This window comes from Scyliorhinus torazame, chromosome 14, assembly GCF_047496885.1.
Source record: "Scyliorhinus torazame isolate Kashiwa2021f chromosome 14, sScyTor2.1, whole genome shotgun sequence".
Taxonomy (NCBI): Eukaryota; Metazoa; Chordata; class Chondrichthyes; order Carcharhiniformes; family Scyliorhinidae; genus Scyliorhinus; species Scyliorhinus torazame.
Genome location: NC_092720.1, coordinates 122,605,114 through 122,735,104, shown reverse-complemented (window position 1 = coordinate 122,735,104; position 129,991 = coordinate 122,605,114). Strand labels below are relative to the sequence as shown.

Here is a 129,991-nt window from a genome sequence, read left to right as displayed (position 1 = left end):
CCTCCATCCCATGGATCAGACCCGCTGTCACTGCCAACCCAGTGCCCCCAGCTCGTAGCGCCACAGATATGTATCATGGAGGGGTGTGCAAGCAGGCGTTTTGGCAGTGTGGGCGGTGAGGGGGTGTGGGTCTGGGGTGTGGTGTCCATGCCCCTGGCCAGCACCCCCCCTCCACCCCCTCCCTCCCAGTGAACCTGGAGGCGATCAGAGCATCCCGTGCGCGTTGGCCCTGGCGATAACGTCGTTTGGCCTCTCATGCCTGCCCGGGTCCCATGTCCTGCTCATTTTGTCCTTCCTCTCTCTGCGGCCCCCGCTCACATGGCCGCAGGGCATCTCGCAGAGCTGCGACCATCGCCACCACGGCCAATATTGCAGGTTGAACGCCAAACGCCATTGTTGCAGTGGCCGAAAGGCCAACATGTTAGCATGGCACATACTCCCATTCCCAGCCTGGTGAATTGGACATTCTGAATTCGCCCTCTGTGTCCCCGAACAGCTACCGGAATGTGGCGACTAGGGGTTTTTCACAGTAACTTCATTGCAGTGTTAATGTAAGCCTACTTGTGACAATAAAGATTATTATTATTAACATCAAACCGTGAAACCCCAATGGGCCAAGCAGCATACTCCTGCTTTTATTTCTTATCTTTTGTGCACAGATCCCAGATCCCACTGAGCAGCTTGTTCTCCAATGCTCCACACATCATTACTATCAGCATTTATTCAGCTTCTTATCCCCTTTTAATCAAAAGGTAAGTAGACTTTATTGCCATGGACACACGCTTAATGCATTTATGCTAACCTCCTCTCTAATCGTTTTTTTAAAAACATACATTGGCATTATCTCCCAACGGGAAACCAGCCCAGGTATAAATATATTTAAGACAAGACCATAAGACCATACCATAAGACTTAGGAGCAGATGTAGACCATTCAGCCCATCGGGTCTGCCCTGCCATTCAATTAAATCATGACTGATCTGATATGATGATCCTAAACTTAACTTTTCTGCCTTATCCCATAACTTGAATCCCTTACTGATTAAAAATCTGTCTATCTCAGTCACTGTCCATGTGGAGTCTGCACATTCCCCCCGTGTCTGCGTGGGTCTCACCCCCACAACTCAGAGATGTGCAGAGCAGGTGGATTGGTCACGCTAAATTGTCATTAATTGGTAAAACAAAAATTGGTGTTGCTATATTTACTCGCTATAAATATGGCAGTCAATAAGGTTGCCCTTCTTTGTCTAGATATCGATATTATATTGCTTTCAGAGTCGCCAGGTATCAAATGATACCACCACATGGTTCAACCGGATATCGATCAAAGACCCAACAACCAGTTAGTTCAAGTTCAATAATACTTTATTTACTCACAAGATTAACTTATACATGCAACATAAACACTACAAACTAAATTACACCTAACACTATGACAACCTGTACTTAACTTCAGGCACCCGGCTTAGGTCAGAGGAACAGTGGCCTTTGTTTGAATCTGGATCTGCTGGCTCAGGAGAAGTAACTGCGGTTCAGCTAGGCGCATCCATCTGGTAGCGAGCGTTGAACTTGGACTTGCTTCTGGTCGTGGTGCTGCAGTTGGGGATAGACGTTGCCAGAGTGCCAGGTCCAAAAGAGATCGAACACATGGCAGTGTCTCTCTTTATCCTTGGGGTGTTTCGCGCTCTTTTGGGCGGTCCTTAGGTTTGGACCCAATAATTCGGCAGACTTCAATCACTGCCTTCGATCTGAGCCAATAAAGGGGCGGGTGCCTTGATGGCTGGGCGTGTCCTAAGCGGTCATTGACCTTGCTGTTTATGCTTCCTGAATAAAGAGAGTGGCGCCGATGTGTCTGGAATTGTATCGGATACCTGAGTACCAGCCCTTTGTCTCAGGGAAATGGGTCATTACAATGCAAATCGGCTGGGGATTTCGATACTGTCTGGTTCTCTTCTTACCAATATACATTCAGGCTCTGAGCCTGTCTGAATCTTGTATTGGCCATATTTCCCTTGAGTCTTTGGAAGTGTCCATGTTTCTTTGTAAGTGGCCATCCCAGATGGTTACATTGGGTACTCTTAATTTAAAAAAACAATCTGTCTATCGCAGCCTTGAATACACTTAATGACCCAACCTCTACAGCTCTCTGCGGTAGAGAATTCCACAGTTTCACTACCCTCTGACAGAAGAAATTCCTCCTCATCTCTTTTTTAAATGGGCGACCCCTTATTCTGAAGTTATGCCCTCTGGTCTTAGACTCTCCGACAAAGGGAAACAACCTCTTGGTATCTACCCTGTCAAGTCCTCTGAGAATCTTACATGTCTCAGAGCGCATTTAGCCGGGTGTTTCCTGGTTCTCGGAGCACGGAGAAACACGACGATATTGAACACCCATTCGGGTAGATACGGGGCCTCAGCAAGGAACGACCTGATGAGGCCGCACTTAGTCCCATTTTCTGCACGAAGGAGCTCACCTTGCCGGACCTCCTCAGTGCAGAACGAGATCAGGATGCCCATTTTAATCTCTTGCCCCACCCCAACATGACCCTCAACTCACCTATAATGTGGCCCTCAGGTCCCACTCCCCTACCTACCTGCACCCGCACAGGTACCCTCGAGCCCAATCCACAGTGTGGAGAAAATGTCAGCTTGGCACTGCTAGCCTTGTACCCTGGCAGTGCCCCTGCAAACTATCAGTGTCACCTGGGCATTTTGGCAGTGCTAGGCTGCCCTGTAGGTGACACTGCTGACTTTGTCAAGGTGGCAACATGCCCAGAGGGCAAGCACCTGGAGGCCTTCGATGTCGTAAGAGACCCCCATGAGTGCCGTTCAACTTGGTCCCCATTTGTGGAGACCAGCACTGAACGGTGCTCGGCCAAGATCTCCAAGGCGAGGGGATTATAACAAACACCTTGGGTAGATAGCGGGAGTGCATATTAGAGTGAGACTAGCTGTAGTGGTACACATTGGTACAAACGCCATAGGTTAAAAACAAAGGGATGAGGTCCTAAAAGCAGAATATAGGCAATTAGGAAGTATTTTGTTAAGAATCCCGTTGGTGTTACCTACAAGAGTATCTCAAAACACCGAAGGATAACTTGATACATTGGACCTTAGTGATGTATATTTGTTTGGAATAATGTGAGGAACGTTGTACAATTCAGTGAGGAATCAGTCCAGTCATTGTGTAAACAATTAATGAAGAATATTTATTTAAATAAAAGAAATAAGAAAAATACACAACAAAAGACTCACATACACCCTGACACTTAAGTACATTAATAACTAAACACACCATTTTATCTGAAGTTACCTCTTGTTCCAAAAATATACCCATGTTCGCTGAACTCACCGGGACACCTCTTAATCCAATCAACATCCAATTTTAGTAACTCTATAGGTCAAATCCAGCTGCTGTTAGGTGAATTGGACATTCTGAATTCTCCCTCTGTGTGCCCGAACAGGCGCCAGAGTGTGGCGACTAGGGGTTTTTCACAGTAACTTCATTGCAGTGTTAATGTAAGCCTTCTTGTGACAGTAATAAAGATGATTATTTTTAATAGTTACCACACAATACCGCTTAGGTGACAAGATCTGGGAAAAAGCTTATTTCTGGTTCAGTGAAGGCACAAAACTAGGTCTTTTAGAGGAGAATATCTGCAATAAACCATGGCTCTGAATATTAAATGGAATACGCCTCCGTGGCACAGATCACAGATGGAACTTGCCTGTTGGATAGAGAACTAGTCCATTTCCCCAGGAGGGTGCCAGCAGTTATTATGTTCAGTATCTTTGATATTCCATCCTGTGGCTTCAGCTGTCTACATCTTTCAAATTCCTTGCCTTTAGAAGTTATCATTTGTATAGACCCATTGATCTCTGATAAACAATGTTTCTGATATGGCCATTTGCTACTCAGTGTCTCTAGATGCCTGCTAATCTTGTCACTGGGAAAATTGCATCTCATTATTCTTCTGGACATCTGCTAATCGTGTTACTTGTCTGTTGTTGTGTTTTCATCTCAAATTCACTATTAACCTCATTAATTTCCCATATTCCAACAACTTTCAAAAGTAGGACCACAAAGGTAATGATCTTAATTTACTACCAGTGCTACGTGCTATTCATAGCAGAAATAGAAGGACATACGAGATGAATATGTGGCTTAAGAGATGGTGAGAGGGGAATCCAAGCCACGGCTTACAAGGGAAATTAGAGAAAGTATTAGATCCAAGGAAGAGCTATACAAATTGGCCAGAAAAATCGGAAGACCTGAGGAATGGGAGAAGTCTAGAATTCAGCAGAGGAAGATAAAAGGATTTATTCAGAGGGGGGAAATAGAGTACGGAAATAAGCTTGTGGGGAATATAAAAACTGACTGTAAAGGTTACAATAGGTCTGTGAAGAAAAAAAGATTGGTGAAGAAAAATGTAGGTCCCTTAGTCAGAAGCAAGGGAATTTAGAATGGGGAACAAAAAATGGTTGACCAGCTAAATACATGCTTTGGTCTTGTCTTCAGAAAGGAGGACACAAATAACAGACCAAATATATTGGGAAACACGGGGTTTAGTGAGACGGATGAGCTGAAGGAAATAAGTATTAGTAGGGAAATGGTGTTGGAAAATTGGTGGGATTGAAGGTCAATAAATCCCCACGGGAGATATTTTGCATCCCAGAGCACTTAAGGAAGAGGCACAAGAAATGTGGATGTATTGGTGGTCATGTTTCAAGATTCTATAGATTCAGGAATAGTTCCCACAGATTGGAGGATGGCAAATGTAACCCCACTATATAAAAAGGAAGATAGCGAGAACAGCGAATTATAGACCAGTCAGCCTGATGCTGGTAGTTGGGAAGATGCCAGAGTCCATTATAAAAGATTTAATAGCAGAGCACTTGGAAAACAGTGGCAGGAGCAGACGGAGTCAGTGGGGAATAACGGAGAAATCATGTTTGACGAATCTACTGTAATTCTTTGAGGATATAACTAGTAGAATTGACAAGTTGTCGGGGAGGGGGAGGGGGCAGTGGATGTGGTTTATTTGGACTTTCAGAAGGCTTTCAACCAAGTCCCATGTAAGAGATTGGCGTGTAAAATTAAAGAACATGGGATTGGGGGTAGTGTATTGAGATAAAGAGAATACTGGTTTGCAAAAATAAACAAAGAGTATGAATAAACAGGGGCGTCATTCTCCGACCCCCCAGCGGGTCGGAGAATGGCCGTTGGCAGCCGTGAATTCCGCCCCCGCCGCCCGCCGAAGTCTCCGAAGGGAGAAAAGTCGGCGGGGCGTCAATGGCGCCGCGGACGTCGGAGAATGGCACGGGTGGGCGCAAGGCAGCCGATTTTGGGCCTGCCGACATTCTCCCGTCCGGATGGGCCGAAGTCCCGTCGACGTGATGACGGGTCACGTCGGCGTAAATCAAACCTCCTTTTAATCGGCGTCAACCTGTGCTCAAGGTTCACGCCGACCAGCGTGGAGGTGGGTGACGGCCTGGGGGGGTTGGCCGCTGGACAGGCGTTGGCGTGGCCGCAGTCTGAATGTGTGGGGGAGAGGTGTGTCTAGGGTTTTGTGTGTGTGTGCGCGGCGGGGGGGGGGGGGGGGTGGGGGTGGTTAGAGTGAGCTGGGCTCCGGGGGAGTGCCGGGCCCGGGAGGGGGGGTGAGTGCCGGGGAGGAAGATGGGGGGGTCCGTGCCGGGGGAGGAGGATGGGGTGGGTCCGTGCCGGGGAGGAGGAATGGGGGGGTCCGTGCCGGGGAGGTAGGGATGGTGGGGTCCGTGCCGGGGAGGGGGGGGATCCGTGCCGGGGAGGAGGATGGGGGATCCGTGCCGGGGAGGAGGATGGGGGGGGTCCGTGCCGGGGAGGGGGGATGGGAGGTCCGTGCCGGGGAGGAGGATGGGGGGGGGTCAGTGTCTGGGAGGGAGGATGGGGGGGGTCCGTGCCGGGGAGGGGGGATGGGGGGGGGTCCGTGCCGGGGAGGGGGGGGTGCAAGGGCAAGTGAGTGGGTCCACCTGGCCAGGTGCCAGCCTCCAACAGTTGGACCCATGCGGTCCATTGCCACCTGGCTGGGGGGGAGGAGGGGGTATGGGCAATGATGACATGTCGTCCCCCCCACCCCCCCCGTCCCCCCCCAACCAGGCTGTCATGTTTCCGATCAGCCAGCGATGTTGGCCGCCGTGGCGGCAGCCGCTAATGTCTATGTTGCCCTGGATGAGGAGGACGAGGAGCGTGCCAAGAGAGGCGGCGCAGGCTGCCGCAGAGGGGCAGGCGGCAGCCGCCCAGGCCGGAGGGACACCTGACCGCGACAGGACGAGGAGGGGGAGGAGGACGTCGCGGCCCCACCGGCAACGGAGGCACCCGAGGGCGCCCCTTGTGTACCGGCCACCGGCAGTCATACCAGGACCTCACGGACCGGGAATGCAGGAGGAGGACTCCGGATGAGGCGGGAAACTGTGGCACACATCTGCCACCTGCTGGGGACACCTGTCACCGCGTGGCACTTGCGGGGGACACCCTCTCCCCGTGTCCGTCAAGGTTACGGTGGCCCTGAACTTTTATGCAACGGGGTCATTCCAGGCACCGAGTGGGGATCTGTCCGGCATATTGCAGACCATCGGTTGCACCGGTGCAATCCCGGGCAGTGACAGACGCCCTATATGACATGGCGCACCCGCTACATCCGCTTCCCTGTGGACCGGGCCAGCCAAGATGCCCGGGCCCGTGGGCTTCTCTGCCGTGGCCGGGTTCCCCATGGTCCAGGGCGCGATTGATGGGATGCACGTACGCCGTGCGGCCACCTGCAGATAACAGGGCCGTGTTCACCAATAGGAAGGGGACCTATTCGATGAACATACAGGTGGTCTGCGACCACCGCATGATGATCCTGCACGTCTGCGCCCGTTACCCAGGCAGTGTACACGACTCAAACGTGTTGTCGCGGTCATCCATCACTGGCATGTACGAGGGACGCCATCCCCCGGCTGAGGGGCTGGGTTGCTGGGCGACAGGGGCTACCCATTGCGATCGGGTGGCTGATGACGTCTATACGGAGGCCACGCAATGAGGCGGAGAACCGCTACAATGATGCCCATATAGCGACAAGGGGAGTGATAGGTGCTTTGGCGTGCTGAAGATGCGTTTCAGGGTGCCTGGACCTCTCTGGGGGCGCCCCTCCAGTATATCGGTCAGATAGGGTCGGCCCCGTCATTGTGGTGTGCTGCGTCCTGCACAACATAGCCCAACAGAGGGGCGATGTGCCGCAGGCAGAGGAGGGCGGCGAGTGGTGGAGCAGCAGGAAGAAGCCGCAGTCCTCCCCAGATGAGGAGGATGGGGGGCAATGGTCAGGGCAGACGGGCTAGACACGGGTGGGTGGCTGTCCACCGTTACCGGGCTGGGCCAGCGGGCACGGGACAGGCTGATAGCCGCCCGCTTCACTGACTAGATGGGCGTGGGAATCGGGTAGTATGGCCACAGACCGCACACCATGGCAACAGCCGACCACCCACAACCCCCACCCATCCCACCCACCCAGCCCCCACCCGCCCCCCCAACTCCCCCTCCCCAACCCCACCCACCCCACCCGCATGCACACCACCCCCCCCATTGCCGATCCACCTGCCGGCACAACGGCCGGGCTCACACCAGTTGCCGGTGGACGCGTGTCTGTTGCAGGCCATGGAGGATGATGACAACCCGCCCTGCGATGAGCTCCTGGCTCCACATCGTTAGACTATGTCTGACCCATGGCCACAGTACCACCATCCACCTGGACCATCCCTGCATGCGGCTGTGACACTGCAGCGCACGGTCCCGTCCTCTGCCCGGGGGGATGTTGATGGCGGCCCGGGGGAAGGGGGCAGACTCACCTGGGGCTGAGGTAAGACCACCCCTCACACACATACTTGCGCTCAACGTACTTGACACCCCCGCACGCTTTGGACAGAGCACAAAGGCAGCTTCTGTAGGTGTAACATTGACTTTAATAATGAACGGAGTTCATGCACGTGCCCTAGCCCCTAAAACTCATCTGTGCCCTGCACCCGTGCCAACTTACTCAGTGTCTAGTTGTTTGGCCTTACGGACCCTATGACTACATCTACGTGGTTCCCCAGACGGTACTGCAGAACTGGAGGTGGACTCCTGTGATTCCTGCCCTCTGACACAGGATCCCTTTGGCGGCCGTTTCCTGGGGCGTCCTGGCCTAGATGGGCCAGGCTGCGGCCCGGGCGACTGGGATGGCAAGCTGCCAGACTGTCCTGCCCGTTGCCCACCCGATGCACCTGGGACGGAAGGGGGGGAGTCCGAGGTGTCGCGGTGTTCCGGGCCCTACCCTACAGGGGGACCCGGGACGGACCACAGCACCTCCTCCTCCCTCGGGGTGCCCGATGGCCCCCAGGCCTCTACATGGGTGGGGATGCGAACGGACTGGCCATCCGACGCCCCCCCGGCATCTGGCGCTGCCAGTCCTGGAGGCCCGTGCTGGTATCGACAGGGGTCTGCAGGTTTGCAGCCATGGAGCTCAGGGGATTGGCAAACCCTGTCTGTGACTGTGCGACGCCGGCTCGCACATGGCCAATGGCGCCGATGCCCTCAGCGACGGCCTGCAGAGACTGGGCCATGGCCTGCTGAGACTGGGCCACGGCGTTGAGCGCCTCTGCCATCTGGCGCTGGCACTGGCTCATGGCCTCCTGTGAGAGGGCAGCCATGGCCTGGGCCACAGACGCCGCCTGCACGGAAAGCCCCAGGCCTCGCAAACCGTTCCCCATGTCTGACACCGTCGCACCCATTGCCTCCACCGCGGACGCCACCCGTGCGGTGTCGGCCTGGGTGGCACGTATGACCGGCACCACTCCCAGCTCCTGGACGCGGGTGGACTCCTCCACCTGCGACTGCAGCCGCCGCAAGCCGGCCGTCGCCCTCTTCGCTCGTCTCCGGTTCGGTGGTTGCATCGGATCTATGGGTGGGTGTGGTAACTCCAGGAACCCGGGATCCATCTGGGCGGCAGATGTTCGCTTGGGCTGGGCTGCCCTTCGACCGCCCGGCCCCTCTGCTGCTCCTACCTCCGCCTGCTGTACCGGGACAGCTGTGTTGTGCGCACCAGTGAGTGTACCAGACGCCTCATCACTAAAGTGCCCAACCGAGGTGAGTGTTTCTGCGATGGTGGAGGGTGTTGGTGACAGCAGTGGCGTTGTGTCGTGCTCTTCGTCCCACTCTGAGTCCATGGCACTTTGGGGTGGGGGTTCGTCTCCACCCATCCACTCTGTGTCACTGTCTGGTATTTCGTTTTCCTGGGTAGTGCTGTCCCGGGTAGGGGTGTCCTGGGTAGTGGTGTCCTGGGTAGTGGTGTCCTGGGTAGTGGTGTCCTGGGGAGTGGTGTCCTGGCTCGGCTGTGACGGGGGCCTGTGGCTGCCCCTCTCGTCGCTGGGTGGCACACGTCTGCGTCGTCGCACCCGCACGAGACGGGGGCGTCGTCTCCCTGTTGCTCCAGGTCTCTCCGTCTCCAGTGGTCTCCAGGGACATCCTGCGGGCGTCGCATGCCGGAGGGTCCGGGTCTCTCCGTCTCCCGTGGTGTGCGAGGGGCATCCTGCGGGCATCGCATGCGGAGGGTCCGGGTCTCTCCGTCTCCCGTGGTGTGCGAGGGGCATCCTGCGGGCATCGCATGCGGAGGGTCCGGGCCTCTCCGTCTTCCGTGGTGTGCGAGGGGCATAGATTTATAGAATTTACAGTGCAGAAGGAGGCCATTCGGCCCATCGAGTCTGCACCGGCTCTTGGAAAGAGCACCCTACCGAAGCCCACACCTCCACCCTATCCCCATAAGCCCTTAACCCAGTAACCACACCCAACACTAAGGGCAATTTTGGACACTAAGGACAATTTAACATGGCCAATCCACCTAACCTGCACATCTTTGGACTGTGGGAGGAAACCGGAGCACCTGAAGGAAACCCACGCACACACGGGGAGGACGTGCAGACTCCGCACAGACAGTGACCCAAGCCAGGAATCGAACCTGGGACCCTGGAGCTGTGAAGCAATTGTGCTATCCACTATCCTACCGTGCTGCCCCAAAGCAGCCCCTGTGGGCGTCGCATGCCGGAGGGTCCGGGTCTCTCCGTCTCCCGTGGCCTCCGAGGGGCATCATGCGGGCGGTCTGCATCTGCGGGGATGGGTGCCTCGACGTTTGCTCCTGCGATACACAATGAAGCATGCATGGTTAGACACGCAGGCAGTGATCAGGTGATATGGGGGAGGGGGATATAGGGGAGGGGGGATATGGGGACGGGCTGTCGGTGGCTCACTTGCTAGTACGCCCCCGACCTCTGCATCAGCAACCTCCCGGTCCCCAGGTCCGCCAGCCAGTTCCAGGGCCCTTTCCTCGTGTTCGGTCAGTGGCCTCTCATCAGCAGGGCCTCCTCCAGTCCTCACATGCTCCCTATTGTTGTGTGCACGTTTCTCCTGTGGGGGGGGGGGGGGGGTGTGGCAGGGGTAAAAGGCAACAGTGTTAGGCAGGTATATGAATGCACGCCATCGGTTGCGCGTGTATTGCAGAGGTTAAGGTTAGGGCTGGATTCACTTGGGGAAATGGGGGAAGGCGGATATGGGGGAGAGGGGATATGGGGGAGGGGGGATATGGGGGAGGGGGGATATGGGGGATATGGGGGAGGGGGGATATGAGGGATATGGGGGGGGGGGGATATGGGGGAGGGGGGATATGGGGGATATGGGGGAGGGGGGATATGGGGGATATGGGGAGGGGGGATATGGGAGATATGGGGGAGGGGGGATATGGGGGAGGGGGGATATGGGGGAGGGGGGATATGGGGAGGGGGGATATGGGGATATGGGGAGGGGGGATATGGGGGTATGGGGAGGGGGGATATGGGGGAGGGGGGATATGGGGAGGGGGGATATGGGGGAGGGGAGATATGGGGGATATGGATATAGGGCAGGGGGAGGCTCATCCTGGCTGCTCTGACGAAGTCGTTCACCTTCTTGTGGCACTGGGTGCCTGTCCGTGGTGTCAGGGCCACAGTGGTGACGGCCTCTGCCACCTCCCTCCACAGACGCCGGCTGTGGCGCGGGGCAACTCTGCGGCCGTGACTGGGATACAGGGCCTCCCTCCTCTGCTCCACTGCGTCCAGGAGCGCCTCCACATCCCGTGACTGGAACCTCGGGACTGAGCGGCGGGCGGCCATCCGGTCGGGTGTTCCGGTCGAGTGTTCCGGTCGGGTGGGGGGGAGCAGCGCGTCCTTATGAGCCGTCACGCCGTGAAGCACGTGAGCAAGCGCGGATCCCGTCATGTCGCTGCTAGCCCATTCCGGGCCGGAGACTTTGCGACGTTTGGGCGGCGTGATGAAGGTCAGATTTGCGCCGTATTTGGCGCCGATCAGCGGACTTTGCGCCAATAACGGAGAATTTCGCCCCAGGTCTTTTTCCAAATGGCACGTGGTGACTAATGGGGTATGGCAGGGTTCAGTGCCAGGCCCTCAGCTATTCACAATATATATTAATCATTTGGATGATAGAAATAAACATAAAAGCTTCAAATTTGCAGATGACAAAAAGCTGGGTGGGAGGGTGAGGAGGATGCAGAAATGCTTCAGTGTGAATTGGATAAGTTGAGTGAGTGAGCAATGCATGGCAGATGCGGTATAATGTGGATAAATGTGAAGTTATCTACCTTGGTCGCAAAAATAAGAAGGCAGATTATTATCTGAATGTAGATTGAGAACGAGGAATGTGAAACAAAATTTGTGTGGCATTGTACACCAGTCACTGAAAGTAAGCATATGGGTACAGCAGGCGGTAAAGAAAGCAAATAATAAGTTGACCTTCATAACAAGAGGATTTGAGTACAGGAGCCAGGATGTCTTGCTGCAAATATATAACACCTTGGTGAGACCACACCGGGAATATTGGAGGAAAATTTTCAGCTCGTAATCGCAGCCAGATAGTACAGCTACGCAGGTGGAAAATCCAGAGAGAATTGGGAAACATGATTCTCTCCAGAGGGTGCGTTCCCCGACTTTCCATACCCCTCACTGGGGAAGTCATGAGGTTCACGCCCAATTTTAGAACCTAATTTTAATGGATTTCAATAAATTTTTATATCATTAGCCTGCCCTGCCACATGATTCCTCCCTCACTGATTATTCCCGTCGGTGAGGTTTACAACAAATTATGAAAAACAAAATTCAGTCAAGGGGATCCCTCCGTAGGCACCAGGTAAGACTAGCCATCAGGGAGAGACGGGCATGCGTGGGCAGTACTGCCCTGGCACAGGTTGGCAATGCCAGGTTGGCACTGCTAGATTGGCACTTCCAGGTTAGCACAGTGCCAAGGGGCAGTGCCAGGGATAGGCCTCGTGGGAGCCCATGGGGGAGGTTTCTAGTTATGTGTGGTGGGGGGAGCGGAGCGGGCAGTTAGGGATCTGCAGGATCTGGGGTTGTGGGCAGTGAGGGATTGCAGCATGGCGGGGGAGTGGACAGTGAGGGATTTGCAGGCACGGGGGGGGGTGACAGTGTGGAAGAATGCCGGCAATGCTTCCACTGTCGTGGACGGGTGGGCCAATGATTGAGCAGGGTTGGGGGGGTAGGCGGAGGGGCCAATGATTGAGCAGGGTTGGGAGGGGTGGGGATAGGGAGATCCATTTCATTGCTGATCGGAGTGCCACCTCTCCGGGGTATGTTGAAATAAGTGAACTGAGTCGAGGAGCAGGCCTTGCCAGTTCTATCAGGCCCTACCCTGCCAAACCCCGCCGACTCATTTGTTTTTACTCAGAGAGGCTCACGATCTGGTGAGAAAACTGGGTCGGAGAATCGCCAGGGTGCGGCGTGAATCCCGTCCTGATGCTGGTTGCCGAATTCTCCGGCGCCTGGGTTTTGGCGGGGGCGGGAATCGCGCCGTGCCAGTCGGCGGCCGCTTGCAGCGGCCCCCCCGTCGATTCTCCGCCCCGTGATGGGCCGAGCGTCCGCCTATTTTCAGCCGGTCCCGCCGGTGTAAATCAAACCAGGTCCTTACCAGCGGGACCTGGCTCTACGGGCAGCCTGCAGAGTCCTCGGGGGGGCGTGGGGGGATCTGGCTCCAGGGGTGCCCCTACGGTGGCCTGGCCCGCGATCGGGGCCCACCGATCTGCGGGTGGGCTTGTGCCGTGGGGGCACTCTTTCCATCCACGCCGGCTGCTGTCAACCTCCGCCATGGCTGGCACAGAGAAGAACCCCCCTGTGCATGCGCTGGGATGACGCCAGCACACGCTGGCGCTCCCTCGCATGCGCAACTTGCGCCGTCTGGCAGAGGCCCTTTGGCGACGGTTGGCACGGCGCCAAGCCCTTCCACGCCGGCCGGCCGGAGGATTCCGCACCTTCTGGGTGGGCCGATGCCGGAGTGGTTCACGCCACTCCTCGGTGCCGGAGTGGCTCGCCCCGCCAGGTAGGGGAGAATCCCGCCCCTGGTCTGTGAAGTTGGAGAGCTACGTGCCGATTTTCAGTCACTTTGAAAAAATATGGTAAGGTTCAGCCAATTGTCATAGATCATAGAATTTACAGTGCAGAAGGAGGCCATTCGGCCCATCGGGTCTGCACCGGCTCTTGGAAAGAGCACCCTACCAAGGTCAACACCTCCACCCTATCCCCATAACCCAGTAACCCCACCCAACACTAAGGGCAGTTTTGGACACTAAGGGCAATTTATCATGGCCAATCCACCTAACCATTGTGTGCTGTTTTGGTCTCCTTATCTGAGGAAGGATGTTCTTGCCAGAGAGGGAGTGCTGCGTAAGTTTACCAGGCTGATTTCTGGCGTATAAGGAGAGATTGAGTCAGTTAGGATTACATTCACTGGAGTTTAGAAGAATGTGAGGGGAATCTCAGAGAAACCCATAAATCTCAGCTGTGTTTCCATTGTTGATTTGAAGGAGGATGGTTCTCGGATGACGATGTGGTCAAACAGGTTCGCAAGCTCATGAGATACTGAGATTATATCCTTTCCATCAGACTGCTTATACTTGTAGTGTTTATGCTGAAATGACTGCAGACTACTGCTATGACCAAACACCCTTGTCAAGACTTCAAAGATCAGTTGCAGACTCTCTTGGACATCACCACCTCTCTTCAGTATTCCTGTACCGGCCAGATGCGCCATCAAAAGCGCTGCCTGCTTACTCTCAGTGAGGCACTTGGATGCCATGACCATCTGCACAGCCTCAATCCATTCTTCAGCTGAAGGATTGCTTGACTTTTCTGACCCCCCTCCAAATCTATCCAACTTCCTTACAGTTGGTCCATAAAACAAGCGTGAAGGAATAATCCTTCCTTATTCTGCTCCGGACAAGCCCAATAGCCATCATGATGATCGCAGGCCTCAGTACCAAAGGCAATCTTTGCAATGCCACCCACACCAAAATGTCCCGCAATAGTTGGGGAGACAATCAAACTGCGCCGCCAAACATATGAGGACCCAAGGCAGAAATGTACAGCCCTGAGTAGATGTCATTCTTGAATCGAAGGACAGCCGATGACAAAGAAGTTGTTAAGAGCGATTGAAAAAGACTAATGGTATCAACAGGCAATCAATTCAAATACAAACATCCTTTAATGTCTTACCACTTAAAGGTAACTATGAAATAAACAGATTTTTAATTCATTTTGTCTGGGATATTGTGGGCGGCATGATGGCACAGTAGTTAGCACTACTGCCTCACAGCTCCAGGGTCCCGGGTTCAATTCCGGCCTCGGACGTCTGTGTGGAGTTTGCACTTTCTCCCCATGTCTGCGTGGGTTTCCTCCGGGAGCTCTGGTTTCCTCCCACAGTCCAAGGATGTGCAAGTTAGGTGGATTGGCCACGCTAAAGTTGTCCCTCGGTGTCCAAAAGATTATGTGGGGTTTAAGGGTTACGGGGATGGGGTGGAGGTTTGGGCTTAAGTGGTGGTCTTTCCAAGGGCCGGTGCAGACTCAATGGGCCGAATGGCCTCCTTCTGCACTGTAAATTCTATGATTGTGCATGATCATACTGTTATAACATTTGGAGCTATATGTTCAGTGGATTGCAAATAGACAATATTGTCTTGCGGTGTCAGGGCTACATGGTAACCTGTGGACAGCCATGCAAGAAACGAGCATCAAAGGGCAAAGAAACTAAATGTATAGTACTGGAAACTTAGTCCAAAAAAAGCAAATAATCTATTTCAGGATCAATCAAATATCTCATACTACAAATTAGTATACATAGTATAATTGTTAGACAAAATATAAGTTCTTGTACAGTGTAAATTCCTGTATACAATTCAGATTCACATGCATGACATAAATTTATATACACAGTATAAATTATTGTGCACATCATATTTTTCAATGGAGAATCTAAGGTTCTATTTGTAACGTAAACCATGGCTGGATTCTTGGTTCCTTCACACCGCTGCACTAAATGGAAATGTAGCTGAGCGCCAAATTCTCCATTCTCGTTGGTACCGGTAATGAGGCGGACCTGCAACGGGGAATCCTGGCCCATATGTACAATGTATTTTCAAATTGACAGTTATCATTCCTATTCAGGGTATACATTCAAATACGCAGTATACATCTCCTTTCATAGTGTAAGTTGTTAGATATGGTATGTAGTCATGGCACCACTCATTTGTTGCAATGTTCTTCTGTCCTCTAGTGGATACAGAGTTGATGTGCAGAAACCAGTTCATGAGAACGAAACTAAGGAAGAAGGAACTGCATTTATATAACATGTTTTACAGTCTCAGGCAATCTCAAAGTGATTTACAGCCAATGAAATACTTTTTGGAATGTAGCCATCATTGTAATGTATGGTACCACAAAACACCTAGAAGCCATGTTGGACCACAACCCCTCACTGTTGACCATTGCTGGCCCACCTAACCCTGAACCTCCAGTCAGATATGTAAACTTGCCCTGGTAGTTGTCCCAGAGTGTTACAGAAATGGTCTGTCCTATTCCAGGGAGAGATTGAAAGGTATTTGGAGACATGGTTAACTTGACATCAGAAAACAAGTGAAAGGGGCACACAGCACTGAATCTACAGGTAGATAGTCAAAATCTTTTCCCAAAGGTAGGGAAGTCTAAAACCAGAGGGCATAGGATTAAGGTGAGAGGGGAGAGACACAAAATGGTCCAGAGGGGCAGCAATTCTTTCACACAGAGGGTGGTGAATGTAACGAGCTGCCAGAGGCAGTAGTAGAGGTGGGTACAATTTTGTCTTTCAAAAAGAATTTAGACAGTTATATGGGAAAGCTGGGTATGGAGGGTAATGGGCCAAATGCGGGCAATTGGGACTAGCTTAGTGGTAAAAACTGGGTGGCATGGACAAGTTGGGCCGAAGGGCCTGTTTTCATGCTGTGAACCTTCTGATTCTATGATTCTATATGGGCACTGATACAAACCTGCTGGGAGGCAGCTCAGAAAACAATCTCAAAGCATGGCTAAGAAGTAACCTGTCGCACAGAAATAAATACCTCCCTTATTTTCCATCACACATGCTGTTACAAAATAATAACACACTGCACACCATTACTCCTCATACACGCCGTGCCCCATTTCCCATTCCTCTCCTTAACAGGCTGTGTTTCACATTAACCTACAATAGGAGGAGACTGTGGGTGGAACAGTGAGTGTTTACAGACCCTGGAGTCCAGTGTAGGATATGGGGTGGTGTTTTAAGCCTTGCTGCTCAGAGCAGAAGATGAAGTGGTGAGTGTCTCAGACCCATGATTGTCTAGAGCCGGCCACAGGGTGTTGAGCAAGCAGCAAAATTGTAAGAATATCAAATGAAATAGCAAGTGAAATGATTACCTGTTTTGTGCTCTATAGGTGGAGTTCGCAGTTGGCTTGTTGTGCAAGGCGCTTCACTTTGATTGCTCCCCCCAAATTGTTTGTGCTCAGGTTCAACTCTCTGAGTCGACATGTCACGCGCAGAACAGACAGAATATTCTCACTGCAAGCAGCAGTCAGACTAGTGTCCTTCAAGCTGAGGGAAACAAGCAGAAACATACTTTGATAGCAGCATCCAGTAAAGATACTAGTCCACATCACAACCTGTACAAATCCAATTATTCTTGAAACTCCAAATCCAATCCAGAAATACTATTCATATCCAAATACTACTGCAATTGCTGAACACAAAGTGACAGCAAAAATGACTGGAATTATGAAGTTTGAAGAGCCTTACTGAGTTGGTTAAGCTGCATTGTTAGTAGGGAAGTTGACGCACCTTTATTCTTTATCTAACCCCTTGCTATACCTGATCAGGGTGCCTTTGGTGGTTGATAGAATCTACCTTTTTAGTATATAACAAATTTAAAGGAATAAGTGATCCAAGATTTAAAATGGCTTCTTAAAATGGTTTGTTAAAAACCCACATTTCAAGCATGGCAGTGAAAACTGCTGTATCCCCTATGAGGAACATCAAGATAATGAGGCCAGGCAGAGCAAGGGCACATTTTGTTAATTTAAGTTTCTGGGCTATATTCCCAGAAACAGTTTTCATGACAACGGATAAGGCTTCACGAGAAAGACGTATTTCAATCACCCCATATTAAAATTTGATGGACAGACATCTCAATCGAATTGAATTAACTGTAATTACTTTAACCCAATCACAGCCAGAGAGGGGAAAGACATTGGTGATAACAATTCATTCCGGAATCATCTTCCTTCATTTCTGAAGCTACTTTCTGCACATTCGCTTTGAACTGCCATTTTGTTTATTTTCAACTTTTCTGTATCGTGTATTCAATTTGAAGAAAATATCAAGAGCTGTAATTTGTATTGAATTCAACTCAGTACTCTGTATTTGCTTGGACAAAACAAACTTTAAAACACTCCGTATTTGCAAGCAAACTGACCTGATCAAGAGACATCTGAAACTAACTGAATAAAAGACTATGGGCGGAATTCTCCGACACCCCGCCGGGTCGGAGAATCGCCGAATCGCGCCATGCCGCCCCGAAGCCGGGATGCGATTCTCCGCAGAGCGGAGATTCAGCGCCATTGGGGCCAGCGTGGTCGGCGTGGTGCCGATCGGGGTATGTGACGACTCTCCGCCCCGGGCCGGCGCGCCGATTCTCCAGCCCGGAAGGGCCGAGGGGCTGTCGACAAAAAGCCGAGTCCCACCGCCGCCATTCTAATATCCTCTGAGCCGGCGGGACCTCGGCGTTGAAGGGGCCGGGGGCGACCTGGGGGGGGGGGGGGGGAAGGGGGGTCCAACCCCGGGGTGGGGGGGCCCTCCATAGTGGCCTGGCCCGCGATCGGGGCCCACCGATCGGAGGGCCGGCCTCTCTGCCCCCCAACCTCCATTCCTCCGCGCCGGCCCCTGTAGCCCTGTGCCATTTGGCGTCGGGCCGGCGCGGGGAAGAAGGCCACTGCGCATGCGCTAGTTGATGCTGGCCCAACTGCGCATACACGGACTCCGCGGCGCCGGGTTGAGGCCGGGATCGGCAGCTGGAGCGGCGTGGGACACTCCAGCGCCATGCTATTCCACTGTGGGGCACAGAATGGGGTCCCGGTACGGCTGCCGCGCCAGAGTAAAACACTCCCGTTTTTACGACGGCGTCAGCACTTAGCCGCCCGTTGGGAGAATCCCGCCCAATTTACTTCACACATGAAGCTCAATTTCAAGATCTGTTGAGTAATATATAAGTGCGGTGACACATAAGATATATTAACCAAAGTACAGACCTATCAATGGTACAGTGTAGAGGGCACTTTACTCTGTACTTAACCTGCTCTGTAGCTGAGAATATCTGAACCCAACAAGGTCTCTGATATTATTTGTGCTAGTCAGGCAGATTGTATGTAAAATTCACTGTGCCTGCATTTGTGAGTTGAGGCCTGTAGCCCAGTCCCAGCGGACAGAAGTCCAGCCCCTGATAGGGCTCTAAAGTCAGGCAGAAATGAAGCTGCTACTTCAGGCATCAGAGGCCAATCACTACAATAGTCACTGGCTGCAGACTCTTGTACAAGAAAGGCATCCAGCGCTGAGGATCCAATGGGTACCTGTGAGAATAACAAGGTAGTCCTTAGCTTTTCAGGCGTTCATTAACTTGCTGTTTCCTCCCTCTCCCCACCCTGACCCTCCACGTTTCTTTAGATCTGACGGTTGTTGTGTTATGTTACTGTAAGCTGCTACTTGATGTAAGCTCTGCTGAATTATGCTCCAGACTCAGAGATAAGTTTAACGTATTTATTGAGCTATTAACGATGCTCTGTAAATGAGTTCGACACTCTGCTAATCTGCCTCTCTAGTAACTCAGTCTATTCCGCTAACTATACATGCTTGCTCTTGACCACTTGCTAGGGTGTGATGTTGCTGTAATCAACCCTGTCCTACTCTCTCGGTCTCTGACGGTGGAAGAGGCAGAGCCTGTGTGCCTTGTCCTTTTTATATGAGGGTGTAGTGCCCCCTTGTGGTAATGACACCTCTGGGTGTCCTGATTACCCATTGGTTGTGTCCTGTTCTAATGACCCATTGGTTGCGTGTCTGCATATCATGACATCTCTGGTGCTCCATCTAGTGGTTATTTAGTTGTAGTGTATTTACATTAACCCCATGTGTACGTACAGTGATGCATATCACTACAACGGTCACCGGGGGGAGTGGGGATTAAGAATCGTATTCTTGCATTGATTGGTCAGACGGAGAGAAGCCAGCATTGACACCAGCCTTACTTTAAAGCCTGTATCCGACAGTCTGGATTCTTCAGGGCCACACAAAGTAACTTCACTCCTGAATCTTGCAGGTTGTTGCTGCTCAGGTTGAGCTCAGTCAGTGTGGATCTGGCAATGAGGGCGTCCGCAAGGTCTGGGCAACAGGCACTTGTCAGGTTGTTGCGATACAGCCTGTAGGAAACACAGGAACAACATTTGTTTATTAACCCTGCACATCCTAGCAAGTCCATAATACTGTAACTTTATTGTCGTGAACCAGCTAGTTAATATCATATCAGAGTGAAAACATTTGTATTTTTGTAGCAACTTAATATGTCTGCAGGATATCTCAAGCCCTTCGGAACCAATATAATATTTTTGAAGTAAACATAGAAGAGGAGGCCATTCAGCCCTTCGAACCTACTCCACCATTCATCATGATCATGGCTGATCATCAAGTTCAATACCCTGATCCTGCCTCCCCCCTATATTCCTTGGTCCCTTTAGCCGCAAGAACTATATCTAATTCCTTCTTGAAATTACACAATGTTTTGGTCTCAACTACTTTTTGTGGTGGTGAATTCCACAGGTTCACCACTCTCTGGGTGAAGAAATTTCTCCTCACCTCAGTTCTACCAGGTTTACCCCTTATCCTCAAACTATGGCCCCTAGTTATGGACTCCCCCACCATCAGGAACATTCTTTCTGAATCTACCCTGTCTAATCCTTTCGGAATTTTATAAGTTTCTATGAGATCCCCTCTCAATCTTCTTAACTCCAATGAATATAATGCTAACCGCCTTAGTCTCTCCTCATATGACAGTCCCGCCATCCCAGGAATCAGTTTGGTAAACCTTCGCTGCGCTCCCTCCATAGCAAGAACACATTTCCTCAGATAAGTACTGTGACTCTTAATCCCATAGGCCAGAGTCGGGTTTCTCTGTCCCACCGCACCAGATTTCTGGTTCAGCATGTCGTCGGGATGCGCCGTTGCGCCGGCTGGTCAATGGAGTTTCCCATTGTGGGGCAGCCCCATACCGTCGGGACACCCCCGGGCTGCCGGCAAAACAGAGCATCCCGACTGCGGGGAATTCAGCCCCAGGAATTCCCGTGGAGCTGCACCCTTGCCACTGCTGAAAAGTTTCCTCCTGTGCGGAGCTGCCATTCCATTTCCAGTGAAGCAAGGGCATTGGAGTGGGAACAGCACCATGAAAATTCTCAGCCACAAACAAACAAACAGCCGCCAATTTGCACAACTCATATATTTAAAATGAATAACTAGTGAGTGAGTTTTACATGGTGTCGCTTAAAGGATGAATAGCCAGGGCACTGAGAGAGCTTCCTACCATTCTTCAAATTGTAAAATGAGATCCTTTACTGGAACAAACATGCAGACCCCCGACCTTGAAAAGCAACACATTCGACAATGTTGCATTCTCTCAGTTCTATGCTGAAGTGTTAGCTGAGATTACTCACTTATTCCACAGCTTCTAGACTCAAAAGTGAGAGTGCAGCCGACAAGGGGACATTCGCTGATGGTGAAATGCATTTATTTTACTGGACACTGTATATTTTGACAGTACATGTAATGTTGTGCTTTGGGCTCATTTAGCATTTGACAACAACATTCCGAAGTGCAATAGATATCCTTCACTGGGAGTGGAAGAGTTGTACTGGAGACACATCAATGTTATTAGCAAGCATACAGAGTTCTCACCCTGATTCCACAAAGATTTTTAAAAGAAAAAGCACACAAACCTTAACAGTTTTGGAAAGGCTAGGAGAAATGGGGCTGGTATATGCCATACATATTCTGCCCATTTCTCTTCAAATCTCGGAAACAGAGTCGTATGACAGCCATATGATGCCCATTTTGCATAAATACGTTTTCGGTGTGTTGGCAGAATTGTCATATGAGGAGGAATTGGGTCAACTGGGCTTGTATCACTGGAGTTTAGAAGAATGGGGGGGGCATGTCTAGAACAAGGAGTCACAGTCTCAGGATACTGGGAACTACAGACCGGTTAGCCTTACTTCTGTAGTGGGTAAATTGTTAGAAAGTATTCTGAGGGACAGGATCTACAGGCATTTAGACATGCAAGGGCTAATTAGGGAAAATCAGCATGGCTTTGTAAGGGGAAAGTCATGTCTCACCAATTTGATTTTTTGAAGGGGTAACCAAGAAGGTAGATGAAGGCAGTGCATTCGACGTTGTCTACATGGACTTTAGCAAGGCCTTTGACAAGGTACCGCATGGTAGTTTGTTGCAAAAGGTTAAATCTCACGGAATCCAGGGTGAGGTCGCCAATTGGATACAAAATTGGCTTGGCGACCAAAGCCAAAGGGTGGTTGTGGAGGGTTGTTTTTCAAACTGGAGGCCTGTGATCAGCAGTGTGCCTCAGGGATTGGTGCTGGGTCCACTGTTATTTGTTGTATATATTAATGATTTATATGAGAATGTAGGAGGCATGGTTAGTAAGTTTGCAGATGACACCAAGATTGGTGCATAGTGGATAGTGAAGAAGATTAACTAAGATTGCATCAGGATCTTGACCAATTGGGTCAGTAGGCCGATGAATGGCAGATGGAGTTTAATTTGGATAAATGTGAGATGATGCATTTTGGTAGATCAAATCAGGGCAGGACCTACTCAGTTAATGGTAGGGAGTTGGGGAGAGTTACAGAACAAAGAGATTTAGGGGTACAGGTTCATAGCTACTTGAAGATGGAGTCGCAGGTGGATAGGGTGGTGAAGAAGTCATTCAGGATGCTCAGTTGTATTGGTCAGAATATTGAATACAAGAGTTGGGACGTCTTGTTTCATAGATTATCATAGAATTTACAGTGCAGAAGGAGGCCATTCGGCCCATCGAGTCTGCACCGGCTCTTGGAAAGAGCACCCTACCCAAGGTCAACACCTCCACCCTAGCCCCATAACCCAGTAACTCCACCCAACACTAAGGGCAATTTTGGACACTAAGGGCAATTTATCATGGCCAATCCACCTAACCTGGACATCTTTGGACTGTGGGAGGAAACCGGAGCACCCGGAGGAAACCCACGCACACACGGGGAGGATGTGCAGACTCCGCACAGGCAGTGACCCAAGCCGAAATCGAACCTGGGACCCTGGAGCTGTGAAGCAATTGTGCTATCCACAATCCTACCGTGCTGCCCTTGAAGTTGAAGTTGTACAAGACATTAATAAGACCACACATGGAATACTGTGTTCAGTTCTGGTCACCCTATTATAGGAAGGATATTGTTAAACTCGAAAGAGTGCAGAAGTTTGCACTGAGTGCTGAATTTGGTGCATTTGAGTGCTATAGTGAGAGTTTGGTGACTGAGGGTGTATAAGGCTTCATTTTTATCTAAAGTCTAGTCTTTCTTTTATTTAGTTAATTAACCTAAAAGTTGCTGTTTGGTTTAGAAGAAGGTGAATTTTCAATCAGCTTTAAACAAAGGTTCTACTTGTAGGTACTTGCAGCTGGAGCTTGTTAATTAATTAATTGGATTAGGCCAGTTTTCAGAGGCTAGATTCACAGTATATAAGTGATCCCCTACAGTGCAGACTTTGTTTGCACTGAGTGCTGAATTTGGTGCATTTGAGAGCTATAGTGAGAGTTTGGTGACTGAGGGAGTATAAGGCTTAATTTTTATCTAAAGTCTAGTCTTTCTTTTATTTAGTTAATTAACTTAAAAGTTGCTGTTTGGTTTAGAAGAAGGTGAATTTTCAATCAGCTTTAAACAAAGGTTCTACTTGTAGGTACTTGCAGCTGGAGCTTGTTAATTAATTAATTGGATTAGGCCAGTTTTCAGAGGCTAGATTCACAGTATAAAAGTGATCCCCTACAGTGCAGACTTTGTTTGCACTGAGTGCTGAATTTGGTGCATTTGAGAGCTATAGTGAGAGTTTGGTGACTGAGGGAGTTAGGTGAGGAGGGAGTAAGGCGCTCCTTTCATTTTGTTTCCTACATTTCCGCAAAGAGCGAGAAGGGAGCCAGGAGTTTACAGAGAGTGCAGCTGACTGGGAGCAGAGACGGAGGGAGGAGGTCCAGTTGGTCTACAGGGCAGCTATATTCTGTAAGGTAAGAGGGGATGGAGGCTAGGCCAGTTGCATGCTCCTCCTGTAGGATGTGGGTGGTGAGGGATACCACCGGTGTCCCCGCTGACTATACCTGCGGGAAGTGCACCCAACTCCAGCTCCTCAAAGACCGTGTTAGGGAACTGGAGCTGAAGCTGGATGAACTCCGGATCATCCGGGAGGCTGAGGGGGTGATAGAGAAGAGTTACAGGGAGGTAACCACACCCAAGGTACAGGACAAGAGTAGTTGGGTTACAGTCAGGGGAAAGAAAACAAACAGGCAGACAGTGCAGGGATCCCTCGTGGCCGTTCCCATTCAAAACAAGTATACCATTTTGGATGATATTGGGGGGGATGACCTACCGGGGGAAGGCCCTAGCAGCGAGGTCTCTGGCACTGAGTCTGGCTCTGGGGCTCAGAAGGGAAGGGGGGAGAATAGAAAAGCAATAGTAGTAGGAAATTCAATGGTTAGGGGAATAGATAGGAGATTCTGTGGTCGCGAGCGAGACTCCCGGAAGGTATGTTGCCTCCCGGGTGCCAGGGCCACGGATGTCTCGGATCATATCTTCAGGATCCTTAAGGGGGAGGGGGAGCAGCCAGAAGTCGTGGTGCACATTGGTACCAACGACGTAGGTAGGAAAAGGGGTGTGGAGGTAATAAACAAGTTTAGGGAGTTAGACAGACAGAGTTGTCATCTCTGGGTTGTTGCCGGTGCCACTTGATAGCGAGGCTAGGAATAGGGAGAGAGTGCAGCTGAACACGTGGCTGCAGAAATGGTGTAGGAGGGAGGGCTTCAGATATTTGGATAATTGGAGCGCATTCTGGGGAAGGTGGGACCTGTACAAGCAGGACGGGTTGCATCTGAACCAGAGGGGCACCAATATCCTGGGAGGGAGGTTTTCTAGTACTCTTCGGGAGGGTTTAAACTAATTTGGCAGGGGAATGGGAACCGGATTTGTAGTCCAGCAACTAAGCTAGCCGATATTCAGGACACCAAAGCGTGTAGTGAGGCAGTGGGGAAGGGAACACTGACAAAGGAGAGTACTTGCAGGCACGGAGATGGGTTGAAGTGTGTATACTTCAACGCAAGAAGCATCAGGAATAAGGTGGGTGAACGTAAGGCATGGATCGGTACTTGGGACTACGATGTGGTGGCCATCACGGAAACTTGGATAGAAGAGGGGCAGAAATGGTTGTTGGAGGTCCCTGGTTATAGATGTTTCAATAAGATTAGGGAGGGTGGTAAAAGAGGTGGGGGGTGGCATTGCTAATTAGAGATAGTATAACAGCTGCAGAAAGGCAGTTCGAGGAGTATCTGCCTACTGAGGTAGTATGGGTTGAAATCAGAAATAGGAAAGGAGCAGTCACCTTGTTAGGAGTTTTCGATGGGCCCCCCCAATAGTAGCAGAGATGTGGAGGAACAGATTGGGAAACAGATTTTGGAAAGATGCAGAAGTCACAGCGTAGTAGTCATGGGTGACTTTAACATCCCAAACATTGAGTGGAAAGTCTTTAGATCAAATAGTTTGGATGGGGTGGTGTTTGTGCAGTGTGACCAGGAAGCTTTTCTAACACAGTATGTAGATTGTCCGACCAGAGGAGGGGCAATATTGGATTTGGTACTTGGTAATGAACCAGGGCAAGTGATAGATTTGTTAGTGGGGAAGCATTTTGGAGATAGTGACCACAATTCTGTGACTTTTACTTTAGTAATGGAGAGGGATAGGTGCGTGCAACAGGGCAAGGTTTACAATTGGGGGAAGGGTAAATACGATGTTGTCAGACAAGAATTGAAGTGCATAAGTTGGGAACATAGGCTGTCAGGGAAGGACACAAGTGAAATGTGGAACTTGTTTAAGGAACAGGTACTACGTGTCCTTGATATGTATGTCCCTGTCAGGCAGGGAAGAGTTGGTCGAGTGAGGGAACCATGGTTGACAAGAGAGGTTGAATGTCTTGTTAAGAGGAAAAAGGAGACTTATGTAAGGCTGAGGAAACAAGGTTCAGACAGGGCGCTGGAGGGATACAAGATAGCCAGGAGGGAACTGAAGAAAGGGATTAGGAGAGCTAAGAGAGGGCATGAACAATCTTTGGCGGGTAGGATCAAGGAAAACCCCAAGGCCTTTTACACATATGTGAGAAATATGAGAATGACTAGAGCGAGGGTAGGTCCGATCAAGGACAGTAGCGGGAGATTGTGTATTGAGTCTCAAGAGATAGGAGAGGTCTTGAACGAGTACTTTTCTTCTGTATTTACAAATGAGAGGGGTCATATTGTTGGAGAGGACAGTGTGAAACAGACTGGTAAGCTCGAGGAAATACTTGTTAGGAAGGAAGATGTGTTGGGCATTTTGAAAAACTTGAGGATAGACAAATCCCCCGGGCCTGACGGGATATATCCAAGGATTCTATGGGAAGCAAGAGATGAAATTGTAGAGCCGTTGGCAATGATCATTTCGTCCTCACTGTCAACAGGGGTGGTACCAGGGGATTGGAGAGTGGCGAATGTCGTGCCCCTGTTCAAAAAAGGGACTAGGGATAACCCTGGGAATTACAGGCCAGTTAGTCTTACTTCGGTGGTGGGCAAAGTAATGGAAAGGGTACTGAAGGATAGGATTTCTGAGCATCTGGAAAGACACTGCTTGATTAGGAATAGTCAGCACGGATTTGTGAGGGGTAGGTCTTGCCTTACAAGTCTTATTGAACTCTTTGAGGAGGTGACCAAGTATGTGGATGAAGGTAAAGCAGTGGATGTAGTGTACATGGATTTTAGTAAGGCATTTGATAAGGTTCCCCACGGTAGGCTTATGCAGAAAGTAAGGAGGCATGAGATAGTGGGAAATTTGGCCAGTTGGATAGCGAACTGGCTAACCGATAGAAGTCAGAGAGTGCTGGTGGATGGCAAATATTCAGCCTGGATCCCAGTTACCAGTGGCGTACCGCAGGGATCAGTTCTGGGTCCTCTGCGATTTTGACCTTATGGAGTTTGCATATACTCCCCGTGTCTGCATGGTTTTCAAAGAACAAAGAATAAAGAATAAAGAATAAAGAAAAACATCAGGTTAAAGTTCAACAGATTTGTTTCGAATCACTAGCTTTTGGAGCACAGCTCCTTCCTCAGGTGAATGAGCTGTGCTCTGAAAGCTAGTGATTCGAAACAAACCTGTTGGATTTTAACCTGGTGTGTAAGACTTTTACTGTGCTCACCCCAGTCCAAAGCCGGCATCTCCACATCAAAGAAAAGTACAGCACGGAAACAGGCCTTTCGGCCCTCCAAGCCTGTGTCAAAACCTTCAGGTCCTCCGGTTTCCTCCCACAGTCCAAAGATATGCAAGTTAAGATTGGCCATGATAAATTGCCCCTTAGTGTCCAAAGGTTCGGTGGGGTAATGGGGTTGCAGGGATAGGGCAGGGGAGTGGGTCTAGGTAGGGTACTATTTCAAAGTGGCACGGTAGCGCAATGGTTAGCTCTGTTGCTTCACAGCACCAGGGTCCCAGGTTCCATTCCCGCTTGGGTCACTGTCTGTGCGGAGTCTGCACGTTCACCCCATGTCTTTGTGTGTTTCCTCCGGGTACTCCGGTTTCCTCCCACTATTCCTGAAAGACGTGCTTGTAAGGTGAATAGGACATTCTGAATTCTCCCTCTGTGTACCCGAACAGGCGCTGCTGTGTGGCGACGCGGGGATTTTCACAGTAACATCATTGCAGTGTTAATGTAAGCCTACTTGTGACAATAATAAAGATTATATTATAAGAGTTGGTGCAGATTTGATGGGCTGAAAGGCCTCCTTCTGCACTGTAAGGATTCTATGATTCATTATTTCATTGTGGTCAATCAAACCCATTATCCCAGGATGTCAATCACCCAGGATATTTGGCTTGATTTACAGATTGGTAGCAAAAATTGTGATTTGCCTGTGAGGTGAATCACATGAACAATAGAGGCAGGCATATATGAGCTTCCAGAACAAAGCATGTACCCGCCAGCACTGAGGTGTGAATAACATCTAGACTATCGTGAATTCTACTCAATTTAAGAAAATCCATTCACAGTCACCTAATTAGTTCAACAAGAAAATACCTCAAATTAACACAAAAAAGGTAAAAAATACTTAACTTTTCACTGGGCCGTAATTGTGTCCAGAAATCTGACAACAGATTGTTTCATCCCATCTGATGAATCTTTTAAGTAAATCACTTTGAAGAAAATGCACCTACCCCAGAGTTCGTAATTTACAATTGGGATCTTTCAGTGCTGCAGACAGTCGCTGTACTCCCACATCTGCCAGGTTATTGTAGCCCAGCTCTAAGGCAGTTAGGCTCTGGCTTGTTCTGAGGGCGGAGGTGAGATCCTCACAGCAGCCTTCTGTTAAGCCAGTCCGGTGTAATCTACAGAGGTCAAGAGCAGAGATGAGCGATACAATTCAAGGACAAAGGTCAGGGAGAGAGAAGAGGGACAGCATCCAAGGACAGAGATCAGTACAGCAGTTTGGTAACAGGCTGTTTTATAAATTCAAAGAAGAAACACAACACAGAAACATTACAAGAAGTTGCACATTGACCTAGTGTTTGCGTGGGTTTCCTATGGGTGCTCCAGTTTCCTCCCACAGTCCATGGATGTGCAGTTGAAGTGCAATGGCCATGCTAAATTGTCCCTAGGTGTCCAAAGGTTGGGTGGGGTCACAGGGATAAATTAGGATTTGGGCCTAGGTCGGGTGCTCTTCGGGTGGCATGGTGGTGCAGTGGTTAGCACTGCTGGCTCATGGTGCTGAGGACCCAGGATCGATCCCGGCCCTGGGTCACTGTCCATGTGGAGTTTGCACATTCTCCACATGTCTGCGTGGGTTTCACCCCTACAACCCAAAGATGTGCAGGGTAGGTGGATTAAACGGTAAAAAAAATATATACAAGGTCAAATGGTACAGATACTAATTTTGTGTTGGAGAAACAGGGTACCCTCCAGTACCAACGTAAGGGGAGGGGGGTAGGATACTCTGATTATTAAAACAGTTCACAACACAGTTGTACTAAAAACAAACGGTACAAGCACTAAACTTCGCGCTGGAGAGACTAGATACCACGCTAAATTGGCCCTTAATTGGAGAAAAAGAAATTGGGTACTCTAAATTTATTTTTAAAAAGGTAGGGTGTTCTTTCGGCGGTTTGGTGCAGACGTGATGGCAACTGGCCATTCTGCACTGTAGGGATTCTATGATATGCTGGGGCGATTTGGAGCCCACACTAGCCATGCGCGGGATCGACGATGTGGGTTCCAAATCCGGAGAGAATTATAAAATGCAAATCTCTCCAGCGAGATCCCGGTTTCATAATTTCAACTCCTCTTGTAACAGTGGCACAGTGGTTAGCACTGCTGCTTCACAGCTCCAGGGACCCAGGCTCATATCCGGCCTCGGCTGACTGCGTGGAGTTTGCACTTTCTCCCCACGTCTGCGTGAGTTTCCTCTGGTTTCGTCCCACAATCCAAAGAAGTGCAGGTTAGGTGGATTGGCCATGCCAAATTGCCCCTTAGTGTCAAAAAGGTTAGGTGGGGTGACGGGGTTACGGGGTAGGGTGTGGGATTAAGTAGGGTGCCCTTTCCAAGGGCCGGTGCAGACTCGATGGTCCGAATGGCCTCTTTCTGCACTGTAAATTCTATGATTCTATACAATTGGAGTAATGTGAAACATGCCGCGGAGCCCAAGAACCTCATTTTAATACATTAGTATGTCATTAATGAGCACTCACTTTGGGGCCTCTGACTGAATATTCATGCTGGCACCAATTTACAACACAAAATGGCTAAGCTGCATGGAAGTTTAAATCTACTTGTCAGGGAAGTTTGACTGTCAGGAATTAGTGTTGTGGTGGATGGCTGTGGTTGATGGAAGGTTTGCCAACTCTACAGCCTTTGACCTGGGTGCCCTATAGAGATGTGCAAAGGGGTTAGATCCCATGCCTTGCTTAGATCTCGGGATTGCATATTAGAGTGAGCTTACCTGTCTCATTCTGAGATGCAGATTTGTCATAAAGTGATTCCACCCACAATGGGCGGTATTCATATTGTGACGTCTTGCAAGAACGCGTTAGGCCTCGTGCGGCGTGGTGAGCCGGGTAGATCCCGGAATAGGTTGTAATGTGGCCGGTAGATCTTGCCATATTTGTGTGTGGTAAACCACTGTGTTCCTATATATATATATTTTTTTAAATTATTTTATTCTCCTTTTTCACATTTTCTCCCACATTTACACCCATCAACAATAAACAATAATCAGCAAGATATGTCAATCTCCATAATAACAACAATCCCATCCGCCCACCAACCCCCAAACCTCAACCCGCATGTTTACATAAACAAATGACAAAAAGGAATCAGGGATTACCCGTAGTCACCCTTAATCTACACAGCCCCCCTCCCCCCACCCCCCCACCCAACCCCCCAACTAATGTTCGATGTTACCCAGTTCTTGAAAGTGCATAATAAATAGTGCCCATGACTTGTAGAACCCCTCCGAGCTTCCCCTCAGTTCAAACTTAACCTTCTCAAGGGTCAAGTGTTCCAACAGGTCCCCCCCGCCACGCCAGGGCACTGGGTGGAGAGGCTGCTCTCCATCCCAGCAGGATCCGTCTTCGGGCGATCAACGAGGCGAAGGCTATGATATCTGCCTCCGCTCCCGTTTCCAACCCTGGCTGGTCCGACACCCCGAATAAGGCCTCCTGGGGACCCGGGTCCAGTTTCACACGCACCACCTTGGAAATTACCCTAAACACCTCCTTCCAGTACTCCCCTAGCTTTGGACAGGACCAAAACATATGAACGTGATTCGCGGGCGCCCCCCGCAACGCTCACACACATCCTCTACTCCTTCAAAATATCGGCTCATCCTCGCCCTCGTGAGGTGCGCTCTATATACCACCTTCAGCTGTATCAGCCCCAACCTCGCACATGAGGTGGAGGCATTCACTCTCCGGAGCACCTCACACCAGACCCCCTCCTCTATAACCTCTCCCAGCTCTTCCTCCCACTTTGCTTTGATCCCTTCCAGTGGTGCCTTATCCTCTACCAAAATAGCTCCGTACACCACTGACACTGCCCCCTTCTCCAGTCCCCTTGTCGTCAACACCTCCTCCAGCAATGTGGAGGCCGGTTCCTCTGAGAAGCTCTGTATCTCCTTCCTGGCAAAATCCCGAACCTGCATGTACCTAAACACTTCTCCCTGCTCTAGCCCATACTTCGCTTCCAGCTCCCTCAATCCTGCAAACCGACCCCGAAGAAACAAATCTTTTAGCGTCTTAATCCCCTTCTCTTCCCATTTCCGAAAACTTCCATCCCACCTCCCTGGCTCAAATCTGTGGTTCCCCCGAATCGGCATTTCCCTTGACCCTAAACCCAACTCGAAGTGTTGGCGAAACTGCCTCCAGATTTTCAATGAAGCTATTATTACCGGACTCCCTGAATATTTCCCCGGAGCTATCGGGAGCAGGCTGTTGCAAGTGCCTTCAGCCCCGACCCCCTGCACAAACTCTCCTCCATTCTGACCCACTGAGAATCCACCCCTCTGACCCAGCTCCGCACCTTCTCCACATTCACCGCCCAGTAGTAGTACAACAGGTTCGGGAGACCCAAACCCCCTGCCTGCCTTCCCCTCTGTAGCAGCACCTTTCTCACTCTGGCCACCTTCCCTCCCCATATGAATGAGGTAATCCTTCCCTCAATCTCCCTGAAAAAAGACTTTGGCAGGAAAATCGGTAGGCATTGAAAAATAAACAGGAATCGCGGCAACACATTCATTTTAACCGCCTGTACCCGACCCGCCAGTGACAGAGGAAGGCCATCCCACCTTACCAGATCGGCTTTCACTCTCCCCACCAAACTAGTGATGTTGTACCTGCGAAGCCTCCCCCACTCCCGGGCAACCTGCACCCCCAGATACCTAAAATGAGTCCCTGCTCTACGGAATGGCAGCCCCCCCACCTCTGCCCCCACCCCCGGCCGAGACACCACAAAGTACTCACTCTTGTCCAGGTTCAACTCGTACCCCGAGAAAGACCCAAATACTCGCAGTAGCTCCAATATTCCTCCTATCGACGCACTTGGCTCCGACACATACAGCAGCAAGTCGTCGGCATATAAGGACACCCTATGCTCTATCCCCCCCCCCCCCCCCCCCGCACTATTCCTTTCCATGCTCCCGAACCTCTCAATGCGACGGCCAACTGCTCAATCGCAAGTGCAAACAGCAGGGGGGACATAGGACATCCCTGTCTCGTCCCAGGGTGGAGAGAAAAGTATCTCGAACTGATATTATTTGTGCGGACACTCGCCTTCAGTTCCTTATATAGCTTTACCCAGTTCACAAACCTTGGTCCAATCCCAAACCGCTCCAGCACTGCCATCAGGTACCCCCATTCTACCCGATCAAACGCCTTCTCGGCGTCCAATGCCACAACTACCTTTGTTTCCTTTCTTTCCGCCGGTGCCATAACAACGTTCAAAACCCTCCTAATGTTCGAAAACAGCTGCCTCCCTTTCACAAACCCCGTCTGATCCTCCCCTATCACCTTCGGGAGGGACTCCTCCAGCCTACCCGCCAGTACCTTCGCCAACACTTTTACGTCCACATTCAGAAGTGATATAGGCCGATACGACCCACATTCCGTCGGATCCTTATCTTTTTTAGTAACAGGGAAATTGATGCCTGCCCCAAGGTTTGCGGCAACACCCTCTTCCCTATCACCTCCTCAAACATCCCCACCATCAGGGGTGCCAACCTATCCTTAAATTTTTTATAATATTCCACCGGAAACCCATTCGGCCCTGCCACCTTTCCCGACTGCATCCTCCCAATCGCATCCTTTATCTCCTGCTCCACTATTGCTCCTTCTAATGTAGCCCTGTCCCCCCCACCCCCTAGCCTCGGGTACTCCAACCCATCTAGAAATTCCTGCATCTCACGGTCTCCCCCGAGTGGCCCTGACTTGTACAACCTCTCATAAAACTCCTCAAAAACCTTGTTAATCAGCACTGGGGCCACCACCAACTTCCCTGTCCTATACTTCACCTGAAGAATTTCCCTTGCCGCTGCCTCCCTCCGGAGCTGACCTGGTAACATACCCCGCCCCGCCTTATCTCCATGTTCATAAACTGCACCCCTTGCTCGTCTCAGTTGGCGCACTGCCTTCCCGGTGGACAGTCGGTCGAAGCTCGCCTGTAGTTCCTTTCTTTTTTCCAGCTTCGCCGGGTCCCCATCCTCTGCATACCTCCTATCTACCTCCAACATCTCATCTATTACCCTCTGCCACTCCAACCTCTCCTCTTTATCTACCCTGGCCTTAAACAAAATTACCTCACCTCTCACCACTGCCTTTAGAGCCTCCCAGATGACTGCCTTCGACACCTCACCCGTACAATTGAAACCTACATATTCCTTAATTACCTTTTCAATTTTCTCACAGAACACTTGGTTCCCCAAAAGCCCCACATCCAGTTTCCACCCCGGTCTCTGCGCTGCTCCCTTCTCCAGCACCATATCCACCCAATGATCTGACACTGCAATTGCAGAGTATTCCGACCCCTTGACTCCAGCCAGCAAAGCCTTCCCCACCACAAAAAAGTCGATCCGCGAGTACACCTTATGGACCGCTGAGAAAAACGAGTACTCCCGTTCCCTCGGGTGCCGAAACCTCCAAGGGTCCACCCCTCCCATTTCCACCATGAGCCCAGCCACGCCTTTGCCCCCATCTGATGGGGCCAGCGAGCGCGGCCATGATCTGTCCAACCTGCACCAAGTTCCAGTCCCCCCCTACAATCAGCTCATGCGAGTCCAAGTCGGGAATAGCCCCAAACACCTTCCTCGCGAATCCCACATCGTCCCAGTTGGGACCGTATACACTTAACAGCGCCATTAATCTCCCCTCCAGTGCCCCTGTCACAATCACATATCTACCCCCCTGATCTGCCACCACCTTCTCCATCTGGAAGCGTACCCTTTTGCTGACCAACACCGCTACCCCTCGAGCCCTTCCACCAAATCCGGAGTGAAACACTTGGCTAACCCAGCACTTTTTAAGTCTCACCTGGTCCTTCACCCTCAAGTGAGTCTCCTGCAGCATTGCTACATCGGCTTTCAAACTTTTAAGATGTGCAAGCACCCTTGACCTCTTGACCGGACCTCCTAGCCCTCTCACGTTCCACTTGACTATCCTAACTGGGGGTCTCTCACCCACCCACCTTTCTTATCCACCATCACCATACCACCGGGCCCTGCCCCATAAGCCTGACCCGCCCCTGTCCATTGTTAACATCGAACCCCTTCCCCCCTCCCAAGAACCCCCCCTACAAAAACATCCCCCAACCTCCATCCCTCCACCCCCTCTTGCTCGCCTCATAGGCCCATTGAAGCCTGCTATCCAGGCTCCAACGTCCGCAGTCCTCCTCTCACCTCACCCCCGTTCACTAACTGACTCTAGTTAGCTAGCGCGGGTGGCTCCCCCCCGCCAAGACCTCTCGCCCCCTTCCGCCCAGTCCCAGAGAAAGAAACACCAAAACAAACCCACCAATCCAACCCCTACAATTCACTAACATAACATTTAACCGTCGCAACACAGAACGCCATTAACTTGAACTCTGTAACAATGCAAAGAGAAGTAAATTTCAATACAAATCAGTAAAAAGAAAGTTGTAACATTTGTACATTTTCCAGCCGCTCAAACACAGTCCACAGTCTCTCTTCCAGTTCCGCTCTTCACGTCTGTCCCAAGCCTTCTGCCCTCACGAACGCCTCAGCCGCCTACGCTGTCTCAAAATAAAAGTCTTTGGCTTTATATGTTACTCTCAACTTCGCCGGGTACACCACACCAAATCGCACCCCCTTCTTGTACAAAGCCGCCTTCACTCGTCCAAACGACGCTCGTCTTTTTGCCAACTCCACCATCAAGTCCTGGTAGATCCGAACCGCAGTACCATCCCACAGCACCTCACGCTCCTGCTTCGCCCAGCTTAATACTTTCACCTCAATGCAAAACCTATGGAAGCAGATAATTACTGCCCTTGGCGGCTCGTTCACTTTGGGTTTCGGCCTTAATGACCGATGAGCTCGGTCTAGCTCGTACAGGGTGGGGCTCTCACCCTCCCCCATCAGCTCCGCCAACTTCTTAGCGAAGTATTGCGTTGGCCTTGGGCCCTCTGTCCCTTCGGGCAAGCCCACAATTCTCAAATTGTGCCGCCTTGAGCGGTTTTCCAAGTCTTCCAGCTTTGCTCGGAGTCCTCTGTTAACCTCCACCACCATCCGCAACTCGTCCCCCATCGAGGTGACCTGGTCGCTGTGTCGTGTCACGGCCTCCTCCACCTCCTTCATCTTCTCGCCCTGCTCTCTCACCTCGGCCAATGCCTTTGCCACCTCCACCCTGATCGGGCCGATTGCCTCCTCCAACAATGACCTCAACACGACCGCCATCTCTTTCCTCAAGACCTCCATGTGCCTCACCAAATGTTTTTCCAGCTCCACCACCATCACCTCGGTCATCTTCTTCACCGTAAGTAGTGCGGCCTTGCCTTGCAGTTCGGCTTCCGCCATCCTGTCAACACTTTTGCTCGTCTTCTCCTTCGGATTCGAACCCGCGCTTCCTCCTTTCTTCCACGCTACTCTTCGCATCCTTTAGCGGCTTATTGTTTTTTATCTTCTTTCCTTTCTCCTCTCTCCCCCTTCACCCTCCTGCCCTTCATCAATCTGACAGTCTTGTTTTTTGAAAAAAAAAGGGGGGGGGAAAAGAAAAAAAAACTTTTAACAAACTTCCTTAAATCTTCTTTCTTTCTCCTCTGCATTCACCTGGGACCAGGCTTCAACCTTCTTTCTTCTTCCTAGTGGGAGCATCCGACGTGGAGCACCCTCCCTACATGGTGCCCTGGCCTCGGGCCTGCCGCCTCGGCCTCCTCGTAGCTCCGCCCCCGCTGCTCTGACCTGCCGCGCCGGGCCCAGCACCTCAGCCCCTGCCGCCCGACACTCGCGCGGGGTTCTTCGCCGGTTTTTAAACCGGCCCCGCTGGCTGCTCGTGGCGGCCCCAAAGGCCGATGATAGTCGGGGGGCGCGTGAAGACTCGGGGATTTCCCCAAAATCGCCGCGAATCGTGGCCAGCAGCAGGAGCTCTTGTTACTCCGGCCGCCCTGCTCGCCCACGCCACCAGAAGTCCCCACTGTGTTCCTATATTAAGGGTTGTACGGTAGAACCTGCAATACAGGTTCACCTGTGGCCCCTGCATGCTAGCTCCGCCCAGGAGCCGGGTTATAAATATGCGTGGCCTCCAGCTCGCAGCCATTTTGTCAGCTGCTGTAGGAGGCCACACTTCAGAGACTAATAAAGCCTCAGTTTGAATTCAACTTCGTCTCCAGCCAAATTGATTGTGCCTCAATTTTTTAGTATCTGATTCAGAAGATGGACCTCCGGATTAAACCAGATTGACTGCAGCTGGATCCACACGCAAGCGACGCAGAAAGGACTTCCAGCACTGGCTAGCTTGTTTTGAAGCGTATATCAACGCGGCGCCAACCCCTATTCCAGAGGCTCAGAAGATCCAAATATTGTACTCCAGACTCAGCTCTAAAATCTTCCCGCTGATCCAGGATGCGCCCAATTACGCTGACGCTATGACTCGACTCAAAGAGGTTATGAGCAGAAGACGAACACGCTCTTCGCCAGACATGCGCTCGCAACGCATACTCAACTACCTGGTGAGTCAATCGAGGACGTCTGGAGGGCCCTGATCCCACTAGTTCGGGACTGTGACTGCCAGGACGTTACAGCTAAGGAGCACTCAGATCTCTTATGTGGGAGGCTTTTGTAACTGGGATTGGGTCCGATGTTATCAGGCAGCGGCTCCTCCTCTGCTTCATGGGCCCCACAGGCAGCCGCCCCAGCATGGGTGCTACCCACCCAGTACGCCTGCGCTACGTGCCAGCCAGTGATCTCCGTGGACAACAAAGACACCCCCGCCAACACTGTCCGGCCCGCGCTGCCCTTTGTAAGGCCTGCGGGAAGAAGGGCCACTACGCAGTGGTGTGCCAGGCCCACGCAGCGGCAGCAGTCGCCCCCCACCCCCCGGTCACGGACATGGGCGCCGCTATCCTCCCCTCCTCCCAGGCCATGTGCGAGCAATGGGCGCCACCATCTTCTCCCCCGCACCAGGCCTGCTCAGCAGCAGTGATCACCCTCACCCCCCCCCCCCGGTCACGGACAATGGGCGCCGCTATCCTCCCCTCCTCCCCAGGCCATGTGCGAGCAATGGGCGCCGCCATCTTCTCCCCCGCACAACACGTGCGTTTCATGGGCGCCGCCATCTTGCTCCACCCCCGCAATGTGCGTTCCATGGGCACCCCCATTTTGTGACCCCCCAGGACCTCCGGGTGCCGCCATCTTGTCCACACGGAGACCAACGGCGTTTCAGGACCCCGACGCAGCGGCTGCCTCACTACCCGACGATCAAGCGCGACTCGCATCCATGGTAATCGACCAGTCCAGACCACACACTCTGACCAACGCATCTACCAGCGTGAAAGTCAACGGCCACGTGACCTCCTGCCTACTGGACTCCGGGAGCACCGAGAGCTTTGTACATCCAAATACGGTAAGGCGCTGCTCCCTTAAGGTACACCCTACCAATCAAAGTATCTCCCTGGCCTCCGGATCCCATCGCATAGCGATCCGGGGGTACTGCACGGTCACGCTCACAGTCCAAGGCGTAGAGTTCCACGACTTTCACCTTTACATCCTCCCTAACCTCTGCGCTGCAATTATCCTTGGCCTGGATTTTCAGTGCAACCTCCAGAGTCTGACCCTTAAATTCGGCGGACCCTTATCACCCCTCACTGTGTGGGGCCTCGCGACCCTAAAGGTCGATTCTCCTTCCCTCTTTGCCAATCTAACTCCAGATTGCAAACCCGTCACCACCAGGAGCAGATGGTGCAGCACCCAGGATAAGGCCTTCATTAGGTCCGAGGTCCAGCAGTTGCTTCAGGAGGGAGTCATCGAGGCCAGCAACAGCCCCTGGAGAGCTCAAGAGGTAGTAGTTAAGTCTGGGGAGAAAAATCGAATGGTCGTGGACTACAGCCAGACCATCAACAGGTACACGCAGCTCAACGCGTACCCCCTCCCACGCATATCTGACATGGTTAACCAGATTGCACAGTACCGGGTCTTCTCAACGGTGGACCTGAAATCCGCTTACCACCAGCTCCCCATCCGCAAATCGGACCGGCCATACACCGCATTCGAGGCAGACGGCCGGCTATATCACTTGCTTAGGATCCCCTTCGGCGTCACCAATGGGGTTTTGGTCTTCCAAAGGGAGATGGACCGAATGGTCGACCGGTACAGATTGCGGGCCACGATTCCGTACCTAGACAATGTGACCATCTGCGGCCATGATCAGCAGGACCATGACGCCAACCTCGCTAAATTTCTCCGCACCGCCACTCTCCTCAACCTCACATATAACAAGAAATGTGTGTTCCGTACAAGTCGCTTAGCCATCCTCGGCTACGTGGTCCAGAACGGAGTTCTGGGGCCCGATCCCGACCGCATGCGCACCCTCATGGAGCTTCCCCTCCCCTCCTGCCCCAAGACCCTCAAACGCTACCTGGGGTTCATGACGGCATTACCTGGCCGGCAGGAGATTCACTCTCCTCACGGACCAACGGTCGGTAGCCGTCATGTTCAACAACACACAGCGGGGCAAGATCAAAAAGACAAAATCTTGCGGTGGAGAATCAAGCTCTCCACCTCTAACTACGAGATTAAGTATCGCCCTGGCAAACTCAACGAGCCCCCAGACGCCCTATCCCGAGGTACATGTGCCAGCGCACAGGTAGACCGACTCCGGACCTTGCACGACAGCCTTTGTCACCCAGGGGTCACTCAGTTGTACCACTCCATTAAGGTACGAAATTTGCCCTACTCCGCCGAGGAAGTAAGGACGATCACCAGGGACTGCCGGGTCTGTGCGGAGTGCAAACCGCACTTCTACCGGCCGGACCGCGCGCACGTGGTGAAGGCCTCCCGCTCCTTTGAACGCCTCAGCGTGGATTTCAAAGGCCCCCTCCCCTCCTCCGACTAACACACGTATTTCCTCAGTGTGATCGATGAATACCCCCGTTTTCCCTTTGCCATCCCATGCCCCGACATGACGTCTGCCGCCGTCATTAAAGCCCTTAATTCTATCTTCACTCTGTTCGGCTTCCCCGCCTACATCCACAGTGACAGGGGATCCTCATTCATGAGTGATGAGCTACGTCAGTTCCTGCTCAGCAGGGGTATCGCCTCCAGCAGAACGACGAGCTACAACCCCCGGGGAAACGGACAGGTAGAAAGGGAGAATGGGACGGTATGGAGGGCCGCCCAGCTGGCCCTACGGTCCAGAAATCATCCGGCCTCCCGCTGGCAAGAGGTCCTCCCCGATGCACTACATTCCATTCGCTCATTACTTTGCACTGCTACTAACAGTACACCGCATGAACGTCTCTTTGCCTTCCCCAGGAAGTCCACATCCGGGGTATCACTCCCAACTTGGCTCACAGCTCCGGGAACCGTGCTTCCCCGTAAAAATGGGCGGCTCCGCAAGGTGGACCCGTTGGTGGAAAGGGAGCACCTGCTCCACGCAAACCTACAGTACGCCTACGTGGCATTCCCTGACGGCCGCCAGGATACCAGCTCCCTCAGGGATCTGGCACCAGCAGGGTCCGCCCCCACAGCACCCCCGTCGCCCCCGGCGCCACCCTCCCCCTGTTGCTCCCATCACCCCCCCCTAGGACTGTCCGTCCTCCCCCTGCCCACCCCCGTTGATGAAGAGGATGAAGATGAAGAGGCACGCTCCCGGAGTCAACTTCGACCACGACAGCACCAACATCGCCAGCTCCACTTCATCAATCCCAGAGGACGATCAAGGCGCCGGACCGGCTGAACCTCTGACCTGCCCATCGGATGACCAGAGACATTTTTTTCACTGTTCTGTAAATATTAAAGATTGCGAATTGTATATAGTTAACCACCACCCCCGCCGGACTCAATTTTAACAGGGGGTGAATGTGGTAAACCACTGTGTTCCTATTTTAAGGGTTGTACGGTGGAACCTGCACTACAGGTTCACCTGGGCCCCTGCATGCTAGCTCCGCCCAGGAGCCGGGTTATAAATATGCGTGGCCTTCAGCTCGCAGCCATTTCGTCAGCTGCTGTAGGAGGCCACACTTCAGAGACTAATAAAGCTTCAGTTTGAATTCAACTTCGTCTCCAGCCAAATTGATCGTGCCTCATTGTGCAATGCATGTGTGGAGAATAACTAGTAGGCCAAACAGTTGTTAATGCAGTGGGTGTATCGTGGGTAACTTGGGCAACTCATAGTCACACAGGACCATGAAATGGTACAGATACTAATTTTGTGTTGGAGAAACAGGGTACCCTCCAGTACCAACGTAAGGGGAGGGGGGTGGGATACTCTGATTATTAAAACAGTTCACAACACAGTTGTACTAAAAACAAACGGTACAAGCACTAAACTTCGCGCTGGAGAGACTAGATACCACGCTAAATTGGCCCTTAATTGGAGAAAAAGAAATTGGGTACTCTAAATTTATTTTTAAAAAGGTAGGGTGTTCTTTCGGCGGTTTGGTGCAGACGTGATGGCAACTGGCCATTCTGCACTGTAGGGATTCTATGATATGCTGGGGCGATTTGGAGCCCACACTAGCCATGCGCGGGATCGATGATGTGGGTTCCAAATCCGGAGAGAATTATAAAATGCAAATCTCTCCAGCGAGATCCCGGTTTCATAATTTCAACTCCTCTTGTAACAGTGGCACAGTGGTTAGCACTGCTGCTTCACAGCTCCAGGGACCCAGGCTCATATCCGGCCTCGGCTGACTGCGTGGAGTTTGCACTTTCTCCCCACGTCTGCGTGAGTTTCCTCTGGTTTCGTCCCACAATCCAAAGATGTGCAGGTTAGGTGGATTGGCCATGCCAAATTGCCCCTTAGTGTCAAAAAGGTTAGGTGGGGTGACGGGGTTACGGGGTAGGGTGTGGGATTAAGTAGGGTGCCCTTTCCAAGGGCCGGTGCAGACTCGATGGTCCGAATGGCCTCTTTCTGCACTGTAAATTCTATGATTCTATACAATTGGAGTAATGTGAAACATGCCGCGGAGCCCAAGAACCTCATTTTAATACATTAGTATGTCATTAATGAGCACTCACTTTGGGGCCTCTGACTGAATATTCATGCTGGCACCAATTTACAACACAAAATGGCTAAGCTGCATGGAAGTTTAAATCTACTTGTCAGGGAAGTTTGACTGTCAGGAATTAGTGTTGTGGTGGATGGCTGTGGTTGATGGAAGGTTTGCCAACTCTACAGCCTTTGACCTGGGTGCCCTATAGAGATGTGCAAAGGGGTTAGATCCCATGCCTTGCTTAGATCTCGGGATTGCATATTAGAGTGAGCTTACCTGTCTCATTCTGAGATGCAGATTTGTCATAAAGTGATTCCACCCACAATGGGCGGTATTCATATTGTGACGTCTTGCAAGAACGCGTTAGGCCTCGTGCGGCGTGGTGAGCCGGGTAGATCCCGGAATAGGTTGTAATGTGGCCGGTAGATCTTGCCATATTTGTGTGTGGTAAACCACTGTGTTCCTATATATATATATTTTTTTTAATTATTTTATTCTCCTTTTTCACATTTTCTCCCACATTTACACCCATCAACAATAAACAATAATCAGCAAGATATGTCAATCTCCATAATAACAACAATCCCATCCGCCCACCAACCCCCAAACCTCAACCCGCATGTTTACATAAACAAATGACAAAAAGGAATCAGGGATTACCCGTAGTCACCCTTAATCTACACAGCCCCCCTCCCCCCACCCCCCCACCCAACCCCCCAACTAATGTTCGATGTTACCCAGTTCTTGAAAGTGCATAATAAATAGTGCCCATGACTTGTAGAACCCCTCCGAGCTTCCCCTCAGTTCAAACTTAACCTTCTCAAGGGTCAAGTGTTCCAACAGGTCCCCCCGCCACGCCAGGGCACTGGGTGGAGAGGCTGCTCTCCATCCCAGCAGGATCCGCCTTCGGGCGATCAACGAAGCGAAGGCTATGATATCTGCCTCCGCTCCCGTTTCCAACCCTGGCTGGTCCGACACCCCGACATAAGGCCTCCTGGGGACCCGGGTCCAGTTTCACACGCACCACCTTGGAAATTACCCTAAACACCTCCTTCCAGTACTCCCCTAGCTTTGGACAGGACCAAAACATATGAACGTGATTCGCGGGCGCCCCCCGCAACGCTCACACACATCCTCTACTCCTTCAAAATATCGGCTCATCCTCGCCCTCGTGAGGTGCGCTCTATATACCACCTTCAGCTGTATCAGCCCCAACCTCGCACATGAGGTGGAGGCATTCACTCTCCGGAGCACCTCACACCAGACCCCCTCCTCTATAACCTCTCCCAGCTCTTCCTCCCACTTTGCTTTGATCCCTTCCAGTGGTGCCTTATCCTCTACCAAAATAGCTCCGTACACCACTGACACTGCCCCCTTCTCCAGTCCCCTTGTCGTCAACACCTCCTCCAGCAATGTGGAGGCCGGTTCCTCTGAGAAGCTCTGTATCTCCTTCCTGGCAAAATCCCGAACCTGCATGTACCTAAACACTTCTCCCTGCTCTAGCCCATACTTCGCTTCCAGCTCCCTCAATCCTGCAAACCGACCCCGAAGAAACAAATCTTTTAGCGTCTTAATCCCCTTCTCTTCCCATTTCCGAAAACTTCCATCCCACCTCCCTGGCTCAAATCTGTGGTTCCCCCGAATCGGCATTTCCCTTGACCCTAAACCCAACTCGAAGTGTTGGCGAAACTGCCTCCAGATTTTCAATGAAGCTATTATTACCGGACTCCCTGAATATTTCCCCGGAGCTATCGGGAGCAGGCTGTTGCAAGTGCCTTCAGCCCCGACCCCCTGCACAAACTCTCCTCCATTCTGACCCACTGAGAATCCACCCCTCTGACCCAGCTCCGCACCTTCTCCACATTCACCGCCCAGTAGTAGTACAACAGGTTCGGGAGACCCAAACCCCCTGCCTGCCTTCCCCTCTGTAGCAGCACCTTTCTCACTCTGGCCACCTTCCCTCCCCATATGAATGAGGTAATCCTTCCCTCAATCTCCCTGAAAAAAGACTTTGGCAGGAAAATCGGTAGGCATTGAAAAATAAACAGGAATCGCGGCAACACATTCATTTTAACCGCCTGTACCCGACCTGCCAGTTACAGAGGAAGGCCATCCCACCTTGCCAAAACGGCTTTCACTCTCCCCACCAAACTAGTGATGTTGTACCTGCGAAGCCTCCCCCACTCCCGGGCAACCTGCACCCCCAGATACCTAAAATGAGTCCCTGCTCTACGGAATGGCAGCCCCCCCACCTCTGCCCCCACCCCCGGCCGTGACACCACAAAGTACTCACTCTTGTCCAGGTTCAACTTGTACCCCGAGAAAGACCCAAATACCCGCAGTAGCTCCAATATTCCTCCTATCGACGCACTTGGCTCCGACACATACAGCAGCAAGTCGTCGGCATATAAGGACACCCTATGCTCTTTTCCCCCCCCCCCGCACTATTCCTTTCCATGCTCCCGAACCTCTCAATGCGATGGCCAACTGCTCAATCGCAAGTGCAAACAGCAGGGGGGACATAGGACATCCCTGTCTCGTCCCACGGTGGAGAGAGAAATATCTCGAGCTGATATTATTTGTGCGGACACTCGCCTTCAGTTCCTTATATAATAGCTTTACCCAGTTCACAAACCTTGGTCCAATCCCAAACCGCTCCAGCACTGCCATCAGGTACCCCCATTCTACCCGATCAAACGCCTTCTCGGTGTCCAATGCCACAACTACCTTTGTTTCCTTTCTTTCCGCCGGTGCCATAACAACGTTCAAAACCCTCCTAATGTTCGAAAACAGCTGCCTCCCTTTCACAAACCCCGTCTGATCCTCCCCTATCACCTTCGGGAGGGACTCCTCCAGCCTACCCGCCAGTACCTTCCCCAACACTTTTACGTCCACATTCAGAAGTGATATGGGCTGATACAACCCACACCCCGTCGGATCCTTATCTTTTTTAGTAACAGGGAAATCGATGCCTGCCCCAAGGTTTGCGGCAACACCCCCTTCCCTATCACCTCCTCAAACATCCCCACTATCAGGGGTGCCAACCTATCCTTAAGTTTTTTATAATATTCCACCGGAAACCCATTCGGCCCTGCCACCTTTCCCGACTGCATCCTCCAAATCGCATCCTTTATCTCCTGCTCCACTATTGCTCCTTCTAATGTAGCCCTGTCCCCACCCCCCCCCCCTAGCCTCGGGTACTCCAACCCATCTAGAAATTCCTGCATCTCACGGTCTCCCCCGAGTGGCTCTGACTTGTACAACCTCTCATAAAACTCCTCAAAAACCTTGTTAATCAGCACTGGGGCCACCACCAACTTCCCTGTCCTATACTTCACCTGAAGAATTTCCCTTGCCGCTGCCTCCCTCCGGAGCTGACCTGGTAACATACCCCGCCCCGCCTTATCTCCATGTTCATAAACTGCACCCCTTGCTCGTCTCAGTTGGCGCACCGCCTTCCCGGTGGACAGTCGGTCGAAGCTCGCCTGTAGTTCCTTTCTTTTTTCCAGCTTCGCCGGGTCCACATCCTCTGCATACCTCCTATCTACCTCCAACATCTCATCTATTACCCTCTGCCACTCCAACCTCTCCTCTTTATCTACCCTGGCCTTAAACAAAATTACCTCACCTCTCACCACTGCCTTTAGAGCCTCCCAGACGACTGCCTTCGACACCTCACCCGTACAATTGAAACCTACATATTCCTTAATTACCTTTTCAATTTTCTCACAGAACACTTGGTTCCCCAAAAGCCCCACATCCAGTTTCCACCCCGGTCTCTGCGCTGCTCCCTTCTCCAGCACCATATCCACCCAATGATCTGACACTGCAATTGCAGAGTATTCCGACCCCTTGACTCCAGCCAGCAAAGCCTTCCCCACCACAAAAAAGTCGATCCGCGAGTACACCTTATGGACCGCTGAGAAAAACGAGTACTCCCGTTCCCTCGGGTGCCGAAACCTCCAAGGGTCCACCCCTCCCATTTCCACCATGAGCCCAGCCACGCCTTTGCCCCCATCTGATGGGGCCAGCGAGCGCGGCCATGATCTGTCCAACCTGCACCAAGTTCCAGTCCCCCCCCACAATCAGCTCATGCGAGTCCAAGTCGGGAATAGCCCCAAACACCTTCCTCGCGAATCCCACATCGTCCCAGTTGGGACCGTATACACTTAACAGCGCCATTAATCTCCCCTCCAGTGCCCCTGTCACAATCACATATCTACCCCCCTGATCTGCCACCACCTTCTCCATCTGGAAGCGTACCCTTTTGCTGACCAGCACCGCTACCCCTCGAGCCCTTCCACCAAATCCGGAGTAAAACACTTGGCTAACCCAGCACTTTTTAAGTCTCACCTGGTCCTTCACCCTCAAGTGAGTCTCCTGCAGCATTGCTACATCGGCTTTCAAACTTTTAAGATGTGCAAGCACCCTTGACCTCTTGACCGGACCTCCTAGCCCTCTCACGTTCCACGTGATTATCCTTACTGGGGGTCTCTCACCCACCCACCTTTCTTATCCACCATCACCATACCACCGGGCCCTGCCCCATAAGCCTGACCCGCCCTGTCCATTGTTAACATCGAACCCCTTCCCCCCTCCCAAGAACCCCCCCTACAAAAACATCCCCCAACCTCCATCCCTCCACCCCCTCTTGCTCGCCTCATAGGCCCATTGAAGCCTGCTATCCAGGCTCCAACGTCCGCAGTCCTCCTCTCACCTCACCCCCGTTCACTAACTGACTTTAGTTAGCGAGCGCGGGTGGCTCCCCCTCGCCAAGACCTCTCGCCCCCTTCCGCCCAGTCCCAGAGAAAGAAACACCAAAACCCAACAATCCAACCCCTACAATTCACTAACATAACATGTAACCGTCGCAATACAGAACGCCATTAACTTGAACTCTGTAACAATGCAAAGAGAAGTAAATTTCAATACAAATCAGTAAAAAGAAAGTTGTAACATTTGTACATTTTCCAGCCGCTCAAACACAGTCCACAGTCTCTCTTCCAGTTCCGCTCTTCACGTCTGTCCCAAGCCTTCTGCCCTCACGAACGCCTCAGCCGCCTCCGCTGTCTCAAAATGAAAGTCTTTGGCTTTATATGTTACTCTCAACTTCGCCGGGTACACCACACCAAATCGCACACCCTTCTTGTACAAAGCCGCCTTCACTCGTCCAAACGACGCTCGTCTTTTTGCCAACTCCACCATGAAGTCCTGGTAGATCCGAACCGCAGTACCATCCCACAGCACCTCACGCTCCTGCTTCGCCCAGCTTAATACTTTCTCCTCAATGCAAAACCTATGGAAGCAGATAATTACTGCCCTTGGCGGCTCGTTCACTTTGGGTTTCGGCCTTAATGACCGATGAGCTCGGTCTAGCTCGTACAGGGTGGGGCTCTCACCCTCCCCCATCAGCTCCGCCAACTTCTTAGCGAAGTATTGCGTTGGCCTTGGGCCCTCTGTCCCTTCGGGCAAGCCCACAATTCTCAAATTGTGCCGCCTTGAGCGGTTTTCCAAGTCTTCCAGCTTTGCTCGGAGTCCTCTGTTAACCTCCACCACCATCCGCAACTCGTCCCCCATCGAGGTGACCTGGTCGCTGTGTCGTGTCACGGCCTCCTCCACCTCCTTCATCTTCTCGCCCTGCTCTCTCACCTCGGCCAATGCCTTTGCCACCTCCACCCTGATCGGGCCGATTGCCTCCTCCAACAATGACCTCAACACGACCGCCATCTCTTTCCTCAAGACCTCCATGTGCCTCACCAAATGTTTTTCCAGCTCCACCACCATCACCTCGGTCATCTTCTTCACCGTAAGTAGTGCGGCCTTGCCTTGCAGTTCGGCTTCCGCCATCCTGTCAACACTTTTGCTCGTCTTCTCCTTCGGATTCGAACCCGCGCTTCCTCCTTTCTTCCACGCTACTCTTCGCATCCTTTAGCGGCTTATTGCTTTTTATCTTCTTTCCTTTCTCCTCTCTCCCCCTTCACCCTCCTGCCCTTCATCAATCTGACAGTCTTGTTTTTTGAAAAAAAAAGGGGGGGGGAAAAGAAAAAAAAACTTTTAACAAACTTCCTTAAATCTTCTTTCTTTCTCCTCTGCATTCACCTGGGACCAGGCTTCAACCTTCTTTCTTCTTCCTAGTGGGAGCATCCGACGTGGAGCACCCTCCCTACATGGTGCCCTGGCCTCGGGCCTGCCGCCTCGGCCTCCTCGTAGCTCCGCCCCCGCTGCTCTGACCTGCCGCGCCGGGCCCAGCACCTCAGCCCCTGCCGCCCGACACTCGCGCGGGGTTCTTCGCCGGTTTTTAAACCGGCCCCGCTGGCTGCTCGTGGCGGCCCCAAAGGCCGATGATAGTCGGGGGGCGCGTGAAGACTCGGGGATTTCCCCAAAATCGCCGCGAATCGTGGCCAGCAGCAGGAGCTCTTGTTACTCCGGCCGCCCTGCTCGCCCACGCCACCAGAAGTCCCCACTGTGTTCCTATATTAAGGGTTGTACGGTAGAACCTGCAATACAGGTTCACCTGTGGCCCCTGCATGCTAGCTCCGCCCAGGAGCCGGGTTATAAATATGCGTGGCCTCCAGCTCGCAGCCATTTTGTCAGCTGCTGTAGGAGGCCACACTTCAGAGACTAATAAAGCCTCAGTTTGAATTCAACTTCGTCTCCAGCCAAATTGATTGTGCCTCAATTTTTTAGTATCTGATTCAGAAGATGGACCTCCGGATTAAACCAGATTGACTGCAGCTGGATCCACACGCAAGCGACGCAGAAAGGACTTCCAGCACTGGCTAGCTTGTTTTGAAGCGTATATCAACGCGGCGCCAACCCCTATTCCAGAGGCTCAGAAGATCCAAATATTGTACTCCAGACTCAGCTCTAAAATCTTCCCGCTGATCCAGGATGCGCCCAATTACGCTGACGCTATGACTCGACTCAAAGAGGTTATGAGCAGAAGACGAACACGCTCTTCGCCAGACATGCGCTCGCAACGCATACTCAACTACCTGGTGAGTCAATCGAGGACGTCTGGAGGGCCCTGATCCCACTAGTTCGGGACTGTGACTGCCAGGACGTTACAGCTAAGGAGCACTCAGATCTCTTATGTGGGAGGCTTTTGTAACTGGGATTGGGTCCGATGTTATCAGGCAGCGGCTCCTCCTCTGCTTCATGGGCCCCACAGGCAGCCGCCCCAGCATGGGTGCTACCCACCCAGTACGCCTGCGCTACGTGCCAGCCAGTGATCTCCGTGGACAACAAAGACACCCCCGCCAACACTGCCCGGCCCGCGCTGCCCTTTGTAAGGCCTGCGGGAAGAAGGGCCACTACGCAGTGGTGTGCCAGGCCCACGCAGCGGCAGCAGTCGCCCCCCACCCCCCGGTCACGGACATGGGCGCCGCTATCCTCCCCTCCTCCCAGGCCATGTGCGAGCAATGGGCGCCACCATCTTCTCCCCCGCACCAGGCCTGCTCAGCAGCAGTGATCACCCTCACCCCCCCCCCCGGTCACGGACAATGGGCGCCGCTATCCTCCCCTCCTCCCCAGGCCATGTGCGAGCAATGGGCGCCGCCATCTTCTCCCCCGCACAACACGTGCGTTTCATGGGCGCCGCCATCTTGCTCCACCCCGCAATGTGCGTTCCATGGGCACCCCCATTTTGTGACCCCCCAGGACCTCCGGGTGCCGCCATCTTGTCCACACGGAGACCAACGGCGTTTCAGGACCCCGACGCAGCGGCTGCCTCACTACCCGACGATCAAGCGCGACTCGCATCCATGGTAATCGACCAGTCCAGACCACACACTCTGACCAACACATCTACCAGCGTGAAAGTCAACGGCCACGTGACCTCCTGCCTACTGGACTCCGGGAGCACCGAGAGCTTTGTACATCCAAATATGGTAAGGCGCTGCTCCCTTAAGGTACACCCTACCAATCAAAGTATCTCCCTGGCCTCCGGATCCCATCGCATAGCGATCCGGGGGTACTGCACGGTCACGCTCACAGTCCAAGGCGTAGAGTTCCACGACTTTCACCTTTACATCCTCCCTAACCTCTGCGCTGCAATTATCCTTGGCCTGGATTTTCAGTGCAACCTCCAGAGTCTGACCCTTAAATTCGGCGGACCCTTATCACCCCTCACTGTGTGGGGCCTCGCGACCCTAAAGGTCGATTCTCCTTCCCTCTTTGCCAATCTAACTCCAGATTGCAAACCCGTCACCACCAGGAGCAGATGGTGCAGCACCCAGGATAAGGCCTTCATTAGGTCCGAGGTCCAGCAGTTGCTTCAGGAGGGAGTCATCGAGGCCAGCAACAGCCCCTGGAGAGCTCAAGAGGTAGTAGTTAAGTCTGGGGAGAAAAATCGAATGGTCGTGGACTACAGCCAGACCATCAACAGGTACACGCAGCTCAACGCGTACCCCCTCCCACGCATATCTGACATGGTTAACCAGATTGCACAGTACCGGGTCTTCTCAACGGTGGACCTGAAATCCGCTTACCACCAGCTCCCCATCCGCAAATCGGACCGGCCATACACCGCATTCGAGGCAGACGGCCGGCTATATCACTTGCTTAGGATCCCCTTCGGCGTCACCAATGGGGTTTTGGTCTTCCAAAGGGAGATGGACCGAATGGTCGACCGGTACAGCTTGCGGGCCACGATTCCGTACCTAGACAATGTGACCATCTGCGGCCATGATCAGCAGGACCATGACGCCAACCTCGCTAAATTTCTCTGCACCGCCACTCTCCTCAACCTCACATATAACAAGAAATGTGTGTTCCGTACAAGTCGCTTAGCCATCCTCGGCTACGTGGTCCAGAACGGAGTTCTGGGGCCCGATCCCGACCGCATGCGCACCCTCATGGAGCTTCCCCTCCCCTCCTGCCCCAAGACCCTCAAACGCTGCCTGGGGTTCATGACGGCATTACCTGGCCAGCAGGAGATTCACTCTCCTCACGGACCAACGGTCGGTAGCCGTCATGTTCAACAACACACAGCGGGGCAAGATCAAAAAGACAAAATCTTGCGGTGGAGAATCAAGCTCTCCACCTCTAACTACGAGATTAAGTATCGCCCTGGCAAACTCAACGAGCCCCCAGACGCCCTATCCCGAGGTACATGTGCCAGCGCACAGGTAGACCGACTCCGGACCTTGCACGACAGCTTTTGTCACCCAGGGGTCACTCAGTTGTACCACTTCATTAAGGTACGAAATTTGCCCTACTCCGCCGAGGAAGTAAGGACGATCACCAGGGACTGCCGGGTCTGTGCGGAGTGCAAACCGCACTTCTACCGGCCGGACCGCGCGCACGTGGTGAAGGCCTCCCGCTCCTTTGAACGCCTCAGCGTGGATTTCAAAGGCCCCCTCCCCTCCTCCGACTAACACACGTATTTCCTCAGTGTGATCGATGAATACCCCCGTTTTCCCTTTGCCATCCCATGCCCCGACATGACGTCTGCCGCCGTCATTAAAGCCCTTAATTCTATCTTCACTCTGTTCGGCTTCCCCGCCTACATCCACAGTGACAGGGGATCCTCATTCATGAGTGATGAGCTACGTCAGTTCCTGCTCAGCAGGGGTATCGCCTCCAGCAGAACGACGAGCTACAACCCCCGGGGAAACGGACAGGTAGAAAGGGAGAATGGGACGGTATGGAGGGCCGCCCAGCTGGCCCTACGGTCCAGAAATCATCCGGCCTCCCGCTGGCAAGAGGTCCTCCCCGATGCACTACATTCCATTCGCTCATTACTTTGCACTGCTACTAACAGTACACCGCATGAACGTCTCTTTGCCTTCCCCAGGAAGTCCACATCCGGGGTATCACTCCCAACTTGGCTCACAGCTCCGGGAACCGTGCTTCCCCGTAAAAATGGGCGGCTCCGCAAGGTGGACCCGTTGGTGGAAAGGGAGCACCTGCTCCACGCAAACCTACAGTACGCCTACGTGGCATTCCCTGACGGCCGCCAGGATACCAGCTCCCTCAGGGATCTGGCACCAGCAGGGTCCGCCCCCACAGCACCCCCGTCGCCCCCGGCGCCACCCTCCCCCTGTTGCTCCCATCACCCCCCCCTAGGACTGTCCGTCCTCCCCCTGCCCACCCCCGTTGATGAAGAGGATGAAGATGAAGAGGCACGCTCCCGGAGTCAACTTCGACCACGACAGCACCAACATCGCCAGCTCCACTTCATCAATCCCAGAGGACGATCAAGGCGCCGGACCGGCTGAACCTCTGACCTGCCCATCGGATGACCAGAGACATTTTTTTCACTGTTCTGTAAATATTAAAGATTGCGAATTGTATATAGTTAACCACCACCCCCGCCGGACTCAATTTTAACAGGGGGTGAATGTGGTAAACCACTGTGTTCCTATTTTAAGGGTTGTACGGTGGAACCTGCACTACAGGTTCACCTGGGCCCCTGCATGCTAGCTCCGCCCAGGAGCCGGGTTATAAATATGCGTGGCCTTCAGCTCGCAGCCATTTCGTCAGCTGCTGTAGGAGGCCACACTTCAGAGACTAATAAAGCTTCAGTTTGAATTCAACTTCGTCTCCAGCCAAATTGATCGTGCCTCATTGTGCAATGCATGTGTGGAGAATAACTAGTAGGCCAAACAGTTGTTAATGCAGTGGGTGTATCGTGGGTAACTTGGGCAACTCATAGTCACACAGGACCATGCATGCAAAGATAGCTTTTGTTCAGTCGGAGAAGGGGGATTTTGGGTTGTGAAGTAAGTCTGATGTTGCACCTGACTTGCTGTAGTCATAGGACTCTGTCATGAGACAAGCTCATTGTAGGCTGCTATTTCTGTTCAGTTCGACAAAGCCTCTCTCAGATATGACACTGAAGAAACACTGCTATACTTATGCATGAAACGTGTATGTCGGTATTTGCTGTTGGTACTGTTCTCCAAGTGGTTATTTGAGATGAATGGACAGTAACAATCACAAGGTGGGGTTACCTACCCCAGTTTCTCTATTTTGCAGTCATCATCCTTAATCGCTGCACACAGCAGTTTTATTCCCAGGTCTCCAATGGCATTGTAGCCAAGATCCAGGCTTCTTAATGATTTGTTGGTTTTCAGAGCCAGAGCCAGTTCTTCACAGCAGCAGTGTGTGAATTCATTGCCCCATAACCTAAATAAATCAGACAGACATCATTAAGTATTGCCAAAAAAAGGCTCAAAAAACAGCTGGATCAGTTTACCAAGGCAATGGCCACCTACCCCAGGGTCTCGATCTCACAGTCAGAGTCCTGCAGTGCAACAGAAAGCTGCTTCACCCCTGCATCTTTCAGCTGGTTGTACTTCAGGTCTAACTCTTTCAGAATCTGATTTGTCCTTAAAACGGAGACCAGGTCTTCACCGCACTGCTCTGTGAGATTATTTGTACACAGACTGCAGATGATAGAGAATTTATTGAAGAAAGTATTTTATAATCCATGTATAGAATTCAATCATTCAACATTTACAAACATGATAACCACAAAGCCATTAAAAGATAGTTCTCACGGATCATGAACAGTGCATCTAATCAATAGAACAGTACAACACTAAAGGAGGCCATTCAGCCTAATGAAGCTGCACCAACATTAAGCCTCTCTTATGGAGAGGTGAAATGAAATGAACATCGCTTATTGTCACAAGTAGGCTTCAAATGAAGTTACTGTGAAAAGCCCCTAGTCGCCACATTCCGGCGCCTATTCGGGGAGGCTGGTATGGGAATTGAACCGTGCTGCTGGCCTGCTTTCAAAGCCAGCGATTTAGCCCTGTGCTAAACCAGCCCAGGTACCACACTTTTTCAGGTATATATTTTCTGGTTGTCAAACTGAAACTTGCCTGTCATAACACACATTGTCCGTATCCTGCTTCTCAGTTTTGGAACAACAGGGATTAAGTACAGAGTAAATTTCTTTCCAAACTGTCCCATCACACACTTCCAGATTACATTGAACATAGGTTAGCTACAGAATAAAGCTCCATCTACATCATCTCATCAAATGTTCCCACATCAGGTACTGAATGGTCTAGGTACAGTGTAAAGGTCCCTTTATGGTTTTCCAAGAGGTCATAGAGGTCTACATCACATCTGCACTGGTCAGAACAACCACCTAATTATTCTAATCCCACTTTCCAGCACTTGGCCCATAGTCTTGCTGCCTTGGCATAGCAACTGCACATCTAAATGCTTCTTGTGTTATGAGGGTCTCTGCCTCCACTACCCTTTCAAGCAGTGAGTTCCAGACTACTACGACCCTCTGGGTGAAAACACTTTTACTCCCAACCCCTCTAATTCTTCTGCCCCTTACGTTAAACCTATGTCCCCTGGTCATTGATCCCTCCACCAAGGGAAAAGATTCCTTCCTATCTACTTTATCTATGTCCCTCATAATTTTATACATCTCGATCATGTCTCCCTTCAGTCTCCTCGGTTCCAAAGAAAAAAAAACCAGTCGATCCAATCTCTCTTCATAACTAAAACTCTCCAGCCCAGGCAACATCCTGGTAAATCTGCTCTGCACCCTTTCCACTGCTATCAAATCCCTCGTATAATGAGGACTCCAGAACTGCGCACATACTCTGTGACCTAACCAATGTTTTATACAGTTCCAGCATAACATCCCTGCTCTTAAACTCTATGCCTTGGTTAATAAAGGCAAGTATACCAAATGCCTTCTTAACCACATTATCCACCTGCTCGGTTACCTTAAGGGACGTGTGTACATGCACACCAAGATCCATCTGATCCTCAGTGCATCTCAGCATCCTACATTCATCATGTATTCCTTTGCCTTGTTTGTCCTGCCCAAGTGCACCATCTCACACTTATCTAGATTGAATTCCATGTGCCACTGATCAGCCCACCTGACCAACCTGTCTTTATCCTCCTTTAATCTAAGGCTATCCTTCACACTTTTTACCACCCCACCAATTTTCGTACTATCTGCAAACTTACTGATCAACTGGCCTATATTCATGTCTAAATCATTTATATAAACCACAAACAGCAAGAGCCCGAACACTGATTCCTGCAGGACCTCACTGGACACAGGCCTCCAGTCAGAAAAACACCCCTCAACCATCACCCCTGCTTCCTGCCCCTGAGCCAATTCTGGATCCAATTTGCCAAATTTCCTTGGATTCCATGGACACCTTCACTGTCAGTGTGCCATGTAGGACCTTCTCATAAGCCTTGCTAAAATCCAAGTAGATGACGTCAAATACATTGCCCTCATCTTCACACCTTGTCATCTCTGCAAAAAATTCAATCAATCTGGTCAGATATGACCTCCCCTTAACAAACTCATGCTGACTATTCTTGATTAATCTCTGCCTCTCCAAATTCACATTGATTCTGTCTCAGAATTGCATTCAATATTTCAATGTGATTGCTCCTTTTTAGTTTTTAAGTTCCACCCATACAGTTTCATTTGAATAACCGTCTAAGGTTTTGTCCCTCCTTCATGCTGTAATTGATTCCCTGATCAAAATTGCAACACCCCCTCCTCTTTTGCCTCCTTTCCTGTCTTGCCTGAAGGTCCTATATCCTGGAATACTGAGCTGCCAATCGTGTCCCCCTCTCAACCACGTTTTAGTGACAGCAATTACATCATACCCCCATGTTTTATTTTATGCCCTCAACTAATTTGCCTTGTTCATCAGACTCCTTGCATTAAAATAAATACCACTCAATCATGCCAAACTCCCTTGTGAATTAACTGGTCTATAACTTCTCTGCCTTCCTAACTCACTTGCTGTCTCTTCTAATTTTGGCTGTGCATTTCCCCCTGCTGAACCTTCTCTCAGGATTCCTCTGACCAAGTTAGTTTATACTCTCCGCAACAGCGGCAGCAGACCTCCCTGCAAGGATGCTGGTCCCATTTCGGTTCAGGTGGTCCCAGGTAACAGTGTAGGATAAGTACAGACCAAACATCTGACTGTACATCTTGCCAAACATGTTATTGCATATCTCCTGCCTATCCTTTTTCAGAAAGTACCCTTAATGCTAGCACTGAGAATTTGTGATTGCAGCATGAGACTTTTTCATGAATCACTGGACAGCCAAGTTGGATTTAAATACAGGGTGGACCTTTATGTCCTACAGTCACAAAGCAGTTTTGAGAAGTAGAAAAGGTTTGCTTACAGCAGTGTCTCCAGTCTGCAGCTCGGACTCATCAATGCAACAGCCAGCTTTTTGAGACCTGTATCTCCCAGTGTGTTATTTATCAAGCTGGAAGGTAAATCATGTCACATTTTGCAGTCATCATCCTTAAAGAAGGTCATAGTTCATAAGCCTGCAGTCCTAAGGCTCCCTGTAGCCACGATTACAGGCACAACTTAGCCTTCAAAGTCCAGAAAACTCAATTGTTAAGTCTACCCTTAGCACTTTCATTTCTTGTGGGTTCGTTTGTTTTATTTGAATATTATGGACGGGAAGTTTCGGAAGAGGTACAGTGACTGACTGAGACAGGGCGGAGCTGCTTATTCTCATTCTTATGGTGCAAATTCCAAATTTTTATTTCTTTCCCATGAGAAAGAAGATCTTCAACATAATAATAATCGCTTATTGTCACAAGTAGGCTTCAAAGAAGTTACTGTGAAAAGCCCTAGTCGCCACATTCCGGCGCCTGTTCGGGGAGGCCGGTACGGGAATTGAACCTGTGCTGCTAGCATTGTTCTGCATTACAAGTCGGCTATTTAGCCCACTGTGCTTGCATTTATATAGCAGTTTCTATAATCTCAGGGTGGCACAAAGTGCTTCGCATCAATGAATTACTTTGCTGAGGTCTCTTCCATGATGTGGGTTGAGGGATAAAGTTGCCACTGGCCCTGATAGAATTCCCCTACTATACTTCAAATCGTGTGACTGGATGGATCATTTACATCTACCTGAGTGACAGCTCGGATTCTTATCTGAAAGAAAGTAACCCCAACAGCACAACACTCCCTTTGTTCCATACTGCAATGTCAGCCTTTTGTACTCACGTCTTGGGAGTGGGATTTCAAATCCCAATCATCTCACTCAGAGACAAGCGGTCGGCGACTGAGCCAAGGATGATGCATGACAACAACATTCTGCTGAGGATTGTACACCAAAGTTTCTAATACCATATTATGGCTTACCATAACTCCTTGATTTGGTTTTTACTGGCGAGCAGGAGGGCACTCATCGAGTCAATCATTTCCTCATCCATGATATTACCCGTTAGCCTGGAGTTCAAACAGTGGGTCAAACACATCAAGTAATGTCAGAAGAAAGGTGCAACAAAACATCGAGTCAGATACAAATAATATTGCTGCATTGGATCACGCTGTTTGCTCTTGTTCTGTGGCATTGCTAATAGGCTACACCTCAAAGTGTTTCAAAGTTTTGACAGAGGTGTGAGGTTAACCGGCTCTCTCTTGAAGATTATTCATTCTTTATTCATCATGGGAAGGTAGTTTAAATAGACATCTCCTGCGATGAGTGGACAACCTATTGTACCACACAGTCCCAGAGTGTGAAAGGACAGTGTCTGACCCACTGTCCCACCCAGTCCCAGAGTGTGAAAGGACAGTGTCTGATCCACTGTCCCACCCAGTCCCAGAGTGTGAAAGGACAGTGTCTGACCCACTGTCCCACCCAGTCCCAGAGTGTGAAAGGACAGAGTCTGACCCACTGCCCCACCCAGTCCCAGAGTGTGAAAGGACAGTGTCTGACCCACTGTCCCACCCAGTCCCAGAGTGTGAAAGGACATTGTCTGACCCACTGTCCCACCCAGTCCCAGAGTGTGAAAGGACAGTGTCTGACCCACTGTCCCACCCAGTCCCAGAGTGAGAAAGGACAGTGTCTGACCCACTGTCCCACCCAGTCCCAGAGTGTGAAAGGACAGTGTGTGACCCACTGCCCCACCCAGTCCCAGAGTGAGAAAGGACAGTTTCTGACCCACTATCCCACCCAGTCCCAGAGCGTGAAAGGACAGTTTCTGACCCACTGTCCCACCCAGTCTAAGAGTGTGAAAGGACAGTGTCTGACCCACTGCCCCACCCAGTTCCAGAGTGTGAAAGGACAGTGTCTGACCCACTGCCCCACCCAGTTCCAGAGTGTGAACGGACAGTGTCTGACCCACTGTCCCACCCAATCCCAGAGTGAGAAAGGACAGCGTCTGACCCACTGTCCCACCCAGTCCCAGAGTGTGAAAGGACAGTGTCTGACCCACTGCCCTACCCAGTCCCAGAGTGTAAAAGGACAGTGTCTGACCCACTGTCCCACCCAGTCCCAGAGTGAGAAAGGACAGCGTCTGACCCACTGTCCCACCCAGTCCCAGAGTGTGAAAGGACAGTGTCTGACCCACTGTCCCACCCAGTCCCAGAGTGTGCAAGGACAGTGTCTGACCCACTGTCCTACCCAGTCCCAGAGTGTGAAAGGTCAGTGTCTGACCCACTGTCCCACCCAGTTCCAGAGTGTGAACGGACAGTGTCTGCCCCAGTGTCCCACCCAGTCCGAGAGTGTGAAAGGACAGCGTCTGACCCACTGTCCCACACAGTCCCAGAGTGTGAAAGGACAGTGTCTGCCCCACTGTCCCACCCAGTCCCAGAGTGTGAAAGGACAGTGTCTGACCCACTGCCCCACCCAGTCCCAGAGTGTGAAAGGACAGTGTCTGACCCACTGTCCCACCCAGTCCCAGAGTGTGAAAGGACTGTCGGGTTAAATAGATCTTGAATGCAGTGCACCAACTGGTACACTGAAAAACCCGGCAGAATTAGAGAATCTTATTTGAATGAACGAGACTAAATTATCTAAAAGTGTACCAGACCTAAAAGGACACTGCAGTCCTTGGCCCTGCACCGGGTCAGAGAATCCCCTGGGTGAGGCGCGAATCCCGCCCCGACGCTGGATTCCCTATTCTCCAGCCCCGTTTTTCGGGCGGCGGCGGGTTTTCCGCCACGCCGGTCAGGGGCCGTTGGCAGCGACCCGCCCGGCAATTCTTCGGGCCCCGATGGGCCGAGTGGCCAACAGGTTTTGCCCAGTCTTCGCCTCACACACGGCGGGAATGGCAGGTAAGTGTGCGGGGGCTGTCCTGGGAGGGGGGGGGCGCGCGGGGGATCCGACCCGGGATGGGGGCCCCCACGGTGGCCTGGTCCGCAATCGGGGCCTACCGATCTGCGGACGAGCAAGTTACGTAGGGGCCTTCTTTCCTCCGTGCCGGGCCCCTGTAAGGCTCCACCATATTGTCAGGGGCCGCCGCGGAGAAGGGAACCCCTGCGCATGCATGGAAATACGTTGGCCATTCCGCGCATGCGCGATCTCGCAACGGCCCTTCGGCACCAGCTGGAGCTGCGGGAACCACTCCGGCGTCAACCTAGCCCCCGAGAAAGGGGAGAATTCCTCATTTTCGGGGGCCGTTGATGCCGGAGTGGTTGGTGCCGGTTTTCACACCGGCTTGTGGCCATAACCTCATTATTGGAGAATCCCGTCCCATATGTCCAGTCCATAAGACAAATAACTGTCACTTTGCTCATACCATTAACTGACCACCCAATTCTCCCTTCAACGCTCTCTCTAGGCATTCGGTCACATTCTCAGCAATGTTATCCTGAATCTGAACTGTTTGTGCATCTTTCCTCTTCTACCTTTGAGCTGAAAGTAGCATTTAAAATTCCTTTGTCATAGAAAAATAATAAAATGAATTCTCCTCTTCTTTTATGATCAAAGTACTTACGTTATTTTTTCAAAAGATTTAACAACTGGTAATAGTCTTTTCAATCCATCTGGTGATATCCTGTATTTGGATAAATGGAATTCTTTTCTGTCCATATCTGATGTTTTAAGGACGAAGGCCAAAGCTGAATAATCAGCCAGCGATAGTTTTTTGGAGGACAAGACTCCCTGATGGAGGGATTCATTCATCTCCCTCACTACTGACTTGTCATTCAACTCAGTTAGACAGTGGAACAGATTGATGCACCTCTCCGGAGGGATGTCTGTCTGTAGCAGCTTCTTTATGTAACTTATGGTGTTCTCGAGATCACGTTTCTGTTCTTCCACATGGCTTAGGAGACCCTGCAGGCACTTCTGAATCCTTCTCCTTCCCAAGCCACAGAGAAACTGGAGAAACAGATCCAAGTGGCCTGTGTGACTCTTAACCACTTCACTGCAAGCACTTTTACAAATCTGAAAGAAGGTGGGCTTTGAAAAGATGCCCCAGATCTGCGCAAACATGTTACATGCCATCAGGTTCCGCTTCTCATTGTGGTAGGTTACAAAAATGTAGAGAGCAGCAAAGTACTCTTGGACCGTGGCATGAACAAAAGAGTAGACCCGCCTCTGAAAAAGTGCAGAGTGATCGATGTAATATTCTCTGCAGAACCCACCACAAATCGATGAGATATCAATATTGAAGGTTTTAAAATCCTCCTCATAAAAGACAAAGGTGCGAGACTTCAGATACTGGAAAGCGAGCTTACCCAGATTGAGCAAAGCCCCTTGATCTGACTGGAGTAACTCGCAGGACTTCTCAATCTTTTCCTTTCCGTGGCCACGGTGCCTGTGGTGGTATGTCACCATGACAACCAGAAAGTTGGTGTAAACCTCAGTTACTGTGTTACCTATAAATTCCTCAGCACATGATGACTCCAAGACATGTTCCAAGACAGTGGCGAGGATCCAACAAAAAGCAGGCACATAGCACATCATCCAAAGGCTACTTTGCTTCTTCACCAGGGTAATGATTTTCTCTGCCAGTTGGCTGTCCTGGCATTTCCTCCTGAAATATTCTTCCTTTTCCTCATCTTGGAATCCCTGTATTTCTGTCACTCTGTTCACGTAGCAGGATGGAATTCGGTGCATTGACGATGGCCGGGTTGTTATCCAAATTGATGCTAATTGGAGGAGGTTGCCTTTGATGAGGTTGGTCAATAATGATCGGAGGGGCACTGGCTTCGTTATATCGCAGCAGACAGGGTTACTTTCAAACTCCAAGGAAAAGCGGCTTTCATCCAGCCCATCAAAAATAAACAGGGAGCGGGCAGAGTCCTTTGAGTAAGCCTCGCCCATTTGCTCCATGTGTGGGTAATGTTGTTGCACCAGTTGCACAAGGCTCATGCTTTCCTCAGAAATCAGATTGAGCTCACAGAATGGAAAGACAAACACAAAATCATACTGTTGGTATGTTTTTGACATTGCCCAGTCAAGGAGGAACTTCTTTACGTAAATCGTCTTCCCAATGCCCGCGATCCCACGGGTAATGACCACTCTCGGTTGCCGTTGCTCGCCCATGGATCTGAAAATGTCCCTGTGCTTCATAGATTTAACGGTTGTCCTGCCAGGTCTAGGTGAGGATGATCCAATCTCTGTTACCTCGTGCTCCGTGTGAAGATCATCACATTTGCCATCGGTGATCCAAAGGTTCGTGAACCTCTGAAGGAGACAGACACGCTCCCCTGCAGTAGACGTGTATTCGGTAATGTATTCAAGTTTTTCCTTCAGGATCTTTTTATGACAATCTATCAGTTGATCATATGGTTCTCCTGTAAGTAAAATAGGGAGAAGATTTAACATTCTATTTACATCCCTGTGCAGGCAAATTTGTGCTATTCTGAGCAACCAATGTCAATACTTAAAAATGGAATTCTACAGAGTAAAGCACCATCTAATCAGTCCCACCACTCTCAGATCAGACACCAAACGGGTTTTATAGGGAGAAAACCCTCCTCTGCACAATCCAGCAAACTCTCCCAAGGGCAAATCTCCATGGCATCACAATATACTGGAACAAGCAAATGCCATTTTTGTGTCATGTGATATTTCCATTTGCTCGATACACATTCTTGTGTATTCTTGCAATTTCAGTTTCAGTGACAATAAATAGCATTGGTGTGGACAACTTCATGCTGTCAACTGCAATGTCAATTGGATTGAGCACATCAAAACTGATGCTTGTTGGCATGAAAAGGAGATTTTCCTCTATTATGTGGGGCAGTTTCAAACCCAGGATGTAGAGCTGAAAGGACAATGTCCAATTCTTGATACCTGTCATCCATGAACATGAAAGGACACCATGGCATCCAGTCCCAGAGTGTGAAAGCATATTATATTAGTAGAATTTTGTGCTCAATAATTTTACAGTTGCCTTTGTCTATGAAGAGGATTTCTTTCAGACTATATTTTTCTTGTTCTGTGCACCAAGCAAATGGAAATACCACACTGACACAGAAATAGCATTTGCATGTTCCAGTATATTGTGATTCTATGGCAAATTAACCCATTCTTGGATAAATGAGAAGCTAGCCCCGGATTTTCATTGCCAGATTGTTAACTATCACAGTGTTGACCATGACATATTTCATTGTGAGAGGGTGCATTGTCAGAGGGTTCACTGTGAATGAAAGCACTGCCAAAGAAGACACTCCATAGAGTTCATAGAATTCCTACAGTGCAGAAGGAGACGATTCAGCTTCATTGAGTCTGCACCGACCCTCCAAACGAGCACCCCGACCAGGTCCACTCCCTTCCCTATCCCCATGATGCGCGATCAATTACAATCAAAGACGAAGTGGTATCATAACTGAAGGCTTTAATCGGCTAGAACTGTTCCCCAGCAGCTTCGGTACAGAAATGAGGGCTGCTGGGACGGCACCGGTTCTTATACCCCGCCTGTCAGGGTGGAGTTACATACCAAACAGCCAATGGTAAACTCCTAGGTTTAACCAATGGTCTTCAGCCTCTCGGACTGTAATACCTGATAATACCACATTCACCTCCTGTTAAAAAACAGTCCGGCGGGGGTGGTGCCAGTGGTAACAATCTCATCTAACATGGTATGATCAGATATGGCAGTGTATTTGCGGTTACTAGTACGGAGGGGTAGCTGATGGTAGGTGGACTTGAGATCCACCGTGGAGAAGACCTTGTATTGCGCAATCCTGTTTACCAGGTCGGATATGCGGGGGAGAGGGTACGCGTCCAGCTGCGTTAACCTGTTGATGGTCTGACTAGTCAATGACCATTCTATGTTTCTCCCCAGTCTTTACCACCACTACTTGAGCTCTCCAGGGACTGTTGCTAGCTTCAATGACCCCTTCCCTCAGCAGCCTCTGGACCTCCGACCTGATGTAGGTCCAGTTCTGGGCACTGTACCGTCTGCTCCTGGTGGCGGCAGGTTTGCAATCCGGGGTGAGGTTCGCAAACAGGGAAGGCGGGTCGACCTTAAGGGTCGCGAGGCCGCAGACAGTAAGGGGGGTATAGGGCCGCCGAATTTAAAGGTCAGACTTTGCAAGTGACATTGGAAGTCCAACCCCAGGAGTGTAGCTGCGCAGAGGTGCGGCAGGACATAAAGGCGAAAATTGTTGAATTTCCTGCCTTGGACCATGAGGTTTGCTAGGCAGAACCCCTTTATCTCCACCGAGTGTGACCCGGAGGCCAGGGAGATCCTGGGGTGTATAAAGCTTTCCGTGCTCCCAGAGACAATTAGGCAAGACGTCTCGTGGCCATTGATGAAGACCGCCGTTGTTGCTGTTGCGAGTGTCCGAGGTCGATTTTGGTCCAGAGTCACCGAGGCCAGATGAAGCAGTTGTGGGTTTTGATCGGGCAACGTGTAGTCGGCCGAGCTGGGGGCTTGGGGCCCCATCCAAGATGGCGTCTCCCATGGGTCGCCCATAGTGGTCGGAGATGGACAAAATGGCGGCGGGGATAGACATAATGGCAGCGCCCATCCGTCCAGCGTGCAGTCCAGGGGGCAAGATGGCCGCACCCGTGGTTCGCACGTGGCCCTAGGATAGGGGGGTGGTGGTGGTGAGTGCTGGCCGCCTGTGGCCCGAAGGGAGTGTTGCCGCGGTGGTCCGGAGGCGCTGGAGACCGCGGCCACGGCTCGTGCCTGGCAGACCCCCACAAAGTGGCCCTTCTTGCTGCACCCTTTGCAGGTGGCGGTGCGGACCGGGCAGCGCTGGCGTGGATGCTTTGCCTGCCCGCAGAAGAAACAGTGGGGCCCGACGGAGTTAGCGGGCCGTCTTACGGCGCAGGCCTGCAGGGACAGTGGGAAGGTCTGTGGCGCTACCGCTGCGGGATGCCACGCAGCTCAGGGGGCCGCCGCGCGGTCGGGCGCATAGGACTGCGCGTTTCTGGAGGCAACATCCATGGACCCTGCCAGGGCCGTGCCTCTCTAAGTCCCAGGGTGTCCTTTTCCAAGAGTCTTTGGCGGATCTCTGAGGAGCTCATACCTGCTACAAAGGCATCCCGGATTAAAAGTTCTGTGTGCTCGCTCCCCGAAACCTGCGGGCAGCCACAGTTTCTGCCCAGCACCAGTAGCGCACGGTAGAATTCCTCCAATGATTCCCCTGGTCTTTACCGTCTAGTTGCAAGCAGGTGATGTGCGTAGACCTGATTTACGGGGCGGATATAATGTCCTTTCAGCAGTTCGATCGCAGCATCGAAATCCTCCGCCTCCTCGATGAGTGTGAAGATCCCAGGGCTTACCCTTGAGTGCAGGAGATTAAGTTTCTGTTCTCCTGAGGGGGTGCCTCCGGCCGTCTCGAGGTAGCCTTTAAAGCATGCCAGCCAGTGCTTAAATATCGCCGCCGAGTTCTCCGCGTGGGGGCTGAGTTGTCGACACTCCAGTTTGATTCGGAGGTCCATCCTTTCAGCTTAAGTCTAGTCGATTAAATTGATGCGCGATCAATTACAATCAAAGACGAGGTAGTAACATAACTGAAGGCTTTAATCGACTAGAACTGTTCCCCAGCAGCTTCGGTACAGAAATGAGGGCTGCTGGGACGGCACCGGTTCTTATACCCCACCAGTCAGGGCTACGTACCAAACAGCCAATGGTAAACTCCTAGGTTTAACCAATAGTCTTCAGCCTCTCGGACTGTAATACCTGACAATACCACACCCCATAACCCCACCTAACCTGCACATCTCTGGACACTAAGGAGCAATTTAGCAAGGGGAATCCATCAAACGCACACATCTTTGGACTGTTAGAAAAAAACCTGAGCACCTGCAGGAAACCCATGCAGACACGGGGAGAATGTGAAAACTCCACACGGTCACCCAAGACCGGAATTGACCCAGATCTCTGGTACTGTGAAGCAGCAGTGCTAACCACTATGCCACTCTGCCACCCACAAGTTCTTGGAGGAAATGAAAAATATCACTGTCAAGGAGTTTTTATTGGTTTGTTTTGTAGAAACTCTGATCTGCATTCAGAGCGCTGTTGCCTCCTGACTACTTGATTTGAGAACGGGGAGTTCATTGAATTACCTGATTGACTCTGCAACACAAAATCTATTTGCAATGCATTTGATTTGTAACAAATTGGTACTTTACTACTCATTAATTATTTACCAGTTCGGGCAGAAGGGGGTAAAGCCAAACAGTGAAAATATCCATCTGGAATCAAAAGCAGAGAAGTTTGATGTTAAGTTCAAGTATTTCATTGGAATTACTTTTATGTAAAACTATTATATTTCGGAAAAAAGAAAATATTGAACTCTCTCATAATCTAATTTAATCTTTCTCAAGACCTTCAAACAATGGGATTCCACACCTCCCTCAGTCTTCTCTTACCCCTAACTTTCAAATTTTAAACCAAGAAGTTACTTTTTCTTCTTTGTCCATAAGACAACACTGGGATAAATGTCACAAATTTAGCTCAGTTGGTAGTTCAGCAGGGGCGGGATTCTCCCCTACCCAGTGGGGCGCACGGTACCGGCGGCGAGGAGTGGCGTGAACCACGCCAACCATTGCGGAATGGGCTTGGCACCGCGCCAACCGGCGCCGAAGGGCATCAGCGGCCGGCGCGATTTGGAGCATGCGCGGGAGCGCCAGCGTGTGCTGGCGTCATCCCAGCATATGTGCAGGGGGATTCGTCTCCGCACCGGCCATGGCAGAGGTCCACAGCAGCTGTGCGGAGGGAAAGAGTGCCCCCACGGCACAGGCCCGCCCGCGGATCGGTGGGCCCAGATCGTGGGCCAGGCCACCGTGGGGGCACCATCCGGGGCCAGATCCCCCCCGCACACCCCCCCCCCGAGGACCCCGGAGGCTGCCCGCCAAGCCAGGCCCCGCCGGTAATAACCAGGTCTAATTTATGCCGGCGGGAGCGGCACGATTCCCGCCCCCACCAAAACCCCGGCGCCGGAGAATTTGGCAGCCGACGAGGTTGGGATTCACGCCGCCCCCCCCGGCAATTCTCCGGCCCGGCAGGGGGTCGGAGAATCCCATCCCTGGTTTGTGATGCAGAGCGAGGCCAATAGCACAAGTTCAGTTCCCATACTGAATGAGGTTATTCATGAAGGGTCCACCTTCTCATCCTTGCCCCTCGCTTGAGGTGTGGTGACCCTCAGATTAAATCACCACCAGTCAGCTCGCCCCCTCAAAGGGGAAAGCATCCTTTGTCCATCTGGGACTATGGCGACTTTATTTTCTATAGTCTTAACAGCCATTTCCTTTCCTAGAGCTACCTTTCCTGCTACTGCAATTGATCTCCCATTTAATTTCCAGCATTCTGCCCGAATATCTCCCACCGTGTTACAATGGAAATGTTTAGGCCTCGTAATGTCACTTCAGCAGTTTATTTTCTGACCCGAGGAGAAATTTCTTGACTACTCTCAACAGTCCCTTCTATTCCTTGAACGCCTACTGTTTTCTCACCTTCTTACTTTCTAACTCGCAGGTTTATAAGGATGACAGGGAAAAAAAATATTCTCTGGACCAACTCGTAGTCATCTACTAGTTCAGCTGCCTACCTAGCAGTTTTAACTTTTTGTTCCTCCAAATTAGTTTTTAACACTGGAGGCAATGAATCTTTAAATTCTTCCAAAAGAATCACTTCCCTAAGGGCTTTGTATGTTGCCTCTACCCATAATTCCATATCTAATGATCAAAATTACTTTGCTTTACTCTCTTGAATTCAGTATAGGTCTGTCCAGGCTGTTGCCTTGCATTTTGAAATTTCTGCATATCGGCCTCAGGAGCCAATTCATACACTTTCTTCACTATATCACACTCTACAGATATCTCTTCTGACAATGATACACTTTACGAGCCCTACAGATGAATTTACTCTGTAATAGCAATGTCCAAATTATTTCTGGCCATTTCATCTGTTTTGCTATTTTCTCAAATGAATTGAAAAACGCTTCCGTGTCCTGTTCACTATACTTTTCAAGAGCTTGTACAAATTTAAACATCTCCCCACTGGGTTCTGATCTGGAAGTAAATCCTTCCTCGTCTTCCTCTGGTGAATGTTTTTTAACTAGCATTTTAAGTTGAAATTCTCTTTCTCTCTCCTTTTCTCTTTCCTCCTTTGCTAACTTCCCCATTTCCAATTTCCTTTCCTGCTTTCTTTCCGTCTCCTGCTCTCCGCTTTCTTTTTCTTCTTCCTCCATTGCAAGTTTCTTCATTTATATTTCTTGTTCTATCTCTAATTTCACTTGTAACTGAATTTTAGCCTATTCAATGACCCCACCATTTGGAGAAAACGGGGCGGGATTCTCTCAGCCCACGCCGGTTCGGAGAATCGCCAGGGATGGGCCGGGTGGCCGCCCAAAAAAGCCCGAGTCCCGCCTGCGCCATTCACATCTGGTCTTACCCGGCAGGACCTCAGCGCCCATCCTGTCAGGTGGCCTGGTGGGGGGGGGAGGGGTGGTCCAACCCCGGGGGGGCTTCCACTGTGGCCTAGTCCGCGATCAGGGCCTACCGACCTGCGGGCTGGCCTCTCCTGGTGGGGGCCTCTTTTGCTCCACCCCTGTAGCCCTACGCCATGTTGCGTCCAGGCCGGCGTGGAGAAGGAAGCTACCACGCATGCGCGCATCCGCATCGGTCGCAGCGTGCATGTGCAGACCCGCGGCGCCCATCTGACGCCGGTATCAGCAGCTGGAGCAGCGTGGGTCGCTCCAGTGCCATGCTGGCCTCCTGTAGGGCAGAAGATCGCTACACTTAGCGGTCCGATGACGCCGTCGTTAAACTCTCCAGTTTTTACGTCGGCGTCAACATTCTGCCATCAGATGGGAGAATCCCGCCCACGATCTCTCAGGTATCCCTTGCAATTTCAAATGCTAAGCTCTGCTCTTAATTATGTCAGCTTTCCAGGGCCCTATGGGTAATTCTAACTGCAACTGATCTGCCAATTCCATTAACGGGCTCTTGGTTACTTTTTGTAAACCAGTCAGATTTACATCTTCAATCTTTAGAAAAATCTGAGCAATTTCCATTGCTATTCTGGATTTCAACCTGTATACTATATTATACCTCCCAGCAACTCAAATTCCTATGTCCGGTATCTCCAAGTAGTTTTTTTTAAGGGTTCACAGATCCCACCTTATAACAATTTCTCCCTGATCAAGTTTTACTGTTCGGCAACAGAAACTTGTTTTCCATGTTTCAAAGTATCCCGACAAATTATTTATTAATCAGCATCCTATAACCTGTTCCCCACTTTCCAAACCCAAAAGCCCCCACTTATATTACAATCCCAGATGACCTTACTACGGGACAGTCATACCCCAGAATGTAACCCTGGCTCAATAGACAGTAACTTTTATTTTCTGTTTCGGGGTATGGATGAACAGTCTCAGGATTTCCAATTAATTTTTAATTAAAAAAGAGACGGTCAACTATAATACACTATTCCCTCATTCCCTTACACAGATTTATAAGAATTACACAAGTTATAAAATATTGTAAATTAGAATATTCTAAGTAAGTACACAGTCCAGGTAAACCAGTAGGCAAAATGTGGTCAAACATACCACACTGAAGCCAAATCACAGATGTCACCGACTATGTCTTTTGTGGGTTTTACATCAAATCCCCCAGATGCTTGTCACACTATGAGCCACTGATCTCACTGGAATTCTGGCTTCCACATGACTGTTTCCAAACTCCACTTTCAAAAAACATTCCTCAGAATCATCTTCCAGGCAACACTTCCTCTCAGATGCCTTCATCAAGCATCCACTTCCAGGATTTCAATCTCTCCTTTCAGTCTTCCTCTGCCTTGGATTACCATGTCCAGTGTCTCCAAGTACTTTATTTTTAAGGGTTTACAGATCCCACCTTATAACAATATCTCCCAGATCAAGTTTTACTATTCAAGCTTCCACACAGTCTCTCAGGTGCCCAGCCATGCCAGCACAACACTGCTGCTTCACGGGCTGCATTAAGATGTCAGCAAACTTTTATAGAATCATAGAATTTACAGTGCAGAAGGAGGCCATTCGGCCCATCAGGTCTGCACCAGCCCTTGGAAAGAGTACCCTATTTAAGCCCACGCCTCCACCCTTTCCCCGTAACCCAGTAACCCCACCTAACCTTTTGGACACTGAGGGGCAATTTAGCATGGCCAATCCACCTAACCTGCGTATCTTTGGACTGTGGGACGAAACCGGAGCACATGGAGTAAACCCACGCACACACAGGGAAAAAGTGCAAACTCCACACAGACAGTCATCCGAGGCCGGAATTGAACAGCTGTGAGGCAGCAGTGCTAACCACTGTACCACCGTGACGCCCTTTTATATTACCTCGTATATCTGACTTCGCACTTTAAATCTGGTTCATGCAGCTGTCTCTTTAACACGGTGCACATTCTCTGCTTTTTATTTTAACTTCACCCAACAGGACCTAGTTAACTTCTTTTCTTTTAACTTGACTGACTTACTGAGGTATATATTTTGTCCCAACTCCCTTGTTTTTGAATTTTCTTTTGTTCTTTGTGAAGCCTGCTCCCTGCAGCTCCCTTGTCCTGTCCAGCTTTTTCTGGGTCCAGCTTGAAACTAAACTCAAAAGTTCTATCTAACTTAGGTTTAATGGCTTAGCCACAGCCTAGTTTTGCTTTTAAACCCTGTTTACTTTCACGACATAAACCCTTTAATGACAATGCGGGTACATTTTTAAAGTGACCAAAACCCAGTCATGCAGGGACCTTTCTTTAGCATGAAGTTCACTGAAGTGTTAACTCTTTCTTATACAGAAACACAAAACACTTAAAGCTATAGCTTGTTTCTAATCGCTTAAAACTACCTGTTTCCTGAATTACATCACCACAATACTCAATCAAGTCAGTTAATCCTGATTTCCCTTTAACAAAATAATTAATCTTTAATTAATCCACACTTATTTAAGTGACTGTTAATTTTGTCCTGCATTATCATTTCTGAAACCTTGCCCAGCAATCTGACTGGTTTGTAGTTCCCGAGGTTATCGTTCGATGCTTTTTTGAATATGAGTGCCAGGTAAATATTTCCATAACCTTCACTGTTCCAGTGGAATCTGTCCCAGATTCACAAATACCTTCCCATGCCTATAGTTTTGCATCTCTGTTATCACCCTGGTGAATCTACACTAATTTAATATTTTTTTAAAAATGGGGCTCCTCATACATATACATTCTCACACAGATATATCAATTGTAGTCACTGGATAACGTTCAGCCGAAGAAATCTTGGCTGATTGTTCGGCTACTTAGCTCAAGGTTGCTAAAGCACCCTAATGCCTGAGGTCATCCAAATCAATAGGGGCCTCACAGAATCTGTGAATTGTTACAGCACAGAGGATGCTATTTGGCCAATTTTGTCTGTATCGTCGCTCCAAAAAAGCATTATGACTTAGTGCTATTCCCCTGCCTTTTCCCCAAAGCCCTACACATTGTTTCTATTCAAGTAATCATCTAATGCACTCTTGAATGCCTTGATTGAACCTCCCTTCACCATACTTCCAGGAAGTACATTCTAGACCTGGATCACTCACAGAAAAATATTTTTCTCACATCACATTTGCTTCTTTTGTAAATCATTTCAAATCTGTGGCCTCTCGTTCTTGATCCTTTTTCAAGCAGGAACACTTTCTCCATATTTATCTTGTCCAGCTCCCTCAAGAGTTTGAACATCTCGATCAAATCTACTCTTAGCTTTCTTCTCTCCACGAAGAATAGTCCCAATCGTTCCAATCTATCCTCATAACTCAAGTTTCTCATCTCTGGAGCCATTCTTGTGAACCTCTTCTGCACTCCAATGTATTCACATCCTTCCTATGGTGTGGTGCCGTGGACTGTACTCAATATTCCAGCTGAGGTCTAACTGGTGTCTTGCATTAGTTCAGCATAACTTCCTTCCTCTTGTACTCTATGCCCCATTGATAAAACTCAGAATACTTTATGCTTTATAAACTGATATCTCCACCTGACCTGCCACATTCAATGATATACACCCAGGTCCCTTTGTTCCTGCACCCCCTTAAGAAATTTACTCCTTATTTTATATTGTCTCTCCAAGTTCTCCCTACCAAAATGCATCACCTCACACCTGGGACAGGATCTGAGAATTTCTCCACCTAAAATTAGTGCCTTTCCATAATGGGGCATTATGGAAATCACTGGTTAAGGTCTACAAAGGAAAAGTGGTCCAGAACCTTATAATTTCACACTGATTTAATAAAATCCAATAAGAATTATCCTTCCCCTGTTGTTGATGCTCATAGATTCTGCTGGTAGATACTTTCATCGTTAGTGCTATCTTACCTTCCAGGCTCCTCTTGCAAACTGTCTCCACATTGATTGTAATTGGCATGGAGTCGATAGTAGAATTCACAATAACTGGTGAGATGATGCTGCTCCCAGTTTCTGCCTTCGCCTTTGCACTGATCATTTGATTCCTCCCTAGACGAAAGGGAGGAAGTACACTCATTGGATGAACATGTAAATGCCTGTTACAGCTCCTTATGCTAATCTTCCTGTCTTATGGACCCTGAAGGGGGTGTCCAGCGATGAGACCTATTAAAACTGATTGGCTAAGATGCCACTAGAGTAGTTTATACAATTTAGTTTATTAAGGATTGAGATTAATTGTAGAAAGTGTACTGGGTAATCATTATTAACCATTAAACCTATGTTTTAGGACATAGCAGTGATAATCATGTAAACTCGAGCTACAAGCAGTGGCCACGATGCATGATGGGATTTAGGCTAGCTAACTTTCCCATGTTTTTGAGACACATGAGATGTGTGGTCAGCAGATTACATAGCAAAACAAGTTTTATCAGTGACCCCAATATCCTCTGAAACAATCCATGAAGTGAAGAGGATGCTAGTTCTATCATCCTGTCCCTAATGAACAATGGGTGGGCAGGATGTTAGGATTGGAAAAACAACTTAAAATGGACATAAAACCTTTAGTAAACAACAGGTGACAGGATGAGGCTAGATTATGGGTTGATTGCAATTTTATTGGATAAGTTTGAATTTAACAGCTTCAGGGGTTGGATCGAGACCAACTGGGGTGGGTTATTGATTTTTGGAAATTGTATAATTGATGTGTTTTTATCAGTGTTCAGCAGATCGATCTTGGCATTATCCAGGTCCATCTCTTGTGCAAACAAAAACAAGCTTGGGATAATAAAAAGCTGTCTTATCCAAGATTGTTGTGTGCCTGCTCTGTTTATTAAGCTAAGGCCTGACAATAAGGGACAAATTAAACGTTAAGGCTGGCTCAATACTCAGTCCTTGGAAAACGCTCCTACAGACCCTGCCCCGAGCTGGCTCTGGATCCATATTTACCAGCTATTCACCTGAGTGAATAATAACTCATGTGTAATCTATTAAACAATTGAAGGGTACCATGGAACCCAATACCCACTTTTCATCCAGTACCCACATCAACAAGTTTTCATAAGGCTTTGGCACCAGTATAGGAAAAAGAGGGATTTGCTCTGTTGGGGCAGGCTTCATGTTAATGATGGTGGTGTCAGTGTCCTGGTGAATCAAATAGTTAGGTCAGTTGAGAGGTCTTCAAAATAATTAGCAGATCGGGGGCAGAGAGATTGTTCAGGTGAAGGCAAATTTGGAAAGTTAAAGTTAAAAAGAAAGGGTGCAGGATTCTCCGTTAGCCGACACTGAAATCGGGAAATCCGATTGGGCGGAGAATAGTTTCTGACGCCAAAATCATGGCATGCGCCGATTTGATGCCAATTCGCGATTCTCTGTCACCTCGAAAACGGTGTCAATGTATTTCACTCCGCACGTACAATAGACACAGTTTGCATATCATTCTCCGGGGCCTCCGTGATTCTCCGCCTCCGATGGGCCGAGTTCCTGACAGCGCGGTTCACTTGTGCTTTTAAAGATCGTGAAACCAGCGTGGCAGCTGCTGAGGGAGAGAGAGAGGGTACAGAAGGTGTCCAACATCGCCATAGTTTGCTGACAGTTATGCCGTTGGCCGGGGGGCTTCTGCCAGGGCAGGGGGAGTAGTGGGTGGTGACCAGGAGGTGGGGTGGGGGTGGACGGGCACGGATCAAATTGCCGCAGCCAGCAAGGCAGCCATGCAGCTGCGCACATTGCTAACAGCCCACTTTGAACCTGGTGCCACGGTTCGTATAGGTGTCCCTCCAGGGCAACCCCCTGGGTGCCCTCTGGCCCTACGACCCATCAATTGTATGGGTGCACTCCAGCACAACAGTGCCATCTTTTTGGTTGGGATAAGTGTGTGAGGGGAGTGTAATGTGCATGTGCGGCTGCAGCTTGTCACGCTCCTGAGTGTCAATGAAGGAGCCGGTGAATCCCGCACCGTTTTTCTTGAGAGTCAATTGTGTTCCACGTGGCATCGGTGCTAGCCCCTTAATAGTAGCGGAATCGGTGCAGGTGTGGCACCGATCTTTCTGTTGTGAAAGTCCATGGATTCTCCTTTGGCGTCAACACTTCGTCTCATAAATGGAGAATCCCACCCAGGTTCTCTTTAAGTAGAAAGCTACGACACAAGATGAATGCTCATGACATCTGGGGTAGTGGGGTGGTGAGTGGTGGATTGGCTATATTGTCATAGATAGAGGATTGGCTGACAGTAAACAAAGTTGGGATAATTTTTGGGTAGGCCCTCTGTAACAAATGGAGACAGAGATCAGTGCTGGGTCTCACTGATTTATAACTTGCATTAATGACTTGGATGATGATGATGGGACATAGTGCATTGCCGTCAAATTCACTAATCATTCAAAGGTAATCGGAAAGAAAATTGTGAAGAGAACACAAAGGGTTGAATTTTGTCTTCAGTTTAGGAAGTATGAGTTGGTCCATTTCCTGACATTGTGTTCTGAACTTCAGAAAGCCAGTACATTTACCTGGTACTTTTGTCTCTGAGAGTTGTGTGTGGGCGTGGGTTGGGGTTGCCATCTCCTGAAACAGGCTTAAGATGGAAATAGAAGTAAGTGGAAGCCAAGGCCAGGTGGTTGGACAGTCTATCTCCATTTAATGGGGCTTTGGGCTAATTCTATTCAGTTAGACCCTCCGGCCCTTATCCCGGCTTCCTGCTTCACAGCCCCTTGCCCCACCCTCCATGGCACCTCTGCAACTGGTCTTATCATTTTTGTGCTTCAGTGTAACACTTACCCATTGCCATGATGACAGGCTTTTTTTTAAGGAAGTATCTTCAGCACCTGCTTGAGCTATGTTGATCTGACACTGTTGAACTGTGGAATACAACCATGCATAAATGTGAGTAAGCTTTCCTGTGTAAATTTAAGTTGAGCATTATTTTGAAACTTGATCAAGAAAATCAATGAATAGTTAGGTATCAGAGAGGGTTGATGAGGTTCATGCAGTTGAATTGGTGAAATGGACTTCTAAAAGGTGTTTGATAAAGTGCTGCACAACAGACTTGCCAGCAAAGTAAATGTCCAAAAAAAGAACCATAGCAACATAGTTACCAAGTTGGTTGATAGACAGGAAACAGAATGGTGGTAAATGGTTTCCTTTCGGACTACAAAAAGGTATATGATAGTGTTCGTCAGGTGCTTTTTTTTGATCTACGCCAAGACCTGGAACACTGGGCAAAGTTTCAAAATTTGCAGGTAACACAGAACTTGGAAATTTTCTGTTCTTTGAGGAGGATAATGATAGACTTCAAGAGGACACAGACAAGCTGGTGGAAAAGCCAGACATGTGGCAGATGTTACGATCCCAGTTGATGTCATAACTGGACAGGAAAGTTACAAAAATCCTGAATTTATCTTTACACTGCTTTGTTCCCAAGATAAGTTCCTTCTTTGTAGGCTGTTAACCAGAGATCCTGAAGTTTTGTACAGAGCTAACACTAGCACTGCTCTGTCCTGCCGCGAATTCTCCTGAGCAGATCTGTCCAGCAGATTCAGTGAGAGTCTGGCAAGTAGGCACACTGCCTATTTGTGTCTCTGGTCGTCTCTTTCTTGTACGAAAACGTTCATCTTCACAGTCCTCTTGCCTTGCTTGCTAGCCAATCACACCTCATTTGGACACAAGCTTTTTTCCTTTGCTATGCCCATTAACACACTCTTTGGCTGATACATCATGAAATCATTTTGTTGATGAATTTTCCCTATCACAGAGCTTCACTTCCATTCTTCCTGCTTCTCCCACCCAACTCGCGTTCACTGATACATTTACCTGCATTAAAAACTGTTACATTTCATCTCTATTCAGTTCTGATGAAAGGTCATCTTGACTAGAAACATTAACTCTGTTTTTCTCCACAGCTGCTGCCTGATTTGTTGAATATTTTGAGCATTTCTTTTTATTAAAGCTCTTACAGTTTCATTGGTAAGACATTTGAGGATATGAAATTAGGGTTATGAGAAGCGGCTTGAGATATGAAGATGTTTGCCAAATTTGAGTTTTTCAGGATGTAACCAGTACAGTGGACAAAAGAGAATGAATAATATGCTTAGATTTTCAAAATGCACTCAATAAGGTGCCACATGGGGTGGCACAGTGGTTAGCACTGCTGTCTCACGGCGCCGAGGACCCAGGTTCGATCCCGGCCCCAGGTCACTGTCCGTGTGGAGTTTGCACATTCTCCTCGTGTCTGCGTGGGTCTCACCCCCACAACCCAAAGATGTGCACAGTAGATAGATTGGCCACGCTAAATTGCCCCTTAATTGAAAAAAAAGAATAGGGGGCGGGATTCTCTCAGCCCGGGGCCGGGCCGGAGAATTGCCGCGACTGGCGCGAAGAGCGCCACACCGCCGAGACGTGATTCTCCGCAGAGTGGAGAATCGGTGCCATATGCGCCGGTGCGGTCGGCGTGATGCTGGCCAGGGGCCGCTCTATGGGACCCCCACCGGTGATTCGCATGGGAGAGGACGGGGGGCCGACCCCGGGGCGGAGGGAGGGGGGGCCTCCATTGTGGCCTGGCCCGCGATCGGGGCTCATCAATCGGCGGGCCGGCCTCTCCGGCTGGGGAGCTACTTTCTTCCGCCCCGGCCCCTGTAGCCCTACGCCATGTTGCTTTGGGGCTGGCACGGAGAAGGGAACCACTGTGCATGCGCGGGCCCCGCGGCGCCTGGTTGCCACCGGAATCAGCAGCTGGAGCGGAAAGGGTCGCTCCAGTGCCGTGCTGGCTCCCTGTAGGGGCCAGAATTGCTGATCCTGAGGCCATGTTGACGCCGTCGGGAAATGCAACGGCATTTCCGATGGTGTCAACACTTAGCCTCAGGATCAGAGAATCCCCCCCAAGATACTTTAAATTTATATTTAAAAAAATAAGATGCCACACAAGATGCCCAATAAGAGCTCATGGAGTTGTTGGCAATATAATAACATGGATTGATGATTGATTAACGTGCAGGAGCAGAGAGCAAGTATAAATGTGGCATTTTCAAGTTGGCCAACCGTAACTAGGGGATCAGTGCCGAGGCCTTCGCTGTTTGGAATCTATATTAATGGCTTGGACAAAGAGACTGAGAGCAATGTATCTCGGTTTGCTGGCATTACAAAACTAGGTGGGAATGTAAGCTCTTAGGTGGACACAAATGAATAAGCAGGTTAAGTGAGTCGGCAACAAGATGCAGAACGAGAAATGTGATTGGCAGTAAGGACAGAAAAACAGAATTTTAAAAAAAGGTGTGAAATCATTAATTGTTGGTGTTCAGAGATATGGGGAAACACTCAAACACGGAACCCAGAAAGTTAGCATGCAGGTACAGCTAACTTTCTTTCTTTCTTCCCGTGTCTGCGCGGGTTTCCTCCCATGATCCAGGGATGTGCGGGCTGGGTGGATTGGCCACACTAAATTGCCCTTCGTGTCCAGGGATGTGCAGGTTAGGTACGGGGATAGGGCTGGGAGTGGAGGGTCGGTGCAGACTCAATGGGCTGAATGTCCTCTTTCTGCACTGTTGGAATTCTATGGAAATGTTCTAAATTGGGGTGGGTGCAGTACGCAGCCTGCTTTTAATTCTTTTTTTCCCCAATTAGGGGGCAATTTGGCGTCGCCAATCCGCCTACCCTGCGCGTCTTTGGGTTGTGGGAGTGAGACCCATGCTGGCGCGGGGAAGTGTGCAAACTCCACATGTACAGTGACCCGGGGCTGGGATCGAGCGGGGTCCTCGGTTCTGTGGTGTGGCGGTGCTAACCACTGTACCACCTGCTTTTAATTCTGGCCTTTCACAGTGACATTTGCATGAATCTCCATAAATGTGAACCATGTACACCACTAAAATGAAACTCCACTTGAAACTAAATTTCTACAGTGAGCACAAATTTTAAACAAAATCCTGTCAATGATTTAAAATCCCTTTAATTCTCAGAAAGCTATTAAAATGGGCATATCTCTGCTATCCATTTGTGTGCAAGCTGGTTATTTATTTGTAATTCTGCTAATAATGAGATGGGGAAGTTGGGCATGCAGCTCATGGAGCATGACAGACCTAATACCATTCACACTATTGCAGTGTCCCAAAGTCATTGCATCTGGTACCTGGGGCGAAATTCTCCTACCCGCCCCGCCACATTTCTGCCCCGACCGGCCGGCGGGAGTCTCCGTAACACCGGCCGGTCAATGGGGTTTCCCATTGTGGGGCAGCCCCACGCCGTCGGGAAACCCCCGGGCGCCGGCAAAACGGAGACGCCCGCTGATGGAGAATGACACTCCTGATCACGGAGAATGACACCCCTGATCACAGACACGAAACATGGAGCAATTCTGAGTGAATTTGTTCTTTTTTAAAAAACTATATTTTATTGAAATTTTTCAAACAGAAATTTTCCGTTTTTACAACCCAACAAAGGAATATACATTAAACGTTATTTAAATAATATATTAAACTAACAACAAATGAAAAAAGAGATAAACCAAAAGGCAAATATCTACAACTAGCAAAAAACTAAAACACGGGATAATACTGCCCCCCCCCCCCCCCCCCCGCCACCCCCCCCCCCCCCCCCCCCCCCCCCCCCGCCCCCCGGGTTGCTGCTGCTGTCTTTTCTGTTTTTCCATTATCGTTCCGCGAGATAGTCAAGGAACGGTTGCCACCGCCTGGTGAACCCCTGAGCCAATCCTCTTAACGCATATTTTATTCGTTCCAGTCTTATGAACCCTGCCATGTCGTTTATCCAGGCCTCCACGCCCGGGGTCTTCGCTTCCTTCCACATAAGTAGAATCCTTCGCCGGGCTACTAGGGACGCAAAGGCCAAAACGTCGGCCTCTTTCGCCTCCTGCACTCCCGGTTCTTCTGCAACCCCAAATATAGCTAACCCCCAGCCTGGTTTGACCCTGACCTCCATCACCTTTGAAACCACTCTTGCCACACCCTCCCAGAACTCAGGCAGTGTCGGACACGACCAGAACATGTGGGTGTGGTTCGCCGGGCTTCCTGAGTATCTTCCACATCTGTCCTCCACCCCGAAAAACCTGCTCAGTCTTGCTCCCGTCATATGCGCTCTGTGTAGAACCTTAAATTGAATCAGGCTAAGCCTGGCACACGAGGACGAAGAATTTACCCTACTTAGGGCATCTGCCCACAGCCCCTCCTCGATCTCCCTCCCCAGCTCCTCTTCCCATTTTCCCTTCAGCTCCTCTATCATCGCCTCCCCCTCGTCTCTCATCTCCCTGTATATTTCGGACACTTTGCCTTCTCCAACCCATGCCCCCGAAATCACTCTATCCTGGATCCCTTGCGTCGGGAGCTGCGGAAATTCCCTCACCTGTTGCCTCGTAAATGCCCTCACTTGCATGTATCGGAAAGCATTCCCTGGTGGCAACTTATATTTTTCTTCCAATGCTCCCAGACTCGCAAACGTCCCGTCTACAAACAGGTCCTTCAGCTTCCTAATTCCTGCTCGCTGCCAACATTGAAATCCCCCATCTATCCTCCCCGGGACGAACCTCTGGTTATTCCTTATCGGGGACCACACCGAGGCACCCGTCACTCCCCTGTGTCGTCTCCACTGCCCCCAGATCTTCAAGGTCGCCACCACCACTGGGTTTGTGGTGTACCTTTTCGGGGAGAACGACAGCGCCGCCGTCACCGGCGCTTTTAGACTTGTTCCCTTACAGGAAGCCATCTCCAACCTTTTCCCCGCCGCACCTTCTTCTTCCCTCATCCACTTACAAACCATCGACACATTAGCGGCACAATAGTAGTCACTCAGACTCGGCAGTGCCAATCCCCCTCTGTTCCTGCTGCGCTGCAGGAACCCCCTCTTTACCCTCGGGGTCTTTCCCGCCCACACAAAGCCCATAATATTCCTGTTTTTTTTTTTTAAAAAGGCCTTTGTAATCAGGATGGGGAGGCACTGAAACACTAAAAGAAACCTCGGGAGGACCACCATTTTAACTGCCTGTACTCTGCCTGCCAATGACAGGGGCACCATATCCCACCTCTTAAAGTCCTCCTCCATGTGCTCTACCAGTCGCGTCAGGTTAAGTTTATGTAGGGTTCCCCAGTTCCTGGCCACCTGTATCCCCAGGTATCGAAAGTTCCTTGCCACTCTCCTCAGTGGCAGAGCATCTATCCCCCTGCCCTGTTCCCCGGCGTGCATCACAAAAAGCTCACTCTTTCCCATATATAATTTATATCCCGAGAACTCTCCAAACTCCCTGAGTATCTGCATTACCTCTGGCATCCCCTCTACCGGTCCGCCACATATAGCAGTAAGTCATCTGCATATAGTGACACTCGATGTTCCTCTCCCCCTCTAAGCACCCCCCTCCACCTCTTAGAGTCCCTCAGCGCTATGGCCAATGGTTCAATTGCCAACGCGAACAGTAGCGGGGACAGGGGGCACCCTTGTCTTGTACCCCGATGTAATCAAAAGTATCCCGATCTTTGCCTGTTTGTAACGACGCTTGCCATCGGGGCCCCGTACAAGAGTCTCACCCATCTAATGAACCCCTCCCCGAACCCAAATCTCTTCAGCACCTCCCACAGATAGTCCCACTCCACCCTATCGAATGCCTTCTCTGAATCCATCGCCACCACTATCTCTGCCTCCCCCTCCGGTGGGGGCATCATCATCACCCCCAGCAGCCTTCGTACATTGGCATTCAATTGTCTCCCTTTTACAAACCCTGTCTGGTCGTCATGTACTACCCCTGGGACACACTCCTCTATCCTTGTCATCATCACTTTGGCCAGCAGTTTGGCGTCTACGTTTAGGAGGGAGATAGGCCTGTATGACCCGCACTGCAGCGGGTCTTTGTCTCGTTTCAGAATTAGCGATTGTGGTGGTATGTATTAGGGGTAATACGGTACACCAGGAATGCCGAGGAGCTAGTGGAGGACAGATGCTGGATCCCGATTGGATCCTCCACCTACTGGGCTCCACCCAGATAGGAGGGGTATAAGAAGCTGGGTTAATCCCCGCAGCTGCATTCTGTGAGTGAGCTGCTGGGGAACGTGTCTGAACAAGTCTGCTCAATAAAGCCTCGATTGAAGTTCTTTACGTCTCGCCTCGTGTGTGATCGATGGTGCTACAATTTATTGAGCAGACTTAAAAAGGAATATGGAGCTCCGGATCACCCCGCAGTGCCTGCAAATCAGCCCCCACGCAGCAAACGCAACATCCGCGTTTAAACACTGTCTGGTGTGCTTTGAGGGATACCTCCGAACAGCCCCCGGCAGACCAACCAGGTCTACGCACGCTACCAGCTTGCGACGCGACGACAAATCCCCGGGGAATCGCTAGACGATTTCTTCAACGCTCTAACGATCCTGGGACGAAACTGCAACTGCCCAGCGGTTACGGCGAACGAACATACGGACCTCTTGATCAGAGACGCTTACGTAGCAGGTTTGGCATCGTCGCAAATTTGCCAGAGACTTTTAGAAAAAGACCCTCTCGGACTCACAGAGGTACGGGCCCTCGCCGCCTCCCTCGACGTGGCCTCCCAAAACGCCCGCGCCTATGCCCCGAACCGCGCTGCAGCCCCTTGGGCTCCGTGGACCCCCGCCGCGACCGACCCCCCGGCAGTCCCAACCCCTCCGCAAGCGTGCGCAGCCAGAATCCCAGACCACCCGGGGGGCCCCCGCTGCTACTTTTGCGGGCAGTCAAAACACCCCCGCCAGCGCTGCCCGGCCCACTCGGCCACCTGCAAAAGCTGCGGTAAAAAGGGGCACTACGCAGCGGTGTGCCAGTCCCGTGGGGTCGCCGCTATCTCCGGGGAACAAATGGGACCACGGGCTCAACTCCCCCAGCGACCCACGGGCGGCCAACCGGCGCCGCCATTTTGGACCCCGGACACTACGAGGGGGGGACGGGCGCCGCCATCTTCCTACCCACAGGCCGCGTGCGATCCATGGGAGCGGCCATTTTGTCCACCCCCGGCCGCGTGCGACTCCTGGGAGCGGCCATTTTGTCCACCCCCGGCCGCGTGCGACTCCTGGGAGCGGCCATTTTGTCCACCCCCGGCCGCGTGCGACTCATGGGAGCGGCCATTTTGTCCACCCCCGACCGCGTGCAATCCATGGACGCCGCCATCTTGGCTGACAGGCAAGGACCCCGGCGTGGACGGCTCCACACTGCCTGAAGACAACGGTCTGATACACCAACCACGTTTGGCATCGGTGACACTCGACCAGTCGCGGCCCCGGACGCTCCAGACGACAACGACAAAGGTGCTGGTGAATGGCCACGAAACGCCATGTTTGATTGACTCGGGGAGCACGGAGAGTTTTATTCACCCGGACACGGTAAGACGCTGTTCCCTTGTAATTCGGCCAAGCACCCAAAAAATGTTCCTGGCGGCAGGGTCCCACTCCGTTGAAATCAAAGGGTTCTGCATCGCAAACCTAACGGTGCAGGGGAGAGAGTTCAAAAATTACCGGCTGTACATCCTTCCCCACCTCTACGCTCCCACCCTCCTGGGTTTGGACTTCCAATGCAACCTCCAGAGCTTAACATTCAAATTTGGTGGCCCTATACCCCCACTGACTATCTGCGGCCTCGCGACACTCAAGGTCGAACCGCCCTCCCTGTTTGCGAACCTCACCCCGGATTGCAAACCTGTCGCCACTAGGAGCAGACGGTACAGCACCCAGGACTGGACGTTTATCAGGTCCGAAGTACAGCGGCTGCTGAAGGAAGGCATAATCCAGGCCACCAATAGTCCCTGGTGAGCCCAGGTGGTAGTAGTGAAGACAGGGGAGAAGCAAAGGATGGCCGTAGACTACTGTCAGACCATCAACAGGTACACGCAGCTAGATGCGTACCCTCTTCCCCGCATATCCGACATGATCAATTGGATTGCACAGTACAAGGTCTTCTCCACCGTGGACCTTAAGTCCGCCTACCACCAGCTCCCCATTCGCACCGGTGACCGCAAGTACACTGCCTTCGAAGCAGACGGGCGGCTATACCACTTCTTAAGGGTTCCATTCGGCGTCACGAACGGAGTCTCGGTCTTCCAACGAGAGATGGACCGAATGGTCGACCAGCACGGTTTACGGGCCACGTTCCCGTACCTCGACAACGTCACCATCTGCGGCCACGACCAGCAGGACCACGACGCCAACCTCCGCAAATTCCTCCAGACCGCTAACGCCCTCAACCTCACCTACAATGAGGAAAAATGCGTGTTTAGCACCGACCGTCTAGCTATCCTGGGCTACGTAGTGCATAATGGAGTGATAGGCCCCGACCCCGAACGCATGCGCCCCCTCATGGAGTTCCCTCTCCCCCACTGTACCAAAGCCCTGAAACGCTGCCTGGGCTTCTTTTCTTATTACGCCCAGTGGGTCCCCCAGTACGCAGACAAGGCCCGCCCACTAATCCAGTCCACTACTTTTCCCCTGTCGACAGAGGCCCTCCAGGCCTTCAGCCGCATCAAAACGGATATCGCAAAGGCCACGATGCGCGCCATCGACGAGTCCCTCCCCTTCCAAGTCGAGAGCGACGCGTCCGACGTCGCTCTGGCGGCCACGCTCAACCAAGCAGGCAGACCAGTGGCCTTTTTCTCCCGGACCCTACACGCTTCAGAAATTCGCCACTCCTCAGTAGAAAAGGAGGCCCAAGCCATAGTGGAGCTGTGCGACATTGGAGGCATTACCTGGCCGGTAGGAGATTCACTCTCCTCACTGACCAACGGTCGGTAGCCTTCATGTTCGATAATGCACAGCGGGGCAAGATAAAAAACGACAAGATCCTGCGGTGGAGGATCGAACTCTCCACCTACAACTACGAGATCTTGTACTCTCCCGGAAAGCTGAACGAGCCGTCCGATGCCCTATCTCGCGGCACTTGTGCCAACGCACAAGTGGACCATCTCCAAGCCCTCCACGAGGACCCCTGCCACCCGGGGGTCACTCGTTTCTACCACTTCATAAAGGCTCGCAACCTCCCTTACTCCGTCGAGGACGTCCGAGCAGTCACCAGGAACTGACAAATCTGCGCAGAATGCAAACCGCATTTTTTCAGGCCAGATAGAGCGCACCTGATAAAGGCTTCCCGTCCCTTTGAACGCCTCAGTTTGGATTTCAAAGGCCCCCTCCCCTCCACCGATCGCAACATGTACTTTCTTAACGTCGTTGACGAATACTCCCGCTTCCCCTTCGCCATCCCCTGCCCCGACATGACCGCGGCCACGGTCATTAAAGCCCTCGGCACCATCTTTACCCTGTTCGGTTTCCCCGCCTACATCCATGGCGACAGGGGGTCTTCCTTCATGAGTGACGAGCTGCGTCAATTCCTGCTCAGCAAGGGCATAGCCTCGAGCAGGACGACCAGCTACAACCCCCGGGGGGAACGGGCAGGTAGAGAGGGAGAACGGAACAGTCTGGAAGACCGTCCTACTGGCCCTACGGTCTAGGAGTCTCCCAACTTCCCGCTGGCAGGAAGTCCTCCCGGATGCACTTCATTCTATCCGGTCCCTGCTGTGTACCACCACTAACCAAACGCCTCACGAGCGCCTCCTTGTGTTCTCCAGGAGGTCCGCTTCTGGAACGTCACTTCCGACCTGGCTGGCGGCCCCGGGACCCATCCTGCTCCGGAAACATGTGCGGGCGCACAAATCAGACCCACTGGTGGAAAAGGTACATCTACTCCACGCAAACCCGCAGTACGCCTACGTGGCGTACCCAGACGGCCGACAGGACACGGTGTCTCTGCGGGACCTGACGCCTGCCGGAGCTCCCCCCCCCCCCCAACACAAATCACCTCCCCATCACTCCCGCCGGTGCACCCCACAGCCACCCCCTTCCCGGGGGGATCGGTCCTCCTCCCAGGCCCGTCCAGGAGTAAGGAAACAGAAGGGGACAGCGCGATGCTCCCAGAGTCGACCGGACCCAAGCCAGCACCACCACCACCACCCGGGCTGAGACGATCGGAAAGGGCGACCAGAGCACCATCTCGACTCATCGAATCGACTTAAGATGTATATAATTCAGTGGCCCAGCAAAGCGGTATTGTTGTAAATAGTTAACGCTGCAAATTGGGTAAAATGTGAATAATTCGGTGGCCCAGTAAAAGTGGCATGGTTGTATATAGTTCAATGGTTAAGGTACCGACCCTGTAAACCCCTACCAACATACCACCCACCACCCCGCCGGGTTCTTTTTTAACAAGGGGAGAATGTGGTGGTATGTATTAGGGGTAATACGGTACACCAGGAATGCCGAGGAGCTAGTGGAGGACAGATGCTGGGTCCCGATTGGATCCTCCACCTACTGGGCTCCACCCAGATAGGAGGGGTATAAGAAGCTGGGTTAATCCCCGCAGCTGCATTCTGTGAGTGAGCTGCTGGGGAACAAGTCTGAACAAGTCTGCTCAATAAAGCCTCGATTGAAGTTCTTTACGTCTCGCCTCGTGTGTGATCGATGGTGCTACAGCGATATCGTCGCCTCCGACATTGTCGGGGGTAATATTTCCCTTTCCTTAGCCTCATTAAAGGTTCTCGCCAAGAGCGGGGCCAGCAGGTCCATATACTTCCTATAAAATTCCACCGGGAACGCGTCTGGTCCCAGGGCCTTCCCTGCTTGCATGTTCCCTATTCCTTTGATCACCTCATCCACCTCAATCTGCGCCCCCAGACCTGCCATCTCCTGCCCTTCCACCCTCGGGAACTCTAGCTGATCCAAAAAGTGTATCATTCCTGCTTTCCCCTCCGGGGGTTGGGACTTGTACAGCCTCTCATAAAATGTCTTGAACACCTCATTCACTTTCCCTACTCTCTGCTCCATCTTTCCCGTTTCGTCCCTAACTCCTCCGATCTCTCTCGCCGCTCCCCTCTTCCGAAGTTGTTGGGCAAGCAGCCGGCTCGCCTTTTCCCCATATTCATACTGTATCCCCTGTGCCTTCCTCCACTGTGTCTCTGCCTCTCCCGTGGTCAGCAGGTCAAACTCCGTCTGTAATCTTCGTCTCTCCCTGTATAGCCCTTTGTCTGGGGCCTCCGCATACTTCTTAACCACCTTCAAAATTTCCCCCACTAATCTCTCTCTTTCTTTACCCTCTTGTTTCCCCTTGTGGCCTCTGATGGAAATCAGCTCTCCTCTAACCACCGCCTTCAGCGCTTCCCATATTACCCCCACCTGGACCCCCCCATCGTCATTGACCTCCAGTTATCTTTCGATACATCCCCTCACCCTTCCGCATACCCCCTCGTCCGCCAGTAGTCCCATGTCCAATCGCCAGAGTGGGCGCTGCTCCCTTTCCTCTCCCAGTTCCAGATCCACCCAATGCGGGGCGTGATCTGACACGGCTATAGCCGAGTACTCCGTTTCTGCCACCTTCGGGATCAGTGCCCTTCCCAAAACAAAAAAGTCTATCCGGGAGTATACCTTATGGACGTGGGAGAAAAGGGAAAACTCTTTACCCATCGGTCTCGCAAATCTCCACGGATCTACTCTCCCCATTTGTTCCATAAATCCCTTAAGCACCTTGGCCGCTGCCAGCCTTCTCCCGGTCCTGGATCTGGACCGGTCCAGCCCTGGGTCCAGCACTGTGTTGAAGTCCCCCCCCCCATTAACAAGTTTCCCACTTCCAGGTCCGAGATACGTCCCAGCATTCGCTTCATGAATCCCACATCATCCCAGTTCGGGGCATATCCGTTCACCAGCACAACCGCCTCACCCTGCAATCTGCCACTCACCATCACATATCTGCCCCCACTATCCACCACTATGGTCTTAGCTTCGAACGATACACGTTTCCCCACCAGTATTGCCACACCTCTGTTTTTCGCGTCCAACCCTGAGTGGAATACCTGTCCCACCCATCCTTTTCTTAATCTAACCTGATCCGCCAACTTCAGGTGCGTCTCCTGGAGCATAACTACGTCCGCCTTCAGTCTCTTTAAGTGTGCAAACACCCTCGCCCTCTTAATCGGCCCATTTAAACCTCTCACATTCCACGTGATCAGCCAAATTGGGGGGCCATTTACCCTCCCCCCTCGTCAACTAGCCATCCCCTTTTTTAAGCCATCTCCTCACCCAGGTCTCACGCACCCGTCTGTCCCCCGGCCGGCGCCCTCCTGTCCCGACCACCTCGTCTCGTATCAGCCCCCCCTTACCCTCAGCAGCAGCAACCCAGTTATTCCCCCCCCCCCCCCCCCCCCGGCTAGATCCCCCTCTAGCTTGATTACTCCCCCCATATTGCTTCCGGAAGTCAGCTAAGTCTGGCTGACCTCGGCTTCCCCCGTTCATTCTTTGACCTCCCTGCGTGTGAGGCTCCCTTCCTTCCTGCGCCTCTTTTCCCGCTATAATTTCCATAGCGCGGGAAAATACCTGCGCTTTCCTCTCGGCCCCGCCTCTAATGGCGCAGTTCCCTCATTCCCCTTCCCTGTCCCCGTTTCCACTGGCGCCCACATTTCTTCGTGTCCCCCCATCGGGGGGAGAAATATTCCCCGTCCAACATTATTATACAGTAGCCCTCCCCTCTCCCCACTTTACATTTCTGTGCCACCACCTCGCTACCTCCCTCCGGACATCAATTTCTCAAGTCTAGTCCAATTTCTCATCCTGAATAAATGTCCATGCCTCCTCCGCCGTCTCGAAGTAGTGGTGTTTGCCCTGATGCGTGACCCACAGTCTCGCCGGCTGCAGCATCCCAAATTTGACTTTCTTCCTATGGAGCACCGCGTTGGCCCGGTTGAGACTCGCCCTCCTTCCCGCCACCTCCGCACTCCAGTCTTGATACACGCGTATCACCGCGTTCTCCCATTTGCTACTCCGTATCTTCTTAGCCCAGCTCAGGACCACCTCTCTGTCCCTGTAGCGATGGAACTTCACCACTATTGCTCGTGGTGTTTCCCCTGCCTTTGGTCTTCTCACGAGGACCCGGTACGCTCCCTCCACTTCCAGGGGGCCCGTTGGGGCCTCAGCTCCCATTAGAGTATGGAGCATCGTACTCACATACGCCCCAGCGTCAGCACCCTCTGTTCCTTCGGGGAGACCTAAAATCCGTAAGTTCTTCCTCCTCGAGCTGTTCTCCAGGGCTTCCAGCCTTTCATTGCACCCCTTATGTAGTGCCTCGTGCGTCTCCATTTTTACCACCAAGCCCTGTATCTCATCTTCGTTCTCGGCTGCCTTTGCCTTCACTCCACGGAGCTCCATCGCCTGGACCTTTTGTGTTTCCTTTAGTCCCTCGATTGCCAGTAACATCGGCGCCAGCACCTCTTTCTTGAGCTCCTCCACACATCGTCGGAGGAGCTCCTGCTGTTCCGGGCCCCATACCATCTGGGCTCCCTCGGCCGCCATCTTTCTTCTCCCTTCTCTTCTCTGCCGCTGCTCCAAAGGATCCTCCGTAATCTGGCCGCTACTGCCGCTCCTTTCCATCCACCTCCGGCCTCCGGGGGGGGACTGCTTCCTTTATCACCTCACAGTGGGTTTGGCCAAAAAAAGTTCCCGTTGGGGCTACCGATAAGAGCCCAAAAGTCCGTTGAAACGGGAGGTGCCGAAACGTGCAGCTTAGCGATGCATCGCCGCAACCGGAAGTCCGTGAATTTGTTCTTAACCACACTTGTGCATTGTCTCCGATTGGGTGCAGTGAAATGATTTAAAGTACTTGTGATCTGTCCCCATTTTTGAGTTCTTGTCCAAGTTGAATTGTTCTATTTCCCATTTCATTTTTAGAAAAAAATTAATGTTGTCCTTAGTTCAGGAGTGTGTGGAGCACAGGAATAGTTACGTTTTGCTACAATTGTACTGGGCTTTGCTGAGACCACAGCTGGAATACTGTGTACTGTTCTTGTTTCTATATTTATGGACGAATATACTGACATTGGAGGTAGAATAGTGAAGGTTCACTAAAATAGTTCTGGGACTGTTGTCCTATGATGAGAGACTGAGTAATTTGAATGAGATTGCACGTTTAAGAGAAAGTCACCTCAGTTAATATACAGAAAGATAAGAATAGATATAATTTTAAAAACCACACAACATAGAATGAGTTACACAGACTGATCCAGAAATATTTTGTACTTACATTGCTTAACGGTGATGAGCATTTCAGACAGACCAATTCAGGGTGGGCGGATGAAGAAATGTATTTGCTTTAGCAGGCACCAGAATCTTAAATCAAAAGATGGAGTTCCGGCGTTGACGTTCTCACAGTTCCTGTAATTGCTGTGAAATAAAGATAGAAAGTAAGCATCACTTCCTGTTTTCTTTATTAATCACTTCACTCAGAAGTGAATGCTTTTTACTGAATACACCCACACCCTCAAGAAATGTATTTCTAACATGGCAATAACATTTCATTTATTCACCGCTCTCAGTACCACAGATTTTGCTTAGCCATCAAAAAGGGAAAAAATGAGTCACTGTGCGCCCTTTCTCTATCCACCAATGTCTATTTCATCTTACATATCTATTGTATTGCCTTACAATGTTGAATGCAAGTTGGTGCTTCCTTTATTGACAAATGTGGATATTCCAAAATGGCTTCCTGAGCCGATGATATGATTTTCTTGGCATCCTGCCCTTCCTGAAGATGCTGGGGTAGATTTTTCCATGGGTTTCCAAAAGAGTTTTGACAATTGTAAAATTTCTTATGCCAGATCATACTGCTACTGACAGCCCTGCACGAGAATCTGCATCCTGTGCCAAAGAATCAGTCAGTGCCCTCAGTAACTTGTTTTGTTTTGTTTTAATTATCAAGTGAATGCATTTAAAAAGCAAATAAATACAGTGACTTTGATTCTCCGTTCCTTCACGCAAACGGGATTCTCCATTCCCGCTGTAGTGAATGGGAAATTTGGATGAGCAGCAAATTCTCCGTACTCGCTGGCAACGATAGAGGGGCGAACTCGCAATGGAGAAACCCACCATTTCTAAAACATACATAGATTTGCAATGTCAAGTATAATATCTGGCACCTGTTACAATCTCCATGGAGATCAATAAACTTAAATAACCACGTTTACTGAATGACCCCAGTGACAAAAACCAAAGGAAAAGATTTCATGTTGCATAACTTTTGTGTTAGCGATCAAACCAAAATTAACGTACACTATCTTTGTTATTAATGTGATTGACTCTGTGTTTAAATTAAAGATTGCTTTAACATAAAAGATACCTATTGGTCAGTGTAATCACTCCTGTGGTGCAGTGACCCTTCCTTACAGTTTTACAAATTGCAAAATAGTTGGGTTCTCACCCGGGACCCAAATAAATTGGGGGCTTGTCCTGGTTTAAAAAGTGTAATTATTTGTTTGGGTTGGGATTATTGAAATTAAAGACAGGGAGCGTGAGGAGCTTCTGCTTTCTTTCAGGTGTTGATACTCTGTCAGTATAATAGGCAGTGACTTGTAAAATGGCTCTTTCAGTGGCTAAGGCTTTCTTGGGTGTGGATGAACTCCCTTTGGATGGTCCACAAAGGGTGGCTAAAGCAAATTGAATTTGGCGGACAAGTTGTAGTTGGCTTTATCTGCAGGGGTGAGGAAGGTAGAGATGATTAAAGCGATAGCTCAGCATTTAATTTTCAACATCATTTTCAGTCTGTGAAGGCTAGAAACTGGGGAAATTAAAAATCCACAGGTGGTCAAGGCAAAGGAGGGTTAGTTGGAGATGTTAAAAGATTTTGCCTTAGATTAAAAAGGAAATTTATGAGAATGGAAGAGAGATAAGAAATTTTAAATGTTTTCATTGTTGGACACACAAAGTTGCAATGTTGGTGGCTTGAGAAAAGTACTGCGAAGCCAGAATCTTTTAAACAGGATAACCAGTGGGATTTATTAAAGTGGCAAAATAAACCACGGTTGCAGCTGACGAGGTGCAAAAGAGTGCACAGCTGGTTCAGAGGTTGTTGTTAAGCAGGTGTCAGATCATTTTAAAGATTTTATTTGTATTGGTAAGGTTTACTCATGTGTACAAGGTGGACTCGGTAAAGAGGTTAAAATCTTACGGGATATAGCAGCATGTCAATATTTAATGGTGATAGATAAGGAGACGTGTAGTGCAGAAGGAGTATTGCCAGAAAAAGTGGTAACATGTGGGATGAATGGTGAGAGGGAGTAGTATTCCATTATGTACGGTAAGATTAGAGATTCCAGTGTAAAATGGTGAAGTGGTAGTAGGAATAATAGAGAAATTATCTTATTTAGGAGTACTGTTTAGCCAGAATAATGATATAGCCAGATCACAGGTTGGAGTGATGCCTAGTGTGGTTGAAAAGCCGGTAGAAAGTCAAGCAACTGAAGTGATGCAAGAAGCATGTCCTGGGGTGTTTCCAGGTTGTGTGGTAACAAGGTCTCACTAAGCTACAGGTTGAGACAAAAGGAGAAATTCAGGAGTAAAGGTAGGAAGGCTGAGGTTCAGTTGTCAGAAACAAGCTTTGACAAGATTGCTGATAAAGAACAAGAGCAGGTGGAGGATGAAGCTGATATCTTTAGTTCAAGAAATCTGGTAGAATTATAACAGAAGGTTTCAAAGTCAGACAAAATACACAGCAATAGAATCCGAGTGCATATTGCAGTGTTATTACATTATGAATAATGTATGAATGAGAAAGTGGAGACCTTTACATATTCAGGCAGATGCAAAATGGGCAGAGTTGTATTACCGGTGGGTTATAGAAAGGAGGTTTTGCGGATAGTACATGAAATTCCAGTAGTGGGGCATTTAGGAATATGGAAAACTCAAGCAAAAAAACAAAAATACAAACATTTTTTTTTTTTGTCCAGGATTGCTTAAGGATGTAGTTGCATTTTGCTGTACATTTCACACACATGTCAGGTGATCAGAAAACCTCAAGCAATAATCAAACCAGCACCCTCAATACCCATTCCAGCAATTCCAGCAATACCCATTCTAACCTTTTGCTAGGGTCCTAATTGATTGTGTCGGACCCCTTCCTAAGATAAAAAGTAGAAATCAGTACCCGGAATTCTACCGCCATTGGGATTCTCTTTTCCTGCTGGCAGTGCCCCCTGCTGGTGGGGTTCCCAACATAGTGGCTTTATCAAATCGAAAGGAAATTAAGTGAGGTGAATTATTTGATAAAATGATAAATAGAAGGAAAACTCACAGATTGTGTCATGTTAATATGCTCAATATGAGCGGCACGTAGCACAGTGGTTAGCATTGTCGCTTCACAGCTCCAGGGTCTCAGGTTCGATTCCTGGCTTGGTGCACAGACTCTGTGCAGAGTCTGCACGTTCACCTCGTGTCTGCGAGGATTTCCTCCGGGAGCTTCGGTTTCCTGCTCAGTCCAAAGACGTGCAGGTTAGGTGGATTGGCCTTGCTAAATTGCCGTTAGTGTCCAAAGAGGTTGGGTGGGGTTGCTGGGTTACGGGTATGGGACGGAGTTGTGGACTTAAGTGGCGTGCTCTTTCCAAGGGCCGGTGCAGACTCAATGGGCCGAATGGCCTCCTTCTGCACTGTAAATTCTATGTTTTATGTGAAACATATTTTGACCGGGAAGGAATGCAAGAGGATGTGTTGGTAGTTATAACTCAGAGAGAAGAGATAGATCCAAATGATTCTGAATTTGACATTCCTCAAATTAGATTGGACAATGAAGAAATAATAAGAAATTTGGTTAAATTACTGAGTTACCTTCTGGAGGAAAATCAGAGCGACCTGAAAAAGTTATTATAGTTACATAGAAATGTATGTGGGAACAAACTAGAAGTACAAAGGTGATTATACATGATGTAGATGCAGGAAGTTCTGTTCCAATTGAACACCATCTATATAGACTGAATTCACTCAAGCCTGCACAGGTTCAAAATGAGATTGAAAGCATGCTTAAGTACGGTGTCATTGAAGTAAGTTGCAGTGATTGGATCTCACCTGTCGTGACGATACCAAAAACAAATGGAATACAATGATTGTGTGTGGACTATAGAGAGGTCAATGCAGTTACAAAGTCAGATTTGTATACTATTCCTCATTTAGAAGAAAGTATTGAAAAGGTGTGACAAGCAAATTTCAATTCCAAAATTGACTTACTTAAAGGATACTGGCAAGCATCTTTATCGGAAAGGATGAAAGACGTTTTGGCTTTTGTAATGACAATTGGTCTGTACCGGTTTAAAGTTATGCCGTTTGGACTGAAGAACATTCCTAAGACTAACCGACAAGGTAATTTCTGGGCTAAAGAATTGTGCAGTGTACAGTGACGATCTGGTGGTGTTCAGTCAAATGTGGAAGGAACATTTAGAACATTTCAAGGAATTGTTCCATCGACTACAGGAGGCTGGCTTGGTGGTAAACTTAACTAAAAGTGAGTTTGCAGAAGCCCAAATCACGTTGTTAGGCCATTCTGTGGGACATGGTCAGATGGCCCCAAAGGACATGAAAACAAAAGCTATTGGGGAGTTCGCAATACCATCAACGAGAAGTGAAGCTTTGAGATTTCTAGGCATGAGTGCTTTCTGCAGGAAATTCATGCCAACGTTTATCAGTGTCGTTGCTTCACAGTGGAGCTATTACTTTGTTGCTCATGTGATTGATTTTGTGTTTAAAGTAAAGTTTGTTTGAACACAAAATATACCTATTGGGCAGTGTTAATTACTCCTGCGATGTAGTCGCCTTCCCTCATAGTTTTACAAATTGCAAATAGTTGGGCTCTCATCTGGGATCCTGAATCAACAGGCAAATCATGATTGATATGTAACACATTAGAAAGCAGATACCACAAAGATGGATCTAATGGATTTACTGGGTAGTCCACTCAATTGGTGAAATCCCCGTATCTGAGACTAAGGGTGGGATTTTCCTTTCCCCGTGGTGTGTTTTGCAGGGATGGAAGTGGCCTGCCATTCGCTGGTGGTGGGATCTTCCGGTCCTGCCGCTGACAACAGGGTTTCCTTTAGTTTACCGACTGTGTCACTGTGGAACCTGCAATGGAAAGTCCCACCAGTGGGAAGCGCTGGAAAATTCAGCCCGAAGTGACATGACGGAGGTAGAAATAGGAGTGCTTCTTATTGCAGAGGGCAATGGGAAACCACATCATATCCTGCCTCCCCCCATGTCATTAATTATGCATCTGGGTGTTTTGTGCCATCTTCTGTGGCGGGGGAGGGGGGAGGGGGTTTAATGGTGCACATCCTGTCATCGTATCCAGGTGTCATATTTTAAAGGTGCCTAAACATCCTTTCAGCCAGCACTTTCCTATTCAGATTGTCAGGAAGGGGAGGTAAAGGTCCAGCACATCAAGTCTATTGACGCCTTCGTGCGCATCCTCCTTGATCATGTTGTCAGGAGGGGTGTACTCTACCAGTCTTAAGAAAGGAGGAGGCTCAGCACGGACACCAAAACAGAATTGTTGCAGGTGGTTGATGTCAAAAGTACCCAGGGGCTACACAGGGGGTCAACAACCCAATCCTGCAAGCAGATGAATGACCTCACTTGCTCTGCCAGGGTAAGTCTTTTTCATAATCCACAAAGATTCCTATATATCTGGGTCTAAGGACCAGTAGCAACAGCGTGTCCTGCCTCACAACCCCACTTCAGTGCATCGATGCTACGCTGGAGTGATCACATTGCCTCCTTCATCCTACAATAGACATGAGACATTGCATGGAATAGGAGTAGGAAAGAGGTTTGGGAGGGACAGCAAAACACAACATGTCTACTTCCATAAATCACATGCACGTGTAAGCTTTTGCCTTGCATGTGGATGTGCTCAGCGCTCTGGAGGGGGCTGGCTCACAACCTCTGCCCAATTTGTACCAGTTATAGCCTTCCACACAGAAGTTGGCTATCTTACAAGGGGTGGAATGATCAATGCACCAAATTTCAATGCTCCAGCCGATGTAACATGCAACTCTTCTCAATTGTTCTCTTCTTTGAGCAGGAGAAATTTTGTCACAGTCATGCTGAATGGGAGATGACCTGAGGGCTGTCACCGAGTTTGAGGAAAGGACATCAAAACTCGTGGGAGTGAAAGATGAAAGAGCAATCAGTGATGGGGACTTGGCCTTGGGAAACCACTTAGTAAGGATTCATCCATTCAATGAATGTGGGTCCCAGCTGAGGCAGCTGATGTTGTCACTTTTGCAAAAAATCATTTCTACATAACACCTTTAACAAACGATTATGGAACATAGGGTTAATTAATGATCATTATATGCTTGAATTTCAAATTCAGTTTGAAGGCAATAGACTTGAGTGTTCTGGATAGTGGACTGGATAGTAAGGCTAAAAGATAGGACAGTTGATGAATAGTGACAGATATTCAAGGAAATATTCAATTCCTCACGACTAAAATATATTCCAGAGAGAAATAAAAATTGTAAGAAGGGGAAATGCTTCTGTGGCTAATCAAGGAGGTTAAAGATAACAAAAAAGCAAAGCGTTGGGCTCACCATATTGCAAAGGTTATGGCAGTCTGGAGAATTGGGAAATTTTTAAAGCCCAACAAAGGGTTACTAAAACATAATAAAAAGTTTATCCTGAAGATGTGGTTCTGGTGCCTGGACCATTCTGGAGGGGTCCTCCAGTATAGCAGTAGTAGAGTCTCCCAATTTGTGGGCCTGCCGCGTACTCCACAGCATCGCACAGCAGAGTGATGACATGCTGGAGGAGGTGGATGAACGGCAGGTCTCGTCCAACGAGGAGAATGCAGGGGAGGGCCAGCATGGGTAGTGCATGGGGTTCAGGCAGGCCAGGGACTCTCCAATCACCTCCATGTTCGGCAACCAGGTTGTGTCTTTCATTGGAATTGCTGTGGTTCCATGTGGCGCCGGTGCAAGCCCATTAACGGATCCTCGCCGGGATGCTCCGTTTCTGAAAATAACTGTTGGCATCAACGCAGAATTTGTGGACTTTCACGTCAAAACTGGCGCCACACCTGCACCGATTCTGCTACTGTTAAGGGGCTATCACTGGTGCCACATGGAACACAATCGATTCCAATGAGAAACAGTGCGGGATTCGTCTGGTCCGTGATTGACACTCAGGAGGCTGACAAGCTGCAGCCACATATACACACTTCACTCCCCACACACACCATCCCGGCCAACAAGATGGCAGCGAAGAGAGCAGCACCCCGTTTAAGTGTCGCTGAGCTGGAGACCCTGCTGGACACCATGGAGGAGAGGAGAGTGACCCTGTATCCCGGCCCAGGAAGGAGGCTCCCAGCTGCCGCCGTTCGTCATGCCTGGGCGCAGGTGGCAGAGATGGTCAGCAGGTCCTGGGCGACGTAGTCTGGACTGGCCAGCAGTGCCAAAAACAACTGCACAACCTCCTCAGGGTGGTCAGGGTGAGTAGGCAGCACTGTGCCCCTGGCACCAACCCCCCCGTCCCACACACCCATAATCCTACCTGCCTCAGCCCGGAGGGCAGCCGAACCCCCACCCTGCCCCACATGCCAGTACTCATACTGGCTGCCATGGCTGGGAGCACTGGTCACTGAGGCCATCAGCCGCCTACCCTCTGGGTGGCATGAGTCGGACCGTCTAACACTGTCATCTTCTATTTGTTCTCCCCCTATCTCCCACCAGGAGAAGGCCGCACACAACTGCTGGGCGCAGGGGAAGACAGGAGGGGGGTTGCTGGACCCCCGGTACTCACCATGGCAGAGCAGAGAGCCTTGGACATGGTAACGGGCGCAGAGGTGCAAGATGCGCAGTTGATGGTCACAGACCAGCTGGATGTTCATTGAGTGGAACCCCCTCTGGTTAGTGTAGAGCGGCCTGTTATCTGCAGGTGCCTGTAGGGCAACATGCATGCCGTCTTTCGCCCCCTGGACCCGAGACATCCTGGCGATGGCAGTGAACCCCGCTGCCTGGGAATCCCGATGGGTTCGGTACATATGAAACTGGATGTATTGAGGCGCCTGGGCATATAGAGCCTCCATGGTGGCGCGGATGCACCTGTGCGCCGAGGTCTGTGAGATCCCGGACAGGTCCCCACTTGGCGACTGGAAGGATCCTGTCGTATAGACGTTCAGGGTGACCGACACCGAAACCCTCCTGCACACACTGTACAAAAAACGACCCATCTAATGTACTCGAACTATATCTTTTCCAGTCAATATTTGGAAAGTTAAAGTCTCCCATAATAACTACCCTGTTACTTTCGCTCTTATCCAGGATCATCCTCGCCATCCTTTCCTCTACATCCCTAGAACTATTTGGAGGCCTATAGAAGACTCCCAACAGTGTGACCTCTCCCTTCAGGTTTCTAACCTCAGCCCATACTACCTCGGAAGATGAGTCCCCATCTAGCATCCTCTCCGCCACCGTAATACTGCTCTTGACTAGCAGCGCCACACCTCCCCCTCTTTTGCCTCCTTCTCTGAGCTTACTAAAACACCTAAACCCCGGAACCTGCAACATCCATTCCTGTCCCTGCTCTATCCATGTCTCCGAAATGGCCACAACATCGAAGTCCCAGGTACCAACCCATGCTGCCAGTTCCCCTACCTTATTTCGTATACTCCTGGCATTGAAATAGACACACTTCAAACTACCTACCTGAACACTGGCCCCCTCCTGCGACGTCAAATCTGTGCTCCTGACCTCTATATACTCTCATTCTCCCTTACCCTAAAGCTACAATCCAGGTTCCCATGCCCCTGCTGCATTAGTTTAAACCCCCCCAAAGAGCACTAACAAATCTCCCCCCCAGGATATTTGTGCCCCTCAGGTTCAGATGTAGACCATCCTGTCTGTAGAGGTCCCACCTTCCCCAGAAAGAGCCCCAGTTATCCAGAAATCTGAATCCCTCCCGCCTGCACCATCCCTGTAGCCACGTGTTTAATTGCTCTCTCTCCATATTCCTCATCTCACTATCACGTGGCACGGGCAACAACCCAGAGATAACAACTCTGTTTGTTCTAGTTCTGAGCTTCCATCCTAGCTCCCTGAAAGCCTGCCTGACATCCTTGTCCCCTTTCCTACCTATGTCGTTAGTGCCAATGTGGACCACGACTTGGGGCTGCTCCCCCTCCCCCCTAAGGACCCGGAAAACACGATCCGAGACATCACGTACCCTTGCACCTGGGAGGTAACATACCAAACGTGAGGATCCTGGGATTGTATTCATTGGAGTTTAGGAGGTTGAGGGGAGATCTAATAGAAACTTACAAGATAATGAATGGCTTAGATAGGGTGGATGTAGGGAAGTTGTTTCCATTAGCAGGGGAGACTAGGACCCGGGGGCACAGCCTTAGAATAAAAGGGAGTCACTTTAGAACAGAGATGAGGAGAAATTTCTTCAGCCAGAGAGTGGTGGGTCTGTGGAATTCATTGCCACAGAGGGCGGTGGAGGCCGGGACGTTGAGTGTCTTTAAGACAGAAGTTGATAAATTCTTGATTTCTCGAGGAATTAAGGTCTATGGAGAGAGAGCGGGTAAATGGAGTTGAAATCAGCCATGATTGAATGGTGGAGTGGACTCGATGGGCCGAATGGCCTTACTTCCGCTCCTATGTCTTATGGTCTTATGGTCTTATGGTGAGTCTCTCACGCTCCCACAAAATCTCCTATCTGTGCCCCTGACTATCGAGTCCCCAATTACTAATGCTCTGCTCCTCTCCCCCTTCCCTTCTGAGCAACAGGGACAGACTCCGTGCCAGAGGCCCGTACCCCATGGCTTACCCCTGGTAAGTCCCCCCCCCCCCCCCACAAGTATCCAAAGCGGTATACTTGTTTCTCAGGGGAATGACCGCAGGGGATCCCTGCACTGACTGCTTTTTCCCAGTCCCTCTTACAGTTACCCATCTATCTCCAATCTTTGGTGTAACTAATTCCCTGAAGCTGCTATCTATGACCCCCTCTGCTTCCCGAATGATCCGAAGTTCTTCCAACTCCAGCTCCAGTTCCCTAACTCGGTCTTGGAGGAGCTGGAGATGGCAGCACTTCCTGCAGGTAAAATCAGCAGGGACACTAACGGCATCCCTCACCTCAAACATCCTGCAGGAGGAACATTGCACTCCCTTCCCTGCCATCCCTCTAACTTTCTACCAAGATCTGGCTAACAACTAAATTAAATTTTTTTTAAAAATAATGATAATCAAATATGGTACTTACCTCACACCAATGGGTTTTATTATTAGGTTAGAGGAGGAGGGCGGGTGGGAGACACTACACGTGTAGTGTCTCAGGTTTCCTCTCCACCAGAATTTATTGGTGAGGGTCTTCCCAGAAGTCCGCGGGTCGAACTTCCTGTTCCCGCCTTAAACACTAAAATTGAAAAAAAACAGCAAAGAAAACGGGACCAGGTAAGTGTTTACCGCTGAAATTGACTAGCCTGCTCCTGTGAAGGGCTCCCGCTGAAATTGACTAACCTGCTCCGCCCCCGCTGAAATCGACTGGCCTGCTCCTGCAAAGACAAGTGTTTTTAAAGGAGAGACTTACCTCCCAGAAATCACTTGCGCACTGCTCCCGCTGAAATTGACTAACCTGCTCCTCTCCCGCTGAAATTGACTCTTTGACTGATTGGCGCCGTTTTGGGCGCCAGTCGGCGGACATCGCGCCGTTTCGGGAGAATCTCGCCCCAGGAGTACTTTTAGGATGCAGATGAGTAAGGACAGGGTTATTAATTTGCAGGGCTTGGTGCTTGATAGGTGTTGTCTGTGTGGTTCGGACACTTGACCGGTTACCCAAAAACTCGTTTATCCAGGTGCCCTTACTCATGACACAAACAAAGGACAAGAGTGGATTTGTGGCTCAACGTGATTTTATTACTGAATCTTATGATTCCAACTCTGTTCACACAACAAACTTTAAATCCTTGAATTAATTTATAAATACTATGGTCAATCTGAGACTCAGAGACTAACTGTGCAGTTGAACTTGGTCAGGCTGCTCCGCCGAGTACAACTCTTCGCTGAGGTCTGCTGATTCCAATGACCATGCTTCTGAACTCAGGGCCTTCGGCGTGAAGGTGGGTTTCGCACACCCTCTTCTGTCACCATGGGCGGGATTCTCCGACCCGGCGCCGGGGGGCGGCGTGAATCCCATCCCCGCCAGCCGTCAAATTCTCCGGCACCACAAATTTGGCGTCGGCGGGAATCGTGCCGCACTGGTCGGCGGGCACCCCCCCCCACCCCCCCCCCCCCCCCGGTGATTGCCCGGCCCGCGATGGGCCAAAGTCCCATGCTGCCATGCCAGTCCCGCCGGCGTGAATAAAACCACCTACCTTACCGGCGGGACTGGCAGCGCGGGCGGGCTCCGGTGTCCAGGGGGGGCGCGGGGCGATCCAGCCCGGGGGGGGGGGGGTGCCCCCACGGTGGCCTGGCCCGCGATCGGGGCCCACGATCCGCAGGCTGGCCTTTGCCGTGGGGGCACTCTTTTCCTTCCGCCTCGTCCATAGCCTCCGCGATGGCCATGCGGAGGTTACCCCTCCTGCGCATGCGCGGGGATGACGTCAGCAGCCGCTGACGCTCCCGCGCATGCGCGTACTTCCGCCGGCCGGCGCAGTCCCTTCATCCCCAGCTGGCGTGGTGCCATAGGCCTTTCCCGTCGGCCGGCGGCGCGCCAATCACTCCGGCGCGGGCCTAGCCCCTCAAGGTGAGGGCTTGGCCCCTAAAGGTGCGGAGAAATCCGCACCTTTGGGGCGGCCCGATGCCGGAGTGGTTCACGCCACTCCATCCTGCCGGGACCCCCCGCCCACTAGGTAGGGGAGAATCCCAGCCCATGTCTTCTTTTTGCTGGGGTGGAGTTTTCGCAGGAGGTTTGGGTGTCTCTTATTCCCCCCTTCCTTCTGTCTTTTGTGCCTTTCTGGAAAGTTCTCTGGCTTCCAGCCAATTAAGTTACTGGAGGGGTGGGGGGGGGGCGGGGGCAGGGGTGGCGTGACATCCACTGGGATTGCTGATTCCATATATGGGAGATGCCAGGAGCTCCCTAGAGGTCCATTCTCAGGTGTATGGAGCACACTTAGCCCTTTCCATATATGGTGCTGAAGTGCCGTTGAGTCTGATGGATACCTGATCTGAGGTGCCTGTGAGCGGCTGATAACAGTAGGTACCTTAATTGACCAAGGTCGATCACCTCCGATCCCAACTTCCAAGACAATTTCATACTTGCCCTTGTTCGCCTCTGATCAGTGTCTGTGTTTATTAGGCGTGTCTGAATTCCCATCAGGCCTGGCAATTCATGCTGTTGCCTGCTGTTCAATTTAGATTGCCAATTCTGTAACTGGCCTAGCTTTTTAGGCTGCTGGCCATTTTGTCACAGTCCCTCCTTTTGATCCAATGAGCAGCAACGAACTGGATCACACAATCGTGCCCAAACTCTCCCATGGCCAAATACCAAGGTACCAGGTAGACTGTCTAAATCCCTAATGCTATACTCAATACCTGTAATATTTTTTAAAATCATGGAATTTACAGTGCAGAAGGAGGCCATTCGGCCCATCGAGTCTGCACCGGCTCTTGGAAAGAGCACCCTACCCAAGGTCAATACCTCCACCCTATCCCCATAACCCAGTAACCCCATCCAACACTAAGGGCAATTTTGGACACTAAGGGCAATTTATCATGGCCAATCCACCTAACCTGCACATCTTTGGACTGTGGGAGGAAACCGGAGCACCCGGAGGAAACCCACGCACACACGGGGAGGATGTGCAGACTCCGCACAGACAGTGACCCAAGCCGGAATCGAACCTGGGACCCTGGAGCTGTGAAGCAATTGTGCTGTCCACAATGCTACCGTGCTGCCCTGTATTGTCAAGTACACATTTTTTTAAAAAAATTTAAAAGAAACTGTTCTCAAAATACATTATGAAAAAGACAAGCGAAACAAATCCATACAAGAATCTCAACGTATATTACTGAATTCAAAATTAACTTTAGGAGAGATAAATAAATACATGTCAGAGTAAGGTTGATGTTTTGTACATGCATTAGTTCCCTTTTCCATCTGACGAGTTTGACTGTGAGTATGGTTAGGTCCTCAGATTCGCCCATGTCCGGTGAGGCAAACCATATGTATCCCAGATAGCTGAGGTGAATCCTTGTCTGGTTCATTCCTCTGAAGCAGGAAGACTTGCAAGGACGACTGATGTGATGCCTCTCATGTTTTTCCTTATCACTAAAAGATAATCAAGGTTATTATCCATAATTAATGTCTCCCAAACCCAAACATATCCCTTTAACTCTTCTCCACCTGTGGAGAAAACTGTTGAATCTTTCCCCGAAAACCCTTTGAAATCAATTCTCCCAGTTCCCCTTTTCTTTTACTATGTCAATTTTGTCAGGTATAAATTCAGACCTGACCATTGGTGTTGAGGGATTATCCCAAATTTTGGAGTTTTAAGCATCTATACACTCATACATGTAATGTTCTTGCTGGATGGCTGGATTTATATTACAAGAACACTTGCAGCTAAAGCTATAAACGATTTAGTAACATTAACCGTGGGACAACTATATACAAAACAACAGATGAATAACAGTATTATCATGCTCAAACAACCTCTCTTCCCTGCTCTCCAGTCAGTCTGAGGTCACCTGACTCTAACATTCAGTTATATACGAGTGAGACTCCTAGTGCTCAGACAGTGAATTACAACACAACCATGATATCACTACATCCCCTTTCCTTTGAAGGGATAAGTTAATACATTATCATCAGTATATTTACATGTGATATCATTAGCCTGTGAGTCTAACAGTGTTAATTTTAAAAAAAAAATGTAAAACTGATTTTCCAAATATATACATATATATACAAGAACAGCAAGCATAATATGTACAAATCTACAAATTGAGTCGATCAGGTTTTCTTCTAACTCTAGTTGATCTTCTCACAGTTTACCTTTGCTGCTTAGAACTTGTAGATTCAATGTTCTCCATGACATTCTCATGCTCAGGAACTGCTGAACTACCTGACACTGCAGCTGATGTTGATTCTGACGTAGATTCGTCATCCATCACGTTTGTGAAAGTCTTCTCTGGTTTTCAAGAATGCGCGCCGATTTCTTCTGAAAACCAACCCATCCTCAGTCTGCACATTGTAGGAACGAGGTGCTACTTCTTCAAGTGCAATGGCTTTTCTTGACCAATTGCCTGGATCTTCTATTCTCACAATGTCATCACTACTCTCGACACTCTATCATATAACTGCTTTAGTTTTGCTTTAATATTTTGAATTTCTTGCAGTACCACTGCATCCTCCTTCTTCTTTGCCAAGTATGGAAGTGTGGTACGCAGCCTTCTATTCATGAGTAGCTCTTCTGATGATCTAACATGTGACAATGGTAACGATATGTAACTCAGTAGCGCAAAATATGGATCAGATTGGCTGTCCATTGCTTTCTTCAACAATTGCTTAACAATATGTACATCTTTTTCAGCTTTTCTGTTGGCTTGAGGGTGCAATGGACTCAATGTGACATGATTGAAATCATATGTGACTGCTAAGCGTTGCCACTCTTCACAGCTAAAACAAGGACAATTGTCATGACGACTTGAGGAATTCTGTCTAGCAAAAATTGACTTGGTATGCAGTATTACACTGCTTGCTGTTATGGTTGACAGTAGAGCCATTTTGAGATAGTTTGCAAAATAGACTATGATCATTAAATAATCCTTCCCTTGTAGGTGAAAGAGGTCTTTGGCTACTTTTTGCCATGGTGCCGTAGGTAATTCAAATATTTGCATAGGTTCTCTTGTTGCTTGCAACGATGCGTCTGGTATGTGTCATAACAACTGATCATCCTGTCAATATCCTGGTTTATACCTGACCAGTAAACAGAGGCACAAGCTCTCCGTTTACATTTTTCAATCCCAAGATGTCCTTCATGTATCCTCTTTAGGACATCCTTGTGAAGAGATTAAGGTATGACTATAATGTTCAAAAGATGTATCTCTCCATTAATGATACTGAGTTCACATCTTATATTGAAGAACTCCATACATTGACCTCTGGGCCAGTGTGAATTGATGTTCTTCATCACCTCTTAAAGAGTTTGATCCTTCCTGGTCTCTTCCTGGGTCTCAGGTAGTTTTGTATCAGATACTGGTAGTGGTGTGGAAGGAAATAAGACTTACGTGCAGAGCTACATCTTCAGCAATTTCACTATTTTCACAGTTTCAACACTTCATTGCAGTGTTAATGTAAGCCTACATGTGACACTAATAAAGATTATTATTATTAATATGATGAATATATTGTATCGGCACTATCAATAATGCATCTGCTAAGAACAAATATTTGCCTGGTATGTGGATGAGATTGAAGTCATTGCATTGTAACTTCATCATCGGCCTCTGAATGCGTGGCGACATCTGGTTGAGTTTTATTTTGATGATGTTAACCAAAGGACAGTGATCTGTCTCAACTGTGAAAGTTGGAAGCACATAGACGTAGTCGTGGAATTTCTCCAAGCCTACAACTAAACCCAGGCATTCTTTTTTGATTTGAGCGTACCTCTGCTCTGTTGTCATCATGGATCGTGATGCATACGTGACTGGTTTCCAATCGTCATGCTCGAGTTATAGAAGAACTGCTCCTAGACCATCTTTGGTCGCATCTGTTGACACTTTAATTTCCTTAGATGGGTCAAAAAAATGTGAGAACTGGAGTGGTGTTAGTGAAGTTTTGAGCTTTTTCCACTCTTGCTCATGTTGCTCAGTCCAAGTGAAATCTGTTGTCTTGTGCAGGAGATCACATAGATGTATTGTTTTTGCTGACAGGTTTGGAATGTATTTCCCTATAAAATTGATCATACCCATCACCCTTAAGATGGCTTACTTGTGTGGTTTTGATATGTTAAGACTTGCTTGGAATTTGTCTTTGTCAGGTTCAATGCCATGTGATTAGAGCTTGTCACCGAGGAATGTGACCTGTTACTCCAAATTGGCACTTTTGCTTGTTGAGCTTCAGCCCATTTTTTTCATAGAATTTACAGTGCAGAAGGAGGCCATTCGGCCCATCGAGTCTGCACCGGCTCTTGGAAAGAGCACCCTACCCAAGGTCCACACCTCCACCCTATCCCCATAACCCAGTAACCCCACCCAACACTAAGGGTAATTTTGGACACTAAGGGCAATTTAGCATGGCCAATCCACCTAACCTGCACATCTTTGGACTGTGGGAGGAAACCGGAGCACCCGGAGGAAACCCACGCACACACGGGGAGGATGTGCAGACTCCGCACAGACAGTGACCCAAGCCGGAATTGAACCTGGGGCCCTGGAGCTGTGAAGCAATTGTGCTATCCACAATGCTACCGTGCTGCCCTTCGGCCATTCTCCTGATGCCCGTTAGAACTTTAAGCAACCTTGTTTTGTGCTCTTCTATGGTTGAGCCTTACACGATGATATCATCCATGTACACACGTACAGCTTTGATGACTTCGATTATGTGCTCCATGGCACGGTGAAAAGTTTCTGATGCTGAAATTATGCCAAACGGCATTCTCAGAAAGCAGTACTGTCCAAATGGCATGTTATAAATGCAGTATTATGTACTTTGTTCCTCTAGCTTTAGTTGCCAGAAACCTTGAGATGCGTCAAATTTTGCAAAGAATTGTGCACCAGCCATGTCAGATGTGCTTTTCTCATGCTTTGGTCTTTAGTAATGTTCTCTTTTGAAATTCTCGTTAAGATCTTTAGGATCCATGCATATGCGAATATCGCCAATCTTTTTTTTATACAAACCATGGAGTTTACCCAATCGGTAGGTTCTTCTACGTTTCTGATTACTTTTCATTTTGTCATTCTAGATCCTTTTTGAGGTGGTCCTGAAGAAGTGCAGGCACTCTTCTTGGTGCCTGTATCACAGGTTTTGCATCCTCTTTGAGTTGTATATTATAGGTTGAAGTTAAAAACTCACCACTATTCTTAGAATTCACCCCATACCAAAAAGGGTCGATATTCTAAATGATGAACAGGGATTCTCACTCCTTGACTCCTGTGCAGGCTTAGGTGGGTGCTATTCAGGTCAAACTATATTTTCAAGTTATCCCCCGGTATAACCCATACCTTCACAGAAGAAGTTTACCTACTTATCACTTAGTAGCATCAATATCCTGGGTCCTGCATTGCTAAGTAAGTAAAGTAGGCTTTGTAATAACCATTGTTTCAGGTTAAAACTTTTAAGTTATTTTATTATTATATTTTTTCTTTTAAAAGATGCAATCACTGTCTTTACAGAAAAGTAAAAAGATCTTGCTTCTGGATTCTCTTGGTTGGTTGAAGGGACCTTCAGGCCCACCTTGACAATCACTTTTCTTTAGCTTTTGGTCTTGCTCAGATGTATTCGCTGTTCTGCTCGATTGCTATGCTCTTATCTTTCCCATGAACCGAGCTGTGAGAGCTGGCTCTCTCTCTCTTCTTTAAATTCTGGTCTTCCTTAGATGTATTAGCTGTTTTAGCTCGGCTGCTTTGCTCTGTCCCTTTCCATGACCGAGCTATGAGAGCTGACTCTTGTTCCTTCTCTGTTTCTCTGCCTACCATCCCCTTTCTCAGGGATTATATATGTTTCTAACAGTTATTAAGTATTTATGACTTTATTGTAAAGTAACTTTTATTTAACTTGGATTGTAAAAGGTACCTTTAATCTAAATTTTTCTAACACGACTAAGTATTCATTTTGAGCATGACATCATCTCATAGATCTCTGATTACATTGTTTCCTTTGTGATGTTCAAAAATGCTTTGATTTCAACGTGGTGTGACTTTCGATTCCTGTCATTTCTGTAGTTTTATTATTATGAAATTGTGTCCCCAGCTCATAATTTTGACTTTGATTTGTCTAATTTGTGTTCTCGTAGACACGTTGTCTCCAGCTTTCTTTAATTTACCTGATATCAGCAGAGCTTCACACCTTTGTCACCTAATTCAACTGAAAACCTCATCCATTCTTTTCCAGCTGCTTACTTAACTTCAATGAAGGTGTGAAATATTGCTTTTAGCTTTATACTAAAGATTCAATTGGTGGTGGTTTAAAAGACTTGCCTCACATTTAAACATTTGTCACCTAATTCAGCTGAACCTCATCCATTCTTTTCCATCTGCTTACCTAACTTCAAAAGGAGGTGCAAAACATTGCTTTTAGCTGTATACTAAAATTCACTGATTGTGACTTGAAAGACCTTGCTAAGCCTGTTTGACTAAGGCTATCTGCATTTTACAATCCTCTCCTGGCAGCTGCGGTTAACTCTTCGTGGGATTTTTCCCTACATTCTCTCATGCACTCTTAGATCAGGTATTGCCAGACTTCCATGTTTCAAATGACATATCTTTCCATATTTTCAATTACAAGGTGAATGGCAGTGTACCAAAACCTGTGAAAACATTGCTGAATTTACTGATAACGTTCTCAGAATCATCGGAGTGTTGATCCAATTCTTTGTGGATGCTATATACCAACTGCACTCGACCTAATTCTTCACAGGATTGATCACCGAATAGTGAATCCAAGGCCTTGGATACAACACGGAATGGGACAGAATAAATTGTGTTCTTCACCACCACACTCAGGTCACAAGCACCATAACATTTAATGCTTGAATCATTATAATCTCTCAGAGATATTTTGTGATTTCTTCTAATCAGCTGACCTTTTAGATTTTTTCACTCAGTCATGCTTTGGCACCAGTGTCTAACTTTAATTGGACAAACGGTACCGTTCACTTCAAGTGGCAGCAGCCATTTTTCCTCATCAACCGCAATTATTTTAAATGGAGTATCAGTTTGTATTTTTTTAAGTGCTGGAGAATTTTTTGATGTCTCCAAAAATTATTCTTCCGTTATTACTTCAAGAAACAATCCTGTTTCACCACTGGAGACTGTGTCTTCCACTGTGTTGACTGATCGAGGGTTAAGCTTAGAGTAACAATTCTGAGCACAGTGATTTTTTTCCCCTTTGCACCTGGAACAAAACTTGCCAAACACTGGACGCTGCCTTAATTTGTGCCTTTGATCATATATTTTACACAGAAATACTTTGTCCTGATATTTAACCTGTTTGGTGGTGTGCGACGAGCTGCAGGATGTTATTTTACTGCCTTTTTTGGAAGTTTCCCACCTTTTTGGAAAAAGGGCAGCAACCGGAGTGCTTTTCACCAAGAAAACACCACCGTTACTGAGAAACATTTTAGAATGCAGTGCTGCTAACTCGTGAGGCTGACAAATCTTTTTTTAAATAAATTTAGAGTACCCAATTCAATTTTTCCAATTGTGGGGCAATTTAGCGTGGCCAATCCACCTAGCCTGCACATCTTTGGGTTGTGGGGGCGAAACCCACGCAAACACGGGGAGAATGTGCAAATTCCACACGGACAGTGATCCAGAGCCGGGATCAAACAAAGGTCCTCAGGGCCGTGAGGCAGGAGTGCTAACTACTGCACCACCAAGCCACTCTCTGAGTTTTGTTCTTAAAGAACGAGGAGATGACACCGATGGAGAACAAATTATGCGAGGTGCTGGTTCGACATCCAGCATGGGACTGGGAGCCGATCCCCGTCAACTCTGTGAGCTTTGCCATCGAAACGGAAATTGTCTCCAAGCAGAACCACAATTTGAAAGAGTAAAACCAGAGCGGCGCTTCTTCAGGTTTTATGCAGCTGTACTATGCATTGACTCTCAGATGAGAAGTTTTCCTTTTAAATGAATACATGAGTCAAAAGTGCCTTGAAGAAGAGCATTGAAGAAGGCCACAAGAGTAGCCTCTGGCATTCAGGATGAGGACTGTGCTCTTCCTATAATACTATCAACCCTACGGATTATGAGGGAAAATATTTTTAAAAACTTTATCTGGAACTTGTGAAGATTTGGTTTGCTGTTTTTTTTAAAACAATTCCACTTCGGAGCTGTTATGCCCATTTGTTTCCTGGGAGGAGTTAACTATTTACATAGGGGGGTATCTGGCTACTGGGGCCAGTTCCTCCACTGACTCGTGACTGCCATTTCTGCTCTGGGGAAAAGTCTCTGGCTGTCCACTCTATCCATGCCTCTCATCACCTTGTACACCTCTATCAAGTCACCTCACTTCCTTCTTCACTACAATGAGAAAAGCCCTAGATCCCTCAACCTTTCTTCATAAGACATGCCCTCCAGCTCAGGCAGCATCCTCTGCACCCTCTACAAAGCATCCACATCCTTCTTATAACGAGGCAACCAGAACTGGACACAACATTCCGTGGCGTAACCAGGGTTTTATAAAGCTGAAGCAAAACCTCGCGGCCCTTAAACTCAATCCCCCTGTTAATGAAAGCCAACACACCATACGCCTTCTTAACAACCCTATGAACCTGGGTGGCAACTTTGGGGGATCTATGTACATGGACCCCAAGATCCCTCTGTTCCTCCACACTCCCAAGACTCCTGGGCGAGATTCTCCACTCCCACGCCGGTTGGGAGAATCGCCTGCGCCGCCAAAATTTCCCGGGACTCCGGTCCGATGCCCTCCCAAGTGGCGGGAATGGCCCCGTCGAGTTCCACGGGCTGCAGGCCGAAGAATCGCCGGAGACACCCAAAATGGCGATTCTCCGGCACCCCCGTTATTCTCAGGCCCGGATGGGCTGAGCGGCCAGGCCAAAGCGGCGGGTTGCCCCCGGCGCCGTCCACACCTGGTCACTGCCGTCGTGAACAGTGTGTGAACGCTGGGGGGGGGGGCAGCCTGCGGAGGGGGGGAGGGGGGATCCTGCACCGGGAGGTACCTCAAATGTGGCATGGCCCGCGATCGATGCCCACCGATCGTCGGGCTGTCCTCTCTGAAGGAGGACCTCCTTCCTTCCGCGGCCCCGCAAGATCCATCTGACATCTTCTTGCGGGGCGGACTTAGAGAGGACGGCAACCACGCATGCGTGGGTTGGCGCCGGCCAACCTGCACATGCGCGGATGACGCCAGTTATGCGGCGCCGGCCGCGTCATCTATACGGCACCGCCTTTACGCGGGCGACAAGGCCTGGCGCGTGTAGATGACGCGGCCCCGATCCTAGCCCATTGTCAGGGCCTGAATCAGTCGGGATCGGGGCCATTTCGTGCCGTCGTGAACCTCGACGGCGTTCACGGCGGCGCGGCCACTTCGGCGCGGGAGTGGAGAATCCACTCTGCATATGATTATCCCTCTGTTCAGCATTCAAATTTGACCTTCCAAAATGAATCATTTCACATTTATCGAGGTTGAACTTCATCTGCCACTTTTCAGCCCAGTTCTGCATCCTGTCAATGTCCTGTTGGAACCTGCAACAGCCCTCAACACATCTACAACTCCACCAACCTTCTGTTATCGGCAAACTTACTAACCCACCCTTGCACTTCCTCATCCAGTCATTTATAAAAACCACAAAGAGCAGAGGTCCCAAAACAGATCCCTGCAGAACACCATTGGTCCCCGACCTCCAGGCGGAATGTTTTCCATCCACTACCACTCGTTGTCTTCTTTTGGCCAGCCAATTCTGTATCCAGACAGCCAAATTTCCCTGTATCCCATTCCCCCTAACATTCTGAATGAGCCTACCATGGGGAACCTTATCAAATGCCTTACTGAAATCCATAGACACCACATCCACTGCCCGATCTTCATCAATGTGTCTCGTCACATCCTCAAATAATTCAATGAGGCTTGTGAGGCATGACCTGCCTCTCACATAGCCATGCTGACTACCTTTAATCTATGTTTTTCTAAATAATCATGAATCCTATCTCTCAGAATACTTTCAGTATTTTGCTTACCACAGATGTAAGACTGACTGGTGTGTAATTCCCAGGGATTTCCCTGTTCCCGTTCTTGAATAGGGAGACAACTTTTGCCTCCCTCCAATCATCCGGTACTACTCCAGTGGAGAGTGAGAATGCAAAGATCATTGCCAACGGCACAGCAATCTCCTCCCTTGCTTCCCGTAGTAATCTTGGGTATATCCCGTCTGGCGCAAGGGACTTAACTATCCTGATGTTTTTCAAAATTTCCAGCACATTTTCCTTTTTAATATCAACCTGTTCGAGCCTATTAACCTGGTTCATGCTGTTCTCACGAGCAACAAGGTCCCTCTCTCTAGTGAATACTGAAGCAAAATATTAATTTTGGGCCTTCCCTTCATCCTCAGATTCTACAAGTTCCCTCTACTATCCCTGATCGGCCCTACTCTCACTCTGATCATCCTCTTATTTCTCACATAAGTATAGAACGCCTTGGGGTTTTCCCTATTCCTTCCCGCCAGGGCTTTTTCATGCCCCCTTCTAGCTCTCCTAAATCCATTTTTTAGTTCCTTCCTGGCTACTTTGTAATCCTCTAGATCCATGCCAGATCCTTGCTTCCTCAACCTTCTGATCTGGAGTCAAATGCGCTACCGTTGTGCCACAAGCCCAAGTTTGCTTCCTCAACCTAATGCAAGCTTCCTTCTTCCCCTTGACTAGAAGCTCCACTTCTCTTGTCATCCACTTCACCTTACCATTCCTTCCTTGGCTCAGTGGGACAAAACTATCCAGCACTCGCAGCAAGTGCTCCTTAAACAACCCCCACATTATTATTGTGCATTTCCCTGAAAACATCTGTTTCCAATTTATGCTCCTCAGCTCCTCCAATAGTAATTTCCCCTCCCCAATTAAATACCCTCCCATACTGCCTGTTCCTATCCCTCTCCATGACTATGGTAAAGGTCAAGGAGTTGTGGTCACTGTCACCGAAATGCTCTCCCACCGTGACATCTGACACCGGGCCTGGTTCATTGCCGAGCACCAAATCCAATATGGCCTCCCCCCTTGTCGGCCTATCTACATATTGAGTCAGGAATCCTTCCTGGACACCTGACAAAATCTGCTCCATCTAAACCATTTGCACTAAGGAGGTTCCAGTCAATATTAGGGAAGTTGAAGTCACCCATGACAACAACTCTGTTACTTTCCAAGATTTGCAGTCAAATCTGTTCCTCCACCTCTCTACTGCTATTGGGGAGTCTATAGAAAATTCTCAATAAAGTGACTGGTCTTTTCTTGTTTCTAATTTCCACCCATACTGACCCAGTAGATAACTCCTCCTCGACTACCTCCTTTTCTACAGCTATGACGCACTCTCTAATTAACAATGATACTCCCCCTCCTCTTTTACCTCTCTCCCTCCCTATTCTTCTTAAAACATCTAAATCTCAGAACATCTAACAACCATTCCTGCCCCTGTGAAATCCATGTCCCTGTATGGCCACAATTGGGCAGCACGGTAGCATAGTGGTTCGCACAATTGCTTCACAGCTCCAGGGTCCCAGGTTCGATTCCCGGCTGGGTCACTGTCTGTGCGGAGTCTGCACGTTCTCCCCGTGTGTGCGTGGGTTTCCTTCGGGTGCTCCGGTTTCCTCCCACAGTCCAAAGATGTGCAGGTTAGGTGGATTGGCCATGCTAAATTGCCCTTAGTGTCCAAAATTGCCCTTAGTGTTGATTGAGTGGGGTTATTGGGTTATGGGGATAGGGTGGTATGGGCTTGGGTAGGGTGCTCTTTCCAAGAGCCGGTGCAGACTCGATGGGCTGAATGGCCTCCTTCTGCACTGTAAATTCTATGATCTATGAAACAATATCGTAGTTCCAAGTACTGATCCATGCTCTAAGCTCATCTCCCTTATTCCTGATACTCCTTGCATTGAAACAGACACACTTTAACTCATCCCACTGAGTGCAACTTTGCCTTATCAACTGTCTATACTTCCTCACAGACTCACTGCATATTATTTCTGCCTGTTCAACAGGTACCCTATCCTCTGATTCATTATATAACATGCTACCAGGAGTAGAAACATAACAGGCATATGGATGAGAAAATTTGGGAAGTAAACACATAGCTAAAGGAGTGGTTCAGGAAAGAAGGGTTCCATTTCATGGGGCACTGGCATCCGTAAAGGACAGGAGGGAACTGTACCATTGTAATCAGTAAGGCTACTTTATCACCTCCATATACAAATGCATGGAGTGCAAGGAATAAACTAGTTGATTAGAGATACTATCACCTCAATGGTCAGGGAGGATATAATGAGGGAAAAGCATCCAGTCGAGACCATATGGGTGGGACTGAGGAACAAAAAAGTATCTAAACCTATAATGGGCGTGGTGTATCAACCCCCCGGTCACAGTTCTGAGGTATTAGATTGCATAAATGCAGAAGTTAGGCAAGTATGCAGCAAACGTACAGTAGCATAACTGCGTGAACATATATCGAACAGTGTTCACATCATGATTGAATTCAGTGTAGTGAAAAGCACATTGCAGAAATTAGACTTTTAGACAAGTAAGGCTGAATTTAATGGGATGAGACAAAGATTGTCCACAGTAAACTGGGAAGGTCTGTTAATGGGTTAAACGACTGAAAAGTAGTGAAGAATTTTTAAAGAAACATTCAATTAGATATAGCGCGGGTATATACCCCCAAGAGGAAAAGGCTCCACTTCATAAAAGAAACAGCCATGGACAACTAAGGAGGTTAGTTAGGGACAGCATAAAACTACAAGAAAGAGCTTACAAACATGCAAAACACAGCTCAGATCCTATCGAATTGGATAGATACAAAGACCAGCAAAGGATCACAACACAGCTTACAAGAGCTACGAAAAGGGGTTATGAAAGGAAACTTGCAAGGGACATCAAAATCAATAAGAAGAAATTTGACAGTTGTATAAAGGAAAAGTGGGTGTGAAGAGCAAAGCTGAAAATTGAGATATTGTCATTGATAAAGGTAAAATGGCAGACATGTTGCACACTTACTTTGCCTCTGTATTTACAGTTGAAAAGGAGGATAACTTGCTGGAAATTCCTAAAAAATTAATAGTCGACAGAAGACAGGGATTTAATACAATTAAGGTAGGTACAGCATCAGTAACAAGGAAATTAATAAAACTAAAGGGTGACAAATCCCCAGGACCTGATGGTTTCCATCTGAGGGTATTAAAGGAAGTAGGGGGCACATTGTAGGAAATTCCCAAACCATAATCTTTCAGGAGTAGTCCCTCTGGATTAGAAAATTTCACATGCCACTCCATTTTTTAAGAAGGGTGAAAGGGGGAAACCAGGGAACTACAGACCGGTTAGCCTAACGTCTGTGGTGGGGAAATTGCTGGAGTTTGTATTAAGTTGGGGTAACTGAACACCTTGAAAAATTTCAGTCAATCAGGGAGAGTCAGCATGGGTTTGTGAAGGGAAGGTCATGCCTGACTAATCTTATTGAATTTTTTGAAGAAATGACTAAGGTAGTGGACAGGGGAATGTCTATTGATGTTATTTATATGGACTTCCAAAAGGCATTTGATAAAGTCCCACATAAGAGACTGTTAACTAAGGTGGAAGCCCATGGAGTTGAGGGCAAATTATTGACATGGTTAGGAAATTGGAGAGTGGCAGCCGACAGAGAGTGTCGGTTAAGTACTCTAATTGGCAGGATGTGACTAATGATCTACCATAGGGATCTGTGTTGGGGCCTCAGTTATTCACATTATTCATTAATGATTTGGATGATGACATAGAAAGTCATATATCCAAATTTGCTGATGATACAAAGTTAGATGGCATTGTAAACGGTCTTGAATAAAATTGCAGTGAGATATTGGCACACTAGATGAATGGGCAAATTTGTGACAGATGGAATTCAATGTAAGAAAGTGTGAGGTTATTTATTTTGGAACAAAAAAGGATAGAGCAGAGTATTTTCTAAATGGAAAGAGGTTAGTTAGAGTGGATGTCAAACAGACTTGAGGGTTCAGGTACATAAAACCTTAAAATGCCATGAACAAGTGCAGAAAATAATCAAAACAGCTAATGGAATGCTAGTCTTTCTAGAGAGGATTGGAGTATAAGGACGCAGAAGTAATGCTGCAGCTATACAAAACCCTGGTTAGATCCCACTTGAAGTTCTTGAAGTACTATGAGCAGTTCTGGGCACCACATCATAGGAAGGATATTTTGGACTTGGAGGGAGTGCAACGTACATTTACAAATATTATACCTGGACTACAGGAGTTAAGTTACGAGGTGAGATTATACAAATTAGGCCTAATTTTCACGAGAATTTAGAAGGTTAAGGGGTGATCTAATCGAAGTATTCAAGATATTAACAGGGAATATCAATAAAGATAAACTATTTCCACTGGTAGGAGATTCTAAATCTAGGGGCTTTGTCAAAAATAGGGCGAGGCCATTCAGGAGAGATGTTAGGAAGTACTTCCTCACACAAAGGGTGGTAGAGGTTTAGAACTCTCTCTCACAAAGAGCAGTTGAAGCTGGAACAGTTATTAATTTTAAATCTGAGAAAGATAGATTTTTGTTAAGCAAAGATATTAAGGGTTATATATGGAATTAGGTCACAGTTCAGCCATGATCTTAATAAACGGTGGGACAGGCTTGAGGGGTGGAATAGCCTACAAAGATTTTGCACTTAACTTCAAAGGACCTTATCGTCCTATGAGATGGGTGTCACAAGGTGGGGTGGTTGCAGTACATGTACTCATCAGTAGCTAGTTGAAATGCCATCTAGGTTCTAATGCCTGGTATTCACATACTCCTGAGGCAGAAAGGTGCCTTGGCTGCCTAAACAGAGGGGCTCAGTGGGTTGGAGGACAATGGTCATGCGGGAATGGGAAGGCAAGTTTTTGGAAATGGTTTTAACTCCATGGTCAGCACATTCAAGCCCTCTGAGCTAAATACAGCCCTTAAGCAGCATCTTCTAAACCCACAACCACTACCGTTTACAAGGTCAAGGGCAGAAGATACCTGGGGACACCACCACCTGAAAGTTTCCCTCCAAGTCACTCACCATCCTGACTTGGAAATATATCACCGTACCTTCACTATTGCTGGGTAAAAATCCTGGAACTCCCTCCCTAACAGCACTGTTAGTTCAGGGACTGCAGTGGTTCAAGAAGGCAGCTCACCACCTTCTCAGGGCAACTACACAGTAAATGCTGGCCTAGTTAGTGGCGCCCACATCCTGAAATTAATTTTTAAAAAGGTTAACAGTTGTTGAACAAGCCATTATCTAAAGAGCTGACAGGTTCTGGTTTCTGTTATTGTCCACTATTTTTGCCGTTTGCTCAATCTCTCATAGCTGACTTCCTATGTCTGTGGTTTGCAGGCCAAACTGTCGGTTTCAATTGTTTCTCTGGTCAATTTTCCACTTGAAGCTTTGCTTTCACGTGGTAGCTTATTGGAAGGATGGTTTATATTTTTTTGCTTCAGTCCTTAGTTCTTGCTGGTACATAGGCCTTATCAGGCAGGTTGAGAGTTTTCGGGGAGTTAAAATTTAAAAACGGGAAGCATGTGCCCAATTCCAGTTTAACCTAGAATGTCTGTGCCCATTGCCGTTTTTATGCCAACACAACATAAAATCAAAATATTGCAAATGCTGGAAATCTGAAATATAAAAAGAAAAATTTTGGAAATATCCAGTAGACCTAGCAGTATCTTTGGAGAGAGAAAAAAAAGATATTTCAGGTCAAGGACTTTGCGTCAGAACTGAATATAGAAATGCAATAGGCTTTGAGCAGGTGGAACGTGGCAGGAAGAACAACAAAAGTCTGTGGTTGGACGGAAGGAGAGATTAACTGACTAATGGTACAAAATGCAAAGGGAGGGTTGTAGTAAATACAGTGGTTAGCACTGCTGCCTCCCAGTGCCAGGGACCTGGGTTTGATTACAACCTCGGGTGACTGTCTATGTGGAGTTTACATTTTCTCTCCATGTCTGGTGGGTTTCCTCCGGGTGCTCCGGTTTCCTCCCACAGTCCAAAGATGTGCAGGTTAGGTGGATTGGCCATGATAAGTTGCTCTAAGTGTCCCAAGATTAGGTGGGGTTGCAGGGATAGGATGAGAATTGGCTTTGCGGTCTTTCACCTGGTCGGTGGAGATGGGCCAAATGGCCTCATACTGCTCTGTAGGGATTCTATGGATTCTAAAGAAACAAAAGATTTTGGGCGCGATTCCGTGACCCTGTTGCATCCGGCATGGATCTGGGCATTATGGATGAATCAAGCGAGTGCCTTAAATTGTGCTCCGTGCCGGGCGCCGATCTAATCATGAAACACCCGACTCACTCCACCCGGCGCGATTTGGATCTCGCCCTCACGGGCCAAGATCCAGATCTAGATATTTAAATGAGCCTAATGGCCTTGCCAATTGGGGTGGGGGGGTGAGATTCACCAGGGGTCTGAACAAGGTTGGGGGGGTGAGGGATCGATAAAGTTGGGGGGGAGGGGGGGGGGGAGCTGAAGGGGGGGGGGGGGTGTAAGATCGGTGCTCCCAATCAAAATGGCACCCTGATTGGTGATCAGCTCACCAGCAGGAAATCCCTCCAAGTGCGTCTCAGCCGGGAGAAACTCTCCAAGGTGATTCTCTGCACTGCAGCTGTTGTGAAAAACCCTGCCAAATGCGTCCAAAAGTGGACTTTAACATTTGCCCGCTGAATCGTGTCTTTTTGCCCAGAGGGAGGAGATTTGAGGGTTGACTCTGGTGAGACTGAGGAGGTTGACTCAGGGGAGAATGGGGGGGAAGACTGTCAAGTGGGTGACAGAGTGGCACAGTGGTTAGCACTGCTGCCTCACAGAGCTTGCGAACCTGGGTTCAATTCTAGCTTTGGGTGGCTGTCTGTGTGGAGTTTGTACATTATTCCTGTGTCTGAGTGGGTTTCCTCTTACAGTCCAAAGATGTCCAAGTTAGGTGGATTGGCCACCCTAAATTGCCCCTTAGTGTCCAAAGATGTACAGGTTAGGTGGAGTTACTGGCAGGGGAGTGGGCCTCGGTTGAGTGATCTTTCAAAGGGTCGGTACAGACTTGATGGGCTGAATGGCCTCCTTCTGCACCGTAGGGATTCTATGAAAATATGGAAGCACCAAAGCACCTCAGGATGCTTTGTTCTGCTGGGCCATATATCTCTTAGAAGGGCCTCATAGAAGGAAGGAAGGCCTGGAGCTGTGCAGTGCTGGGTGGACAGTTATCACAGACTGATGGTTTCACCCAAATCTTGGCTGGCATCTCTTGGAGGCCCTTAAAAGGAAATGAGGCCCAACTGAAGATGGGCATGAAACCAACTGGGATGTTCTAAATGGCCAATGCCCCGGTTTTCCAGCCCGTTGGCAGGCCAACACTGCCGCAACAAAATCTGGCCCAATGAATGGCTTTTACAGCCAATTTAGGACTGGAGGAGGAGTGATCCCCTGGCCCCACAATGTAAACATCAGCCACCCTCTGCCAGTCACAGCATCTTCCCCATTTCCACCCTTGCCCTCGGACCCAATGGCTGTCTCTCTAAATCTTCTTTGTGTTCAGATTGATCACTTCTCAAACTCTGAACACCAACATCTCCCCACCCAGCCCTACCAAATGCTGCTTCCTGCCACAACTCACTTTTCCTTAGGGCTACTGGCGAGACTGCCAATTGGAAACAGAAGCAAAAAATGTCAATGAGGTACTGCTGTTAATTTCTGCATGACCACTGCACCCAGGTTTGCTGCGTTTTTTGCCATATTTTTGGCATCTTCTCCGCCTCACTATAAATCAGAGCCATTTGGTTGTAGCCAAATTAATATAATGGGGTGGAAATACAACTTTGAGAGAGGTGAATTGATAAATACAGATCTGCTGCCTACCATACACCTTGGCCTATTTTCCTCTCTGCTGTTCTGCCACCTGATCTGTACCCCGCTGGAGTTGAATTTCACCTTCAGTAATTCTGGAGAGGTGGAGAGGAGAAAAAGTGAAATTTCTTTGCCTGATGTTAAGTTCAATAAGAGGTGGGATTTCATTATTTTGTTACTTTGGTGTCCTTACCCAGAAGTAAGGTGATGGTAACTCATCTGTAATCTCTTATCTAGCCATTTGCGATAAACAAAGGCTGAAGGGCGCAATATCCTGACTGTCGACTGGATGTGCCAACTGTTAGGCTGGAGCTTCATGGTATATTTTAAAAAGAGAACTGTGGGATTATTTGATTTTGTTCAATCTAACATTATTCCAGGATATGAGTTGGTCTTGATACATGATTTTAATGCTGCCAGTCAAACATCCATCTACCAATTTTAAGGGATGAATGGGTTCCTTCTGCAGTGGTCTCACTTGCGACTATACAGCACACTAAATCTTGCAAACACTGGCTGCTTCATTCCCCCTTCTCCAAAATAGAGGAGGAATGTTAACCCCAAATTCAGAAAACCTGCCAGTCACAGATGCCAGTTATTGATCTCAGACCATTTTACCGAGGTTTGCATGGCCTCACCGACATGCATTGGCAAACTGGCATTTCTAGGCAACCATGCATTCTTGCATGCTTAACTGAGCATTCCAGTTTTCGGAATTTTTGAAAGAACATTGACATCATGGCCATTTGAGACAAAGGTGACCAAGATATCTTCCAAATGTTGCAGTGTTGCTTGGTATTGCAAATCACCTGCAGAATTTATTTGAATGTGTCAATTTTTGTTTGCGCCTATGAACATTTGCTTTAGGCTACTACATTTTTCCAAGAAATGCTAATGCCTGTGATGTCTCTCTGAATCAACTAAAGCATAACAAAATAGTTTGCAATGACCATAACAGAACCGACTGACCTACAGGTCTGGGGCTTCATCCACAGTTTGTGCAAGGATAACTCTTTCAGGTGAGTTGACAGTAGGATTGCTAAAATTGGGCTCACTGTTCCTTGAGCATTACATTTCCAGTAATCATCCTCACATGAACTTCAGTACAGATATCCTGACTAATCTCCAGTATTCAAGTCCCGACTTGGTTTTAATACTCATACTCCGCTTCCCTCTAGCTCACAAGGGTGTGATCCAGTTCTCGTGCTCAGATCATAATTCAATTCTAATGTTTAAGGTTTAATTCAGTTCTAGTGATTAGGGCTTGACTTCAATCTAGTACTTTGGTTCTGGCTCAGCTACAATTTTCAGGGCCTGATTGAACTCGCATATTAAGGGTCTGACTTGGTCACTGTAAGAATTGATACACAAGGTAGAGTGGCCATAATTATGTGTAACATATTAAACTGATTCTGTAGTAGTGACATGGTATGACGTTTACATGGTGTTACAGCATAGAAACAGGTAATTTAGCCCAACAGGCCTATGCTGGTGTTTATGACCCACACAAGTTGCCTCTTCATCTACTTTAACACCATATCCTTCTATTCCTTTCTTCTTCATATATTTATCTAGCCCTAAAATGCATCTGTTAGTCATCTCACATTTTCATTGTGCTAGTGAGTTCCATATTCTAAAGAATTTCATTTGAATTTCCCATTAGATTTATTAGTGATGATTTTACCATAGTTCTGGGGCTGGATTCTCCGTCTCAGAGACTATGACCCCACGCCCTCGTGAAAATTGTGGTCTTTTACGTCACAAAAACTGGTGTCAAAAGGCCACAAATTTACAGCCTTGCAGGGGGCTAGCAGGCAACTGTTGTGGAGCTCGCAGCTCCAGCTGCCGATACGCCCCATCCCCGCCCCCCAGCACTTACGGGTCAGAGGCATGCACACGGCGTGGACTCAGACCAGGACCTGGATTGCGGAAATAGTTCCCCCGATCGGCTGTTCGCCCGACCCGGACAGCCCAGTCCCGAATGAGGCCCCCCCGCCCTCCGATCAGCCCGCCCCCAACTGTGGCGGCCGGGCGTGGACTGAGTCCGCATCCACCACGCGGTGGGGCCACATTAGAAATACGCCGTTGGGACCTCGGCCAGTCGGGGGTGCGGAATAGCGGGGCGAGCCTCAAGCAATGGCTGCAGGTGGTGGATACCTGGAGTACGCCGCTTTTCGGGGGGCTGAGAATCGCGGAACCAGCGCCGGTCCTGATTTCATGTGTGAAACTGGATTCTCTGCCCCGCCGCCGAAAGCAATTTCGCCATCGGGGTGCGGAGAATCCAGCTCCTGGTCTCCTCTGCAAGTGGAAACAACTACCCTGCAAAGTTCTTTCATAATATTGAAAACCTTAATCAGGCCACTCCTCAATTTTCACTATCTCTTTAAAGAGTCCTGCTCATCTTTGCTGATGGGTTTTACCTCTCAGTCCTGGTCTCATTAAGTATATCCTTTTTTGCACCTTTTCCAGTGTCGCTATCCTTTTTATAATAGGGCAACCAGAAATATTTACAATATTCTAATTACAATCTAGTCATGATTCTGTAAAAGCTGAACATGATCTAATGATCTGAACTAATCTTCAAGCTCAGTAAAATATCTGGAATTAAAAGTCCAATGATGACCATGAAACCATTGTAAAAACCCATCTAGTTCACTAATGTCCTTTAGAGAAGGAAATCCATCTACCTTACATGGAAGAATTTTTTATCAAGATGGAGAGTGGAGTAGTAGATTCGGAGACTAGCTGCAGAATCTTAATAAAGGGAACTATGAGATATGGGCCGGGATTCTCCCCTACCCGGCGGGCGGGCAGATTTCTCCGCACCTTTAGGACCAAGCCCTCACCTTGAGGGGCTAAGCCCACACCGGAGTGGATGGCGCGCTGCCAGCCGGTGGGAAAGGCCTTTGGCGCCATGCCAGCCGGGGCCGAAGGGACTTCGCCGGCCGGCGGAAGTCCGCGCATGCGCAGGAGCGTCAGCTGACATCATCCCCGCGCATGCGCGGGGGGGGGGTCACTTCCGCGTCGGCCATCGCGGAGGCTATGGCCAACGCGGAAGGAAAAGAGTGCCCCCACGGCACAGGCCCGCCCGTGGATCGGTGGGCCCCGATCGGGGGCCAGGCCACCGTGGGGCACCCCCTAGTGCCAGATCGCCCCCCAGGACCCAGGAGCCCGCCCGCGCCGCCAGTCCCGCCGGTAAGGTAGGTGGTTTGATTCACGCCGGCGGGACCGGCATTACAGCAGCGGAACTTCGTTGTATCGCGGGCCGGAGAATCGCCGGGGTGGCCCGCCGACCGGCGCGGCGCGATTCCTGCCCCCGCCAAATTTTCAGTGCTGGAGAATTCGGCAGCCGGCTGGGGCGGGATTCACGCCGCCCCACGGCGATTCTTTGACCCGGCAGAGGGTCAGAGAATCCCGCCCATGAGGTGTGAGTTGGCCTTGATAGACTGGGGAGAGTTACTTAAAGGGATGACAGTGGATAGACAATGGCAAACATTCAAGGAACGCATGGAGGAACTACAGCAACTGTTCATTCCTGTCTGGCACAAAAGCAAAGGGGGTAAGAGGGCCAATCCGTGGCTTACAAAGGAAATTAGAAATAGTATCCAATCCAAGGAAGAAGCACACAGATTGGCCAAGAAAAATAATAGGTCTGAGGATTGGGAGCAGTTTAGAATTCAGCAAAGAAGGACAGAGGGATTGATTAAGATGGGGAAAGTACAGTACGAATGGAAGCTTGCAGGGAACATAAAGACTGACACGAAGAGTTTCTACAGATATGTGAAGGGAAACAGATTGGTAAAGAGAAATGTAGGCCCACTACAGACAGAAACAGGGGAATGCATAATAAGGGACAAAGAAATGGCTGAGCAATTAATTACATACTTCGGTTCTGTCTTCACAAATGAGGACACAAATCAGATACCAGAAATGTTGGAGAAGGAAAGGTTTAGTGAGAGGGAAGAACTGAGGGATATCAACATTAGTAGAGAAATGGTGCTGGAAAAACTGATGGGATTGAAGGTGGATAAATCTCCAGGGCCTGAGAATCTGCATCCCAGAGTGCTTAAGGAGGGTAGCTTACGTCACTCCGATATTCAAAAAGGGAGGTAGAGAGAAAGCAGGGAATTATAGACCAGTAAGCCTAACATCGGTAGTGGGGAAAATGCTTGAATCCCATTATCAAGGACTTTATAGCGGAACATTTAGAATCAGTCAGAGTCAGCATGGATTTATGAAGAAAAAATCATGCTTCACAAATCTGTTGGAAATCTTTGAAGAGGTAACCAGTACAGTCGACAAGGGAGAGCCAGTCGATGTGGTATATTTTGACTTTCAAAAGGCATTTGACAAAGTCCCGCATAAGAGATTATTGAGCAAAATTAAATGGGATTGGGGGAAATGTATTGAGGTGGATAGAAAACTGGTTGGCAGGGAGGAGACAAAGAGTAGGGATTATTGGGCCTTTTCAAATTGGCAGGCAGTAACCAGTGGGGTACCACAAGGATCAGTGCTGAGACCCCAGCTATTCACAATATATATTAATGATTTGGATGAGGGAACCAAATGTAACATCTCAAAGTTTGCAGATGATACCAAATTAGGTGGGAGGGTGAATTGTGACGAGGATGCAGGGCCCGGGGGCACAGCCTTAGAATAAAAGGGAGTCACTTTAGAACAGAGGTGAGGAGAAATTTCTTCAGCCAGAGAGTGGTGGGTCTATGGAATTCATTGCCACAGAGGGTGGTGGAGGCCAGGACGTTGAGTGTCTTTAAGACAGAAGTTGATAAATTCTTGATTTCTCGAGGAATTAAGGGCTATGGAGGGAGAGCGGGTAAATGGAGTTGAAATCAGCCATGATTGAATGGTGGAGTGGCTCGATGGGCCGAATGGCCTTACTTCCGCTCCTATGTCTTATGGTCTTATCCTACAGCAAGATCTGGACAGGTTGGGAGAGTGGGCAAACCAATGGCAGATGCAGTATAATTTGGATAAATGTGAGGTTATTCATTTTGGAAGCAAAAACAGGAAGGCATATTACTACCTGAATGGTTGTAAATTGGGAGAGGGGAGTGTGCAGCGGGACCTGGATGTCCTTGTGCACCATTCGCTGAAGGTAAGCATTCAGGTGCAGCAGGCGGTAAAGAAGGCTAATGGTGAGTTGGCCTTCATTGCAAGAGGTTTCGAGTATAGAAGCAGGGATGTGTTGCTGCAATTGTACAGGGCCTTGGTGAGGCCACACATGGAGTATTGTGTGCAGTTTTGGTCTCCTTTCTGAGGAAGGATGTTATTGCTCTCGAGGGAGTGCAGCAAAGGTTTACCAGACTGATTCCAGGGATGGCGGGACTGTCATATGAGGAGAAATTGACTAGGTTAGGATTGTTCTCGCTGGAGTTCAGAAGAATGAGGGGGGATCTCATAGAGACTTATAAAATGCTAACAGGACTAGACAGGGTAGATGCAGGGAAGATGTTACCAATGATGGGTGTGTCCAGAACCAGGGGTTACAGCCTGAGGATTCAGGGTAAACCATTTCGGACAGAGATAAGGAGACACTTCTTCACACAAAGAGTGGTGAGCCTGTGTAATTCATTGCCACAGGAAGTAGTTGATGCTAAAACGTAGAATATATTCAAGAGGCAGCTGGATATAGCACTTGGGGAGAATGGGATCAAAGGCTATGGGGAGAAAGCAGGATGGGGAGAAAACAGGATCCGGTCTGGGTATAGGGTCGCCCACCTCGCCCCCACAGCGTCTAGCAAGATCTCCAGCTCGGTGTCAGTAAAACGGGGTACCGCTCTCCTCACTGTCATCTTGTTGGTGTGTGTGGGGAATGAAGTGCATATATGTGGCTGCAATTTGTTAGCCTCCTGAGTGTCAATAACGAATCCGGCGAATCCGGCACTGTTTCTCATCGTAATCGATTGTATTCTCTGTGGTGCTGGTACTAGCACATCAACGGTCGTTGAATCGGTCCATGTGCGGAGCCAGTTTTGCTGTCGAAGTCCATGAATCCTGCCCCGGCGTCAACATTTAATCTCAGGAATGGGGAATTTTGCCGCTTATCTCCTTCTTGTAAACATGGTGCCACCTACTAAGCTCACCTGATAAAGCAACCTCTGACACTTTAATAATGGACGTCATTGCAGCTGCATGGACAACTTTCCAAACTCAAGACATTTACTTCAGACAATGCAACGCTTCAACTTCAAAACATATCAGCCTTGCAGAGGGTATAAACTGAATTGTTCCCATCTTTATAAGTATCTTTTTTTAAATATTTCTCTGTAAATAATCTTTCTGTGTCTATGTTAGTAATTTACTCTTTTCTTAAGTATCTTCCAAAGCAATAGTGTGATCTAAAGTAATGTTTGCCTTTTAAGTAAAAAGGTATGGCTACAGGGTTGTTTTAAAATGAGTCTCTCAATCCATCGATAAGAAAATACACACACACACAAATACAAATACCTCGTCCATCGATATCTCAAGTCTAGGGGACAATATAGTACTGGACACAGACATGGGTAGAGGCAAGCATGGAGAGAGCTCTCAGCTAGACATTATACTGTGTAGTTGATGCGACCATCAATTCACTCGAGACAAGAGTAAAAGTAAATCGTGGCTTTAATCAACTTAGAACAGAGCCTGCCTGCGACTGATACAAAACTGTGTCAGTACCTGCTCAGTAAGGGCATTGCCTCGAGCAGGACTACCAGTTATAACCCCAGGGGAAACGGGCAGGTGGAGAGGGAGAACGCGACGGTCTGGAAGACCGTCCTACTGACCCTGCGGTCCAGTAATCTCCCAGTTTCTCACTGGCAGGAGGTCCTCCCCGATGCGCTCCACTCTATTAGGTCCCTACTTTGCACGGCCACAAACGAGACCCCTTATGACTGCCTATTGGTTTTTCCTAGGAGATCCACCTCAGGATCCGCTTCCGTCCTGGCTGAAGACACCGGGACTAGTCCTACTCAGAAAACACATCAGGAGCCATAAGGCCGATCCTCTGGTAGAGAGGGACCGGCTCCTACACTCAACCCCCCAGTATGCTTATATCGAACACCCCGATGGCCGACAAGATACGGTCTCCCTCCGGGACCTGGTGCCTGCCGGTTCCACCACCACCACCACTACCACCACCATGTTGTAGGTGAGATTGAGGGTTTGGAGAAATCGGTGGAGGTTGGCGTCGTGGTCCTGCTGATCATGGCCGCAGATGGTGACATTGTCCAAGTATGGAAATGTGGCCCGCAGCCCATACTGGTCCACCATTCGGTCCATTGTTCTTTGGAACACCGAAACCCCGTTCGTGACATCAAAGGGGACCTGGAGGAAGTGGAAAAGGCGGCCGTCTGCCTCAAAAGCTGTGTAGTGGCGGTCCTCCGGGTGGATTGGGAGCTGGTGGTATGCAGACTTCAGATCCACCGTGGAGAACACCCGGCCGCCCATGTTGATCGTACGCGTTGAGTGGCGTAGCAGATGGCAGCCAAGATGGCGTCCCCTGTTGGTCGAGTGTGGCGGGCAGCGAGGAAAATGGCATCCAAGATGGCAGCCCCCATGGATCGAACGTGGCCGGCTGCGTGGGGTAGGATGGCCAAGATGGCGGCCCCCTTGAGTCGCACGTGCTGTGAGGACTGGAAGATGGCTGCTCCCACTGATAGCACAAGGCTGATGAGGGGGGTGGAGTCGGCAGACACGCTGCGGGGTCTGCGGGCCTGTGAGTCTGAGGATCGGGCCTGTGAGTTAGAGTTCTTAGACCTGGCCAGGCAGACTTTGACGAAATGTCCTTTTCTCCCGTAGCTGCTGCAGTTCGCGTTGCGGGCTGGGCAGTGCTGCCAGGGGTGTTGGGATTGGCCACAGAAATAGCAGGGTAGCCCCCCATGATGGGCAGGCGGCCGCACGGCACAGGCCTGGGGTAGTCTGTGGTCGGGGGTCCACGAGGGGGGTCGCGTGGTCAGCTGGGAACGCTGTAAGGCTCTGGAACGCTACTTCCAGGGAGGAGGCTAACTTTACCATCTCATCCAGGTTCAGGGCCCCCTTTTCGAGTAGGCACTGTCTCACGTAATTAGACCGGACTCCCGCCACATAGACGTCTCGGATGGCGAGTTCCATATGCTGAGTGGCTGTAACGGCCTGGTAATTGCAGTTGCAGGCAAGGGCTTTGAGGTCACGTAGGTAGTCATCTAGCGACTCCCTGGGATGCTGGCGGCGAGGATTTGTCGCGCGTAGACCTCGTTCACGGGCCGTACATAGAGGCATTCGAGCATTGCGAGGGCATCTGACTAGGAGGAAGCCTCGTCGAGTTGAACAGAGATTCGATGGCTCATCCGTGCACTTAGGAGGCTCAGCTTCTGTTCGTCAGTGACGGAAGGCGTGGAGGCGGCTGCGAGATAAGCCTTGAAGCATCGAAGCCAGTGCGAAAAAATTTATTTCGCCTCCGCGGCCTGCGGATCGAGTTCCAGTCGGTCAGGTTTGAAGGCCGATTCCATAGTTGCGTTTAAGTTAATTAAATTGATGCGACCATCAATTCACTCGCGACAAGAGTAAAAGTAAACCGTGGCTTTAATCAACTGAGAACAGTGCCTGCCTGCGACTGATACAATAGTGTGCGCTGCCTACAGGTCGACTGCTCTTTATACCCCCCTCAAGGGGAGGAGCCATGGGCGGAGCCCATACGTGTCCCAACATGTTTCCCTATGGATGATGCCATACAATGGCCCATAGGTGGAGCCCACAAGGGCAACAGCATAGCATAGATGCAAATATAAAGGCAAAGCATGCTACTGATACAATGGTGGATTATTGGTATAATACATTCACCACAGTAGTTTTATATATATATATATATATTACATATATAGTTACAAGTAGTAAATAACACTACAAAATGCAATCTCTTCATGAGACCTACTGAACAACAGATAACATCTTCGAACAAATGGTAATCCCCAGGATGTCGTTTGGTAAGGGATCCATTGCGGGGAATGCTATTAAATGTTAACAGGATGTGGTTAGATTGTCTCTTGCTAATATATATTATGATCAAGTGGGGAAGATTAGGATGACTCTGCTCTTTTCTCACTCCTCATTTAACCGCAACAGTTTAAAAAAAAATATGTGTTTGAATGTTCATGTGTTCTTGACAATAAAAGACACGAACAGACTAAAGAAAACAGTGTTTGTTGTACTTAACCAGGTCTAAGTAAAATAAAAATTCTCCGACTTTCACACATCCACATGCTCGAAGTTTGCACACATACACACAAATAGATTACAGCATGGGAGGATAGATTAAGCAATTTAAAGTCCAGCAAACGTATACGGGTCTTGAAGGTTGGTGTCTTGGCTGGCTTCAGACTGAACTGTGGTTTTTCTGGGCTGGATTTGAGTTGGTTCAACGCTGTGAAGCAGCTGCTGGATTGAGTTACTGTTAAAATCTGTCTGTGGCACATGCAGTCAAAAAAAACCCCAGCTGACATGGTTTGAAATTTGCAAGTCGTGACCTCACTGTCATAAACACATCTTCCAACAAGCTGTAAAATTGAAGACAACATAGATGTGTCCCAGGTCTAAACACTAACACACGTTGGATTACATTATTTTACGATAGAGATACCTCAAGTATTTGTGCTCTATCCGCTGCCTTAGAAGCACTGAGTGAAGGTCAGACCATCAGTTTGTCAGGAGCATTATGTTCTTGAAGATAAATCACAAAGGAAGTGTTACCATCCTAAAAGACTCAGCCAAGAGACAGTATCCAGAACAAAGGTTATCCCAAAAGATAACATCGACATTGAAAATTCTTGGACGAAATTAAGGATGGCACTCATGGCATGGCATCTGAAGTCCTTGGATTTGTCAAACAGAAGCACCCAGATTAGTTTGACAAGAGGGACCATGATATAGCCAAGCTACTGTGCACAATGTTAACAGATCCCATATCTGAAAAGAAATCACCAGCAAGAAAAAACAGATCTGGCCAAACTAAGAGAGATGAAGACACAATGGCGGAAAAGAAGGCTGCAGGGCTGCAGAAAACTGTCAATAAGGATGACCTGAAAGTTCTCTATGAAAGTCTCTGATCTGGCTATGGTCCCTGTAATGACCCTCACGAGCCCCACGGAGGTGGCCCAATTGATTTCCTCGTGGGGCTCGTGGATTACGACGCCCCCCCCCCCCCCCCCCCCCCCACCCGCTGAGGGGTGGAGGCCTAGCAGCTGGGGCTTGTGAATCTAGTACTTAAAAGCTGGCCTAGATTGGGATCGCATGATCAGTAGTCCTGGCTGGGACGTATGTGCTGTATACCGCGTTGCGGCCTTTACTTTTGTTTGCCAAAATAACCCACCTTTGTGGAACCTTCTCGGAATTCCTGAAGATATTTTACTGGCAATGAGGAACACCTGCGGCTGCTATTCTGGACGTCCAGACTATGTTTGGATTCCTCAGCCCAACAGCAAAGTCAGAACAAGTTTAAAAATGCCTCCCTTTGGCAGACTTGAGGCTTTCGACAAAGGCGTAGAGGATTGGGCCCAGTATGCTGAACAGATAAGGCATTTCTTTCAGGTGAACACAAATACAGGAGACAACCGACAAAAGGTAAAACTCCTGACCGCCTGCTGAACTCCAACCTTTAGTGTGATCAAAAGCCTTACCTATCTGGCAGCCCCAGATTCAGAGACCTTTGATGAGCTGGTAGCACTTGTGGCAGATCATTACGACCCCAAACCGTCGGTGATAGTGCAAGAGGTACAGGTTCAACATGGCTGGACGAACCTCGGGGAAGTCAGTCACAGAATTCCTAACGCGCCTATGCAAGCTGGCCAAGCATTGCGACTATGGCCATCCCTTCAGCGATGCTACAGGACGACCTTGTGTGTGGCATAAGCAACATGGCAACCCAGTGTAAGTTGTTAGCAGAACCTTCTTTGGACTTAAAATGAGCCATAGAATTGTCCCCCTCGCATGAAAACATGGGAAAAAAGAGTCCAGGAGCTTCAGGTCTTCATGGATATGGAGGTAAATAGCATTGGCCGCCCCCACTCTGGTGAGTAATGCCCCCCAAGAGCAGAAGTTATGGGACCCAGTCGCCACCTGACCAATGTCGTGGTCAGACCCATTGGCCAAGAGCTACTGCAACCCGAGACATCTTCTCCTGAGGTCCAGGAAAAGGACTCGCAACAGTGCTGCACCTCTGGTCGCGGTAACCATTGGGGCCAGGAATGCCCGAACCATCAGCAAACGCGTCGCCCTGGTCAGGTGACACATCTCCCCAGAGCCAGGGTTTTACACTTACCACAACCCGATGAGGATGACTGCTTGCAACTAAATTGCATTATGGCACCAAAAGTAGCCCCATAAAGATCACCACCCAGTTAAATGGCCACCCACGAGAGATGGAAATAAACACGGGGCTGCTGTCTGTCATTGGACAACAAACGTACCGGAACATCTGTACGGAGATCCAATATCTGAGCCTAAGAGGCACCGAGGCACAGTTGCCGACATATAGCGGAGAGCCTTTATCCATCATTGGAACGATGATCGGCGCAGGCTGGGAGGGCCGAAGGGCCTGTTCGTGTGCTGTAATTTTCTTTGTTCTTTGATGACGACCGATTGCCTACTGGGAGCAGTCAGTTCACCTGCCACTGACAAGGGCCCGGACGTAGTCTGTTGGGCCACGACTGGTTACAGAGGCTCCGTCTAGACTGGCATCAAATTCTTTTAAATGGGTACAGGTGGGTTGTACGAGATCCTGGGAAAATACCCAGAGATTTTCAAGATGGTTTGGGGAAAATAAAGGGAGCCCTGGCCAAAGTTGACGTGGACTCAGAAGCCCAACCCAAGTATTTTAGGGCCTGCCCAGTCCCTTATGCCCTACAGCCGGTTGGAGAACTTGGAAATTGTGGGGGTGCTGAAGCCAGTCAAGATTGGGTCCGGGCCCTTGTCAATGGCAGGTGAACTGATTGCTCCCAGTAGGCAATCAGAGTCGTCATCAAAGAACAACGAAAATTACAGCACAGGAACAGGCCCTTCGGCCCTCCCAGCCTGCGCTGATCATCATTCCAATGATGGATAAAGGCTCTCCGCTATATGTCGGCAACTGTGCCTCAGTGCCTCTTAGGCTCAGATATTGGATCTCCGTACAGATTTTCCGGTACGTTTGTTGTCCAATGACAGACAGCAGCCCCGTGTCTATTTCCATCTCTCATGGGTGGCCATTTATCTGGGTGGTGATCTTTATGGGGCTACTTTTGGTGCCATAATGCAATTTAGTTGCAAGCAGTCATCCTCATCGGGTTGTGGTAAGTGTAAAACCCTGGCTCTGGGGAGATGTGTTCCTGGCCCCGTGCGGCAATTATAAAATGACGGTAAAACAAGGCCTCCCCATTTGACGGGCACTCGATGCCGCACGTGGAGGAGCTTTATGTGAAGTTGGCTGGGAATTATTCTTTCTCCAAGTTGGACATGAGCCACGCATACCTCCAGTTGGAGTTGAATGTGGTGCCCAGGAAATATATGACCATCAATACCCATGGGCGACTGTATGAATACATCAGGCTCCCAGTTGGAATGTCATCCGCCTGTGTGATCTTTCAGCAGGTCATAGAGAGTATCCTTCAAGTGTTCCGAAGGGTGGCAATTTACCTGGGCAATGTATTAATTACTGGAGCCACTGAGAAGGAACACCGAGATAATTTAGAGGAAGTCCTCACTCATTCTTCCAGCGGAGCGGGCAGAGAGGGGAGCGATTTTTGGAGGGGAGAGCTGGAAGGTAAGCTGAGTTTTTGACTTTTAATTTACTTTTTCGGAGCAGGAATCCGGAAGTCGCTGTGGGGAGACCTGGGAAGGTTTGTATTTTGTTTAAAAAGGCACTTACCACCAGGGTTTCGCCTCATTCTTCCAGCGGAGCGGGTAGAGAGGGGAGCGATCTTTGGAGGGGAGAGTGGAAGGTAAG

General features: G+C 49.4%; 1 protein-coding gene across 1 annotated transcript; it reads right to left on the bottom strand.

Annotated features, from left to right (window-relative positions):
* Positions 1-15,334: 15,334 nt before the first annotated feature.
* On the bottom strand, positions 15,335-73,354 carry LOC140389353 (NACHT, LRR and PYD domains-containing protein 3-like). The gene is made up of 12 exons (XM_072473519.1): positions 73,301-73,354; positions 70,442-70,579; positions 64,270-64,314; positions 58,649-60,455; positions 56,070-56,156; positions 55,090-55,176; positions 52,173-52,343; positions 51,913-52,083; positions 27,966-28,136; positions 19,686-19,856; positions 16,812-16,986; positions 15,335-15,698 (listed from the first exon to the last, which is right to left on the bottom strand). Exons 1-11 carry the CDS (start codon positions 73,308-73,310, stop codon positions 16,824-16,826), a joined length of 3,021 nt encoding a protein of 1,006 aa, XP_072329620.1. The 5' UTR covers positions 73,311-73,354; the 3' UTR covers positions 15,335-15,698; positions 16,812-16,823.
* Positions 73,355-129,991: the final 56,637 nt, after the last annotated feature.

Bases quoted from the DNA above. Each gene is read 5' to 3' on its own strand.
- LOC140389353 (XM_072473519.1), bottom strand. The intron at 60,456-64,269 runs GTAAATAATTAA...TTTTACTTACAG, and splicing joins ACCCCCTTCTGCCCGAACTG to GAGAACCATATGATCAACTG. The intron at 16,987-19,685 runs GTAAGGCTGGTG...TGTTTCCCTCAG, and splicing joins TGTCGGATACAGGCTTTAAA to CTTGAAGGACACTAGTCTGA.